Source organism: Entelurus aequoreus, linkage group LG16, assembly GCF_033978785.1.
Source record: "Entelurus aequoreus isolate RoL-2023_Sb linkage group LG16, RoL_Eaeq_v1.1, whole genome shotgun sequence".
Classification (NCBI taxonomy): domain Eukaryota; kingdom Metazoa; phylum Chordata; class Actinopteri; order Syngnathiformes; family Syngnathidae; genus Entelurus; species Entelurus aequoreus.
Genome location: NC_084746.1, coordinates 42721835 through 42829409, shown reverse-complemented (window position 1 = coordinate 42829409; position 107575 = coordinate 42721835). Strand labels below are relative to the sequence as shown.

Below are 107575 nucleotides of genomic sequence, written 5' to 3'. Positions count from 1 at the left end.
TGCAGCCTTCAGGAACCTTCTGGAACGTGTGTGTGTGTGTGTGTGTGTTCTTGTATTTCTACCCTTCTTGAGACGCCAACAAGGAAAAGTACCTTCCATATGAGGACCGGCAAACAAGTTAGGACATAAGTCATGGTCCCAATACGGAAAAACCCTTGCATCTGATAGAGAATGTCTCATTTGGTGAAATCTATCAAAATGAGGGTGGTCCCAAAAAGGAGAGATTTTTCAAATTGACTGTGTCGGTTTTAAAAGTGCTCCCCCTCTGGTCAACATATGGAATAACAAGTGTGTGTAAAAATTTGAGGTGCTCCCCCTCTTGTCAACATATGTAATAACTGTGTGTAGGAAATTGAAATGTGCCCCCTTTTGGCCAAAATTAATAAAACATTAAAAATAAATATGTATATAGAGGCATACTGTAATAACTTGAAGTAAATAATGAAGATTAAAAACAAATTACACACAAAAAATTCAAAAAAAATTTAGTAAAAGTATTTTTCTCACAATGTGTCGACTTTTTTCTTATAAAATTGGGAACAATTTCTCATATTCTTTCGGTTTCTGTAACATTGCAATATTTTCTCTTAAAAAATGATTGCTTTTTTATGCAAAATTATTACTTTTTTCATGCAAAAAAGTTTTGTCATATAAAACTTGGACAACATTTTTGGACTAAAATTATGACTTTCGTCATAATTTTGCCAAGTACAATTCCGATTATTATTATAATACTGCTAAAATGTTAAAGTTTTCCTATAAAATTGTGACTTTTTCATAAAATTGCCAAAATGTTAAGCTTTTTCTTGTAAAATTGCGAATGTTATTGAGCAAAATTCCACCTTTTATCATAATATCGGACAAATGTTTTCTTGCCAAATTTTGACTCGTGTTGAGTAAAATGTCGACTTTCATTATAATACTGACATTATAAGTTTTTCTTGTGTAATTGTGACCTTTTTCTTGTGAAATTCCAACTCCTTGTTCGCAACAGGCTTTTTTTTATATTTGCATAGTATGTATTTATTATTAATGTTGTAAATATACATCTTTATATATCTACAAAGGGCGGTCCTAAAGAGGGAGGCATTTTTCAGAGGTCTCGAGAAGGTAAGAACTACAAGAATGTGTGTGTGTGTGTGTGTGTGTGTGTGTGTGTGTGTGTGTGTGTGTGTGTGTGTGTGTGTGTGTGTGTGTGTGTGTGTGTGTGTGTGTGTGTGTGTGTGTGTGTGTGTGTGTGTTCTGGCAATGCTTACTTAATGGGGACATTGCTCTGTTTACACAGTCACCTTTAGGGGACCTCTGACGGTATGGGGACAAAAAAACAGGTCCCCTAAAGGGAAACCTTTTTAAATGATAGTCAGACACATTCTGAACCATATAAACTCTTTTCCCCCAGGGTCCCCAGTAAGAATGATCAGCACATTACTTCATCAATCCAGAGATTTAAAGACATGTATGAGCTAACTGGTCAGTGGCCAGTTTACCAAATTTTTTGTTGTTCTTGTAAAATAGTGACATTTTTGGAGTAAAATTATGACTTTTGTCATAATTTTGCCGATTACAATTCCGATTATTATTATAATATTGCTGAAATGTTAAAGTTTTCTTATAAAATTGTGACTTTTTCATAAAATTGCCAAAATGTTAAGCTTTTTCTTGGAAAATTGCGAATGAGCGAAATTCCACCTTTTATCATAATATCGGACAAATGTTTTCTTGTCAAATTTTGACTCGTGTTGAGTAAAATGTCGACTTTCATTATAATTCTGCCGACATTATAAGTTTTTCTTGTGTAATTGTGACCTTTTTCTTGTGAAATTCCAACTCATTGTTCGCAACAGGCTTTTTTTATATTTGCATAGTATGTATTTATTATTAATGTTGTAAATATACATCTTTATATATCTACAAAGGGCGGTCCTAAAGAGGGAGGCATTTTTCAGAGGTCTCGAGAAGGTAAGAACTACAAGAATGTGTGTGTGTGTGTGTGTGTGTGTGTGTGTGTGTGTGTGTGTGTGTGTGTGTGTGTGTGTGTGTGTGTGTGTGTTCTGGCAATGCTTACTTAATGGGGACATTGCTCTGTTTACACAGTCACCTTTAGGGGACCTCTGACGGTATGGGGACAAAAAAACAGGTCCCCTAAAGGGAAACCTTTTTAAATGATAGTCAGACACATTCTGAACCATATAAACTCTTTTTCCCCAGGGTCCCCAGTAAGAATGATCAGCACATTACTTCATCAATCCAGAGATTTAAAGACGTGTATGAGCTAACTGGTCAGTGGCCAGTTTACCAAATTTTTTGTTGTTCTTGTAAAATAGTGACATTTTTGGAGTAAAATTATGACTTTTGTCATAATTTTGCCGAGTACATTTCCGATTATTATTATAATATTGCTGAAATGTTAAAGTTTTCTTATAAAATTGTGACTTTTTCATAAAATTGCCAAAATGTTAAGCTTTTTCTTGGAAAATTGCGAATGTTAATGAGCGAAATTCCACCTTTTATCATAATATCGGACAAATGTTTTCTTGTCAAATTTTGACTCGTGTTGCGTAAAATGACGACTTTCATTATAATACTGCCGACATAAGTTTTTCTTGTGTAATTGTGACCTTTTTCTTGTGAAATTCCAACTCATTGTTCGCAACAGGCTTTTTTTATATTTGCATAGTATGTATTTATTATTAATGTTGTAAATATACATCTTTATATATCTACAAAGGGCGGTCCTAAAGAGGGAGGCATTTTTCAGAGGTCTCGAGAAGGTAAGAAATACAAGAATGTGTGTGTGTGTGTTCTGGCGATGCTTACTTAATGGGGACATCACTCTGTTTACACAGTCACCTTTAGGGGACATCTGACCGTATGGGGACAAAAAAACAGGTCCTCTAAAGGGAAACCTTTTTAAATGATAGTCAGATCCATTCTGAACCATATTAACTCTTTTCCCCCAGGGTCCCCAGTAAGAATGATCAGCACATTACTTCATCAATCCAGAGATTTAAAGACATGTATGAGCTAACTGGTCAGTGGCCAGTTTACCAAATTTTTTGTTGTTCTTGTAAAATAGTGACATTTTTGGAGTAAAATTATGACTTTTGTCATAATTTTGCCGATTACAATTCCGATTATTATTATAATATTGCTGAAATGTTAAAGTTTTCTTATAAAATTGTGACTTTTTCATAAAATTGCCAAAATGTTAAGCTTTTTCTTGGAAAATTGCGAATGAGCGAAATTCCACCTTTTATCATAATATCGGACAAATGTTTTCTTGTCAAATTTTGACTCGTGTTGAGTAAAATGTCGACTTTCATTATAATTCTGCCGACATTATAAGTTTTTCTTGTGTAATTGTGACCTTTTTCTTGTGAAATTCCAACTCATTGTTCGCAACAGGCTTTTTTTATATTTGCATAGTATGTATTTATTATTAATGTTGTAAATATACATCTTTATATATCTACAAAGGGCGGTCCTAAAGAGGGAGGCATTTTTCAGAGGTCTCGAGAAGGTAAGAACTACAAGAATGTGTGTGTGTGTGTGTGTGTGTGTGTGTGTGTGTGTGTGTGTGTGTGTGTGTGTGTGTGTGTGTGTGTGTGTGTGTGTGTGTGTGTGTTCTGGCAATGCTTACTTAATGGGGACATTGCTCTGTTTACACAGTCACCTTTAGGGGACCTCTGACGGTATGGGGACAAAAAAACAGGTCCCCTAAAGGGAAACCTTTTTAAATGATAGTCAGACACATTCTGAACCATATTAACTCTTTTTCCCCAGGGTCCCCAGTAAGAATGATCAGCACATTACTTCATCAATCCAGAGATTTAAAGACGTGTATGAGCTAACTGGTCAGTGGCCAGTTTACCAAATTTTTTGTTGTTCTTGTAAAATAGTGACATTTTTGGAGTAAAATTATGACTTTTGTCATAATTTTGCCGAGTACATTTCCGATTATTATTATAATATTGCTGAAATGTTAAAGTTTTCTTATAAAATTGTGACTTTTTCATAAAATTGCCAAAATGTTAAGCTTTTTCTTGGAAAATTGCGAATGTTAATGAGCGAAATTCCACCTTTTATCATAATATCGGACAAATGTTTTCTTGTCAAATTTTGACTCGTGTTGCGTAAAATGACGACTTTCATTATAATACTGCCGACATAAGTTTTTCTTGTGTAATTGTGACCTTTTTCTTGTGAAATTCCAACTCATTGTTCGCAACAGGCTTTTTTTATATTTGCATAGTATGTATTTATTATTAATGTTGTAAATATACATCTTTATATATCTACAAAGGGCGGTCCTAAAGAGGGAGGCATTTTTCAGAGGTCTCGAGAAGGTAAGAAATACAAGAATGTGTGTGTGTGTGTTCTGGCGATGCTTACTTAATGGGGACATCACTCTGTTTACACAGTCACCTTTAGGGGACATCTGACCGTATGGGGACAAAAAAACAGGTCCTCTAAAGGGAAACCTTTTTAAATGATAGTCAGATCCATTCTGAACCATATTAACTCTTTTCCCCCAGGATCCCCAGTAAGAATGATCAGCACATTACTTCATCAATCCAGAGATTTAAAGACATGTATGAGCTAACTGGACAGTGGCCATATTACCTCATTTTTTTATGCCTCCACAACCTGTAGAAAGGGTGGTCCCCACAAGTAATGATCAAAAACTTGGTCCCCATTCCAAATGATAACATGTGTGTGTGTGCGTGTGTGCGTGTGTGCGTGTGTGCGTGTGTGCGTGTGTGCGTGCTGGTACAGAACATCAAACCCCTCCAGAACCTTCAGGTACGTCCACTAATTGATCGTTAAAAAGAATGACTAAGAAAGCAGCTCATGACAACTGAGTGCGAGCATGTTAGCACAGACACACTAAATGCTTATTCAGTGTTGAAGTGAGGTTAAAGGTCATTTGTGGTGACAACAACCATGTGCAACATCGTGGACGAGCAAGCAGTGGCGTGCAGTCAGGGGAGGCAGTAACACCAAATATATACGAGGAATATGTTTTGTTTTCAAATTTGCTGAATTGACACATTTCCAGGTCAAATCCAGGGCGGAGACCTGAGATGAGGCTGCAGTGATTGCGCAATCCTTGGTAAAAGTAGGTTGGCTGGATTGTGCCGGTTTCGGTTTGTTTGAGTGTCACCAGTATATATTTCTGGGGCGCCGGAAAACATCGATTCACATTTCGAAGGACGTTTCTTAATATTTACGATTCTGAATCGATTAAAAATGTTCAAGGTTTTTTGGAAAAATGGTTCCTATGTCGTCGTTTACATAGTTTATAGTAACCTGTTCTGAAAAGGTTGTATTATGATTTATAATATTAAAAAAATCATGTATTGCAAGTAGGGATACCAATTCACACTTTTCCAGGTTCCGATTCCACTTTCGATTCTGCTTAACAATTCGGTTCTTTATCGATTCTTAATTGTATAAAAAAAAGAGAACAATAAGGTGAGTTAGCATCAATTTGGTGTAGTTTAGAGATAACATGACCTCACAAAGCCAACAGTGAGGTCTTAAAGGGGAACTGCACTTTTTTTTTTTTTTTTGCTCATCAGTTTAATCCCGGGCTCGGGATCTTTCTGTGTGGAGTTTGCATGTTCTCCCCATGACTGCGTGGGTTCCCTCCGGGTACTCCGGCTTCCTCCCACCTCCAAAGACATGCACCTGGGGATAGGTTGATTGGCAACACTAAATTGGACCTAGTGTGTGAATGTGAGTGTGAATGTTGTCTGTCTATCTGTGTTGGCCCTGCGATGAGGTGGCGACTTGTCCAGGGTGTATACCCGCCTTCCGCCCGAATGCAGCTGAGATAGGCTCCAGCGACCCCGAAAGAGACAAGCAGTAAAAAATGGATGTAAGACAAACACACATATGTGTTTTCTTTTTTAAAAAAGTACTCTAAATAGTAAATAAACACTATTAGGAGTCAGCTAATAATGGCGGTAACGGGATTTGCTATATTACGCCTATAAAGCGCTCTGAAAAACATCCAAAAACCTTTATCAAGGTTTTATATAACCGCTGTAAGTTTATATGTAATGTAGTAACAAGCACGTTCCTAATAACATGCCATATTTACCTATTTTACTCATTTTAAGCATACCCTGGCATATTAATTTCAGACACATCACAACGTTCGCTTTTCCCTTCAACAACGACATAGTAATCATAGCAGAGATAAATATGACTATATTGGGACAAATGATGACCCAGAAGCTTATATTTTTGAGCCTGAATATAAAGAGGATGAGCTACACCAGAGGTCCCCAAACTACGGCCTGCCAACGTCCAAAATCCGGCCCGCGGGTAGTCCCAAGTAAAAAATATATATATATATATATATTTTTATTTTTTATTTTTTTAATCTGTCCTTTCTAGCCCATCATCAATCCATTTTCTACTGCTTGTTACTCTCGGGGTCTCCTAGCCGCTCAGGCAAATCATATTGTCTAAAAATGCAAAATACATCGATAACGTGACGTCATCAATACGTCGGCAAGTGTGCGCTCTTTCGGTCAATTAGCGCACAAGGGAAAAAAATGGCGAAATCGTTTGGGAAACACAAAATAGACTCCGAGTGTAGAGTTTTTAAACATCAGGGGACATATGACCTTTTTTTTGTTCAATGTAAGAAAAAGGCAGTTTGTTTAATCTGCAATGAGACAGATCATATATATATATATATATATATATATATATATATATATATATATATATATATATATATATATATATATATATATATATATATATATATATATATATATATATATATTAGGGATGTCCGATAATATCGGCCGATAAATGCGTTAAAATGTAATATCGGAAATTATCGGTATCGTTTTTTTTATTATCTGTATCGTTTTTTTGTTTTTGTTTTTTTTATTAAATCAACATAAAAAACACAAGATACACTTACAATTAGTGCACCAACCCAAAAAACCTCCCTCCCCCCATTTCTTTCTGTTATCAATATTCTGTGTCCTACATTATATATCAATATATATCAATACAGTCTGCAAGGGATACAGTCCGTAAGCACACATGATTGTGCGTGCTACTGGTCCACTAATAGTACTAACCTTTAACAGTTAATTTGACTCATTTTCATTAATTACTAGTTTCTATGTAACTGTTTTTATATTGTTTTACTTTCTTTTTTATTCAAGAAAATGTTTTTAATTTAGTTATCTTATTTTTTTATTTTATTTTTTTAAAGTACCTTATCTTCACCATACATGGTTGTCCAAATTAGGCATAATAATGTGTTAATTCCACGACTGCATATATCGGTTGATATCGGTATCGGTTGATATCGGTATCGGTAATTAAAGAGTTGGACAATATCGGAATATCGGATATCGGCAAAAAGCCATTATCGGACATCCCTAATATATATATATATATATATATATATATATATATATATATATATATATATATATATATATATATATATATACACATGGAAGCTGCTTTTATACCCAATCATGGCACCAACCGGTTCCCAATTAGCCTCCTCACCTGTGGGATGTTCCAAATAAGTGTTTGATGAGCATTCCTCAACTTTCTCAGTCTATTTTGCCACTTGTGCCAGCTTTTTTGAAACATGTTGCAGGCATCAAATTCCAAATGAGCTAATATTTGCAAAAAATAAAGTTTACCAGTTCGAGCGTTAAGTATCTTGTCTTTGTAGTCTATTCAATTGAATATAGGTTGAAAATGATTTGCAAATCATTGTATTCTGTTTTTATTTACCATTTACACAACGTGACAACTTCACTGGTTTTGGGTTTTGTACTTGAAAAGGTATTCATTTTAATTCAACAGGAAGTAGCGTGAACATGATAGGCGGTGTCAGTTAGTACATGTTGTACTAGCGATGACATTGGAGTGGTTCAAAAACACAACATTATTTCATCGTTATTGCAGGCTCTGTGTTCAAATGTTCCAACATATTGCTCGTATGTCCGCCTCGTGATGAAATGCAGCCTTGCAATTATTACAAGTCGCGCTGTTGCAATTTCTTCTTGTAAAATGTTGCCAAACTTTGGAGCGTTTCTGCCGTCATGGGCGCCATGTTGCTGTCTGACGTCACTGCCGCCCGCACGAATTGTTTAAAAAAATGGAAAGCGAACTCTACTTTAAAACACTCTCCACCTCTAACAACCAAAAAGCTGTGAAAACTACGATGCTGTGTTCCAAATTTAAATTATTTACGGAACTTGTGTGAGCCTATGTATTGAGTTTACAACACCCTGGCGCTGTTTTGTACTGTTTTTGTACTGTTTCTGTACTTTTTTTGATTATTATTATTTCTTAATTGTTTGTAAATGTTGCATATTATAATTAAAGGTTTATCATATAAAAAAAATTAAAAATTAAAAAATTTAAAAATGGAAAGCGGTTCCAAGGAATTGATTGACTGGGTTCTGGCTCCGAACAAGAACACATTTTCAATTCCCATCCCTAATTGCAAGCATTGGTTTGAAACGAGAATCAATTCGGAATCGAATTGTCACCCCAAGAATCAAAATGGATTTGAATCATGAGTTGTTCGCATCTCTAACACTGCGCTGGTTCACCTTGAGGGGGCGTAAGTGAGCTAGCAGGGGCTTGTCGCTGCCATCTGCCGATAAGAAAGTAAGGCAACTTCCTGGAAAAACATAAGTGCATGGACATCTTATACAAATGAAGTTAAGACCACCAATGGTTTTTAGTTTTATAAAATAATGATTTCAGTTAAGTTTTAACATAAATCATTTCCTTATTATCTTGTTATCTGTGGAGGGAGGTGTGGCCAGCGCTGCCTGCAGGAGCAAGGGTCACCGCCTCTGTCCATGGTGCTGAGGACAGAGCACCATCAGATTAGATTTCACAGGTGGTACATGTTAATCTAATCATCTGTTGTCTTTAACAGTAAGCGGCCGGGAGCAGGAAGGGAGAGAGGATACGGACGTGGCTGAAAAGTTGCGTCCTGCTGGAGAGAAACTTTTGTTAAAAACATATGATTATTAAAACCTTGTTAAAACTTGCACGCTTGGCTCCTGTGCCGTGTCTGACAGTGGGACTGTCAGGACGCAACTTCCACATCTGGCCAGATCTGGAAGTTGAGTCTTCGCAAGTCCCACTGTCGGACACGTTTTAATAATCATCTTTTTAACAAAAGTTTCTCTCCAGCAGGACGCAACTTTTCAGCCACGTCCGTATCCTCTCTCCCTTCCTGCTCCCGGCCGCTTACTGTTAAAGACAACAGATGATTAGATTAACACGTGCCACCTATGAAATCTAATCACCTGCCAGCTGTGTCTCGCCGTCAGCACTGTCTGATATGGTGCTCTGTCCTCAGCACCATGGACAGAGGCGGTGACCTTTGCTCCTGCAGGCAGCGCTGGCCACACCTCCCTCCACATTATCCTCTTACTAAACAACCTATATTGGAACATAGTAAGTCAGTGCCTCAGCAAGCATGAACCTGACCACACGTCACTGTCAACATTTTGGTTCTGAAGGTCCACTTGGATGTGAAAAGTAAGTCAGGCGTGATGACGATGATGACGATGGAAGGACGCGATGAAGTCAGTAGCGCGTTAGCTTGCAGCATGCTAACAAACGAAACACTCACCTCGGGATCCCTCGTGGAAAAAGTGCAGGTGTTCCGCAGGGCTCGCCTTCAGAGCCTCTGCCATGTAAATACGGGATTACGCGTTAAATATGACGTCACTATACGCGTCCATAAAACGTCGTCATGACAACGCAAAGTGACTCTAGAAAAAAGGAAGTTCTACTTTGTACTAGAATTGTATTTATTTTTTCCAAAAATGAGTAAACATGATCTCTAATGCATGCTGGGAGCTAGCTTCCATCCTCTCTATGTCAATTAGCGGTCTTTTCATTAAGAACACCAGCTATTGGTTCTAATAATTCATTGTAAAACTGTTTAACAGGTGTGCCTAATCAAGTGGCCAGTGTCAATCGGTGAAAGCCTGAGGTGTCATGTGACCCACACATGACCGCAATAAGTGTGCTAATCTAAAGTATTGATGCATTTCTAGTTTATTAAGCTGCTAAAAACATGATTATCTATCCAGCTATCGCTATTAGTATGAAGGCTACCGAGTGAGGGCCCGCCTCTCACTTCCTGTCTTTAGTGGTCATGGGAAAGGTGAAAGGTCATTTTGTGTTAGGAGTAGAATTTGTTGTACAAACGTCGTCTTAGAAAATAAGTTTTGTTACAAAATCTTGACAAAGTATTGTCATTGTTTGATTGACGGGTTAACAGGCCGCTGCTACAAACGTCGATTTTTTTTTTTCCTGGCAAGATGGCTTGTTGTCACGGCGATGCTCCGCCAGGACCAATCAGAGGTGTCGGGTCGTTAAGGACGACCAAAAAATACGTTTCGAAGGATTTTGGCACGTCGGATGTCACGATTTGATGATATTGTGATGCTGTCAATCATTCCGCACTGTGACAATGAAGCACCGCCCACTTTTCCTAAAAGACACACACATCAGTGAGTTTTTGGTTGGCCAGTAGATGGCGTCATGCGCTTCATGCAAAAGAAAGGTGGATGTAGAAAATGGTGTAGCGGGAGCAGCGGCTACGCTAGTCATGCGTCACATGCACTTGGCGGCCACGCCGTGTTAGCCCGCGGTGGTGTTGACATCACTGACAACCTTCTTTGAGTGCTTCAAGTGTGGAGGTGTGACTTGGATTAAAGGTCAAAGTTGGGGGGGGCTCAGGGCGGCGTGCTCCACACGGCGTCGCCGAGCCCCTCCCCCGTGGCAGAGAGCGGTAACTGACCCCCGCTGGGCGTGAAGGGGTCCGTGTCTGAGTCCGTCTCACCCTCCGCTAGGTAGGCGGGTCTGGGTCGGGTCCGGCCGCCCTCCTCCGTGGCCACCCTGGCCGTCATGGAGCCCCCCGCCCCCTCCGCGTCCTCACCCCCCCGCTCGCCAGAGATGCTGAAGCCGCTCGGCGAGCGCTCCAGCTCCTCGTGGTTCACCGACAACATCGACAGCGGCGAGTCACCCCCGGGCCCCCTCATGGTCCTGCCCAGCCCCCGCGTGGGCACGTTCTGCAAAGAGCTGATGGGCAAGACAGTGGGACGCTCGGCGTAAGTGGGCACAGAGGGCGGCGGTGGACGCGTTTGGACGTGAGAGGTGCGGCCTGACCGCGCCCCCTCCTCGCCTCCTCTCCCGTAGTAGGAGCCCATCTTGCCAAGCGGCCCCTGGTAGGACATGTGAGGGAAGGCCTCAGTATAGTTGAGGAAGACCCCGCGGATGTCCCCGGCCCCTGTGGGCAGGGCTTCCAGGGTCATGTGGGCGGCGCCGGCGGAGTCCACCTGTAGGTGCTCACTGTGCTGGATGTGCATGTCCACCAGGAAGTCCAACTTCTTCTCCATGTCTTCAACCTGTCTCACACACACACACATACATACTGGTTATCATTTGGAATGGGGACCAAGTTTTTGATCATCACTTGTGGGGACCACCCTTTCTACAGGTTGTGGAGGCATAAAAAAAAGAGGTAAAATGGCCACTGCCCAGTTAGCTCATACACGTCTTTAAATCTCTGGATTGATGAAGTAATGTGCTGATCATTCTTACTGGGGACCCTGGGGAAAAAGAGTTTATATGGTTCATGGGGACCAAATTTAAATAATTTTGCATAATTCACACAAATTTGTACGTGACTACTGAGGACCATTTAAAAAAAAAAAAAAAAAGTTCAAATTAAATATGACATGATCCTCAGAATACAGCACTACAGCTGTCCTCTTATAGGAAGTTTCACCACATAAATCAGGGGTGTCCAAAGTGCGGCCCGCAGGTCATTTTTTTAACGGCCCCACGGCACATTTTAAAAATACGATTGAAAAAAATAAAAGTGGTATAAAAGAGCAAACAGGTGAAATGTAACAATAAAATGTTGCAATGTTTAGTCTAATAACACAAAGTTGCCTTGCGGGCTGTTTCTTTCTTTAAAAAATAATATGAATCAAAATCAGTGTCATGAATTACTGACCTATTCAAGTCTCCAATTACGTCACATTAAATGTTCCACTTTGAGATATTTTTTGGGGAAAATGTTGCATATTTTGTGTTTGCCATATAAAAAACTGAGCTGTGTGTTTTTTTTTTTAAAGAAGGGCCTAAAACAAACAAACTAAAACATAAAAAACGTATGATTGACGGATAGATCTGAAGTTGATCTCGAGATTATTGTGTTAAAAGTAAACAGTAAAAAAAAAAATTATAATTTATTTTTTAACACTTTAATGAGTAGAACCCTTTTGGATCCCAATAATTTTAGTGTGATTTGTTTTTAAATGTCATTGCTCAAAATAAAAAATAGTGAATTAAAATTAATGTTGTTATGAGTTATTGACCTTTATAAGGCTCCCAATATTATATAATCTCAAATATTCCACTTAAAAGTTTTATTAGGTGAAAATATTGCATATTTTGTGTTTTTTCCATAAAAAAAAACAGGGTTTTCTTCGACAAAAAGAGCATACAACTTAAATCTTTAAAAATGTTGTATAGACAGATAGATATACCTAGTGTTGATCTAGAGATTTAAAACTTGAATAATAATACAAATAATAATACTGAATAATGACACATTTTTTATATTTTTTTGGAACAAAACCCTTTGGGGTCCCCGGGATCAAGCTTGAGTGGAGGCCTAAATGTAAAAAATATCAAAATGGCCCCCGCTTGCTTTGATTTTTCAGTGTGTTGCCCTCAGTGGAAAAAGTTTGGACACCCCTGATAAATGTTCATATTCAAATCCTGCTTCTTCTGTGACATTACTGAAAACTGCTATTTAGCAGTAATGAAGTTGTCTGCAACTCCAACTACCATATATAGAAGGATGGAACATTCTGAATGTGAATCATACTTCAAGGTAATAATGTTTTATAATCATGCTGTATGAAAATGTCATCCTAAGGAACATTAACCAGATTTTGTTTTTGGAAAAATATATTAGTTTTAACTAAGGATGGATACCATACAGAATCACAGTACTATTAATGCCAGGATAACAAATGTTTCACTTTTCAAGAAAATACATTTTCTCTTTTACCAATATTTGAAACACGTAAACAAAGTAACCCAAATGTCCCTGTTGTGGGATCAATAAAGGATTATCTTATCTTACCTTAAACCACAGAAATAAAATACAAACTCATTTAAACTTTTATTTTTAACAACATTGAAAATAAAGAATATAAAAAACTGTTCTACTTAACCAGTCTGGCTGATTATCTCTTAATCTACTATTTTACCTGCAATCTCATTTTGTAGGCCGTAATGCGGTTGTACACATAGAACTTCAATGCTTGCCATTCCCGGTTCAAAGCTTAAAAATCACTTAGGCATCTTCAAAATGGATCTGACTATCATTTAAAAAGGTTTCCCCTTAGGGCAGGGGTGTCCAAAGTGCGGCCCGGGGGCCATTTGCGGCCCGCAGCTAATTGTTTACCGGCCCGCCACACATTCTGGAAATGCTATTGCAAAAATAAAATAAAAACATTACAAAAAGTGGAATGAGGTGAAATCTGACTAGAAAAAGTTGCAATGTTGACACAAAGCTGCCATGCAGGCTGCTTTTTTTCTTTTGTCTATCTTTCTTTGTCTTTTTTTGCCATTGCTCAAAAAAACAAAAAAAAGTCAATGTTGTAATGAATTATTGACCTATTCAAGGCTCCAATTATTTCAAATATTTCACTTTAAAATGTTTTATGTGGAAAATATTGCATATATTGTGTGGTTGCCATACAAAAACATCAACGTTTTCTTTGACAAAAGAGCATAAAACAAACAAAATAATAGTTCCAACGTAAAATCGACAGATATATCTGAAGTGGATTTCGTAACTTAAGTGTTGAAGTAAAAAAAAAAAAACTAATAAAAATGTATCACTTTATGAGTGGGGCACTTTTTGGATCCCAAATATATTTCATGGGATTTTATTTATCTTTTCACTGTGATTACTCAAAAATAACAATTAATTAAAATCAATGGTGTCCTGCATAAAGGATCTTTTTAAGGCTCTAAGTACTTCACATCAAACATTGCTTTCTGAATGTTTTGGGCAGTGGGGGAAATACTGCATATTTCAGTTTTATTATAAAAAAACCAAAGTTGTCTTGACAGAAAAGGCATAAAACCTTTTTGGTTTTTTTAACTTTATATCAACCTGAAGTTGATATACAGTAGAGATTTACTGTAAGCGTTAAATAAATAAATAAAAAATAATAATTTGACTTATTTTTAACATTTTAATGACTTACACCCTTTATGGTACCCGGGAGCCCTAAAGGTAAAAAAAAAACCAAAATCCATATATTTTGTTATGATTTAAAAATGAAAACTATCAAAATGGCCCCCGCATGCTTTAATTTTTCCGTGTGCGGCCCTCAGTGGAAAAAGTTTGGACACCCCTGCCTTAGGGGATCTGTTTTTTTGTCCCCATACCGTCAGAGGTCCCCTAAAGGTGACTGTGTAAACAGAGCGATGTCCCCATTAAGTCCCCATTGCCAGAACACACGTACACAAGGTGAAAGGTATGGCGGGAGGGTCCTCCTCACCTGTCTCTCCACCCTGACGAATCTCCCCATCATGCTCTGGTCCTCAGCGTCAGCCATGGAGACATTCTTAGAGAAGTAGGCAACACTGCAACACACACACACACACACACACACTAGTGACCTTTCACCTAGTTCTTGCTGTAGAGGTAATGGTCAGAGGTCACTACCTGGGGGACTGGTTGGGGGGGTTATTAAAGGGCGGTTTAGTAGGTTTCTTCTGTTTGGGGGTCAGGAGGGGTCCAGGGGCCAGAATCACGTCAATCCTGCAGAGAAGAGAAGGAGCCATGATGTTGAGAGCGACAAGCTTCTAAAGCAACAATTACATCCAAATATAACGAAAACAAACAAAAAAACACACAAAAAAACACAAGAAGTGGAAAACTTAAAGGCCTACTGAAACCCACTACTACCGACCACGCAGTCTGATAGTTTATATATCAATGATGAAATCTTAACATTATAACACATGCCAATACGGCCGGGTTAACTTATAAAGTAACATTTTAAATTTGCCGCTAAACTTCCGGTTCGAAACGCCTCTGAGGATGACGTATGCGCGTCACGTAGACCGGCGAACACGGATATGCCTTCCACATTGAAGCCAATACGAAAAAGCTCTGTTTTCATTTCATAATTCCACAGTATTCTGGACATCTGTGTTCGTGAATCTGTTGCAATCATGTTCATTGCATTATGGAGAAGGAAGCTGAGCAAGCAAAGAAGAAAGTTGTCGGTGTGAAATGGACGTATTTTTCGAACGTTGTCAGCAACAACAGTACTTAGCCGGCGCTTCTTTGTTTACATTCCCGGAAGATGCAGTCAAGATGGAAGAACTTGGATAACAGAGACTCTAACCAGGAGGACTTTTGACTTCGATACACAGACGCCTGTAGAGAACTGGGACAACACAGACTCTTACCAGGATTACTTTGATTTGGATGACAAAGACGCAGACGTGCTACTGTGAGTATGCAGCTTTGGCTTCTAAACATTTGATCGCTTGACCGTATGTGCGCAACTTTTTTTTGCGTATGTACGTAACTTTTTAAAAATATATAAGCTTTATGAACCTTGGGTTAGGTGAACGGTCTTTTGGGCTGAGTGATTGTGTGTGTTGATCAGGTGTTTGAATTCTATTGGCATGTTCTATGGAGCTAGGAGCTAGCAGAGGAGCTAGGAGCTAGCGTAACAAACACGCAGGTGTTTTTATGCAGGATTAATTTGTGGCATATTAAATATAAGCCTGGTTGTGTTGTGGCTAATAGAGTATATATATGTCTTGTGTTTATTTACTGTTGTAGTCATTCCCAGCTGAATATCAGGTCACCCCCGGCTCTCACAGCATCTTCCCTATCTGAATAGCTTCAACTCCCCACTAGTCCTTCACTTGCACTTTACTCATCCACAAATCTTTCATCCTCGCTCAAATTAATGGGGAAATTGTCGCTTTCTCGGTCCGAATCTCTCTCACTTCATGCGGCCATCATTGTAAACAATAGGGAACTTAGCGTATATGTTCAACTGACTACGTCACGCTACTTCCGGTAGGGGCAAGCCTTTTTTTTATCAGATACCAAAAGTTGCAATCTTTATCGTCGTTGTTCTATACTAAATCCTTTCAGCAAAAATATGGCAATATCGCGAAATGATCAAGTATGACACATAGAATAGATCTGCTATCCCCGTTTAAATAAAAAAAATTCATTTCAGTAGGCCTTTCATGAAGTACAAACCGAACAAAAAGAACAAAATAAGTAATATACACTTCACGGGATGATACAAAACAAATACAAAACCAGGCAAAAAATAAGTAAAATAATAAATATAAAGCAAAATGTAAACACTTATGGCTGTCCATATGATCTTATTGTTCTGTCTTTATATATTTTTTCAATTGGAATATATTTTTACAATCTTTTATCTCATTGTAAAGAGAATTCCATAGTTTGACCCCCACCACTGATATGCACATGTGTTTTAAAGTTGTCCTTGAATACTGATGTTGGAGATGACCTTTTCTTCTATGCTCTTCATTCTCACAAGTGATGACAAACATTTTTTGTAAATTTGCTGTTAATGTTTTACTTTTAGCCTCAAACATGACACATAATGTCTGTAACTTTACTAGCTCCTGTAATTTCAAACAAACCCGAATTAATGAATAATATGTTAGTGTGTTCTAAGTAATCTACTTTATGAATAATCCTTATAGCTCTTTTCTGTAGTTGATACAGAAAAAGTTGCGGTGCACAAGGAATACAATTTGAAACGTCATTATACAACTAGACATGCTAAAGAGTATGCAAAATACCAGGGAGATGAGAGAGTGGACCGGGTTGCAAATTTTAAAACCAGTCTACTGAGGCAACAAGATTTTGTCAAGAAAGCAAGCGAAAAGAGCGATGCAGCAGTCAAAGCTAGCTACATGGTGAGTGAGATGGTTGCTAGGGCGGGAAAGCCATTCAAAGAAGGTGAATTCATTAAAGGCCTACTGAAATGATTTTTTTTTTATTTAAACGGGAATAGCAGATCCATTCTATGTGTCATACTTGATAATTTCGCGATATTGCCATATTTTTTGCTGAAAGGATTTAGTAGAGAAAATCGACGATAAAGTTCGCAACTTTTGCTCGCTGATAAAAAAAAAGCCTTGCCTGTACCGGAAGTAGCGTGACGTCACAGGAGCTAGTATTCCTCACAATTCCCCGTTGTTTACAATGGAGCGAGAGAGATTCGGACCGAGAAAGTGACGATTACCCCATTAATTTGAGCGAGGATGAAAGATTCGTAGATGAGGAACGTTACAGTGAAGGACTTGAGAGACAGTGATGGACGTATCTTTTTTCACTCTGACCGTAACTTAGGTACAAGCTGGCTCATTGGATTCCACACTCTCCTTTTTTTATTGTGGATCACGGATTTGTATTTTAAACCACCTCGGATACTATATCCTCTTGAAAATGAGAGTCGAGAACGCGAAATGGACATTCAGTGCCTTTTATCTCCACGACAATACATCGGCGAAATGCTTAAGCTACGAGCTAGCGTGATAGCATCGTGCTTTAACTGCATATAGAAACAAAAAAATAAAGCCCTGACTGGAAGGATAAATAGAAAATCAACAATACTATTAAACCGTGGACATGTAAATACACGGTTAATGCTTTCCAGGCTGGCGAAGGTTAACAATGCTGTGCTAACGACGTCATTGAAGCTAACTTAGCAACAGGACCTCACAGAGCTATGCTAAAAACATTAGCTCTCCACCTACGCCAGCCAGCCCTCATCTACTCATCAACACCCGTGCTCACCTGCGTTCCAGCGATCGGCAGAAGGACGAAGGACTTCACCCGATGCGTTTGGCGGCCCGGAGACGTAGGAAGTCAAGGTGAGGTCGGCGGCTAGCGCGGCTAGCGCTCCAACAAAGTCCTCCTGGTTGTGTTGCTGTAGTCCGCTGCTAATACACCGAACCCACCTACAACTGTCTTCTTTGCAGCCTTCATTGTTCATTAAACAAATTGCAAAAGATGTCCAGAATACTGTGGAATTATGAAATGAAAACAGAGCTTTTTGTATAGGATTCTACGGGTACCATAACTTCCGTTACTCGGACTTCGTCACGCGCATACGTCATCATACCGCGACGTTTCAGCCGGATATTTCCCGGGAAGTTTTAAAAGTCACTTTATAAGTTAACCCGGCCGTATTGGCATGTGTTGCAATGTTAAGATTTCATCATTGATATATAAACTATCAGACTGCGTGGTCGGTAGTAGTAGGTTTCAGTAGGCCTTTAAAAGGTGCATGTTAGATTTTTTTTAAGAAATCTTTTCTTGCGGCCCAGCCTCACCCAGTTTCTGCATCCAGTGGCCCCCAGGTAAATTGAGTTTGAGACCCCTGTTCTAGAAGCTTTGACTCACCTGGTCTGCAGGTACTTGATCCTGCAAAGCATGTCCAGGTGGCCTGCAGAGTACTGCTCGATCACATCCTTCACGTCGTACGGCCTCAACGTCTCCTTGAAACGCTTCTTGTTCAACAAGAACTGCATGATCCTGACACACACACACACACATGGGTTGCGTCTCGTTACAACGTCGGGGTTGAAGCGTTAGAGCGTCCCACCTCACGGCCCTGATGACCATCTTGAGCGTGGGAATCATCTCCTCCAGCAAGATGTCGGCCGGGAAGCCTCGTTCCTCTGGGACAGGTTCCGGGAGGGCCGCTGCATCTGGCACAGGACAACTGTCATCTCTTTCGAACATACACTATATTGCCAAAAGTATTTGGCCACCCATCCAAATGATGGGAATCAGGTGTCTTAATCACTTGGCCCGGCCACAGGTGTATAAAATCAAGCACTTAGGCATGGAGAATGTTTCTACAAACATTTGTGAAAGAATGGGCCGCTCTCAGTGATTTCCACCTGTGCAACAAATCCAGTCGGGAAATTTCCTCGCTCCTAAATATTCCAAAGTCAACTGTCGGCTTTATTATAAGAAAATGGAAGAGTTTGGAAAAACAGCAACTCAGCCACGGAGTGGTAGGCCATGTAAACTGACAGAGAGGTGTCAGCGGATGCTGAAGCGCATAGTGCAAAGAGACTTTCTGCACTGTCAGTTGCTACAGAGCTCCAAACTTCATGTGACCTTCCAATTAGCCCACGTACAGTATGCAGAGAGCTTCATGGAATGGGTTTCCATGGCCATGCAGCTGCATCTAAGCCATACATCTCCAAGTCCAATGCAAAGCGTGGGATGCAGTGGTGTAAAGCACGTCGCCACTGGACTCAAGAGCAGTGGAGACGCGTTCTAGATGCTCCAGGATACCAAAACATTTTGGACAATTCCATGCTCCCAACCTTGTTGAAACAGTTTGGAGCGGGCACCTTCCTCTTCCAACATGACTATGCACCAAAGCAAGGTCCATAAAGACATGGATGACAGAGTCTGGTGTGGATGAACCCGACAGAACACCTTTGGGATGAATTAGAACGGAGACTGAGAGCCAGGCCTTCTCGTCCAACTTCAGTGTGTGACCTCACCAATGCGCTTTTGGACGAACGGTCAAAAATTCCTATAAACACACTCCGCAACCTTGTGGACAGCCTTCCCAGAAGAGTACTTCAAGTTCATATGTGGGTCAAGGCAGGTGGCCAAATACTTTTGGCAATATAGTGTATCGTTAGAACCTTTAATTAAACAGGAACTCAGCAAGCACAGGACAAGGTTGATTATACATACGTGTCCTTTAAAACTTTGAAACAACGTTGCAAAATAGTTGTATTTGTAAATTGAGACAATGTATAACCATTTAATTCCCATCTTAAAACTCATTTGTATACTCTAGCCCAGGGGTCACCAACGCGGTGCCCGCGGGCACCAGGTAGCCCGTAAGGACCACATGAGTAGCCCGCTGGCCTGTTCTAAAAATAGCTCAAATAGCAGCACTTACCAGTGAGCTACCTCTATTTTTTAAATGTTATTTATTTACTAGCAAGCTGGTCTCGCTTTGCCCGACATTTTTAATTCTAAGAAAGACAAAACTCAAATAAAATTTGAAAATCCAAGAAAATATTTTAAAAACTTGGTCTTCACTTGTTTAAATAAATTCATTAATTTTTTTACTTTGCTTCTTATAACTTTCAGAAAGACAATTTTAGAGAAAAAATACAACCTTAAAAATGATTTTAGGATTTTTAAACACATATACCTTTTTACCTTTTAATTTCCTTCCTCTTCTTTCCTGACAATTTAAATCAATGTTCAAGTAAATTTATTTTTTTTATTGTAAAGAATAATAAATAAATTTTAATTGAATTCTTCATTTTAGCTTCTGTTTTTTCGACGAAGAATATTTGTGAAATATTTCTTCAAACTTATTATGATTAAAATTTAAAAAAATGATTCCGGCAAATCTAGAAAATCTGTAGAATCAAATTTAAATTTTATTTCAAAGTCTTTTGAATTTCTTTTAAAATTTTTGTTCTGGAAAATCTAGAAGAAATAATGATTTGTCTTTGTTAGAAATAGAGCTTGGTCCAATTTGTTATATATTCTAACAAAGTGTAGATTGGATTTAACCTATTTAAAACATGTCATATATATATATATATATATATATATATATATATATATATATATATATATATATATATATATATATATATATATATATATATATATATATATATATATATATATATATATATGAATGAGGTAGATCCCCTCGACTTGGTCAATTGAAAGGTAATTTGCCTGCAGAAAAAGTGTGGGCACTCCTGCTTTAAATAGACACATTTTTAGACCAGTTGATCTGCCGTCTCTCTTTTATGCTCTGCGTGGAGAAGTTATCAGGTGACTACGGGTCAGCCTCCACGGATGACGCGCTAGCTGTTCAAAGTCGGGACCCAGGATGGACCACTCCTTATGCATCAGTCAGTGACGTCTCTGCGCCCCGACTTGTCTGCATGCAAGAGGACCCCCTGCTGGCCCCACTATGAACTGGACTCTCACGTTATTGACCGTATCCACTCGGCACTCAAAGGGGGATCCCCACATCTGCGGTGCCTTTCAGGGTTTCTCGTTGTTCCCATTGGGTTGAGTTTTTTTTTTGCCCTAATGTGGGATTAGATCCGAGGACGTCGTTGTGGTTTGTGCAGCCCTTTGAGACATTTTTGATTAAGGTGTATACAAGTAGACTGATGATTGAACGTCGGTGTCTAACATTGGGTCCACGTTGTTGGTTGGGAAATGACCGAATTTCAATGGTCAACGTCAGAACCGAACATTGATTCAAAACGTTGTCAAAACCAGGACCTAATTCAACAAGTTCTCAACGTTGTTTTGATGTCTTGTGCCTGCTGGGAAGTAAAAGCACCAGCTGGTTGTTACCATGGCGATGCTCCTACCTTCAGAGCTCTGTCGCAGCGTGTTCGTCTTCATGCGGAAGGCGGTGCGGAAACGTTCCCGGTTGCTGAAGCCGGCTGGTTTGGGTTCCTTGGAAGGACTGTCCTCCACCGACTCCGTGTTGGCCGCCAGCTTCCTGCCCGCCGCCACCGCCACGGCGGCCATTGTCGGCCGGGCGTTGGGAAGGCGAACGCGCTCCAGCAGCGTCATCTTCTGGCTGAAAGGAGCAAAGGGGAAAAACTATGAAAAACCTTGAGAAGACTAACTTTGTGGTCTTTTTTTTTGAAAACGCCACAAAAGATGTTCTGTTCACGTTAATGTCAGCACTTTGGCACACTTGATTTAGAGACATTGACGTGTCTTCCAAAGACCTACATTAAGGATACAGTTGTGCTCATAAGTTTACATACCCTGGGAGAATTTATGATTCATTGGCCATTCTTCAGAGAATATGAATAATTACACAAAAACCTTTCTTCCACTCATGCTTAATGGTTGTGTGAAGCTATTTATTGGCAAACAACTGTGTTTACTCTTTTTAAATCAAAATGACAAAAGAAAGTACCCAAATGACCCTGATCAAAAGTTTTCATACCTCAGTGACTTTGATCTGATAACATGCACAAAAGTTGACACAAACAGGTTTGAATGGCTAATCAAGGTACCAATCCTCACCTGTGACCTGTTTGTTTGTAATTAATGTGTGTGTATAAAAGGTCAGTGAGTTTCTGGGCTTCTGACAGACCATTGCATCTTTCATCCAGAGCTGAGCAGATGTTTCTGGATTCCGAGTCATGGGGAAGGCACAATAATTGTCAAAGGATCTGCGAGAAAAGGTAATTGAACTGCATAAAACAGGAAAGGGGTATAAAAAGATATCCAAAGAATTGAGAATGCCAATCAGCAGTGTTCAAACGCTGATTAAGAAGTAGAAAATGAGGGATTCAGGTAGACCAGCAAAGATTTCAGCCACAACTGCCAGGAAAATTGTTCGAGATGCAAAGAAAAATCCACAAATAACTTCAGCTGAAATACAGAACTCTCTGAAAAATTGTGGTGTGGCTGTTTCAAGATGCACAATAAGGAGGCACTTGAAGAAAAATGGGCTGCATGGTCGAGTGGCCAAAAAGTTCAATTTTGGTCTCATCACTCCAAATTACTTTGTTCCAGAAGTTTTGAGGCTTGTCTCTGTGCTGTTTGCCGTAATGTAAGCGGGATACTTTTTGACATTTGCGCAGAAATGGCTTTCTTCTGGCGACTCGACCATGCAGACCATTTTTCATAAATTCTCCCAGAGTATGTAAACTTATGAGCACGACTGTATATATATATTGTTTTATATATATATATTGCAGCTTCTTAGAACAATATATATTACAATATATTATTTGGTATAAAAATGGTAATTGAAGTATTTCAAAATGGGTTGAAGTGCTGCTAATTTGGCAGCTGACCTATGCAGTAACATATTGTCATTTCCTGTTGCATTATTTTGTCAAAACTATTAGTCATCTACCTGCTAACTAACTGTTAATATTTCCTTACTTTCTGTTATATCATGTTCCTATCTACACTTCTGTGAAAATGTAATAATAACTTATTCTTCTGTTGTTTGGTGCTTTATATTAGTTTTGGGTGATATTACAAATGTGTGTATCGATCCAATGCCAAGTGGTTACAGGTGCAGTATTGATCATACCAATGCTGATACTTAAAAAAGCATTGAATTATTACATTCACAATTATAATCAGAGGATGGCAGGTCAACAATATCAATTAAATATTACAATTATTTTCTACTATTGGCTGTGCACTTTAATGTCCTTTGTGTTCTTGTTTGTTTCCCTCTTTTTTCATGTGTTTTTACCTTATTTTTGTGGACTTTTTGAATCTGCACTGCAATCACATCATTTCCACATTGTGGGATAAATAAAGTCTAATCCATCCTCCTGTCCAAAAACCGCCAACAATAATTTATTTACATGTCGTGACCTGAATACCAACCAAGTATTAGTGATATTGTTATTATATATTATAAGTTATTAACTCAGATTACCTATTTTTAGCAGTGCCGTGATCACAGAGAGCTAACTAGCCTATGCTGCGATATTGACATACTGAGCCCGTGAGCTGCTGCATCGCCTCTGAGTTGGTAAAAGTTCATTCTATAATATAAATCATGCATCACACTTGTATATTAGAAGATTGTGGCCATAAACCGAGAAGTTGGTGGACTTTGACAGCTAACATGCGGCACCTTTTTAACCTTTGTGATGATTTTAATAAAAATAATAACAATGATAATGGGTTCATATAGCGCTTTTCTAGTTATGATTAATTCTTCATTTAAAGGGGAAGATATAAACATCCAATATAGTCGGCAACCCAATGAGAGCAGACATTGTACAGTGTGTGATAGCTTTATTATGTTCATAGTTTGTATGTCTTGTTTAGCACTTGCATGTTACTTAATGTTTTACTAAAACTTCATCTGTTCAGCCCACTGTTTCTAAAATGTGTAGCTCATCCTCCTTATATTCAGGCTCAAAAATATACGGTTCTGGAATCATTATTTGTCTCAGTCTTTGCTGTCATGAAGTCTGCCATGATTAGTAGTGTTGTTGTTAATATGCCGCTGTATGCTTAAAAACAGCAAAATGAATGTGCCTGTTACTACATTACAAATATGTTTACAGTGTGTTTATAAAACGAGGATGGAGGCCTTTAGAAGTTTTTTTAGAGCGTGTTATAGGCAAAATCAAGCAAATCCAATTAGCTTCATTGTTAGTTGACTTTTGCTAGTGTTTATTTACGAGCTAGAATGCATCCAAAAAAGAAAAACATATGTGCGCTTGTCTTGCATAAGGATTGTGAATGATAAACAGACATTTTTAAAAAAGGGCAGTTCCCCTTTGAAGCCCTCTTGTGTCCGTGGACTTATTTCCTGAGTTTATAAACAAACTGTCCAAACTGTTTGGCAAACTGTTACAAATTACAGTTTGCCAAAACAACCCTGAATCTAATCTGTCGCTGTGAACGTATTAACTCATGTTCATGTCATCATCTTTTTGCTTTGCTCTATTCACCACTGCACTATTATTTATTAGCTTTGCACATATTAGTTATTTATGTTTTTTAAAAATATACATTTTTAGTCCATCGTTAGTATTTGTTTTTTACATTGAACAAGAGAGTCAAATTCAAACATGAAGTACTTGGCCACTAAAGCTAATTCCGATTCTGATAACAAAATATTTTGTGAAGATATAACATATCGATACAACCAATGTAGTATCGACAGGGACGTGCACATGATTATAGAGGGGCAGGGGCTCAAAGTCAGAAAAGGGCAGGACATTTTTTTTTGGTCCTTTACACAATATGGAAATTAATGTAAATTAAATTTGCTAATAGGAAGCTAACTACTTAGCTGTGTGTCCTTTGTAGGTAAAAGTGATAGCCATTTCTTTTGTGTCAACAAATTATTGTCATAATGAGTTAATTCACATTATCATAGGCTTGGAAGACATGAAAAGCAACAAAACACTGTTTTATTATTAGGCTATTTATTGTTAAAGATAAGCACTTTAATATTGAACATTGAACAGTGCAACATGAACTTTGAAAATAATAATAATAATTATTATTATCATTATCATTATTCTTCTTATTATTATTATTGTTATTATTATCGTTATTATTATTATTATTTTGTTAACCCACACAGTAATAGCAAAGTCACAATAAACTTTATATCTAAACCTCTACTGTGAGAGAAATGTGATCCGCCGTAAACACAGTGCATTTTATTTTGAAGATTAACCCGGTGTTTTATTTTGTACACTACTTCCTGTCCCGCACGATCCACTCTGCTCTGTGCGGAATTGATGTGCCGTGCTCAATTGATGCGCCGTGCTCCGACGTCCGGCAAAAACAGAAGCTGACACATTGAATAATAGAATAATACAGCGTTTTTCTGAAATATTACCCATATTAGATGCTGTATATGTGGACGGCGACTAAACCATAACTCACAGGTTCAAGTTGCTCCACTGTCACGTCTCAGGGGCGCAGTAACTTGGCTCTTTCTCCTCTCACTTACTCACTCACTCGCCCTCTCTCTCTCTCTCTCTCTCTGGCGGAAGCGGCAGGCTCAAACAACCCGGTACTACAAGAAAACGTGGAGTTTTTGTACCGCTGTTTTTTTGTTTTTTGTTTTTTTTTTACATCCCTGAAAGGAATTTATTAATGTTGTTTAAAGAAAAAAAAACACACACACAGGCAGAGGGCACTTTTTAAGACGAGGCAAAAAAGGGCAGGGGCTCAAGCACCCATTGGGCCCTATGTGTGCACGTGCCTGAGTATCGACCATATACTGATACTATACTTTTTGGTATGGATCAGCCCACTTTTGTTTACATTTAAGAGGTTTAGCTTAGCGGTTAGCAGGGGCTTATTGTATCCTCCCACGATGTGTAGTGTAGCATGTTTAGCTATTCCTCATCCTCCAGTGATAATGGTACTTGTAAAAAACGTACTTTACTTGCCGCCATGGAGGGAAGAATTGCTGACATTAGCGAGGACGCTGCATTGCGTTGTGCATGCCTTCGTTTGCTTGTTGCTGTCAAGTTTTCGGGACACAGCGAGAATGTGTCACAAATATGCGTTATCACGATACACGGATAGTATTAAATGCTCTATTGTTGACCAAATGTATATGATTTTTCTATCGCATATCGTCTCTATTGCGCATCCTGTGAGTCCAAAGACAACAAAGACTCAGCAGAGACGAGGACGGACAAAGAGTGCCAGATGAAGCATGATTATCTCCTGCTTTAGTCACGATTCCTCTTCACGTCTTCCTGTAAGTCCAGAATATTCTGCAGGTCTGATGGTTAGAGGACCCACTGATCTGGACACTGGACCTTGTAAGTCGTCCCTATTGGACACGACCTTCATCTAAACCAGGGGTCGGCAACCCAAAATGTTGAAAGAGCCATATTGGACCAAAAATACAAAAACAAATCTGTCTGGAGCCGCAAAAAATTAAAAGCCATATTACATGTGTCTTGAGATATAAATTTAATTAAGAGGACTTAAAGGAAACTAAATGAGCTCAAATATAGCTACAAATGAGGCATAATGATGCAATATCATTGTACATATCGCTAGCCTAAATAGCATGTTAGCATCGATTAGCTTGCAGTCATGCAGTGACCAAATATGTCTGATTAGCACTCCACACAAGTCAATAACATCAACAAAACTCACCTTTGTGCACTCATGCACAACGTTAAAGGTGTGGTGGACAAAATGAGACAGAAAAAGAAGTGGCATAAAACACGTCCTAGAAAGTCGGAGAAAGTTATACATGTAAACAAACTATACGGTGAGTTCAAGGACCGCCAAAATTAGTGGGACAAAACGGCGCTCGCCAAATACTCGAATCAGTGAAGCATGTTTAATACAAACAGTGTGATTTATAACAATTAGGGAGGTTTGTGTCATGTTTGTCCTCCTACAGAAACCATACTAAAACAAAAAAATAGATTTTTTTCCCCTCATCTTTTTCCATTCTTCATACATTTTTGAAAAATCTCCAGAGAGCCACTAGGGCGGCGCTAAAGAGCCGCAGGCGGCTCTAGAGCCGCGGGTTGCCGACCCCTGATCTAAACACACTCAAGGTATCATAAGGTGCCCTACCTGGCCATGGCCTCCAGGTGCTCCTTCCTGCATGACCAAAACACAAACCTGTCAATCAAACATGACAAATGTCATGTGACAACATGTGCGCACGTGACTCGCCTGAAGCACGGAAGCGAAATGACGGTTTCATAAAACCTCCACGTGGCAATGAGGTCATCCCTGATTGGATTGGTGGAGTAGTAGCGCCACGCCGACTGCAACACAGACACACACAGCAGCATCATCAAGCGTCCAATCAGACTCGGTCAGTGAGCGGGTGGGCGGGGCCTCACTTGGATGAGTCCGGCAGCAGGGTGTCTGCGTTTCTCAAAGTGCTTCTGTCTGTGCTGCTCCTGGACCTTCAGAGCCAGACCTGAACCCAGAATGCCCTGCGGAGAAACACGTGGACATCACGCACTATTCACATTCTGAGGACGCCTGCTGGGACACGTACTGCAGGTAGCGCGAAGAACGACACACCGATCAGAGCGAAGGTCCCGGCTAAAAGTCTACCCGCCCAGGTCTTTGGTGTCTTGTCCCCGTAGCCGATGGTGGTCAGTGTGATCTGCAAGAGACAAACAGTCCTGAGACACTTTGACTAATGTCCCGCGTTGTCCTACATTGTCCTGCTGAGTCCTACATTGTCTTACTGAGTCCTACATTGTCTTACTGAGGTCTACATTGTCTTACTGAAGTCTACATTGTCTTACTGAGTCCTACATTGTCCTGCTGAGTCCTACATTGTCTTACTGAGTCCTACATTGTCTTACTGAGTCCTACATTGTCTTACTGAGTCCTACATTGTCCTACTGAGGTCTACATTGTCTTACTGAGTCCTACATTGTCTTACTGAGTCCTACATTGTCCTACTGAGTCCTACATTGTCTTACTGAGTCTTACATTGTCTTACTGAGTCCTGCATTGCCTTACTGAGTCCTACATTGTCTTACTGAGGTCTCCATTGTCTTACTGAGGTCTACATTGTCTTACTGAGGTCTACATTGTCTTACTGAGGTCTACATTGTCTTACTGAGTCTTACATTGTCTTACTGAGGTCTACATTGTCCTACTGAGTCCTACATTGTCTTACTGAGATCTACATTGTCCTACTGAGTCCTACATTGTCTTACTGAGGTCTCCATTGTCTTACTGAGGTCTACATTGTCTTACTGAGGTCTACATTGTCTTACTGAGGTCTACATTGTCTTACTGAGTCTTACATTGTCTTACTGAGGTCTACATTGTCCTACTGAGTCCTACATTGTCTTACTGAGATCTACATTGTCCTACTGAGTCCTACATTGTCTTACTGAGGTCTCCATTGTCTTACTGAGGTCTACATTGTCTTACTGAGGTCTACATTGTCTTACTGAGGTCTACATTGTCTTACTGAGGTCTACATTGTCTTACTGAGTCTTACATTGTCTTACTGAGGTCTACATTGTCCTACTGAGTCCTACATTGTCTTACTGAGATCTACATTGTCCTACTGAGGTCTACATTGTCTTACTGAGGTCTACATTGTCTTACTGATGTCTACATTGTCTTAGTGAGTCTTACATTGTCTTACTGAGGTCTACATTGACCTACTGATGTCTACATTGTCTTACTGAGGTCTACATTGTCTTACTGAGGTCTCCATTGTCTTACTGAGTCTTACATTGTCTTACTGAGGTCTACATTGTCTTACTGAGTCTTACATTGTCTTACTGAGGTCTACATTGTCCTACTGAGTCCTACATTGTCTTACTGAGATCTACATTGTCCTACTGATGTCTACATTGTCTTACTGAGGTCTACATTGTCTTACTGATGTCTACATTGTCTTAGTGAGTCTTACATTGTCTTACTGAGGTCTACATTGTCTTACTGAGGTCTACATTGTCTTAGTGAGTCTTACATTGTCTTACTGAGGTCTACATTGTCCTACTGACGTCTACATTGTCTTACTGAGATCTACATTGTCTTACTGAGGTCTACATTGTCTTACTGAGTCCTACATTGTCTTACTGAGGTCTACATTGTCTTACTGAGGTCTCCATTGTCTTAATGAGTCCTACATTGTCTTACTGAGTCCTACATTGTCTTAGTGAGTCTTACATTGTCTTACTGAGGTCTACATTGTCCTACTGATGTCTACATTGTCTTACTGAGGTCTACATTGTCCTACTGATGTCTACATTGTCTTACTGAGGTCTACATTGTCCTACTGATGTCTACATTGTCTTACTGAGGTCTACATTGTCTTACTGATGTCTACATTGTCCTACTGAGGTCTACATTGTCTTACTGATGTCTACATTGTCTTAGTGAGTCTTACATTGTTTTACTGAGGTCTACATTGTCCTACTGATGTCTACATTGTCTTAGTGAGTCTTACATTGTCTTACTGAGGTCTACATTGTCTTACTGATGTCTACATTGTCCTACTGAGGTCTACATTGTCTTACTGATGTCTACATTGTCTTAGTGAGTCTTACATTGTTTTACTGAGGTCTACATTGTCCTACTGATGTCTACATTGTCTTACGGAGGTTTACATTGTCCTACTGAGGTCTACATTGTCCTACTGAGGTCTACATTGTCCTACTGAGGTCTACATGGTCTTACTGATGTCTACATTGTCTTAGTGAATCTTACATTGTCTTACTGAGGTCTACATTGTCCTACTGAGTCCTACATTGTACTCCTAAGTTATTGTCCACATTGTTGAGCAGAGTCAATTCGATGGAGACAAAGATGCCCACAGCCAGTGACGTACCAGCCCCCACCACAGGGCGTCAGCATAGGTGTCAAAGTCCTGAGCGCTGGGCTGAGCAGTGGGGTCGTCTTGGTTGTCCACCGACACGTCGTCCTTCTCCACCAGGTAGACCAGGAAGGACGCCAGGATGAGCGACAGGAAGCCAATGTACCAGGCTGTGATCAGCTCCTACGTGTAAAAATACACTTTCACTTGACTGAACTAACCTGACGCACACAAGACAGTCACCATGGCAACAATGTTACAGTGTTAAGCCCCGCCCAGCACCACCCCCCCCTGTCTTACTTTACTGTGAGCGTAGATGGCAGAGCCCAGCAGCTTCCATGTTCCTCCTCGGCGGTCCATGCGCAGCATGCGCAAGATCTGCAGGAAGCGCAGGCTGCGCAGGGACGTGGCCAGCACGTTGCCTTGGTTACGCACCGCCACCACCGGCACCGACGCCATCAACACAAAGATGTCTGCCGGGGAACAGCATCCCCATCATAAACCCACCTCATCGGGACAAGACAGTTGGCCTTTGACCTTACCCAGCATGCACAGCGGCTTGCGGGCAAACTTGAGCCTCCCTCGCCATCCTTTGTAGCGACAGCAGCAGCCCGCCGCCCAGATGCGCAACGCAAACTCTGCCCCGAAGATGAAGATGGCAAAGGTTTCCTGGGAAACATCAAACATGTCAACATGTGTGTGTGTGTGTGTGTGTGTGTGTGTGTGCGCGCACAGCGGTGCAAACAGGTGGAGGGGATGGATTGTGTTTTGTCTTTGTCCCAGAATGCCTGCTAAAATGCCCTTTAGATGGCACGACTTAAGACTCTGCTAAATTTAACAGATTTTTTTCCCTTCAAGTATCATGTCTTTGTGTGTTCTTTACAGTCCACACTATTCTAGTGGATGTTGATCCTAACAACAAACTAACCTGACTAGTCTGTTAGTGTTTCATATACAAACCCCGTTTCCGTATGAGTTGGGAGATTGTGTTAGATGTAAATATAAACGGAATGCAATGATTTGCAAATCATTTTCAACCCATATTCAGTTGAATATGCTACAAAGACAACATATTTGATGTTCAAACTGATAAAAAAAATTGTTTTTTGCAAATAATCATTAACTTTAGAATTTGATGCCAGCAACACGTGACAAAGAAGTTGGGAAAGGTGGCAATAAATACTGGTAAAGTTGAGGAATGCTCATCAAACACTTATTTGGAACATCTCACAGGTGAACAGGCAAATTGGGAACAGGTGGGTGCCATGATTGAGTATAAAAGTAGATTCCATGAAATGCTCAGTCATTCACAAACAAGGATGGGGCGAGGGTCACCACTTTGTCAACAAATGCGTGAGCAAATTGTTGAACAGTTTAAGAAAAACCTTTCTCAACCAGCTATTGCAAGGAATTTAGGGATTTCACCATCTACGGTCCGTAATATCATCAAAGGGTTCAGAGAATCTGGAGAAATCACTGCACGTAAGCAGCCAAGCCCGTGACCTTCGGTCCCTCAGGCTGTACTGCATCAACAAGCGACATCAGTGTGTAAAGGATATCACCACATGGGCTCAGGAACACTTCAGAAACCCACTGTCAGTAACTACAGTTGGTCGCTACATCTGTAAGTGCAAGTTAAAACTCTCCTATGCAAGGCGAAAAACGTTTATCAACAACACCCAGAAACGGCGTCGGCTTCGCTGGGCCTGAGCTCATCTAAGATGGACTGATACAAAGTGGAAAAGTGTTCTGTGGTCTGACGAGTCCACATTTCAAATTGTTTTTGGAAACTGTGGACGTCGTGACCAAAGAGGAAAAGAACCATCCGGATTGTTATAGGCGCAACGTTGAAAAGCCAGCATCTGTGATGGTATGGGGGTGTATTAGTGCCCAAGACATGGGTAACTTACACATCTGTGAAGGCGCCATTAATGCTGAAAGGTACATACAGGTTTTAGAGCAACATATGTTGCCATCCAAGCAACGTTACCATGGACGCCCCTGCTTATTTCAGCAAGACAATGCCAAGCCACGTGTTACATCAACGTGGCTTCATAGTAAAAGAGTGCGGGTACTAGACTGGCCTGCCTGTAGTCCAGACCTGTCTCCCATTGAAAATGTGTGCCGCATTATGAAGCCTAAAATACCACAACGGAGACCCCCGGACTGTTGAACAACTTAAGCTGTACATAAAACAAGAATGGGAAAGAATTCCACTTGAGAAGCTTAAAAAATGTGTCTCCTCAGTTCCCAAACGTTTACTGAGTGTTGTTAAAAGGAAAGGCCATGTAACACAGTGGTGAACACGCCCTTTCCCAACTACTTTGGCATGTGTTGCAGCCATGAAATTCAGAGTTAATTATTTTTTGCAAAAAAAAATAAAGTTTATGAGTTTGAACATCAAATATCTTGTCTTTGTAGGGCATTCAACAGAATATGGGTTGAAAAGGATTTACAAATCATTGTATTCTGTTTATATTTACATCTAACACAATTTCCCAACTCATATGGAAACGGGGTTTGTATAAGGTGCTATTCAAACAACATAAAAACATCCATCCATCCATCCATTTTCTACCGCTTGTCCCTTTTGGGGTCGCGGGGGGTGCTTGAGCCTATCTCAGCTGCATTCGGGCTCATTCACACTCACATTCACACACTAGGGCCAATTTAGTGTTGCCAATCAACCTATCCCCAGGTGCATGTCTTTGGCGGTGGGAGGAAGCCGGAGTACCCGGAGGGAACCCACGCAGTCACGGGGAGAACATGCAAACTCCACACAGAAAGATCCCGAGCCCGGGATTGAAACCAGGACTACTCAGGACCTTCATGTTGTGAGGCACATGCACTAACCCCTCTTCCACCGTGCTGCCATGACTAACCCTAACATAAAAACATGTTTGTTTAAATGTAACTTAGATAATCAAATTCACTATGTAAAGCGCTTTGAGTCACTAGAGAAAAGCGCTATATAAATATAATTCACTTCACTCCACTTTAAAGTGCCCTCTTCAGCGGGCACGCGCTGTTCGTGACCTTTTTTTCCCACTTTGTCCCTAAAAGTCTGTGCACGTCACCGTTGTGTGCGTGCGTGCACGCTCACCAGGACCACCAGCCAATGAGCAGATGTCTTCTCGTGTTCTCGGAAGGTGGTCAGCACTGCCAGAATCAAACAGCCCAGAACGATCAGGAACCTGCAAGACACCAAGACAACGTGAGGACAAGACGTGCAGGACAAAGACTTGCCCGCTAGAGGACGCCACAGATCTGCTCAACAACAACAACAAAGCAGGCCTTACAGCTGACTCAGCAAGTGACCCAGTAAGATATTGGGACGGTGGTCAGGGCCAGCAAGGCCTTCTCTGCTGCGTTAACATAAGTCATGATCATAAATTGATAAAAGTTAATTTTATTTTCAATTCACTTCCCATAAATATAGAAACAATTATTCATCATATTGTCTTCATGTCATATTAGGCAGTGTTGCTGTTGTTACATTAGAGCAGTGGTGTCCAAAGTGCGGCCCGGGGGCCATTTGCGGCTTGCAGCTGATTGTTTACCGGCCCGCCACACATTCTGGAAATGCTATTGCAAAAATGTAAAAAACATTTTAAAAAAAAGTGGAATGAGGTGAAATCTAACCAGAAAAAGTTGCAATGTTGACACAAAGCTGCCATGTAGGCTGTTTTTTTCTTTCTTTTGTCTATCTTCATTTTCATTTTATTTTATTTTATTTTTTTAAATTATTTTAAACAACATAAAAAAAGACACAAGATACACTTACCATTAGTGCATCAATCCAAGAAAACCCTCCCTCCCCCATTCACACTCATCCACACTCATTTACACAAAAGGGGCTGTCTCTTTCTGCTATTAAAAAAAAATAAATCTTCTGGTTCCTACAATATAGAATAATACAGTCTGCAAGGGATACAGTCTTTAGAGCACACATGATTGTGTGTGGTGCTGGTCCATTAACATTTTCATTAATTACTATCTTTGATGTAATTGTTTTTATATTGCTTTACTTTCAAACAAAACAAACAAAGGACCTTAACTTCACCAGACCGGGTTGTCAATGAGAATCAGATTGTTCAAAAGGGTTCTGAAAACCAGGTCCAGTTCAGATACACAGATCACATCCAAGTCGAACTCAGCAACACACACCTTCATTTATGTACACTTAAAATAGGGAATGCAACAACAGATTGCATATCATATATAAACAAAATTACATTTTCAAAATAAGCCTTTGAGGACTTCCCATCTTTTTTTTTTCGTTTTCAACCATATAATTTTCTAAAGTTAAAAAATACTGAATAAATGTTTTAAAGAAAGAGATACTAACTACATTTTTCTTTTTTTTGCCATTGCTCAAAAAAAACAAACAAAAAAAATGTTATAATGGATTATTGACCTATTCAAGGCTCCAATTATTTCAAATATTTCACTTTAAAATGTTTTATGTGGAAAATATTGCAGAAAATATTGTGTGGTTGCCATACAAAAACATCAACGTTTTCTTTGACTAAAGAGCATAAAACAAACAAAATAATAGTTCAAACGTAAAATCGACAGATATATCTGAAGTTGACCTTGTAACTTAAGTGTTGAAAGTAAAAAAAACACTAATAAAAATGTACCACTTTATATGAGTGGGGCACCTTTTGGATCCCAAATGTGTTTAATGGGATTTTATTTATCTTTTCACTGTGATTACTCAAAAATAATAATGAATTAAAATCAATGGTGTCCTGCATTATTGATCTTTTTAAGGCTCTAATTACTTCACTTTAAACATTGCTTTCTGAATGTTTTGGGCAGTGGGGGAAATACTGCATATTTCAGTTTTATTATAAAAAAAAAAAGTTTTCTTTGACAGAAAAGGCATAAAACCTTTTTCTTTTCTTTTTTTTTTACTTTATATCAACCTGAAGTTGATATACTGAAGAGATTTACTGTAAGTGTTAAATAAATAAAAATAATAATAATTTGACTTGTTTTTAACATTTTAATGACTTAGACCCTTTGTGGTCCCCGGAAGCCCTAAAGGTAAAAAAAAAAAAAAAAAAAAAAAAAAAAAAATCCATATATTTTGTTATGGTTTGAAAATGAAAAATATCAAAATGGCCCCCGCATGCTTTAATTTTTCCGTGTGCGGCCCTCAGTGGAAATGTTTGGACACCCCTGCATTAGAGCTATTATCTAATCAAAATTCAGCAAGCTTTTTGCCAGAGGTGTATGAAATCTGCCTGTGGGCTTCTGAATCAACATCGTGGCAGTCTGTGCAGTGTATGAGAGCGAGGCACATACAGTTGATAGACAGTTGCGATAGCCAATCGCATCACAAGTTGTTGACAGTAGCCCATCTAGGCTGCTTCACGTTGAAACATTGATTGTGGCATTCACGTCTCCTGTGATTGGATACTCGCTTGAGAGTATCCAATCACAAGTTGTCAATTGCAAAACCAGGAAGTGCTGAGCACACACAAACGAGCCACACTTGGCTAGCAGGGAAATGTTTTTTTAACCCGCGATGGCCGAAGGAGAGCAAAACTTAAGACTTGATTGGGTTGCAGATAAATGTTTGCGTGGAAGGACATTTCAATAGAAGCTAGACCTCGTGAGATGAGGTCGGCCGCCCCCTGACCCCGTTTGTCTGCCACTTCAAATCAAACCACCCATGAGCGGTAATTACCTGTGTGAAGTCCCCCCCCCCCACACCTTGTCTAAATCTCACCAAACTTGTCCCAATCATTTGTGCAGCAAAATGTTTTGTTCGTGCCATTACGGTTTTTAAGTTATTCTAAAGTACATTTTGTAACTTGTGATGTCCCAATCCTACGTTTGTGCTGCAAACATTTTTAAGATTTTAAGTTATTCACATTTTACGATTTTATGTTATTAACTAGAGACTGCCGATATTATCGGCCGATAAATGCTTTAAAATGTAATATTAGAAATTATCGGTATCGGTTTCAAAAAGTACAATTCATGACTTTTTAAAACCCCGCTGTGTACACGGACGTAGGGAGAAGTACAGAGCACCAATAAACCTTAAAGGCACTGCCTTTGCGTGCCGGCCCAATGAAATAATATCTACTGCTTTTCACACACACAAGTGAATGCAACACATCCTTGGTCAACAGCCATACAGGTCACACTGAGAGTAGAGGAATAAACAACTTGAACACTGTTACAAATATGCGCCACACTGTGAACCCACACCAAACAAGAATGACAAACACATTTCGGGAGAACATCCGCACCGTAACACAACATAAACACAACAGAACAAATACCCAGAACCCCTTGCAGTACTAACTCTTCCAGGACGCTACAATATACACCCTCCGCTACCCCCAACCCCCCCCCCCCCCCTTCAACCCCGCCCACCTCAACCTCTTCATGCTCTCTCAAGGAGAGCATGTCCCAAATTCCAAGCTGCTGTTTTGATGCATGTTAAAAAAAATAATGCACTTTGTGACTTCAATAATAAATATGGCAGTGCCATGTTGGCATTTTTTTCCATAACTTGAGTTGATTTGTTTTGGAAAACCTTGTTACATTGTTTAATGCATCCAGTGGGCCATCACAACAAAATTAGGCATAATAATGTGTTCATTCCACGACTGTATATATCGGTATCGATTGATATCGGAATCGGTAATCAAGAGTTGGACAATATCGGAATATCGGATATCGGCAAAAAATACATTATTGGACATCTCTATTATTAACATGTTACTAATCAACTAGTACCACCGCCCCAAAAAACCCCAAATGGAACAAGTTCGGGGGAAATAAGGACAAGGTTGGAGGGTTGGTTATGCATAATAAATGCCTAAATACCATAAAAAAACATGAATTACCTAAAAACTATAATAGTTAGACCAAACATTTTTGCAGCACACACCAGCACAAACGTAGCACAAACAATTGAAACAAGTTTGGGGAGATTTAAATAAGGTGGACGGGCCAACTTTACGCAGATGTATCACAAAATATTAGTAACTTCAAAATTATAACAGTTAATGACGAAATATTTTTCGATGCACAAACAAGCACAAACAAATGGGGCACGTTTGGGGTGCTTTTGACAAGGTGGGGTCTAGTTATAATAATGAACACGTTAATTACACGTCGATAACATATAACCATAAAACAGTAATACATTAAAAATAGTATAGAATAGTCAGACCAAAAAAAACAACCAGCACAATTGTAGTACAAACGATTCCAATTGGTCATTAATAACTTAACTATAATAGTTAGACCAAAAAATTAATGGAACAAGTTGGGCGTGATTTGGACAAGGTGCAAATGAAAATTATGAGTTCAAATATTTTATTACTTTTTTTCACGTTTGATATGTTTATACAATTATTAAAATGTTGACAGTACTACATGGAATTATGTTTTAATCGCAGATGTGGGTGTATTGCTTTATAAATGTGCCGGAAAGTAGCCTGTTTTGTACACAGTTGACTCGAGGTGGTTGAATATGGCCACTAATTTGCAGGTGTGTTTCCGTGCAGTATTTCTCCAGCCGTGGTGGTGTGGCGACACAAATGATGGCGTTGTGAGAGGTATTTATTAAAGTGGGACTACATAGGACAGCACTGAGTGAAATGCACGGCCCTTTAGAGGGACACGACACAAACATCAAAAGTCAACCTGTCAATCATTTTGACATCCATAAAGACACAACGTGGACACAACTATTGGATGCAGGAAGTAAAGATAAGAAAATGAAAACTAAAAATAACAACAACAAATATAAAAGGATAGTAATTAATGGAAACATTTTGTGCTGTCCGTGTTTGTAAGGGTATGTTCTAATCGAGCGTCCTCACGTCCTTTCCAACCCCTAAAGACCTGAAAGTCGCAGGTGAGCAGGATGTTTGTCTTTGCTCAATGCAGCATCGATGCTCGTTAGCGTTCACACGCCATTCGATCGTGTTCTTGACCATGTCAGCATCAGAGGCGTGTCAATACACACACAAACACACACTTGAAGTCTTTAGTGTCCTCTGCCAAGTCGCCATCAATAGGGGTGTCAAAAATAATCGATTTTAGAATGAATCGCGATTCCTATTTGCAACGATTAGGGGTGGGAATTGAAAACCGGTCCTGAACGAGAACCGGATCCCAGTGTACTGCATCGATTCCTTGGAATAGCTTGCCATTTTGTCGAGCGATTCTCTTAAAGGCCTACTGAAATGTGATTTTCTTATTTAAACGGGGATAGCAGGTCCATTCTATGTGTCATACTTGATCATTTCGCGATATTGCCATATTTTTGCTGAAAGGATTTAGTAGAGAACATCGACGATAAAGTTTGCAACTTTTGGTCGCTGATAAAAAAGCCTTGCCTGTACCGGAAGTAGCGTGACGTCACAGGTTGTGGAGCTCCTCACATCTGCACATTGTTTACAATCATGACCACCAGCAGCGAGAGCGATTTGGACCGAGAAAGCGACGATTACCCCATTAATTTGAGCGAGGATGAAAGATTCGTGGATGAGGAAAGTGAGAGTGAAGGATTAGAGGGCAGTGGAAGCGATTCAGATAGGGAAGATGCTGTGAGAGGCGGGTGGGACCTGATATTCAGCTGGGAATGACTAAAACAGTAAATAAACACAAGACATATATATACTCTATTAGCCACAACACAACCAGGCTTATATTTAATATACCACAAATTAACGCATAACAAACACCTCCCCCCACCCGTCCATATAACCCGCCAATACAAATCAAACACCCGCACAACACACTCAATCCCACAGCCCAAGTACCGTTCACTTCCCCAAAGTTCATACAGCACATATATTTCCCCAAAGTCCCCAAAATTACGTACGTGACATGCACATAGCGGCACGCACGTACGGGCAAGCGATCAAATGTTTGGAAGCCGCAGCTCATGCGTACTCACGGTACCGCGTCTGCGTATCCAACTCAAAGTCCTCCTGGTAAGAGTCTCTGTTGTCCCAGTTCTCCACAGGCCAATGGTAAAGCTTAACTGTCATCTTTCGGGAATGTAAACAATGAAACACCGGCTACGCGTTTGTGTTGCTGCAACCGGCCGAAATACACCGCTTCCCACCTACAGCTTTCTTCTTTGCTGTCTCCATTGTTCATTAAACAAATTGCAAAAGATTCACCAACACAGATGTCCAGAATACTGTGGAATTTTGCGATGAAAACAGACGACTTAATAGCTGGCCACAATGCTGTCCCAAAATGTCCTCTACAATCCGTGACGCCACGCACAGGCGTCATCATACCGAGACGTTTTCAGCAGGATATTTCGCGGGAAATTTAAAATTGCACTTTAGTAAGCTAACCCGGCCATATTGGCATGTGTTGCAATGTTAAAATGTCATCATTGATATATAAACTATCAGACTGCGTGGTCGGTAGTAGTGGGTTTCAGTAGGCCTTTAATGTTTTTTCCGGGCGGGGATGACGTCATTAAGCATCAAGCGTAGTCACGTCAGATTCCAAAATGGCGATGGAACAAACACTAACATTTGACAAGAAAAGATTCCAATGGCGCTACTTGTAAAAATTATAAGGCTGCTAGTTCTTCAAGAGGACATACGAGCAATATGCTGAAACATTTGAACACACAGCATACAATAATTATAAATGAAAGTCACGTTTTTAACCGCTGTTATCTCATCCCAGCAGCTGTAACGCTAGCACAGCTACTAACTCGCCGCCTATCATGTTAGCACTATTATTTGTTCAATTGAAATGAATGCTTTCACATTTAGATGAGCATGACCGAAGACAGATTGACTGGCTCCGAGGCGGGCAGTATACTCGCTCTAATTCAAGTCTGCCGCTAGACGAACGTCACCAAGCAGCGACTAAGTTTGTGGTCAAAAGCTTGCATCTATTTGCTGCAGTCAACACACCTAATATTCCTTAAGTGAATGTTCAATTGTACTCAGAGAAAAGTTGCATGTTTTCATCCAACAACATTTTCACTAAGTCATTTCCATTATATAGGTGAAACTCAAAACATTTGAATATTGGTCACAGGTCCATACATGCCAGCAATTAACTTAAAATGATGATCTTGGTTTACACTTTTTGAAACCCCACATTTTCTAAGATTGTCAATTCAAGGTTTTTAGGAACTGTAAACCATAATCATCAAAATTATAATCCACCAATGATCCACAGAAATTACCATTCCACCAAATTAGTGTGTGTGTTCTTGTATTGCTACCCTTCTTGAGACATCAACAAGGAAGAGTACCTTCCATATGAGGACCGGTGAACAAGTTAGGACCGAAACCATGGTCTCAATACGGAAAACCATTGCATCTAATAGAGAGCCAAATACTAGAGTCTGTGAACATTGCTCCAAAGCAACGTTCCCTCTAAGGTGCGCGCCTGCGCAATTGCGCACCGCTCACGCGTCCTCAGCGCACAGCAAATTAATGCCGCGCAGGAAATCAAAAATCCCATCTGAACTTTAAACAAAATAAACACATTACAATTTATTCTGTATGGTTTTGCAATGCAACTCTATGAGTGACAGGTGACAACAAGAGTGGCCCCAATGAATAAAACAATCTTTGTCAACACAGTTCAATTATCGTCCGTCGAGACACTTTACGGACAGGAATTCCATCAAGCACTTTATTGAGCAAAACTGTTTGTAACCACACCAAAAACATGAGTAAAAAAACTTGTATCTATAAAAACTGGTAATTTTCTGCCATACAAACCAGGCTTAAACCAACGTTGTCATCCGTCGTTTCAACAGAAGCCGCTCGCTCGCTCACCTGCACCAACACACGCACTCATGGCACTTAGCCAGCGTTGCGTTTATGGCCACACAAAAAGTCGGACAACCCCAACGCCACACAATGTGTAAATGCCAGGTTGTAACACTGACTCCACAATCAGATGTGTGCTTATTTTACTGCCATTTATTAAGAATGTTAATCTAAGGATATTATTCATGAAATATTGTCACTAGATTTCATAAATGCTAATAAAAAGATGGATTTTACAGACAGAAAGTTACAAGAACTAAATGTAATCTCTGAAAGGGGTAACATTTCTTTTAAAGGCAGGACCCGCAGCCAGACATACAATACTACCACATAGGTCAGACCTGGACATTCTGCGGCCCGTGGGCCGCATCCGGCCCTTTGTGCGTCCCTGTCCGGCCCGCGTGAGGCCAATTATAAATTACAAAATACATTTTTAAAAGTATCTATGTCGAGTGTGCAATACAACGGTGCTGCTTTTGTTTTGAAAATCGTTATTTGTATTACTTCCGTGTGGACGTATGCGTGTGCGTGATTGTGAGTGAATGTGAACAGCTGCAATAACAAATTACAAAATAAAGTGGAAAAAACATCCGTCGTGCGCGCAATACAACTGTGCTGCTTTTATTTTGAAAAGTATTATTTATGGGCGTGTGTCCGTGTGTAACCTGCGAGTGAAGGTGCACATGCAGCGACAAGTGATGCACGGTTTACACCCGAGACGCTAAAAAGAGAAAAGTTGATGAAGAATGGCGTGTTTCCAACAAGACATGGACTGCCAAGCAACGTTCCCTCTAAGGTGCGTGCCTGCGCAATTGCGCACTGCTCAAGCGTCTGCTGCGCGCAGCAAATATATGCCGCGCACCAAATCAAATCCCATCTGAATTCTAAACAAAATAAACATATTTATCCTATGTAATTTTGCAATGCAACTTTGAGTGACAGTGACAACAAGCGGCCCTAACGGTGTTCGTCAACACCGTTCAATTGAACACCGTTCAATTATTGTAACGTCTATCGAGATGCTTCGAGGACAGGCATTATATCGATCACTTTATTGAGCAAAACTGTTTATATTCGGACATAACCACATCAAAAACATGAGTAAAACAATTCTATCTGGAAAAACTAGTCATTTTCTGCCGTACAAACCAGGCCAAAACCAACTTGTCATCTGTCACCAACACGCATAGCACTAAACCACTGGTGCGTTTATGGCCACACAAAAAGTCGGACAACTCAAACACCACACAAAGTTACACTATGACTCCTCAGTCATACGTGTGCTTATTTTACTGTCATTTATTATTAATGTTGATTTATTTATATTAGTCATGGAATGCTGTTACACACACTATGTTGAAGTATTACTATTATTATTAATTATTATTATTATTATTATTATTATTTATCTTACGGTATATATCAAAAATAATATTGAGCAAAATTTAATTGAAATATTGTCGATGCGGCCCCCGGTAAAAATTAATTGCCCACCCCTGACATAGGTCATGAAAAACATGTTTTTTTGTTCTTGTCATTGTAAGGGGGCAAAATCACTTATATCAGATTATTATTATTTTAATAAAACATTTAAATTGTTATGATGTCAGGTTTGGGACAGGTGTGACGCTGATGTGGCCACAGTGTGCACGTCTGATGTTGCTCACATGTGCTCCACTGAATGCTCAGGGAGTTTGTGCGTTTGCTCACACACATGAAAAATTAGAGGGAACATTGCTCCAGTCAGGTTTTTTTTGTTGATTTAATGTGCATACAAAAGTATGTTTGACAGGTGCAAAGGCAGCAGTATATGATAAAACAAGACGGCAGCTAAAGAAGGACTTCCCTATTCATCCCCGAAATACCCGCCAGGTGAACAGCTGATTTTACGACTTCCGGTGCTGACGTAAGACAACCCGCGTCCCATATGTGACCGTAGGATGAACAAATACACTATGGTACTAAGACTATAGTGGCCATTAACAGTTGGCTTCTACAGCTGGGTTGCCCAAAGTGCGGCACGGGGGCCATCTGTGGTCTGTGACTCGTTTGTCATCGGCCTTAAGCACATTACAAAAAACAAAAAATAGAGATATAATTTGCACCCCTGGTGGTGAAATCTATTAAAATTAGGGAGGTCCCAAAAAAGAAAGGACTTTTCAAATTGACTGTGTGTCGGTTTTAAAAGTGCTCCCCCTCTGGTCAACATATGAAATAACAAGTGTGTGTAAACATTTGAAGTGCTCCCCCTCTGGCCAACATATGCAATACATTTCACCTGTCAGCTTCCGGAAATGCGCGTCCTTTCTGATTTCAATGCGTTAAAAGACACAAAAAGTGCATTAACGCCAACAGTGTAAACACATTATGGTGATATAAAAAAAACTTTATTAACATCATAAACTATATAGGTAACAGGCTTGAAAATAACAGGAGTTTGTTTTAGCTCTAATAGTGTGTCGACACTAAAAAGTTTAGTTTAATATGTTTAAATAACATAAAAAAACATTTAGGTAACATGACTGAAAGTAACAGGAGTGAGTTTTTACCTGTAATAGAATGTTGACACTAAGCACATTATTACGATTCAACAAAAATGTAGTTAAAAAATAAATGGTTAGATAACATCAAATAACAATTCAAGCAACAGGACTGAAAGTAACAGGAGTGAGTTTTTAGCTGTAATAGAATGTTGACACTAAGCACATTATTACGATTCAACAAAAATGTAGTTAAAAAATAAATGGTTAAATAAGATCAAAAAAACAATTTAAGCAACAGGACTGAAAGTAACAGGAGTGAGTTTTTAGCTGTAATAGAATGTTGACACTAAGCACATTATTACGATTCAACAAAAATGTAGTTAAAAAATAAATGGTTAAATAATATCAAAAAAAACAATTTAAGCAACAGGACTGAAAGTAACAGGAGTGAGTTTTTAGCTGTAATAGAATGTTGACACTAAGCACAATATTACTATTAAACAAAAATGTTTAAAATGGTTAAATAACACAAAAAGCAATTTAGGCAACAGGTTTGAAAATAACAGGAATTTCTTTTAGCTCTAATAGCATGTTGATACTAAAAAGTTTAGTTTAATATGTTTAAATAACATTGAAAAAAATCGGTAACATGACTGAGAGTAACAGGATTGAGTTTTTACCTGTAATGTAATATTGACACTAAGCACATTATTACGATTCAACAAAAATGTAGTTTAAAAATGGTTAAATAAGGTCAAAAAACAATTTAAGCAACAGGACTGAAAGAAACAGGAGTGAGTTTTTAGCTCTAATAGAAGGTTGACACTAAGCACATTATTTCTATTAAACAAAAATGTAGTTTAAAAATGGTTAAATAACATCAAAAAGCAATTTAGGCAACAGGTTTGAAAATAACAGGAATTTGTTTTAGCTCTAATAGCATGTTGACACTAAAAAGTTGAGTTTAATATGTTTAAATAACATTTTAACAAATTCGGTAACATGACTGAAAGTAACAGGATTGAGTTTTTACCTGTAATGTAATATTGACACTAAGCACATTATTACGATTCAACAAAAATGTAGTTTAAAAATGGTTAAATAAGGTCAAAAAATAATTTAAGCAACAGGAATGAAAGAAACAGGAGTGAGTTTTTAGCTCTAATACAGTGGTTCTTAACCTTGTTGGAGGTACCGAACCCCACCAGTTTCATATGCGCATTCACCGAACCCGAACCGTAATCATAAAATGATTTATTATATTAAAGAAATACTAATGAAGATATATTTTACAAACAGAAAGTTACAGGAATGTACACATGATCCCATGTTTACATCTCATTGTGCAACATGTGAATGTTTTAGTGGGAACTAAATGCGATATCTGAAAGGGGTACACATTATTTCCAAAGTAGGACCCCCCCACCCAGACTTATAATACTAGTACACAGCTCATGAAAAACAATATGTTATAGTCATTGTAAGTGGGCCAAAACACTTATGTTAGAAAATAATCTCATGGAAATGACTGCTGTCATTTGATTATAATAATAAAACATTTAACTTGTTATTTAGTCAGGTTTGGGACAGGTGTGCTGCAGGTCTGACGTCGCTCACATGTGCTCCACATGAATGCTCAAGGAGTTTTTGAGCTTGCTCACACATATGGAAGATTAGAGGGAACATTGTTTGGGGGTATCCATAATACGCCGACAGGGAAAAGTTTTTGTTTACACGATGAGTCGGGCGTGTCTTGACCTCCGCGGCGGAGGCTCTGCCGAACCCCTGAGACCGACTCACCGAACCCAGGTTAAGAACCACTGCTCTAATAGAATGTTGACACTGAGCACATTGTTATGATTCAACAAAAAATGTAGTTAAAAAAATGGTTAAATAACATCAAAGAATCTTGGTGTTTTTTGAAGGTGGTGCGAATAAAGATTTGACAAAGAGCCATTAATCCACTAGGATCCATGGACCTGCAGGAGGCCCCGGCCCCTTGAGGCCTTCTCAGGCACATAGCGCCTCAGAGCATCGCTGGCAAGCAATTAGCTGTGATGATTCAATAAGGAAATTGCAGACGCTGCCAGTCTCACACATCGTTTGCTGGCTGACCCGGTGAGAAAGGACAGAATCAGAACTTCGCTAATGACCAAGGGATTAAAGATAGAGGAGAAGAAAATCATGTTTTGAGTGACAGGCAGGGCCGTCGCTCCAGGAGTCACCACAGACGAGAGCAGAACCACAGAATGAATTTCTTGGACCGGCGCCTGACAGGAAACCATGACGGTGTCGCCGCCGTGGTTCCGTCACCCTCCCTCTTTCCAAGTCTTTCCTGCGAGACATTTGAGCACAGTTTAGTGCAGAACATTGCTGACGCGGGTTTTTATCGCTGGATCTACACGCTGGTTCTGGTTCTGCTGACAAAGCTGCCAGAGAGATTAGCGCACGAGAGGAGTTCTGACAAGAGCGCGTGGACTTTTCAAGTCTGACTGATGTGGGAAGACAACAAAGGAGCTGATTAGCGCCGCTAATTGGATCCATTAGAGCCCATTAGGGAGCCTTTTGTTAATTGGAGCTCACAGCAGCTAATTGGTTCCCTCACGAGGTCACTAAAACATTCACAGCATTCACTTTCATCTTCTCGCCCTTGGGGGAGGAGCCAAGCAGAGGCGGGACCAATGATCAATTTTAAATGAACACGCGACCCAGAAGGGAATAAGCGGTAGAAAATGGATGGATGGATGCTAACAACATGCTAACATTGTAGTCATGATGACAAACCCTGTTTAACACTATAAGGTGGTTTAGGGCCACCACCACTAGGGGGGTCACATGATCGTGGCCTGCTTTTGTAAAGATTTGAAGGTTGTTTTTTTTTCATTTAAGTCTGTGAAGTCACAAAAGTTAAGATGAAATCTATTTTGCTGTTCAAAAATGCAATGTCCACTCAACACAGACGTCACATTTATGAGTTCGCACACAGTGCCAACAGTAAAAATATGATAAATCTATTGGTGGCAGCACAGGATAAAGTTATGTTTAACTTTCACTTTTGTGTCTCTCTGCAAATACAGTAATTGTGGTGCGTTCAAGGAACCTAGATTAAAGTTTGAAACAGAGGAGTCACTCGATTTTGAAAACAGGGGAGGCTTAACTTCAGTAGATGCACTAACACTACTAATTATTATTATGATGTATTATTATGATTGTTATTATAATTAGAGATGTCCGATAATGGCTTTTTTGCCGACATCCGATATTCCGATATTGTCCAACTCTTAATTACCGATTCCGATATCAATCGATACCGTTATATACAGTCGTGGAATTAACACATTACTATGCTTAATTTTGTTGTGACGCCCCGCTGTATGCATTAAAGCAGTGGTCCCAAACCACCATCGATTGGTACCGGGCCGCACAAGAATTAAAAAAATTTACAAAATAAATAATTCAAAACTTTTTTTTTTTTTTTAAAATTAAATCAACATAAAAAACACAAGATACACTTACAATTAGTGCACCAACCCAAAAAACCTCCCTGCCCCATTCACACTCATTCGCACAAAACGGTTGTTTCTTTCTGTTATTAATATTCTGGTTCCTACATTATATATCAATATAGATCAATACAATCTGCAGGGATACAGTCCGTAAGCACACATGATTGTATTTTTTTATGACAAAAATCCCACAACAACTAGCAGGGTTACATGGACATATTGTATATAGAGGGGAGTGATTAGTGGCGACAGCAGGTGGAGACACAAATCAACAAACAGAAACCGATGCGTGAGCTCAAACGCTCCTAGCAACAAGAACGTAAACAAAGGAGGACTATGAGTGCTGGCAACATAAATATACACTAAACTAAGAAGCAACCGGGGGGTGGCAGTGGCGAGTTGAATGTCGCTGCTGATGATAGATAGATAGATAGATAGATAGATAGATAGATAGATAGATAGATAGATAGATAGATAGATAGATAGATAGATAGATAGATAGATAGATAGATAGATAGATAGATAGATAGATAGATAGATAGATAGATAGATAGATAGATAGATAGCTAGATAGATAGATAGATAGATAGATAGATAGATAGATAGATAGATAGATAGATAGATGGATAGATAGATAGATAGATAGATAGATAGATAGATAGATAGATAGATAGATAGATAGATAGTACTTTATTGATTCCTTCAGGAGAGTTCCCTCAGGAAAATTTAAATTCCAGCAGCAGTGTACAGAATTGAGATCGAATTTAAAAAGTAAAAAGTAAATAATAAATAATGGGGGTATATGTTATTTTTTTGCATCCCCTGTCATCCTAGTCCCCCTCCCCCTCCCCCCAGAGAGGAGTTCTACAGTCTGATGGCGTGTGGGACAAAATAGTTTTTGAGTCTATTAGTCCTGCACTTGGGATGAAGCAGTCTAGTACTGAACAGGCTCCTCTGGCTACTGATAACGCTATGCAGAGGGTGACTGGCATCATCCATGATGCTCACTAGTTTTTCTACAGTCCTCTTCTCTGCCACCGTCACCAGTGAGTCCAGTTTTATTCCGATCGTAGAGCCGGCCCGCCTGATCAGTTTCTCCAGTCTGGAGCTGTCTTTCTTAGATGTACTGCCCCCCAGCACACTACGATGTAGAACAGAACACTGCCAACCACAGACTGGTAGTACATCCACAAGAGTTTTTTGCAAATGTTGAAGGAGCGCTGCCTCCTCAGGAAGTACAGCCTGCTCTGTCCTTTCCTGTACAAGTGGTCCGTGTTAACAGTCCAGTCCAGCTTGGGGTCCACCCACACTCCGAGGTACTTGAATGAGTCCACGGTCTGTACCTCGACTCCCTCGATCACAATAGGTTGTGACCTTGGACTCGACCTCTCAAAGTCAGTGACGCGGAGGGCATCCATGGACTGGCCACGTACGTGGCCGACGAGGAGGCTGACATGGGCGAGAACAAATCCTGAGCAGCCATTGTAGTCCACGCCCAAGTCCTGGGCATGGCTGTGGATGGTGTGGTGGTGGTCATGGAACTGCCATCTTAGCAGCACACTAGGAGGAGTGCGGGCGCCAGACGGGTACCTCTACAGCAGATGAGGCGGGTGAGTGCCAGACTGACGTTGATGAGCTGGCTACAGACCTGGAGGTCGTGATGGCTGCTGGGCTGGGGGGTCGAGCAGGACCCACTGGAAGCAAGATCGGAAGCGGCGTCAGACCGACTGTAGGAGAGACTGGAAGTGGCGTCGACGGCACACGCACTGGAAGAAGAGATGGTGGCGGCGGCCTTGCAGGTGGTGGCGGCGTCTGCAGCGGAACCACTGGAAGGGCTTGCGGCATCTGCATAAGAAGCGGATCCTGCTTCTCCAGCTCCATTCGGACATTCCGGTACCACTCGTCCAGCCACGCTGTGCTGTACTTCTCCAAAGGGTCCCTCCAAAGCACCGGTCATGGCATTTATAATAACATTTTTAAGTGGATAAAGATAGGTTGAGTGCTTATTAAAACTCACATTCTGGCTAACATCCCTCCGTAGGCGCCAATCCCGTGGGTGCTCGGGCCCCGACAATGCCGAGCACCCACAAATTCTTTCTCACCACCGAGCAAAAACAGTAGCGTCAGATTTACCGCCCGTCCGAGCACCCACTGGCAGAAATGTAGATCGGCGCCTATGCATCCATCCATCCATTTTCTACTGCTTGTCCCTTTATGTTAAATTTGTCAGCACTATTTTGTAGGAAAAAAACAAACAAAAAAACAGAACTTTTAAAGAAATATAACACCAGAGAATTTAGCTGAGTTTAAGGAAATTTTACGGCGCTTTCAGCTTCTCTAAAAAGGCCAGATGACGCCGCATACATGCCAGAAGGATCTCGTTTACAATGACTTAATCTACATGTAATAATCCAATTAAAGTTTTTTCCATACAAAATATTGGAGAAATTACATGTGTTTGAAAAAGATTAAAGGCCTACTGAAACCCACTACTACCGACCACGCAGTCTGATAGTTTATATATCAATGATGAAATCTTAACATTGCAACACATGCCAATACAGCCGGGTTAGATTAGTAAAGTGTAATTTAAAATTTTCCGCGGAATATTCTGCTGAAAACGTCTCGGTATGATGACGTTTGCGCGTGACGTCACGGATTGTGCGGACATATTGGGACACCATTGTGGCCAGCTATTAAGTCGTCCGTTTTCATGGCAAAATTCCACAGTATTCTGGACATCTGTGTTGGTGAATCTTTTGCAATTTGTTTAATGGACAATGAAGACAGCAAAGAAGAAAGCTGTAGGTGGGATCGGTGTATTAGCGGCTGGCTACAACTACACAACCAGGAGGACTTTGAGTTGGATAGCAGACGCGCTACCGTGAGTACGCAGCTTTGGCTTCCAAACATTTGATCGCTTGCCCGTACGTGCGTGCCGCTATGTGCATGTCACGTACGTAACTTTGGGGAAATATATGTGCTGTATGAATTTTACGGAGGTGAACGGTACTTTGGGCTGTGGGATTGAGTGTGTTGTGTGGGTGTTTGATTTGTATTGGTGGGTTATATGAATGGGAGGGGGGAGGTGTTTGTTATGCGGATTAATTTGTGGCATATTAAATATAAGCCTGGTTGTGTTGTGGCTAATAGAGTATATATATGTCTTGTGTTTATTTACTGTTTTAGTCATTCCCAGCTGAATATCAGGTCCCACCCGCCTCTTACAGCATCTTCCCTATCTGAATCGCTTCCACTGCCCTCTAATCCTTCACTCTCACTTTCCTCATCCACAAATCTTTCATCCTCGCTCAAATTAATGGGGTAATCGTCGCTTTCTCGGTCCGAATCGCTCTCGCTGCTGCTGGCCATGATTGTAAACAATGTGCAGATGTGAGGAGCTCCACAACCTGTGACGTCACGCTACTTCCGGTACAGGCAAGGCTTTTTTATCAGCGACCAAAAGTTGCGAACTTTATCGGCGATGTTCTCTACTAAAATCCTTTCAGCAAAAATATGGCAATATCGCGAAATGATCAAGTATGACACATAGAATGGACCTGCTATCACCGTTTAAATAAGAACATTTCATTTCAGTACGCCTTTAAGTCAATCATTTGTTTTTAGTGCAAGTAAACATAGAGTGTGTGTATGTGGGGCACTGATGTTAGGTTTAGGGTGGGGCGGCCCTTCTGGAGTATAATGATAATAATGAATAAGTAATATTAAAATGCCAAGATGGGGCCATACAAACTGGCTGCAGCTGTAGGAAACAGTAATGCGGTGACCTGGTCTTTGCTGAATTGTCAAATCCAATGAGGTCGCTGATCAAAGTTTCCAGAGTGAATTAAAAAAAGGAAGTAGTGGGGACGGAAATATGAAAGAAAGCAGTTTAAGGAGGAAGGATGGTGACTAGTTCAACTGCAAGCGTGATGGTCATCTCTTCTCGTCAGTCAGATCTGGCCCATGACCGTCTTGTCACGCGTGTGCACAAAAACCAATCATTGTCAGCGCCATTTGCATGCTAGCACAAAGGTTGTAAAGAGACGTCCCACTCCAATGTTCATTTCTCTGCTGGACAACTTTGACACAGAGAACTTTCCTGCTCAGTGGCCTTGTGGTCAGAGTGTCCGCCCTGAGATCGGTAGGCCGTGAGTTCAAACCCCGGCCGAGTCATACCAAAGACAAAAAAAAAATGGGACCCATTGCTTCCCTGCTTGGCACTCAGCATCAAGGGTTGGAATTGGGGGTTAAATCACCAAAATGATTCCCGAGCGGGGCCACCGCTGCTGCTCACTGCTCCCCTCACCTCCCAGAGTGTGGAACAAGTGTGGTCAAATGCAGAGAGTAATTTCACCACACCTAGTGTGTGTGTGACGATCAGTGGTACTTTAACTTTAACTTTCCTAGGCGGAGCTTCAGAGTTCTTTTGATGAAGGTGAGTGACGGAATCCCAAAGATGGCCGTCTGGGTCAACAGCGGGGGTTCTGATTGGTCCGACGGTCATCAGATCCCGTGCCTGTCCCCCAACGCCGCTCCGCTCTCTTTCTCGCGGCGCTCGGCTTAACCTCGACCCAGCTCGCCAGAATTCTCATTAAAAAGAACGCCTTGGACAGAAATATAGCGTCTCTCGCAGGAAATGATGAGCGTTATTAAAAACGAGGAAGACAAGACGCCGTGTTACTCCGGAGAGAGTCATGATGTCATCAAGTGTCTCCTCGCTCTGAACCTGCGTCTCCCCCCCACCCCCCACCCCTTCCTCTTACCCACTGTGCCACACATTGGCTGACATGCATCCCGTCTCCATGGCAACAGCTGCTCGCCGCACTCTCACTGGTGTATCCCCCCACATCACCATGGCGACAACCGCTCGCTTTTCCTCATCCACCCGCCGCCGCCGTCAGGGATCACCATTTGGGCCGAGTCGGCGTGTGTTTCCATGGCGATGCCTAATGACAGGCGTACCGTGCTGTGATTGGACGCCCGCGGCGGCACAGAGTAAACAAAGATGTCTGCCACAAAATAACAAGAGCATTGCTCTCTTCGTGGGCGGAGAGGAATACATATTTTGTTAGGAGAAATGATGACAACGTTTGATAATGTTTGGATTCGGAGATGAAACATGAAACCATCTCCCAGGTCGGCCTGCGTGTCCGAGGCACTCGTCGTCACGCAACAAAGCTTTTAAACTGTCACAGGAACGACCTAGCGTGACCCGCAGTGAAGTCCACAACATATTCCAGAAAAAGTGCTCCAGCAGGAAACGCCGTAGACTTCCTGTCACCTTGAAGGGACCTGGCTGGTCCAGCACAATGGATTCGTCATTGATCCTCTGATCGGGTTCAGCTGACACAAAAGCTTTAAACAAGCAGGAAGAACAAACACGCATGCCTCAGGCCTCACCCAACACAAAGGGACTACAGACTAGGGTTGTACGGTGTACCGTTACTAATAAAGTACGGCAGGAATAATGAATAAAAAACAGTACTATACTGCTTCTGAAAAATACAGCTACTTTTGTCCGGACACACGTCGTGACATTGCGTTAGAATAATTATGTATATATTATCACACTAACTTTAGTATGCTTAAAGTCCATTGCTTTAGTTATTAGCTATTGTGCTCAAGTTAGACTTTTTCTAAATGTGTGCAAGGACAAAGACTTCTTGTCTGAGGGGTGGCCTCAGCCGTAGATGTTATCTAACAGCCAAGGACTTCAACGACGTCAACGAAGATAAGATGACAGCACGCAGACGAAGCAGAGACTTCAAGGACCTCAACGAAGATAAGATTCCAACACGCAGACGAAACGGGGACAAGGCGAAATCACACGGCCCCCAGAACATTCCGTCACGTATTGTGCGTCCTGGACCTGCTTTGCATAAAATATGTGACCAGTCCTTTTAGAAGCGGCCTTAGTATTGTTGACTGTGAAACTCCTGAATAAATAGAGGGACGCAAGGTCTAAACTTTATAGCGTAGGGCGAGACTGTGACTCAGGGTCCGGCTCCATGCGTTCTCCTCATGAGCTAAATTGAACTCTGTTCCTGATTGATTCCTTGCTTCTTGTCTGATTAATAGATGTCATCAGTGTTTGAACCTGACACATTGCTGGTAAAACGAGCAGAGGCGCTAACGTGGGGAAAGAAAACTCCAGCTTATTAGTGATTCCCAGAGCCCAAAAAAAGTCTGCGGGCTATAGAGCGTTTTCTATTCGGGCTCCAGTACTCTGGAATGCCCTCCCAGTAACAGTTAGAGATGCTACCTCAGTAGAAGCATTTAAGTCCCATCTTAAAACTCATTTGTATACTCTAGCCTTTAAATAGACCCCCTTTTAGACCAGTTTATCTACCGTCTCTTTTCTGCTCTGCCCCCCTCTCTTTCGTGGAGGGGGGGCACAGGTTCGGTGGCCACGGATGAAGCGCTGGCTGTCCAGGGCAGTGGTTCTCAACCTTTTTTCAGAGATGTACCCCCTGTGAACATTTTTTTAATTTAAGTACCCCCTTATCAGAGCAAAGCATTTTTGGTTGAAAAAAAGACAAAGAAGTAAAAGACAGCACTATGTCATCAGTTTGTGATTCATTAAATTGTATAACAGTGCAAAATATTGCTCATTTGTAGTGGTCTTTCTTGAACTATTTGGAAAAAAAGATATAAAAATAACTAAAAACTTCAATTATAAATAAAGATTTCTACACATAGAAGTAATCGTCAACTTAAAGTGCCCTCTTTGGGGATTGTAATAGGGATCCATCTGGATTCATGAACTTAATTCTAAACATTTCTTCACAAAAAAAGAAATCTTTAACATCAATATTTATGGAACATGTCCACAAAAAATCTAGCTGTCAACACTGAATATTGCATTGTTGCATTGTTGCATTGTAATGAATGGAATAGCCTACTTGATTTGATGTTCAGTTTATGAACTTACATTCATATTTTGTTGAAGTAATATTCAATAAATATATTTATAAAGGATTTTTGAATTGCTGCTATTTTTAGAATATTTAAAAAAAATCTCACGTACCCCTTGGCATACCTTCAAGTACCCCCAGGGGTACGCGTACCCCCATTTGAGAACCACTGGTCCAGAGGATCGGGACCCAGGGTGGACCACTCGTCTATGCATCGGTTGGGGACGTCTCTGCGCTGCTGACCTGTCTTCGCTCGGGATGGTCTCCTGCTAGCCCCACTATGGACTGGATTCTCACTATTATGTTAGATCCACTATGGACTAGACCAGGGGTCACCAACCTTTTCGAAACCAAGAGCTACTTCTTGGGTACTGATTAATGTGAAGGGCTACCAGTTTGATACACACTTAAATAAATTGCCAGAAATAGCCAATTTGCTCAATTTACCTTTAACTCTACGTTATTATTGATAATTAATGATATTTATCTTTGTGGAAACACTGATCATCTTAATGATTTATCAGAATAAATATATATAGAAACAGATAAATATCAATATGCAAGACTTTATTTTTATATTTTCTCTAAGTGCACATTTTTCAAATTGAACATTTTCAAATGATCACTTTTAAGACAGTCTTGTGAAATCACAATATCCCATTTTAACTAGCTAGCCACTAACATTTTTGAACAAATCATGAATTACTTTGCACCATGTTTGTACAAATAAAAACTCATGTAAAATACAAAAGTCAACTCTCAAATGTTTAAATAAATCATGTCACACTTTGAACTGGACACCAAATCTGTTATCTGTTTCTTTGTCAGTTAGTGAAGACCAAGTCTTTAAAATATTTTCTTGGATTTTTAAAAAAAATTTGAGTTTTGTCTCTCTTAGAATTAAAAATGTCGAGCAAAGCAAGACCAGCTTGCTAGTAAATAAATAACATTTAAAAAATAGAGGCAGCTCACTGGTAAGTGCTTGTCAAGTGTTTTGCTTTTTTCACTGTGCTTATCCCACACTTGAAGGGATGTACCAATGCTGAATGTGGCTTCTGGATTTCACTCAAAAGACCAGACCGTAGTTACTTTTTTCCTTTTATTTTCCTTTAGTTTGCAAGTTTTTCCAACGAAGAAACAGCTTATTTTTTCTTCTTTAGTCTTTTTAGCAGTCTTTAGCAGTGTTAGTAGACTTTAGTGTCTTTAGTAGCCTTTAGCTTCTTTAGTAGGTGAAAAACCTTTAAGGACAAAACACCACAAGATTAACATGCTGTAAAAAATCAATCAATCATCAATCCCATAATTTACAATTATTAATCAGGCTATCAAACACTTAACAATTAAACAAGTGCAAGAAAATGGATTAATATTTTCCCTTTAAGTTAATTCAGATTTTAAATAAATTGTCTCAACATAAATGCACCAAGATACATATAAAATACATTTAACACCAGAAACACAATAGATAAATGCAGCAGAAAACCCAATATGCAAATACATAAATACCTAACCAATTAACCACCTATTTTAGATACATATTTAAAATCCATATTCAATATAAATATATTATTAATTTAGCAGTGAAACACTCAATTTTAAACGCTGTCTGCTGGTAGAAAAATACCCCTTTTCTATGCCCTCACTAGCAGCCAATGATCCAAAACAGTTAAATCCCCCCCCCCCCCCCCCCCCGAAACCCCCCCCCCCCCCCCCCCATCTCACCAACGCAACAGGTGCGCCACACCCACAAAGAGAAATAAAGTGCAATCTTACCGGCTGTCCGTTCAGCTTTTGGTTATAGTACACTTTTGGCACAACTCTGTGTTATCTGTAATGAACCAAACCTTTCTCCACTCTGCGCTGGCGTCTTTTGTCCTCCTTTATTTGACACACCCGTCTAATTACCGGGCTCGCACACCAGCAGACGAGACGGGAGCGCGCCGCGTTATACCTGCGCGTGAACGTATACTGATAATGCCGAATTATATACATTTCCTGCGGTTGCCTAGGTGAATAGGGATGTGGATGTGCTCTAAAATAAAATATAATTTTATTAAGTGGGGTTTGGCTGGTTGCCAAGCAGCCGCAGTTACGCGCTCGCGCATCAGCTGACGAGAGTGCTGCTATTTGAGCTATTTTTAGAACAGGCCAGCGGGCGACTCATCTGGCCCTTACGGGCGACCTGGTGCCCGTGGGCGCCGCGTTGGTGACCCCTGGACTAGACTCTCACAATATTATGCTAGATCCACTCGACGTCCATTGCACCGGTCGGCCAGGGGGGGTCCCCCACATCTGCGGTCCCCTCCAAGGTTTCTCATTGTTATCCCATGGGGTTGAGTTTTTTTCTGGCCCTGATGTGGGATCTGAGCCGAGGATGTCGTTTTGGCTTGTGCAGCCCTTTGAGACACTCGTGATTTAGGGCTATATAAGTAAACTTTGATTGATTGATTGATTGATTGATTTTGGCTTAAAAACTAACAACAATACCTAAGTGTTTACTGTTTATTGTGAGCAAACTGTGGTGCTGAATTTCCCCCAGGGATCAATAAAGTACTTTCTATTCTATTCTATTAGTTCTTTCTCTTGTTAGCCGTGAGCTAGCTAGCGGCTAACGTCCATCCACAATCTGCAGTGTTTTAGCTACTTCTAAATAACTAATCCTCGCCTCCATGCCGACAAATAAACTAACAAAAATACCTAAGTGTTTACTGTTTATTGTGAGCGAACTGCGGTGCTGAATTTCCCCCAGGGATCAATAAAGTACTTTCTATTCTATTCTATTAGTTCTTTCTCTTGTTAGCCGTGAGCTAGCTAGCGGCTAACGTCCATCCACAATCTGCAGTGTTTTAGCTACTTCTAAATAACTAATCCTCGCCTCCATGCCGACAAATAAACTAACAAAAATACCTAAGTGTTTACTGTTTATTGTGAGCGAACTGCGGTGCTGAATTTCCCCCAGGGATCAATAAAGTACTTTCTATTCTATTCTATTAGTTCTTTCTCTTGTTAGCCGTGAGCTAGCTAGCGGCTAACGTCCATCCACAATCTGCAGTGTTTTAGCTACTTCTAAATAACTAATCCTCGCCTCCATGCCGACAAATAAACTAACAAAAATACCTAAGTGTTTACTGTTTATTGTGAGCGAACTGCGGTGCTGAATTTCCCCCAGGGATCAATAAAGTACTTTCTATTCTATTCTATTAGTTCTTTCTCTTGTTAGCCGTGAGCTAGCTAGCGGCTAATGTCCATCCACAATCTGCAGTGTTTTAGCTACTTCTAAATAACTAATCCTCGCCTCCATGCCGACAAATAAAGTACATTTCTTACAAGTGTCATCCCTGCAGGACTTGGAATAGCTAAACATGCTTTAGTACACACCGCAGGTGGATACAATAGCTAACCGCTAACAGCAAGCTAGCGCTTCTGAATGTAAACAAATGCTTTGGGTGGATCTGCACACACAGACATCGACTGTAATGATACCAAGTACAAGATCCGTACAGAGTCAATACTACAATGATTATTTCTTATTATCACAAAATCTTTTGTCTTTTTTTTATTTTTTATAAACTCATGAAATAAATCCCTGGACATAGGAGAACCTAAATGATGACCAATGTATGACCCTGTAACTACTTGGTATCGGATTGATACCAAAATTTGTAGTATCACCCAAAACTTATGTTAAGTATAAAACAACAGAAGAATAAGTGATTGTTAAATTTTAACAATCAGATATTAAAATTAATTTAATTACACATTTTTAATAATTAATTTAATAATTTAATTTAATACAAATGTTAAATGTCTACCGCTTATCCCTCATAATTTAGACAAAATAATAGAATGAAATAATGACACAAAATGTTACTGCGTACAAATAGGAGCCCTTGCTTACTTACGACTAAAAGAGAAGTTGTCTAGTATGTTCACTACCTTATTTATTGACAAAATTATAATTTGATTGCAATAATTAATGTATGTTTAATGTATCATAAGCTTTTCTGTTAAAAAAAAAAAAAAGCCTCTAAGGAAATGAAATGTCTTTGTGGTCCCCTTTATTTTGAAAACTATCGAAGAGTATCACAATACATTTTGGTACCAAAATATTGGTATCGGGCCAACCCTACTAGAGACATTGATGAGGAAGGAAGGTGCCGACACAGCATCGTGTCGTAACTGAACTTCAGCAAAGTTCAACATGAACTTCCTGGTTTGAGGGCCAATCGGCTGCTGCGGCCTCATTAGCCAAGTTGGCGCCAACTGCTCCAACGTGAGTGTCATGATCCATGGTCCGGATCATGTTTTTGTGTTTTCTGTTAATTTTGGACTCCTTTTGTTATTTGTTGTGCTCCTGTGAGTTTGTTTTGGTTGTCATGGTCACTCTTTGTGTGCACCTGTCTCTGATTAGTGCTCGCCCGCTCACCTGCTTCCCGAGCGCTAATCAGAGGCATTATTTAAGTTGCCTTTGCCAGTCACTCGTCCTGCTCTCATTGTGTTTGCTACATGCACTTGTCACGTGAGTTTTTGAGTTCTACTGTTCCTTGTCTTTTGCCTATGCTAAGTAATAAGTTCCTTAACTTCCCGTGCGCTCTGCACGCATCCCTGTTGTTTTTGTTTATTGGATGATTTATGATAGATAAATCACTTCCTACCTTACGCCTTCGTCCGGAGCCGTTCCTTTGCATTGGGAGAACAACCGCGCAGCAAGCTGCGACCCCGTGATCGTGACAGAATGAGAGCAGCAACCGTTCTCCCGCAAACGGACCAGAGGGAGATGGATGAAGGTACGCGCATGGTGTTGCGAGCGATGGAAGTGGAGACGCTTCGCTATTCGACGGAGGAGAGGTCGAACCTTATGTGGGGACCTGGAGGCTCCCTTATCCCCATCGACTCCCTCTGGTCCGAAGACATCGCCGCTACACAGCAGTACCGGACGCGCAGGCAAAGGCGGAAGCCGTCCAGAAGGGCTTCGCCTCGCCGTCAGAACGCGTCACTCCCGCAAGCTCCTCCCCCGGACCGAAGCAAGTTGCAGGCAGCCCAGTATCTTTCCCCCGATGACGTCACTCCGTCCACGGCTGATGACGTCATGGCCCAGAATTTTTTTTTTCTGAATTCTGTCTCCTTGCGTCAACAACCTCCTAAAGACTTTAATTCTAAAATTATACCTTGTCAGGACATTCTTTTGAAATTTAGATGTCAGCCACAGTCTCCTTCTGAGTGCCAAGCTCCGCCCCCTAGGACTCTAGCCCCGCCCACGTCAGTGACTTTTTCCTCTCATCCTCCCAAAAGACCTCAGGTGGGGGGTGGGAAAAGACATTTTGGACAATTTAGAGGGGAGGATTTTGCCCCCCTCCTGACTTCCCGCCACCCACCCGTAAAGACTGTTCCAGACCGCAAGCAGCGCGTCTGGTATCCGCCCCTTGAGGGGGGGGCTGGGGCCGGGAGCTGTGCTGGTGGGGCTGCTCGGCTGCGCCCAGCCAGGCAGCAACCTCCATCCCGGCCGCCGCCACCTGTCCTTCGGCCTGCCAAGCCGCAACCTCCAGCCCGTCCTCCACCACCAGTCCGTCGGCATGCCAAGCCGCAACCTCCTGCCAGGCCACCTCCGCCAAAGTCACGACCAACACCTCCAAGTCTGGTTTCCACACCAGTACCTCCAAGTCTGGTTTCCACACCAGTACCTCCAAGTCTGGTTTCCACACCAGTACCTCCAAGTCTGGTTTCCACACCAGCACCTGCTCCACGGCTGGTTCCCACACCAGTACCTGCACCTCGGCTGGTTCCCACACCAGTACCTGCACCTCGGCTGGTTCCCACACCAGTACCTGCACCTCGGCTGGTTCCCACACCAGTACCTGCACCTCGGCTGGTTCCCACACCAGTACCTGCACCTCGGCTGGTTCCCACACCAGTACCTGCACCTCGGCTGGTTCCCAGACCAGTACCTGCACCTCGGCTGGTTCCCAGACCAGTACCTGCACCTCGGCTGGTTCCCAGACCAGTACCTGCACCTCGGCTGGTTCCCAGACCAGTACCTGCACCTCGGCTGGTTCCCAGACCAGTACCTGCACCTCGGCTGGTTCCCAGACCAGTACCTGCACCTCGGCTGGTTCCCACACCTGCACCTGCTCCTCGGCTGACGCCTGCACCTGCTCCTCGGCTGACGCCTGCACCTGCTCCTCGCCAGACGCCTGCACCTGCTCCTCGCCAGACGCCTGCACCTGCTCCTCGCCAGACGCCTGCACCTGCTCCTCGCCAGACGCCTGCACCTGCTCCTCGCCAGACGCCTGCACCTGCTCCTCGCCAGACGCCTGCACCTGCTCCTCGCCAGACGCCTGCACCTGCTCCTCGCCAGACGCCTGCACCTGCTCCTCGCCAGACGCCTGCACCTGCTCCTCGCCAGACGCCTGCACCTGCTCCTCGCCAGACGCCTGCACCTGCTCCTCGCCAGACGCCTGCACCTGCTCCTCGCCAGACGCCTGCACCTGCTCCTCGCCAGACGCCTGCTCCTCGCCAGACGCCTGCTCCTCGCCAGACGCCTGCACCTCGGCAGACGCCTGCGCCTGCACCTCGGCAGACGCCTGCACCTGCACCTCGGCAGACGCCTGCACCTGCACCACGCCAGACGCCGGTGGTACCTGCAAGCACGCCAAACTCGCCGGTGGTACCTGCAAGCACGCCAAACTCGCCGGTGGTACCTGCAACCACACCAGACTCGCCAGTGGTGCCTGCTGCCACGCCTGCCATGACGGCGCCGGTGCCTGCTGCCACGCCTGCCATGACGGCGCCGGTGCCTGCTGCCACGCCTGCCATGACGGCGCCGACACGCCCACCTCCTCGTCGACCACGGATGTGGCCGCTCCCTGGTCGTCCGCCTCGCCAAGTGCGCCCACCTCCCCGTCGGCCACGAATGTGGCCATTCCCTGGTCGCCCGCCTCGCTTGCTGCAGCGGCGTTCCACTCGCCGCCGCCACTTGACTTTGCCTCGGTGGATTCGGGGACACTTGGCCTGGCGACCCACCTCCAAGTCCTCCCTCCGCCCGCCCGTGAATTTAGACCCTGCTTGTTTTTTGTTTTTGTTTTCATATGGACATCTGGTATCTGTCCTTGAGGAGGGGGTACTGTCATGATCCATGGTCCGGATCATGTTTTTGTGTTTTCTGTTAATTTTGGACTCCTTTTGTTATTTGTTGTGCTCCTGTGAGTTTGTTTTGGTTGTCATGGTCACTCTTTGTGTGCACCTGTCTCTGATTAGTGCTCGCCCGCTCACCTGCTTCCCGAGCGCTAATCAGAGGCATTATTTAAGTTGCCTTTGCCAGTCACTCGTCCTGCTCTCATTGTGTTTGCTCCATGCACTTGTCACGTGAGTTTTTGAGTTCTACTGTTCCTTGTCTTTTGCCTATGCTAAGTAATAAGTTCCTTAACTTCCCGTGCGCTCTGCACGCATCCCTGTTGTTTTTGTTTATTGGATGATTTATGATAGATAAATCACTTCCTACCTTACGCCTTCGTCCGGAGCCGTTCCTTTGCATTGGGAGAACAACCGCGCAGCAAGCTGCGACCCCCCGATCGTGACAGTGAGCTGGCGAAGGTCAGTAGAGGAGCACTTTATCCCCAGAAAAGGTCACAGAGACACTTCAAAGAGGCCAATATGCAAATGAGCTGGCTCGTTAAGAGGAAATAATTAGTGAGCTGAGCTCTGATTGGCTGACTGACCTCCTTTAAATGATTTGACAGAATCCCTCAAAGGCACACACACACACACACACACACACACACACACACACACACACACACAAACATTAGTCATGGAGCTTCTGGTTGATGAAGATGATGACATTTCCAGAAGCAGAGAGGATGCTGCAGTGTACATATTTTGGTTAGTGAGCATTTTTAGACCTGGTTGCCTGGCAACTGAGACTCTTTGTTGTACATAGCAGTGTCATCCTGCTGTAGACACACACACACACACATGATGGAGTCAGCATACTGGTGGGGGTCGACACATTCGAGCACTTTGGAGAACCAAACCCTAAGCGCCACAAGCACCGCCCCCACTTGGTAATTCGCGGTGGTTACCATGACAACGTGTCCCATGGTTGCCCAGGTAACAGGTGCTCCAGATGCCTGGGGGAGAGCCTCTTAGGTGCAAAGTGGTTGTCAGAAAGAAGGCTTACTCGTTGACGCTCTCGCTGGTGGGGAGAAGAATAGTGCCTGTGAGAGACCGACCACAGCCACACACTGTCAGGTCGTCACGACAACGCTAACGCACTGTAGCACTATTGCAGCCAATCAGAAGCCCGAAGAAAGCCATGAGTGGATAAGGTGGTAAAGGTGGTGAATGGAGAACAACTGTGAACCCAACGCAGCTCCGGCATTGTCCCATTGGACCGGAGGTCAGTGAACGCCACACGAGAAACAGCCGGTGATGATGTCACACACCAGAACAACAAGTCCAGCAGTGTGTGAACAGGAAAGGTTCTGTGATCAATTATTGACGGGCGCGGCCGGCTGCTAATTGCCAGCAGGTGGGCACACGTGCTCACTCTTCCCTTTTAGAGCACCTCAAAGTGCTCAAAGTTTCAGATGGATTAAGATTGACATCCAATCTAATCCCATCACAGAGTGTGTGGAGGTTAAAAGCAATAACCAGACGAATAATTAACGGCTAATCGCTTTTGCTTCACGGGGACGTTGTGCGCTCCTCAGTTGTGACCCTTAAAGCCTGCAGGTCACATGACACAGGTGCACGCCACCAAAGCGTGAGCCAGCGTTCTTTTCAGCGGACTTTTTCCCATCCATGTGTCCTCGTGCACGTAGCATTACAGCAGCCCAGGGGAGACACGTGCACGTGTGAGAGACCAGCAGATGTAATCCAATTTAAAGACAGGATGTCGTCCATCAAAACGTTTATAAACATGCAGACGTTTTTGTTAGGGATTGTCTGATTATATTATCGGACCATATTGGTATCGTTTTTCTGCCGATAATGATATTGGTCGGTAAGCAAAGATAAGAAAAGACAAAGATAAATAAAGGGAAGGGTATTGCCTGGATTTTCACATGTGAGATGACTTCATCAAAGTGTTCTTCAAAAAGGAAGTGATGGTTATGTGTGTGTGCTCATAAGGAACAGAAGATCTGCATAAATCCTGAAAATTTGTGCAGATCCTGTAGTCGATGAACTTCTTCTTTTTCTCTATCTTCTTTGTTATGGGGCATTCACTCTCTGCTGTTGCCATTTCTAATGTATAGTGGCGTAAAGTTCTAACTTGGCTATGGAAGCGCTAAAAACTACCAGTGTAGTGGGTTTACATTAGGGGTGTCCAAACTTTTTGTTTTGGGTGGCCGCATTGGGCTAAAAAAAATTTGGTCGGAGGCCACAAGCCGACTGCATGTAAACTAACTAAACGTGTACATACATTTTTGTGTGTGTGTGTGTGTGTGTGTGTATACACATTATACCAATATAATGGATATATAATGATTATAACTGGATATTAAAGGCCTACTGAAAGCCACTACTACCGACCACGCAGTCTGATAGTTTATATATCAATGATGAAATCTTAACATTGCAACACATGCCAATACGGCCGGGTTAACTTATAAAGTGACATTTTAAAATTCCCGGGAAATATCCGGCTGAAACATCGCGGTATGATGACGTATGCGCGTGACGAAGTCCGAGTAACGGAAGTTATGGTACCCCGTAGAATCCTATACAAAAAGCTCTGTTTTCATTTCATAATTCCACAGTATTCTGGACATCTTTTGCAATTTTTTTAATGAACAATGAAGGCTGCAAAGAAGACAGTTGTAGGTGGGATCAGTGTATTAGCAGCGGACTACAGCAACACAACCAGGAGGACTTTGTTGGAGCGCTAGCCGCGCTAGCCGCGCTAGCCGCGCTAGCCGCGCTAGCCGCCGACTTCACCTTGACTTCCTACGTCTCCGGGCCGCCAAACGCATCGGGTGAAGTCCTTCGTCCTTCTGCCGATCGCTAGAACGCAGGTGAGCACGGGTGTTGATGAGCAAATGAGGGCTGGCTGGCGTAGGTGGAGAGCTAATGTTTTTAGCATAGCTCTGTGCAATCCGGTTGCTAAGTTAGCTTCAATAGCGTCCTTAGCACAGCATTGTTAACCTTCGCCAGCCTGGAAAGCATTAACCGTGTATTTACATGTCCACGGTTTAATAGTATTGTTGATTTTCTATCTATACTTCCAGTCAGGGGTTTATTTCTTTTGTTTCTATATGCAGTTAAAGCAAGATGCTATCACGTTAACTCGTAGCTAAAGCATTTCGCCGATGTAAAAGGCACTGAATGTCCATTTCGCGTTCTCGATTCTCATTTTCAAGAGGATATAGTATCCGAGGTGGTTTAAAATACAAATCTGTGATCTACAATAGAAAAAGGAGAGTGTGGAATCCAATGAGCCAGCTTGTACCTAAGTTACGGTCAGAGCGAAAAAAGATACGTCCATCGCTGCCTCTCAAGTCATTCACTGTCACGTTCCTCATCTACGAATCTTTCATCCTCGCTCAAATTAATGGGGTAATCATCACTTTCTCGGTCCGAATCTCTCTCGCTCCATTGTAAACAATGGAGAATTGTGAGGAATCCTAGCTCCTGTGACGTCACGCTACTTCCGGTACAGGCAAGGCTTTTTTTTATCAGCGAGCAAAAGTTGCGAATTTTATCGTCGATTTTCTCTACTAAATCCTTTCAGCAAAAATATGGCAATATCGCGAAATGATCAAGTATGACACATAGAATGGATCTGCTATTCCTGTTTAAATAAAAAAAAATCATTTCAGTAGGCCTTTAAGAGTATGTGAAAGTTAGACTCCAACCTTGTTTACTTCCGTGACCACTTTCTTAAAGTACTGTAATCAATCAAAAAAACATCAAGCAGCTAAAATGCGCCAGACATGGATACGTGTGGAGAGAGTGTTTTGCATTTTTCCCATCATGCACTCTAATAGACTTAAATGGGTGCAATTTTGACAATTTTTCTGGTGTTTGGACGTTTTTCATATTATCCACAAAGTTCATTGAGCAGGTAGTGTTATGTGTGACCATGTGTGTTGACCTTTATTTTTTTTCACATTGTCCACAAGATGGCAGCAAATATGTCGCAATCAGCGCCCGCCTGGTATTTAAGACTAATTTGAAAGCACTTTGCCTTATGATGCTTTGTTGAACTCTTGACTTCCTGAGGGCCAAATTTAAGGGGCTGGCGGGCCGCACTTGGCCCGCGGGCCTTAGTTTGGACACCACTGGTTTACATAATTCACCCAAAGAACTTTAGTTATTAGAGAGTTCCGGTCAGACGGTTTTTCACGGGACACATTTCCGGCGTTGTTGCACTAGTGAGCCACGGATGAGGAGATGCTGCTCCGTTGTTGATTTAAGTAAAGTCTGAATGTCATTAAAACAGTTAGCTCCATCTTTTGACACTTCTTCCACTCCCGCTACAACAAAGATGACGGGAAGAAGACGCTGTCGAAGGTGAGCCACGTAAATAAGACCGCCCACAAAACGGCGCATCCGGAAGCGACTGTCAGAAAGTGACTTAAAGATGATCTGTAAAACATCATCTATGCAACATTGTGACCAAAGAACCACCATTACATGTTATGTAGACCACAAGGAAATATTTTAAAATGTAGAAAAAATCATAATATGACCCCTTTAATGCACCTCATAATCAGGTGCGTCTTTTGTATGAAAAAAAGACCTGAATAGACCTGGGGCCGTACTTATCAAGCTTCTTAGAGTGCCATTTTACACTTAAGTCCTGGGAATTTGCGAAATTTAGTCCTACTCTCAAACTTAAGAATAAAAGCTTTTTATCAACGTTCTTAAGTCTAAGAATCACTCCTACTCTCCACGATATTTAAGAGACCTTCAGAGGTGTCTTAAGTGGTTAGGAGTTGCCAGCAGGGGATGGCACTGAGGCGAGAGAGACGTGCGCGAACGTTCAGGGAGAGGAACAATGTTTGGGTTTTTTTTGATGACGAGCAGCTGATCAAACGGTATCGTTTAGACAGAGCGGATATTATTTTTGTCACAGATTTAATACTTTTCGATTCCTTGTTTATTTCTGCATGTGTCTGCAGTGGGCTAGTATATATAGAGCCACCCACACCAGTTTCAAATTAGTTGCCTAATTAATGAATTGGAAAGAAAATGTTATGACAGTAGCGTATGTGTGTGGCCATGAGGTGAGTGACGTCAGTGAGTGTGTGGGCGATAGAAGAGAGGGAGCGGTAGCGTGAGTGCCGGCGGGGACTAGTTTGTTTTGTATTATTTTGTAGTTTATTGTCAAAATATACACTCCCATTGTCCACTTAAATATTTCCAAGATATTTCTTTATTCTTAGACAACGGATTCCCTTCCGTGATTGGTCATTTCTATGGACACAGAAATGAGGTCACCTAAAATTCCGTTTACGGCACATAGTAATGTCGTAATTCAGCTCTGAGTGTGACACATAAGATTCAGTCCTACACTTCGCTGAAAGTGTGAGTAATACGCTTGATAACTAACTTTTAAGTGCAACTTTCAGAGAAGAATTTATTTACTCTTAAGTCAACTCTTAGCAGACTTCTTAGGAGTAATTCTAAGAAGCTTGATAAGTACGGCCCCTGCTCATCGGCAGTGCGCCTTATAATACGGTGCGCTCGATGGTCCAGAAAATACGAGAGTTATCATCTTATTTTTACCTGCTCCGATGTAAAAAAGAAAACCCAAATAAAATAAACAGCTTCCAACCCAGAGCGAGCACGGCTTACTCTGTGGGCGGGCCCCTGACGCCCGGACTGCCTATCGGAAGTGAACAAGTTGCATCGAGATAACCCTAGTAAAGAGTTTCAGATTTTTCCGATTCATGAAATGCATGCAGTGGCATCACGGTAAAAGTGTGTTTTGTTTATGTCACATGACATTAGTGTCACTGGCTGCTGCACATTTATCGCTATTGGACATGAAACGGTGGACAGTATCAGATACACTATATTGCCAAAAGTATTTGGCCACCCATCCAAATGATCAGAATCAGGTGTCCTAATCACTTGGCCCGGCCACAGGTGTATAAAATCAAGCACTTAGGCATGGAGGCTGTTTCTACAATCATTTGTGAAAGAATGGGCCGCTCTCAGTGATTTCCAGCATGGAACTGTCATAGGATGCCACCAATGCAACAAATCTAGTCGTGAAATTTATTCGCGGCTAAATATTTCAAAGTCAACTTTATTATGAGAAAAGTGAGGAGTTTGGGAACAACAGCAACTCAGCCACAAAGTGGTAGGCCATGTAAATTGACAGAGAGGGGTCAGTGGATGCGGAAGCGCATAGTGCAAAGAAGTTCTGCACAGTCAGTTGCTACAGAGCTTCAAACTTCTTGTGACCTTCCAATTAGCCCACGTACAGTACGCAGAGAGCTTCATGGAATGGGTTTCCATGGCCGAGCAGCCGCATCTAAGCCATACATCACCAAGTCCAATGCAAAGCGTGGGATGCAGTGGTGTAAAGCACGTCGCCACTGGACTCTAGAGCCGTGGAAACGTGTTCTCTGGAGTGATGAATCACGCTTTTCCATCTGGCAATCTGATGGACCAGTCTGGGTTTGGAGATTGCCAGGAGAACGCTACATTTCGGACTGCATTGTGCCGAGTGTGAAATTTGGTGGAGGAGGAATTATGGTGTGGGGTTGTTTTTCAGGAGTTGGGCTTGGCTCCAGGATACCAAAACATTTTGGACAATTCCATGCTCCCAACCCTGTGGGAACAGTTTGGAGCGAGCCCCTTCATATCTGAGTCAAGGCAGGTGGCCAAATACTTTTGGCAATAATGTGTATCTGTAAGACAGCCAGCATCGAGCGGCTCTACTTTTTGTCGGATGCAAAGACACAAGTTGAACTACTGAGTCACAAAAGTGCTTTCCTGTCAAAAAGGGAACATTGGAGTCCTTTGTAAATGTTCCGAAGTGAAAAGTCCAACGCGTGGTGTCAGCATTCCCTGATCCCTCTGCCGACCCCCGGCTGTGTCCTCTCCCGCCCTTCAAATGCCACCCGTGGGCCCGCATCGCTGACGGTCATTTGGCTTTAAAGTGTGTTAGCCCCGCCCTCACAGGAAGCCAAACCACTGGTCCGCCCCCCCTGCCGGTTGTCAACGTGAACTCTTTAGTCAGTGGATCGGAAATGGACACCGAAAGTCAACAATAGAACCACGGACAACATTTACTACAACATAGATGAGAACTAATGAACCAGTAAGTTTCATGTCCAGCAGGAGCAAACCAACATGTCTTTCCCCTCGGGCAGCCAATCAGAAGTGTCCTCACTGTCAAGAAGCAGGAAGTGTTTCAAGGATGGAGGAAGCGAGGCTCCATTAGGAAGGATGCAAAATAAAGCATGAATAAATGATGAGTGGACTTCACGCTGGAGTGACTGCACAGTCAGCATGTGTGTGTGCGGGTGTGTGCGCGCGTGTGCGTGTGTGTGTGTGTGTGTGTGTGTGTGTGTGTGTGTGTGCGTGTTGCTGAATATTCTGACTGCTAAACAATGAATCATTGCATAAATTATTTTTGATTTTTTTACATTCTTCACTAATAGAACTTAATCTTGTTTGTGTTTGACAGTAAGACAATAAAAGAGTACTTTAACCATCACACACTACCCAGGTTTGGGGGGGGATCTCCTTTCTGCCGCCAGTAAGATCATCCTCCTTAGGGTTCTACACCCCACCTCCCCTGACCGGCCCTCATACCAATCGATCCGCTACTGTGTGCGTGTGTGTGTGTGTGTGTGTGAGTGTGTGTGTGTGCGCGTACGTTAGTGTCACATATCAGGTTAGCAGCCACTGATAATGTGCACGATACCAGTCTATGCACATGCTCCACTGTTTCTGTTTAACTGAACTAAATGAACAATTGATTCCAATATAACTACTACTAGAACTTCTACTAATCAATCAACTATTACTACCACTAATATTTCTGATATGACTAATATTTTATATTATTACTAATATGTATACTAAAATCTACACTATTTTTCTAATATTTCCAGTATTACTAATAATTAGGGGTAGGGATTAGAGATGTCCGATAATGGCTTTTTTGCAGATATCCGATATTCCGATATTGTCCAACTCTTAATTACCGATACCAATATATACAGTCGTGGAACTAACTCATTATTATGCCTAATTTTGTTGTGATGCCCCGCTGGATGCATTAAACAATGTAACAAGGTTTTCCAAAATAAATCAACTCAAGTTATGGAAAAAAATGCCAACATGGCACTGCCATATTTATTATTGAAGTCACATGCCTCAAAACAGCAGCTTGGAATTGGGGACATGCTCTCCCTGAGAGAGCATGAGGAGGTTGTGGTGGGTGGGGTTTGGGGGGCGGTTTCGGGGGGTAGCTTGGGGTGTGTATTGTAGCGTCCCGGAAGAGTTAGTGCTGCAAGGGGTTCTGGGTATTTGTTCTGTTGTGTTCATGTTGTGTTAAGGTGTGGATGTTCTCCCGAAATGTGTTTGTCATTCTTGTTTGGTGTGGGTTCACTATGTGGCGCATATTTATAACAGTGTTAAAGTTGTTTATACGGCTACCCTCAGTGTGACCTGTATGGCTTTTGACCAAATATGCCTTGCATTCACTTGTGTGTGTGAAAAGCCGTAGATATTATGTGACTGGGCCGGCACGCAAAGGCAGTGCCTTTAAGGTTTATTGGCGCTCTGTACTTTTCCCTACGTCCGTGTACACAGCGGCGTTTTAAAAACTCATGAATTTTCGTTTTTGAAACCGATACCGATAATTTTGATTTTTGAACAGATATTACGTTTTAAAGCATTCATCGGCCGATAACATCGGCAGTCCGATATTATCGGACATCTCTAGTAGGGACGTAGAAGAAGAAAAAAAAAATTCCGAATAAATCCTGATTCTTATTTGTAACGATTGTTAATCGATTAAAAAATAATCAAAAATTGATTTTAATTGTTTGTTTGTTTTAATCTGCCCTGTCCAGCTAATCAGGCAAATGATATTGTTGATATAGACGCCCATATCTGCTGTACAGATTTACTTTGGAAAAGAGATGTGTGTGATACTTCTCTTGTTGCCTTATTTGTATTTGGCTTTATTAAATGTTTGGGTAGAATTTTATTAAAGAAAACATGTTTTCTTTTAAATAATATAGAAATGTATTACAGCTGTTAATTTATTTAATGGAGTAATGTAGTTAATCATAGAACTGGCACCCAATGTTATTAACAAATATTGATTTTGAATTCAGAATCGATCCTGAATCGAATCCTTACCCCTAAGAATCGAATCGTGTGGTGCCTAAAGATTCAAATTATTAGTTGTAATAAACCAAACTTTTCACATTTTGGAATTTGGATAAACCATGATTAATCACAGACTTAGCACAGAATTAACTCGCATGCATAATTAAAATTAGTTAAGAAAACACTCCAATATCCATACTCAAATGCAATTTTATTGTCAGAATGTCATCCAGGAACCTTTTGAAACATTTTACTTGAATACTGGTCCCAAAAGGAATTGGGAGCAGTTTTATCTGAAGTTCTTTCAGGCCGTATTTTGGAGTAAAATTTGCCAACGAGCACACCAGTCAGTCTCCTCACTCATTTTTGTACTGAAATTGATCTGATCACTGACCATACAGCGGTTAAGGTTAAAGAGATTGTACGCTCCAAATAAATTGCACAATTAATCTAAGTGTGTACATGATTAACGCAATACTTTTTTTGTGATTAATCACATGAGTTAACTAGGGCTGCAACAACTAATCGATTAAATCGATTAAAATCGATTATAAAAATAGTTGGCGATTAATTTAGTCCTCGATTCGTTGGATCTATGCTATGCGCATGCGCAGAGGCAATCTTTTTTTTTTTTTAATAAAAAAAAAAAATAATAATGGTTTTTTTTTTATAAACCTTTATTTATAAACTACAACATGTACAAACAGCTGAGAAACAATAATCAAAATAAGTATGGTGCCTGTATGCTGGTTTTTTTCAATAAAATACTGGAAAGGATAGAAATTTAGTTTGTCTCTTTTATCCGATTATTAATCGATTAATCGAAGTAATAATGGACAGATTAATCGATTATTAAATTAATCGTTAGTTGCAGCCCTAGAGTTAACTAATTTTGACAGTTCTACTGATAATATTACTATTATTTCTAATAATATTTTTTAACTCTACTACTATTTACAGCATCTCTATTAATATTTTTTACTAATATTTCTTATACCACAACAAATACTTCTACAAATATTTTAAAAAATCTCTTTAATCTTACTACTACTATAACTACAAATGTTTTACTAAAAATTCTAATAATTATTTCTACCAATACTACTAATATTTATAATACCACTATGATTACTGCTAATATTTATAATATTACTACAAATATTTCAACCAATATTACTAATATTACTACTATTATTGCTATTAATATTTTTTTAATATGTTCTACAGTTACAACTAGTATTCCTACTCATATGTCTAATATGTATTACTAATATTTGCAATATTTGTAATAACATTTTGTAATGTTACTACTAATACTTTTAATATTACTATTACCATTTGTGATATTACTACTACTACTGTTTGCACTAATGCTACTATAATGTGTACCATTACTACTTCTATTTGTAAATCTACTGTATCATTAACACTAATATATGTGGGAACATTTGTACTTGTACTATTTTTACTAACATGTGTACTATTACTACTACTACTACTATTTGTACTATTACTAATACTACTATATTTGTACTAATATTTGTACTATTACTACCCCTATTTCTAATATTACTACGATGTGTGCAATTACAGCAACTATTATAACTCTTCAAATATTACCATTGCCTTTACTATTAATACACGTTTTACTATTAATATTCCAGGTATTACATGTGCTATTATTGATCATGAGTATCAATTATGAGTATAATAATACTACATTAAACAGATTAAATATTTAGTAGAATTCATAGAAAGTACCAGTAATTCAAGTGCAGTTGGTTCTGCGATAAATACTATCGTAGTAATACTCGTCATAAAGTAGAGACAAATACTCGTGTCATGCAGTGATTTGTGGCGTAAAATCTTTGCACAGGAATGAGAGCGTAATGGCGGCTAGGAGTTCACGTCCTCCATCACGGTTGGCGTTGGCACGTTAATGACGACACGCGGTGCAGGAGTGCCGTCCTCCGAGAATCGTAACAGTCCAAGTGGACTCATCTTTGACTTTTAATGTTGCTAATGACTCTGCTTCCCACAATCCCTCGTTCTGGCCTGAACCGCAAAGCCCACACAAACGGGGGCTGAGACGTTGCGCTAGCCATGTTGTGCTATCATAAACATCTAAAGAACTTTAGTTATTTCTACTTTCCTTAATACGTGACAACAGTAAATCTGTAGACGCATGTTTATTAGCATACGCAACAAACATTAAATGTTTATTAGCATGGTTGCTACTAAATATTAGCATTTGTAACAAACAGTAAATGTTTATTAGCATGGTTGCTACTAAATATTAGCATTTGTAACAAACAGTAAATATTTATTAGCATGGTTGCTACTAAATATTAGCATACGCAATAAACAATAAATGTTTATCAGCATGATTGCTACTAATTATTAGCATTTGTAACAAACGGTAAATGTTTATTAGCATGCAGGTTACTAGTAAACAATAGCATACGCAACAAACAGTAAATATTTGTTAGCATGGTTGCTACTACATTTTAGCATTTGTAACAAACAGTAAATGTTTATTAGCATGCAGGTTACTAGTAAACATTAGCATACACAACAAACAGTAAATGTTTATTAGCATGGTTGCTACTAAATATTAGCATACGCAACAAACAGTAAATGTTTATTAGCATGGTTGCTACTAAATATTAGCATTTGTAACAAATAGTAAATGTTTATTAGCATGGTTGCTACTAAATATTAGCATTTGTAACAAACAGTAAATGTTTATTAGCATGCAGGTTACTAGTAAACATTAGCATACACAACAAACAGTAAATGTTTATTAGCATGGTTGCTACTAAATATTAGCATACGCAACAAACAGTAAATGTTTATTAGCATGGTTGCTACTAAATATTAGCATTTGTAACAAATAGTAAATGTTTATTAGCATGGTTGCTACTAAATATTAGCATTTGTAACAAACAGTAAATGTTTATTAGCATGCAGGTTACTAGTAAACATTAGCATACACAACAAACAGTAAATGTTTATTAGCATGGTTGCTACTAAATATTAGCATACGCAACAAACAGTAAATGTTTATTAGCATGGTTGCTACTAAATATTAGCATTTGTAACAAATAGTAGATGTTTATTAGCATGGTTGCTACTAAATATTAGAATTTGTAACAAACAGTAAATGTTTATTAGCATGGTTGCTATTAAATATTAGCATACGCAATAAACAATAAATGTTTATTAGCATGATTGCTACTAATTATTAGCATTTGTAACAAACAGTAAATGTTTATTAGCATGCAGGTTACTAGTAAACAATAGCATACACAACAAACAGTAAATATTTGTTAGCATGGTTGCTACTACATATTAGCATTTGTAACAAACAGTAAATGTTTATTAGCATGCAGGTTACTAGTAAACATTAGCATACACAACAAACAGTAAATGTTTATTAGCATGGTTGCGACTAAATATTAGCATACGCAACAAACAGTAAATGTTTATTAACATGGTTGCTACTAAATATTAGCATTTGTAACAAATAGTAAATGTTTATTAGCATGGTTGCTACTAAATATTAGCATTTGTAACAAACAGTAAATGTTTATTAGCATGCAGGTTACTAGTAAACATTAGCATACACAACAAACAGTAAATGTTTATTAGCATGGTTGCTACTAAATATTAGCATACGCAACAAACAGTAAATGTTTATTAGCATGGTTTCGACTAAATATTAGCATTTGTGACAAACAGTAAATGTTTATTAGCATGGTTGCTACTAAATATTAGCATTTGTAACAAACAGTAAATGTTTATTAGCGTGCAGGCTACTAGTAAACATTAGCATACGCAACAAACAGTAAATGTTTATTAGCATGGTTGCTACTACATATTAGCATTTGTAACAAACAGTAAATGTTTATTAGCATGGTTGCTACTACATATTAGCATTTGTAACAAAAAGTAAATGTTTATTAGCATAGTTGCAACTAAATATTAGCATTTGTAAAAAACAGTAAATGTTTATTAGCATGGTTGCTACTAAATATTAGCATTTGTAACAAACAGTAAATGTTTATTAGCATGGTTGCTACTAAATATTAGCATTTGTAACAAACAGTAAATGTTTATTAGCATACAGGTTACTAGTAAACATTAGCATACGCAACAAACAGTAAATGTTTATTAGCATGGTTGCTACTAAATATTAGAATTTGTAACAAACAGTAAATGTTTATTAGCATGATTTCGACTAAATATTAGCATTTGTGACAAACAGTAAATGTTTATTAGCATGGTTGCTACTAAATATTAGCATTTGTAACAAACAGTAAATGTTTATTAGCGTGCAGGCTACTAGTAAACATTAGCATACGCAACAAACAGTAAATGTTTATTAGCATGGTTGCTACTACATATTAGCATTTGTAACAAACAGTAAATGTTTATTAGCATGGTTGCTACTACATATTAGCATTTGTAACAAAAAGTAAATGTTTATTAGCATAGTTGCAACTAAATATTAGCATTTTTAAAAAACAGTAAATGTTTATTAGCATACAGGTTACTAGTAAACATTAGCATACGCAACAAACAGTAAATGTTTATTAGCATGGTTGCTACTAAATATTAGAATTTGTAACAAACAGTAAATGTTTATTAGCATGGTTTCGACTAAATATTAGCATTTGTAACAAATAGTAAATGTTTATTAGCATGGTTGCTACTAAATATTAGCATTTGTAACAAACAGTAAATGTTTATTAGCATGCAGGTTACTAGTAAACATTAGCATACACAACAAACAGTAAATGTTTATTAGCATGGTTGCTACTAAATATTAGCATACGCAACAAACAGTAAATGTTTATTAGCATGGTTGCTACTAAATATTAGCATTTGTAACAAACAGTAAATGTTTATTAGCATGGTTTCGACTAAATATTAGCATTTGTGACAAACAGTAAATGTTTATTAGCATGGTTGCTACTAAATATTAGCATTTGTAACAAACAGTAAATGTTTATTAGCGTGCAGGCTACTAGTAAACATTAGCATACGCAACAAACAGTAAATGTTTATTAGCATGGTTGCTACTACATATTAGCATTTGTAACAAACAGTAAATGTTTATTAGCATGGTTGCTACTACATATTAGCATTTGTAACAAAAAGTAAATGTTTATTAGCATAGTTGCAACTAAATATTAGCATTTGTAAAAAACAGTAAATGTTTATTAGCATGGTTGCTACTAAATATTAGCATTTGTAACAAACAGTAAATGTTTATTAGCATACAGGTTACTAGTAAACATTAGCACACGCAACAAACAGTAAATGTTTATTAGCATGGTTGCTACTAAATATTAGCATTTGTAACAAACAGTAACTGTTTATTAGCGTGCAGGATGCTACTAAATATTAGCATATGTAACAAACAGTTTATTGGCATGTTTAGAATGCTTCAGAATGCTATGTTTTTTTAACAGCTATCTAGCTGCTTTGGCTATTAGACACGTATTAATGGTGGATAGTTCTCTGCAGGTTCTTCCTGCTGCATTAACACCTTGCGCATAATGTGGCTGATGGCCTCCTGAAGCTCCATCCTGGAGAGGCTTTCTCGCACACATAAGTGCTTTTTGACAACTGCTCCTTTCCTGTGCGCCATCAAGACCCAAGCGCCGCTTCACCGGCGAGTCGCGGTGCAACGTTCAAAAAGAAAACACGCGGCTGATTACCTTCATCCAATCCTACATGTCCAATGGCAAGATGAGAGGGGGTCACACAAGGGCCGCCACTTAATCTATATCCCTATGGGTGGAGGGGGGGACGTTAAAAGTTTGATTATGCTTTGTTGACGACTTCGCCATCCGCATAAACAACGTGTCGTTACATTAAACGACCACAGAGTGACCATTAGTGCCATTGTTAAACACTGATGGCGCTCCCTGACACCGTCCATTGATCAGGAAACACACACCCCGTCACGTGACCAGTGCACGTCTCACATGACCAGCAACGGTGGTGATTGACAGATAAACGCCGGATTAAAAGTCGGAAACAAAACTCATCGGCGGCGACGCCGACAGCGGCTCCCTGAGGGGCGTCCATCTTGGCTCGAAGGCTGAGAGTGCACAGAAGAATATTGTAAATAATGTCGAGCTCAGCGTGTTTGTGTCAGAAAGGCCGACATTCCCTGGGGGCCTCAGGTCAGCTCGGTTTCAACCAATCAGCATCTTCGTGGTCAAACGCCCCCCTATACTGCTCAGCATCGCCACGTGTCATCACACAATTATTCATGCAAACTCAGCAACAACAACAAAAAAAAGACATCTTCTAGTAATCAATCAACAGCTTCAATCAGGTGAACTGCTCAAGGAAGGACGCCTTGCTTGACCGGATACCTGGACGGGGTCAAAGGTGATCATGGGTTCGCTGGTTCATGGTCTACACTTGCCAGCGTCGCTGCAAGAATTTGACAGCTGACATGGCGATGATGACGATGACGATGGCGATGTCGCACGTTCATTTCCAGCGCGAGGTGGCGGCTAACAAAAGGCTGACACCAGCACATATGTGGCGGCCATATTGAGGGCGGCACGCGTCGTTGGTGAAGCGACGCCAGACCCCACAGATGACTCAGTGTGACCACGATGGCGGCGTTCCTGGTAGGATGCAACAAGAACGCACACGCCGCACAAAAGCTCTGCGCACGTGGTCACATGACTCTGACGGGAAGTGAGAGTGGGGCGGGATGTGCAGACCGTTCGGACTTAATAGCATGATTGCCGCCTGCAGGACTGGAGAGGAACAACCTCGTTGGAGCGACCAAACTATTTTTATTTTTTATTTTTTTTAATGATAGTCACACACACACACTAGGTGTGGTGAAATTAGTCTCTGCTTATGACCCATCACCCTTGATCGCCCCCTGGGAGGTGAGGGGAGCAGTGAGCAGCAGCGGTGGCCGCGCCCGGGAATCATTTTTGGTAGAGATGTCAGATAATGGCTTTTTTGCCGATATCCGATATTCCGATATTGTCCAACTCTTAATTACCGATTCTGATATCAACCGATAAAGTCGTGGAATTAACACATTATTATGCCTAATTTTGTTGTGATGCCCCGCTGGATGCATTAAACAATGTAACAAGGTTTTCCAAAATAAATCAACTCAAGTTATGGGAAAAAAATGCCAACATGGCACTGCCATATTTATTATTGAAGTCACAAAGTGCATTATTTTTTTTTAACATGCCTCAAAACAGCAGCTTGGAATTCGGGACATGCTCTCCCTGAGAGAGCATGAGGAGGTTGAGGTGGGCGGGGTTGGGGGTGGTGGGGTTTTCGGGGGTTAGCGGGGTGTGTTTATTGTAGCGTCCCGGAAGAGTTCGTGCTGCAAAGGGGGTTCTGGGTATTTGTTCTGTTGTGTTTATGTTGTGTTACGGTGCGGATGTTCTCCCGAAATGTGTTTAGTGTGGGTTCACAGTGTGGCGCATATTTGTAACAGTGTTAAAGTTGTTTATACGGTCCACCCTCAGTGTGACCTGTATGGCTGTTGACCAAGTATGCGTTGCATTAACTTGTGTGTGTGAAAAGCCGTAGAAATTACGTGATTGGGCCGACAAGCAAAGGCAGTGTCTTTAAGGTTTATTGGCGCTCTGTACCTCTCCCTACGTACGCGTACACAGCGGCATTTTAAAAAGTCATAAATTTTACTTTTTGAAACCGATACCGATAATTTCCGATATTACATTTTAAAGCATTTTTCGGTCGATAATATCGGCAGTCCGATATTATCGGACATCCCTAATTTTTGGTGATTTAACCCCCAATTCCAACCCTTGATGCTGAGAGATCGCAGCCATCCTGTCACATGACTTTACTTCCAGCAGGAAGTGGAGCCAAAAAGTCCACATAGAAATTCAGAGACACCATCTTCAGGAACCTGCAGGTGTGTGACGGGTGCAGTGACGGCGGTACTCACACGAAGGCGTGATAAAGCAGCGCCCATCCTCGCGGTCTCTCCAAGGCGTCGTAGATCAGGTTCTGGATCCTCCTCTTGCGGATGTTATTCCTCTTGGCGGGCCGGCTGTAGTTCAGGGGGGTCTTGGCCAGGAGCCCGATGGCCGTGCCCTGCGAGGCCCGCTTGAAGTCCTCCCGAGCGGCCGAGACCAGCAACAGGGCGCCATCCTTGTCCACGCCCCCGCCGCCCTGGTCCAGAGAATCCTTCTTGTGCTCCTCTGAGCCACTAGCGACAGTCCTGGACCGCAGTCCCATGGTCAGTACTGGATGGCCACGGCGGGGCGCATGCCATGGTCTGCCCCCCTCCCCCCCTCCTCAGCCCCTGGTCATTTAGGGATGTGGAGGGAGGGGCTTAGCGCTGAACCTAGAACAGAAGAGGGGTGACCAGAACAAAAACGAGGAGAAGAGGAAGAAGAAGAGAGGGTGTCAGTCAGGGGCGGATTAAGAAATTTTGGCCCCCTGGGCCTGACATGGTCTTGGCCCCTCAACCCCCCGCGCGTGTGGGCGCACACACACGCACGCACTATGCAAGAAATACTGTATACTGTGAACAGACATGCACACTGTACTGTACAGAAGAGTGCACATACTGCACACACACTATTAGGTATACCACACAGACACTGACAAGCACAGGTTTCACACAGACACAGGGGGAGGGGATAAATGGCCTAAAAATAAACATTTTTGAAAATGATTACGCCCACTTCAGTGATGGTGCATTGGGTCATTTGAGAGATATTATGTATTGGAAGTTGGTAGCTATCATGAAATAAACCCCCCAACCCACCCAAAAAACTAAATCGGACATGATTTTTGCCCCCTTTTCCTCCCTTCTATCATTAAAAATAAAATAATATGTTAGGAAAACACATTGGCATAACGGCAGCTGTGCAGCAAATTGAGGCTCAAAGTCTGTATCTATTTGTGGTTAAGCTTGAGGAGAAGGAGAAAGGTAAAATGATAACATGCATCGGAGAGCACCACAAAGAAAGGTGTAGGCCAGTTCATGGTACAAGGGCTGCATGCAGGTCAAGATAGCCCATTTCCAAGAATGCTATAGTGGCTGGACAGGCACTGGACATGTCCTGAACTCAGTGTCAGACGTGGCTGCCGAATACTTGGATGAAGTGAAGCAGCTGACAGATCTCATGCTGCCCCATCTGAAGACTGTCCTGGCCAGGCAGAGGATGGATGAGGAGACCTTCCCAATGGACCCTGTCAGTGAACAGGCTAGTAACATTGATGGCACCCCTGTGCACAACATTGGGATGGAGAGACAATGTGGCAAGGTGGACTACAAACTGAAGAAGTTGGGCACACTGAACGCAGTCAATAGGTCAATAATTTTACAGAAGAGCCAGGAGCTTCAGAGGTTTCAAGGCAGCAGCACAAGCAAAAAGGGAGGTTGAACTCAACTGGAGTAAATTCATGAAGGCAAAATTCGAGAGTAGGGCAGATGAGAAACAAGAGATGGCTCAAAGAAAGGAGAGTAAGAGACTAGACATGCTGGACACACTGAAATCTTTTGATGGCCCCTTCACGATAGTGGGGAAGTTGAAAAGTTCCTTGTGGATGAAAGTCTGCACTGGAATGCAAAGCTGCAGAGAATGAAGCTTGAGGTTCAGTTTGCCAGAGAAAGCACCAAGCTTCTGCCTAAAGTCAATCCTATCTTCACAATCCAGGTGACACTTCCCAGAAATGGCAAAAGTGCAATTCTCCAAGTCATAATGGATACTTAGAATTTTATGGTGGTGGTAAGTATTCATGAAAACAGGTAGCCTAACATTAGTGAATGGGTGAATTCTGGAAATAACCTAAAAATCTTACACAGTGCACCTTTAAGCAAGGGGTTTCTTTCGTGCTTTCAATTTTGCAAAATCATCCACCACATCATTGAAGTCCAACTCTCTTGTCAGCTCACTCTCAATTGCCATTAGAGATAACGCATTTAATCTTTTCTGAGTCATTCTTGTGCGCAGCTCATTTTTTACTCTTGACAAAAGAGAGAATGAGCGTTCTCCCTCACAGTTACTGACCGGTAGAGTGAGAAAAATCTGTAGCGCAATGTATGTATTAGGAAACGTAGGCTGTAGTCCAAAATGTATTATTGTTTTGAGCAGTCCTGAAGGGGTCCTCTCCTCATCAGTGTTGTTGAGCTGTATAAAAGATTTGAACTGTATAAGCTCCTGTCCAAGACTTTCATTGAGGTCAGATGGGTATGATTCAGTGAGAATCTTGGCCTTGTGAAGGACTGAAGCATTGGACTCTGTATCCAAAGAGAAAAGGACACTGAACAAATTGTTCAGATGTTTGTAGGCCTCCAGACGGTGATTAAGGCTTGAACTCAGTTGATCAATAGAGGCAATAAATGTCTCTATTTGAAACAGTTGCCTTCCCTCAAGCACAACATCTGGGGATGCTGATTCATCAGCAAACTTTTTACGTTTCCTCGTCCGTTCAGCCCTGTAAGATGGGGTGCCACCCAACATGTTTAAGGCTTTCTGCTCAAAATGATCAAATAGATCTCTTTGGGAGAGAACAAAGGTGCGCAGAGATTCCAGCAATCTAACTGCTGTACCAAGGTCCATGTCTGCTTTTTGAAGTTGCAGACTTGTGGCCTGAAATCTGGACAGAACAGTGTCCCAAAAGCCTGCCATGAAGGCCATCTCAAGTGAATCCAGCTTCCGCACTAGACTGTCAGCTTCAGTTCGTGTGTCTCGTTTCTCTGTGTCATCAGTGGAAATAACCTGTAGTGCTGCTTTTATTTTACTGTAGTTCTGCCACAGTGCTTTGGTAGATTCTGCACGGCAACTCCAACGCGTGTTGGATAAAGCTTTAAGTGTGAGATCTATGTTGGAATTGCCAAATACCCTGTCCCATCGGTGTGTGGATGCAGTTGTGAAGTTGTAAATAGACTGAATCAAGTCAAAATACTTAGAGACTTCATTTCCACATCTGTCAATGCTGTTGACTCCCACCAAATTCAAAGAGTGAGCTGCACATGGAATATAGTGTATTAATGGGTTGCTTTTCTTTAAGTGAGCCTGCAACCCATTATACCTCCCTGACATGTTGCTGGCATTATCATAAGCCTGCCCCCTGCAATTTGACAGCTCTAACCCTAGATTTTCCAACACAGACATGACACAGTTAGCCAAACTTTCACCTGTATGGCTAGTAATGGGCTCAAAACCCACAAAGCGTTCAACAACACTGCCCTCTTTGCTAACAAAACGGAATATGAATGTCAATTGGTCCACATGAGATAAATCTGGGGTTGAATCCACAATGATAGAGTAGTATTTGCTTGCTTGCAGTTCATCTGCTATAGCCTGTTTGGTTTTTGCACCCATCAATTCAATGAATTCCTCACAAATGGTGGAGGACAGATATGAGGTATTACCTCGACCCATCTGCCCAAACTTTCTGATGTGATCCTTTAGAAAGGGATCAAATTCAGCCAGGACCTCCAGAATACCAAGGTAGTTCCCATTGAGAGGAGACCCTAACGATTCATTTTTACCCCTAAATGCAAGGCCCCTTTCTGCAAGGAATTTAATGACTGCAACAACTCTTTGTAACACCTGCCTCCAATAGCTGCTCTCTGCCTGAAACTGTTTGAACAGGTCTGCATCAACTGTGGCACCTTTGGCGCGGTTCAAGACTGCTTGCATGCAGGTTATGTGCTCAGCACTTCGCTCATGTTCACCAAATCTTTCTGAGTGTTTCCAATCACAATAGCCTGTCACAAAAGAATGCGTTTTTGGGGAAAACAGTTTGCATGCAAAGCAGTAAACATTACCAGTAGAGGGAGAGTACATCAGCCACTCTCTTTGTACTCGTTGTCCATTGGGCAAGTGTGAAGTAAAATGTTCATTGTTTAGGCATCGGGTTTTGCCTCCTAGCCCACTGTTCCTCACAGAAGCTGGATAATGGCTGTGACGGTTGTGAAATGATTTTGCACCTCTTTGAATAAGAACTTCCTTCATTGACTCAGTGAGGGTCTCAGCCCATTTAGCGGGATCACTAGGTAGAGTTGTCACTGTAGATGGTGTTGAAGAAAGATTCAGCTCATTTTCTATGCTGTCCAGAGGTGCAGTGACCTCACATTCATCCGAGCAACTGGCTACTGCTGAATTGGTTGAATCATAAGCATCAGAAGCATTTGGTTCAGTGTCTACACTTGTAGTGGTCTCAGGATCTTGGGAGCTACATGCTAGCTCAGGTGCATTGCTAACCTTAGCTGAATTTGCAGTAGCATTTATAGAATTGCTTTCAGCAGATGTCTTTGTACTGAAGAAGCTGGAGATATTTGGAACACTCTCAAGTAAAACTGATTCCTTTTTTTTCTTTTCTTGCTGAATTTTTTTTCTAGCTCCTCCACTTAAACGTTTATGATCCATATTTCCCTTCTTTCTTTGCACATTGGCTCTTTGCCTATCACAACAGATAAACCAACTATGTGTGTGTGTGTGTGTGTGTGTGTGTGTGTGTGTGTGTGTGTGTGTGTGTGTGTGTGTGTGTGTGTGTGTGTGTGTGTGTGTGTGTGTGTGTGTGTGTGTGTGTGTGTGTGAGTTTGTTTGTGTGTTTATGATCGGTGCTGCTTCCTTCAAGTGTGTGAGGTGATTTAGAAAACTAGCAACCCAGCATCAACACTCCAAAGCAGAGAATAACAGCTTACTAGCATAGACAATTGAGAGCAGAGAATCAACTGATTCGTCTGATAGACAGCAGGAGAGCAGAGTGGTCAGTGATGATCGAATCAAGAAAATGTCTAAATGGCAAGGGAACAGACTGATTTGTACTGAGGAGAAAGAGAGAGAGAGCCAATTACAGTGAAATATATTCCAAAAGAGCCAAGTGACTAGCTGAAGGCAGGGACAAATGCCTTGGAGTGACCAACAAGAGTGCAAAGTACCAAATGGCAAAATGTGGAAAGACCAACAGGCAGATCTGCTTTTACCTCTTATCTTCACAACCAAAAAGTTGCTAAATGATGTTTTCAGTCGCTAGCCAGGTATGGCCAAAAGACGCGAAATCTAGCGGCAAAGTCGGTCAATCACACTGACAGTGAAACAAATATTTTGAAAAGATAATAATTGTACACCTTTGTGCACTTTAGTCTTCTATCTAAATATTTTCACAAAGGACACCAAGGCAGCTTGCTAGCTATGATGGGAGCAACAATGTCTGATAGACAGCAGGAGAGCAGAGTGGTCAGTGATGATCCAATCAAGAAAATGTCTAAATGGCAAGGGAACAGACTGATTTGTACTGAGGAGAAAGAGAGAGCCAAGTACAGTTATATATATTCCAGAGCCAAGTGACTAACTGAAGGCAAAGACAACAGCCAGATACCTTAGCAGAGACCAACAAGAATTCAAAGTACCTAATAGCAAGATGGCGAGACCAACACAATAAATTGTATTAGGATTTAATTTATTAACGTTAATCTTAACAGCCAAAAAGTTGCTGAATAATGTTTGTAGTCGCTAGCCAGGTATGCCCAAAACAAGAGTCGCTAAACCTAGCAGCAAAGTTGCTTAATTGCAACACACTCTAGGATTCAGGGGAATTAAGGATAATAAAGATATTAATTGTACAACTTTTTGTACTTTTTTTCTAGTTTTTTGAGTCGCCAGCCATGTATGGCCAAAAGTCGCTAATTGAATGCCAACGTTGCTTAATCGCCAACACACTGGGACTCACTGAAGGACTGACTGAATAAAAAAGATAATTAAGATAATTGTGTACTTTTCTCTTCTGATATTTTCTCTAAGGACCCCAAGCTATCTGCAAGCAGCAATAATGTCTGACAGACAGGAGAGCAGAGTGGTCAGTGATGAATGGCAAGGGAACAGGCTGATTTGTACTGAGGAGAAAGAGAGAGAGAGAGCCAATTACAGTGAAATATATTCCAAAAGAGCCAAGTGACTAGCTGAAGGCAGGGACAAATGCCTTGGAGTGACCAAGAAGAGTGCAAAGTACCAAATGGCAAAATGTGGGAAGACCAACAGGAAGATCTGCTTTTACCACTTATCTTCACAACCAAAAAGTCGCTAAATGATGTTTTTAGTCGCTAGCCAGGTATGGCCAAAAGACGCGAAATCTAGCGGCAAAGTCGGTCAATCACACAGTGAAACAAATAATTTTAAAAAGATAGTAATCGTACAATGTCTTGTACTTTTGTCTTCTTTCTTAATATTTCTCAAAGGACACCAAAATGTCGCTATCTGCAGGCAGCTTGCTAGCTACGATGGCAGCAACAATGTACCTTAGAGTGACTGACCAACAAGAGCTCAAAGTACCTAATGGCAAAATGTGGAGAGACAGACACAATAAATTGCATTAAGATGAAGAGAACTGTTGCTATTATTAATCTTAACATCAACCAGAAAGTCGCTAAATGTCACCAGCCAGGTATGGCCAAAAGTCGCTTAATTGGCCACACACAGTAACAGAGAAACTAACAAAAAAAAGATCATAAAGATAATAGTTGTACAACTGTGTGTACTTTTGTCTTCTTTCTAAATATTTTCCCAAAGGACACCAAAATGTTGCTATCTGCAGGCGGGAGCGTGCCTATGTTCCCCGGGTCCTATGTTCCCCGGGTCCTATGTTCCCCGGTTGTTCCTGGGTCTTTGTATGCGACCGGGGAACTTAGGACCCTTTTTCTAAAAAAGGGTCCTATGTTCCCTGCATTGTATCTGGCGAAATTGCGAAATTGTGCCCTGACCAAAACCATCCCTAAACCTAACCTGTCACAGGGCGTTGTGGAGCACTTTTTTTTGGCGAAATTGTGCCCTGACCAAAACTATCCCTAAACCTAACCTGTCACAGGGCGTTGTGGAGCACTTTTTTGGCGAAATTGTGCCCTGACCAAAACCATCCCTAAACCTAACCTGTCACAGGGCGTGCGGCAGCAGATAGAGCAACTCAAACGCGAACTTCCTTCCTTCGACAACTTAAACGCGTCTCTGTCATGCGTGTCTGCGTGCGTCTTACTTAGTCGCGCATTGGAAGCAGCGGGGAACATAGAACCCTTTTCTGGAAAAAGTGTTGTACGTTCCCCGCAGCGGGGAACATAGAACCCTTTTTTTTAAAAAGGGTCCTTAGTTCCCCGGTAGAGGGGAACATAGGACCCGGGTAACATAGGGACGGGGAACATAGGGATGACCCGCTGCAGGCAGCTTGCTAGCTATGATGGCAGCAACGATGTCTGCCAGACAGGAGAGAGTGGTCAGTGACGATCGAATCGAGAAAATGACAAAATGGGTCAAAGACCAAAAAGTTATTAACTGACAGCAGTGACAAATGTCAGACTGTAAACTTTCTCGAAAGAAAAGGACAAAATGGGAAGATGCTGATAATAACAGCAAAATGGAAAATATAAGAATTTCCAAGTAATGCTCAACTCAAGTGTGTGTGTGTGTGTGTGTGCGCGCGTTAAACTTCTTGTTGAATGATTTCAAATTATCTCTGAGTCTGAACTGAGGGAAAGGAAACCAAATTTTGAGCAGTCTCTCACGAGTTCAAAATACCAAATGAGGAGATTCTAAAAGAACAGACCGGTTTATGAAAGACTTGATGGGGGAGGGGCACAGCTAAGAATACTTGAGTGAGATTCTGTGATCCAAATTCGAGATAGAGCTTTTTGATAATGATAATTTGTCAGAGTAAGGTTGTGTAATCAAAATTTGAGAATGAGCTTTGTCAATCAATCAAGAATATTTGCATTAAGTTCTGTGATCAAAATTCAGAAACAACCTTTAATAATTGATAAAGAATATGTGAGTGAGGTTGTGTGATCCATCCAATTTGAGAATTAGCTTTGATAATAATGATTGAGAGCCTCTGGCCCTCTGTGGATCATGGCCGCGGGGCCAATTTTGCCTGGCCCCTTGGGGCCTCTGTGGGTCGTGGCCGCGGGGCCAAGTTGGCCTGGCCCCTTGGGGCCTCTGACCCTCTATGGATCGGGGCCAAGTTGGCCTGACCCCTCGGGGCCTCTGGCCCTCTATGGATCATGGCCGCGGGGCCAAGTTGGCCTGACCCCTTAGGACCTCAGGCCCTCTGTGGGTCGCGGCCGCGGGGCCAAGTTGACTTGGCCCCTTGGGGCCTCTTACCCTCTATGGATCGTGGCCGCGGGGCCAAGTTGACCTGGCCCCTTGGGGCCTCTGGCCTTCTGTGGCTCGCGGTCGCGGGGCCAAGTTGGCCTGGCCCTTTGGGGCCTCTGGCCTTCTGTGGGTCGTGGCCGCGGGGCCAAGTTGGCCTGGCCCCTTGGGGCCTCTGACCGTCTATGGATCGTGGCCGCGGGGCCAAGTTGACCTGGCCCCCTGGGGCCTCTGACCCTCTATGGATCGTGGCTGCGGGGCCAAGTTGGCCTGGCCCCTTGGGGCCTCTGACCGTCTATGGATCATGGCCGCGGGGCCATGTTGGCCTGGCCCCTTGGGGCCTCTGGCCCTCTGTGGGTCGCGGCCGCGGGGCCAAGTTGACCTGGCCCCTTGGGGCCTCTTACCCTCTATGGATCATGGCCGCGGGGCCAAGTTGGCCTGGCCCCTTGGGGCTTAAGATTATTATTTTTGCAAAAGTAGTTTTGCTTGGGTCGCGGCCGCGGGGCCAAGTTGGCCTGGCCCCTTGGGGCCTCTGGCCCCCTGGGCCTGGGCCCGGTAGGCCCGGTCATTAATCCACCTATGCTTGCATCGCATCTCATAAGCTTGACAACACACTGTGTCCAATATTTTCACAAAGATAAAATAAGTCATATTTTTGGTTCATTTAATAGTTAAAACAAATTTACATTATTGCAATCAGTTGATAAAACATTGTCCTTTACAATTATAAACGCTTTTTACAAAAATCTACTACTCTGCTTGCATGTCAGCAGAAATCCTATGTATTGAATGAATAGAGAATCGTTTTGAATCGGAAAAATATCGTTTTTGAATCGAGAATCGCGTTGAATCGAAAAAAATCGATTTATAATCGAATCGTGACCCCAAGAATCGATATTGAATCGAATCGTGGGACACCCAAAGATTCGCAGCCCTACAAACAATGTACTAACATGATCCAGTTTAGGAAGCTTTTTGAACTCAAAGTGTTTACAAAGTACAAAAAACAATATTTCCGAAAGACGTTTTAAACTTTATTGAAAATGAGATTTTATTCTCCTCATTGTGTGAATCTTAACTGACTGAACTATTTATTCAAGAGAACTGTGCTATTTAGAAATCATTGTGTTACAAAATGAGAGCTGGAAGTGAACAATTATGTATGCTATGGTAAGAGAAGGGGTAGGATTAATTAAGCTTTGCTTCTTCCTACTCCTTTTCACACATGTTGTCTGGGAAAAAAAAAAAAATGCAACGTACCACATTGTAACTGTATCCATCTTGGAAATAAACTGACAGTGTCAGTTTATTTCCAAGATGGATACAGTTACAACACTCTGACACTATTGTTCATTTGTATTTTATTTTTTTTATTTTTTATAAATGTCTAATGATAATGTCAATGAGGGATATTTAATCACTGCTATGTTGAAATTGTAACTAATATTGATACTGTTGTTGATAATATTGATTTTTGTTTCACTACTTTTGGTTTGTTCTGTGTCGTGTTTGTGTCTCCTCTCAATCGCTCTGTTTATTGCAGTTCTGAGTGTTGCTGGGTCGGGTTTGGTTTTGGAATTGGATTGCATTGTTATGGTATTGATGTGTATTGTTTTGTTGGAATGATTAATAAAAATTTAAAAAAAATTTAATAAAAAAAAAAAAATTGAAAATCGATTTTTGAAAAATGAGAATCGATACTGAATTGTACAACGTGAGACTGCCGATTTGAATTTGAATCGATTTTTTTCCCACACCCCTAATTGTTTGACTTATTTTCTTAATCCATTCCCTCATTTAATTCCACATACTGATATACTAAAGGTTTTAAATGTTGTACGTACTTACAAATGTTTTAAACTACATTTTTCTCTAAGGTTATATTTCTTCTTTTTTTTGGATAAATAATCGTACATTTTTGGGTAGCAGGTTATAGTTAGCTTTGTACATAAGTTTGCAATGTTCTCTATATCCAACATTATGTATTATTCTAACTGACCTCTTTTTATTAACACAATTAGTGAATAAAGTGTACTTTTGTAGTTATTTCCCCATATTTTTTAGACAATAACTCACATATGGTAACACTACCAAGCAGTAGAGTATTCCAGTTCATTTAATCGTCTTTTATTACACCCAAAAATGTGACATCTTTTACCCTTTCAATGTCTACTCCGTCTATTTGTGTTTGACTTTTTCTTAAGCTGTTACCGAATAGCATTAGTTTAGTTTTACTCAAATTCAAGGACAGTCTGTTTTGTCAAACCATCTTTTTAATTTGTTCATTTGTTCTGTTATTATTTGTTTTAGCTTCTGTGGGTTCTCCCCTTTGTTGTTTGCAAATTAAACTAACTTTGAGTCCTTTGTAACTTCACAAATATTGTTTATTAATATACTAAACAATTTTGGTCCCAGTATCGATCTCCATAGGTTACACCACATGATATAATTAGCGCTGTAGACGTATGTTCGCCTAGCTCAGGGGTCGGCAACGTGAGGCTTTCGAGCAACAAGCGGCTCTTTAGCGCCGTCCTAGTGGTTCCCTGGAGCTTTTTCAAAAGTGTACAAAAATGGACAAAGATGAGGAAAAAAAAAAAAAAATTGTTTTACTATGGTTTCTGTAGTAGGACAAACACGACACAAACATTCCTAATTGTTAGAAATCCCACTGTTTACATTAAACATGCTTCACTGATTTGAGTATTTGCCAAGCGCCATTTTGTCCTGATTTCGGCAGTCCTTGAACGCACCGTAGTTTGTTTGCATGTACAACTTTCCTTGATGCTGCCACAGAAAACGTGTTTTATGCCACTCCTTCTTCGTCTCTATTTGTCCGTCCAACGTCTTATGCTGTGCGTGAGTCCACAAGGGTGAGCTTTGTTGATGTTATTGCCTTGTGTGGAGTGCTAATCAGACATATTTGGTCACTGCCTGACTGCAAGCTAATCGATGCTAACATGCTATTTGTGCTAGCTGTATGTACATAATGCATCATTATGCCTCGCATTTTAGGTATATTTGAAGTCATTTTATTTGTAGTTTCCGTTTCCTTCAACTTGAACACACACATCTTTACCTTGGGCCATTTCCAGGAGTTATCACACCCTCTGAAAAGCCTCCGTTTTAGTAATGTTTTCCAATGTTGTAAAAATGTGTAGAATAAATATTACATTTCAACATTTCTGTCAACGAAGATTTGCATCAGCCTGCAACACATAGTCATTTTGATAATAGTCTAATATAGCTAATACAAACACTTACATCATGTGTTGCCTTCATTTTAACACTTTATAAGATTTAAATTTTTTGCGGCTCCAGACAGATTTTTTTTTTAATTTTTGGTCCAATATGGCTCTTTCAACCTTTTGGGTTGCCAACCCCTGGCCTAGCTTCACGTATTGCTTCCTGTTAGTTAAGTAGATTCTTACCTAGTTCAAGACCCGCCGTCTGATGCCATATCGTTCTAATTAGTTAATTATTCTATTGTTATTAATTGTGTCAAATGCTTTAGTTAGATCCATAAACACTGCAGCTGCACACTGTTCAGCATCTATTGCATTGGGAATCTCTTCCATTGTTTTGATTATAGCCATCAATATTTGCATTTTGGCTCTGTATCAGTATTGGTTATCCACCAGTGTTCCAAGTTTGTTCATGTATTTGTCTAATCTGTCGTTGAATCATTCTTCAATCGTTTTAGAACATTGCGGAAGTAAAGAAACAAGTCTATAATTTGTAAACTGGCGTTTGTCTCCAGTCTTATAAATAAAATAGAATAAAATAGGCTTTTTGCTTACCAAGAACTAGGGTTGTACGGTATACCGGTATTAGTATAGTCCCGCGATACTAATGAATCATATTCGGTACTGTACCGCTTCTGAAAAGTACCGGTCCGCCACCCCCAACCCACGCCCCCCGTCGTCGTCATGTCGTGACATTGCTGGTTTACGAGCAGACGAGCATGTTCGGCAGCGCACAATCACTGAGTACTTACAAAAAGACACGCATTTTGGCTTAAAAACTAAAGATAAAGGTGAAGCTATAAAAATGACACACCCTCAGGAAGAGGTGCTTTAAGACATGGCAAGCTAGCTAGCAGCTAAAGTCCAGCCGCAGTCTGCAGTGTTTAAGCTACTTCCAAATCACTAATGCTTGTCTCCATGGCGACAAATAAAGTAAGTTTCTTACAAGTATCATCCCTGCAGGACGAGGAATAGCTAAACATGCTTCACTACACACCATAGCTCACCGGCATCAAAATGTAAACAAACGCCATGGGTGGATCTACACCTTACATCCACTGTAATGATACCAAGTACAATAGCGTATCTAGTCGATACTACTATGATTACATCAATATTTTTCGGCATCACAACATCTTCTTTCGGTTTTTTTTTTATTTATATTATGTTTAGAAACACATGAGGACTTTGAATATGACCAATGTATGATCCTGTAACAAGTTGGTATCGGATTGATACCCAAATTCGTGGTGTTATCCAAAACTAATGTAAAGTATCCAAACAACAGAAGAATAAGTGATTATTACATTTTAACCGAAGTGTAGATAGAACATGTTGAAAGAGAAAGTAAGCAGATATTAACAGTAAATGAACAAGTAGATTAATAATTCATTTTCTACCACTTGTCCTTAATAATGTTGACAAAATAATAGAATGGAAAATGACTTACTGCATATGTCAGCAGACTAATTAGGAGCCTTTGTTTGCTTACTTACTAATAAAAAACAAGTTGTCTTGTATGTTCACTATTTTATTTAAGGACAAACTTGCAATAAGAAACATATGTTTAATGTACCCTAAGATTTTTTTGTCAAAATAAAGCCAATAATGCCATTTTTTGTGGTCCCCTTTATTTAGAAAAGTATCGAAAAGTACCGAAAAATATCGAAATGCATTTTGGTACCGGTACCAAAATATTGTTATCGGGACAAAACTACTTTGGGTGCCGCTTCTATGATTAACTACATAAAACTGGTTTTGTTTCAGTGGCGTGCAGTCACTAGAGGCAGGGGAGGCGGGGCCTCACCTGCCATCATGGAAAGAAAAAAAATGTAAAAAGAAAAAAAAATTAATTAAATTGTTATATGTATCCAGTGATTATACTAAAGTTATTTTCCATTTAACTTCACCAGTTTTAGATTATTTTTATTTTTATTTTCACATTTGCCGTTCAAATACGGAGAAGAGACGGTGCGGTGATCAGCAGCCAGTTGAGGCACGTCACTGATATGTGCCTCAACATGGATTGTGCACAATGACTCGGCTAACTGCTGAGCTGCTGTGCAGTGAGACTGTATTGCTATATGAACTATATCAGCTAACTAAACCATAGTTTAGTTAGCTGAGGTATATAATGTACAGTGTATTTTGTCAACAACTGTATGTGTGTAACGTATTTCTTGTGCTGAGCATTCATAAAACTGCTGCAAAAAACGTACTGTCTGAGGCTCGCAGTAATCCGGCCTCCTGGTGGTAGAGGGCGGTAGTGATCCCAGAGATCATTCCTCGGCCGCAGAAGAAAAAAAAAAGAAAAAAAAAAAAGTTTGCAAGTCAATTGTTTATTTCCTCTCGTCTGGACTTTTATTAAAAACATGGAGGATTACATATGTAAAATAAAAGTTTTCTAAACTGGACTTTCAATCGAAGCAGGAGGTAATAATTTAAGGTAGACCAACGCCGGAGCTAAAAGGTTTGCTTTTGACTTCGGGACAGAAGACCCGTTCTTTTCAAACGGCGTGGTACACACGCAAAGGCTGGCTGTGTGGATGACCAGCAAGAAAGGTAAGACCATGATAATGTTTTTTTTATTAAATGTGCTTTTTTGTGTGCTACAGTTGTGTAAAGAATGCTGGTATGAGCTTTTAAACATAACCCGTTAACTGCTGCCAATCACATGGTGAATAAGATACTATTTAGGGTTCATATGTTTGTAAATCTGACTGTGATGATGCAGTGCCTCACCAGACATTAACCTCACCGCACGCTACTGTTTTGTTTAATAAAAAGTACCGAAATAATTTTGGTACCGGTACCAAAATATTGGTATCGGTATAACACCACCAAGAACAATTAACTTTTGTGATTTACATTTTGTCTGGGAATTTGCCTGTTTGAAATGACCGATTACTGATATATGTTAAAGGTTATGGAATCTCTTCAAAAAACTTTTTTTTATTGTTTCCGTATCAATTCCCGTTACAATCAGTTCAGGTCTGGGATTGACATTTCTTCACAATTTTCATTATTTCCTTTTCCGTCACGTTATTGAGAAAGATTAGGTTTCATGTCCAGGGTTTTCATCAAGTCCTCAACTGACCCGGGGATCTGGAATCCGTCCTTTCAGTGGGAAAGTCCGAGAGAGAGCGATCCACTCAATGACGACCATGCGCATTCCAACGCACTTGTCAATCAATATCTTAATTGGCCTCTTAAAAACACATTTGACACGCACGCGCATCAGACAAAGACCTGCCGCGCGGCAGCCTGGCTCTTGCGCTTTCTCGCACACACACACACACACGCGCGTGCGCACACATTACACACTAAATAAGCCGAAATAAAAGAGGAGGAAACAAAGGCTCACCGGCGTGCATGACTGCTGATTCCTGGACTCTGGTCATCCATCAAAGCTGCTAAGGAAGCGAAGAAGAGGAGGAGGAGGGTGGAGGCGGAGGATGAAGAGCAAAGATGCTGCGTGAAGGAGGTACAACGAGGAAGTGAAGCAGAGCGGCTAAGCAGCTTCCACCGTGGACGCGACGTGGTGTGCACGCACGCTCGTGCACAAGACAGGGTGGGGGTGCACGCACAGGGATGGGAGGGGGCAGGAGCTACACCTTGTTCGAGAGGCGACGTGCACGCGCACGCTCAGCTCCTCTCAGCTGTAAAGAGCAGACAATCACATCCTCATCTTCATCATCACACTACTGACCTGAGGATATCATCATCAATGTATGGATGTTTGTTGCCATGACGACAATGTCCTCACGCGCGGTGAGAACATGAAGGTATCATCATGACAACAGTCATACGGCTGACAGGAGATCATCATGACATTGTGAAAACATGAGAATGTAACAGGGGTGTCCAAACTTTTTGACTTGGGGGCCGCATTGGGCTAAAGAAATTTGTCCAGGGGCCAAAAGCCGACTGCATGTAAAGTAACAATATACACACACACGCATATATAGCCTATTCATATGTGTACATATACATATGTATACAAACATATATACATACATATACACTATATTGCCAAAAGTGTCATAACGTGGACTTTGGCGACGCAAATTACTGCGTGGAATTTTTTTCCTCAGATGCAAATGAACTGGACCGGACATGGCGTGAAGGTAAATACATGATTTAATTTATCACTCAAAAAAGGGTACAAACAAAACAAACTTGGCTATGAACAAAACTAACACTCTTAGACAGAAAAACTATGGACATGAAACAAAACTACACTTACAGTGACGTGAAAATACAAAAACTTACGTGGCATTGCATGAAGCATAAACTATGGAATAAACAGGGAATGATAATGTCAATGTCACCAGGACGACCAACTGAAAACGAACAGGCTTAAATAGTCTCTCTGATTACAAACAGGTGCGTGAGTCCAACACGTGAGACAGGTGAAACTAATAAGTTGACAAGGTGACCAAACAAGCGAGCGTAAACGGGAACTAAAAGAGTCCAAAAAACCAACAGGACATAACTAAACAAAACGTGACCACAGAACATGACAAAAAGTATTTGGCCACCCGTCCAAATGATGAGAATCAGGTGTCTTAATCACTTGGCCCGGTGTATAAAATCAAGCACTTAGGCATGGAGACTGTTTCTACAAACATTTGTGAAAGAATGGGCCGCTCTCAGGGATTTCCAGCGTGGAACTGTCATAGGATGCCACCTATGCAACAAATCCAATCGTGAAATTTCTTCGCTCCTAAATATTTCAAAGTCAACTTTATTATGAAAAAAGTGAAGAGTTTGGGAACAACAGCAACTCAGCCACAAAGTGGTAGGCCATGTAAACTGACAGATAGGGGTCAGCGGATGCTGAAGCGCATAGTGCAAAGAGGTTCTGCACAGTCAGTTGCTACAGAGCTCCAAACTTCATGTGACCTTCCAATTAGCCCACGTACAGTACGCAGAGAGCTTCATGGAATGGGTTTCCATGGCCGAGCAGCTGCATCTAAGCCATACATCACCAAGTCCAATGCAAAGCGTGGGATGCAGTGGTGTAAAGCACGTCGCCACTGGACTCTAGAGCAGTGGAAGTGTGTTCTCTGGACTGATGAGTCACGCTTTTCCATCTGGCAATCTGATTGACCAGTCTGGGTTTGGAGGTTGCCAGGAGAACGCTACATTTCGGACTGCATTGTGCTGAGTGGGAAATTTTGTGGAGGAGGATTTATGGTGTGAGGTTGTTTTTTCAGGAGTTGGGCTTGACCCCTTAGTTCCAGTGATAGGATATTTGAATGCTCCAGGATACCAAAACATTTTGTGAGTAGAGGCAGGTGGCCAAATACTTTCGACAATATAGTGTACATATTAATATAATGAATATATCATTAATCGAATTGGATATTAAGAGTATGTGAAAGTTAGACTCCTACTTTGTTTACTTCCGTGACAACCGTCTTAAAGTTTTGTTATCAATCAGGAATATCAAGCAGTTAAAATGCATCAAACATGTGTGGAGAGTGTTTTTGCATTTTCCCATCATGCATTGTAATTGCTTCAAATGGGTGTAGTTTTGAATTATGTGTTGTGATTGGACATTTTTTTTTATAACATCCACAAAGTTCAGTGAGCAGGTTGTGTTACGTGTGACCATGTGTGTTGACTTGTTTTGTTGGTTGCAATTTGCGCCATGACTAAGGAAGGTTATTTGGATTGGAGCTTGCAAGTAAATGCTGTGCCGTGCACACTTAAATTCATGGTCGTTGACCTGTTTTACCCACGTTGTCCACAAGATGGTGGCAAATTTACAGCAATTAGGCGGACCAAAATTCAAAATGAAGCTGTTGGCACCCTGCGAGCCAGATTCATTATTATACCTATGACAATTGAAGATGCCGGCGGGCCGCACTTGGCCCACGGGCCGTAGTTTGGACACGGCTGGTATACTATCATTACAACATGAAAATATGGTCATGGGAAAACAATAAGAATATCATGACGCCAACATGAGAACTGCTGAGGTGGACCTCTGAGCTCCTGTGTCCTCATCCACCCACCAGATCAATAAATCTAATATTGATTAACAGCCAATAGAAGCTAGCGTTAAATAGCAATGAACGTTCAACTGCCTCATCAATAAACATTCTTCTCTGTGGGATTGACGACTGCACACCCACACACACGCACACACACACACACATGCTGAGTTAAGTGTGAGGACAGTAAGGGTTGAGGTAGATGTTTGTCAGGTAATATTTTATGTCCTGTTTGTAACAAACGTAAATAATAACAATGGATGGATTTATATAGCGCCTTGCTGGACACTCAAAGCACTTAACTGGGAGAGTCTATAATTCATTCAGCCCACATTCACACACGAGTGGTGGTAAACTACATCAGTAACCACAGCTGCCCAGGGTGTACTGGCGGATTCGTGTCATCGGCCTCTGACCACCAAACGTTCATTCGCCTTGATTGGAGGCAAAGTGGGTGCAACGTCTGGGCACAGGGCACAACAGTAGTAACTGGTAGGGAGGAAGCAAGATTCGAACCTGGAACCCTTCAGTTACTAGAGTACCCCATGCTCTACCTCCTAAGCCACTTCCGCCCAATTCAATAAACATCCGTTGTGATATGATGGAGATGTTCAAATTGAATGGCCTCTTCTGGAACAGACATACGGCAGAATAGGTATTAGAATTCTAAAATAGACACTTCTAGAATGGACATATACCGGAATAGATTCTTCCAGAATGGACTCTTCTTGAACAGACATACGGCAGAATAGGTTAACACTTGTAGAATGGCCTCTACTAGAACAAGTACCAGAATTTATTTAAAATGGCCTTTTGTAGAATACCACAAAAATAGACACATCTAGAATGGACATTTGCTAGAATAGCTTCTTATAAAAATGGACTCTTGTAGAACAGACATACGGCAGAATATGCAATGGTCTCTACTTGAACATGTACCAGAATAGCTTTTTTATGGCCTTTTCTGGAATGCCACAAAATAGACACTTCTAGCATGGACATTTATCAGAATAGCTTCTTCTAAAACAGACTCTTTTGGAACAAACGTGTTCCAGTATGGACGGACATACGGCAGAATAGGTTATTATACAATGGCCTCTACTAGAACAAGTACCAGAATTGATTTTTAATTACCTTTACTAGAATACCACAAAAATAGACACATCTAGCATGGACATTTACCTGAGTAGCTTTTTCTAAAATGGACTCTTCTAAAATAGACATACAGCAGAATATTAAATGGCCTATTCTAGAACACTTCTAGAATGGCCTCTACTAGAACAAGTACCAGAATTTATTTTTAATTACCTTTACTAGAATACCACAAAAATAGACATTTCTAGCATGGACATTTATCAGAATAGATTCTTCTAAAATGGACTCTTCTAGAACAGACGTGTTCCAGTATGGATTGTTCTAAAATAAACACTTCTAGAACGGACATATACTACTCAGTGGCCTAGTGGTTAGAGTGTCCGCCCTGAGATCGGTAGGTTGTGAGTTCAAACCCCGGCCGAGTCATACCAAAGACTATAAAAATGGGACCCATTACCTCCCTGCTTGGCACTCAGCATCAAGGGTTGGAATTTGGGGGTTAAATCACCAAAAATGATTCCCGGGCGCGGCACCGCTGCTGCCCACTGCTCCCCTCACCTCCCAGGGGGTGAACAAGGGGATGGGTCAAATGCAGAGGACAAATTTCACCACACCTAGTGTGTGTGTGACAATCATTGGTAGTTTAACTTTAACTTTATACCAGAATAGATTATTCCAGAATGGACTCTTCTTGAACAGACATACGGCACAAAAGGTTATTATACAATGGCCTCTACTAGAACACTTCTAGAATGGCCTCTATTAGAACAAGTACCAGAATTGTTTTTTAATGGCTTTTTCTAGAATACCACAAAAATAGACACTTCTACCATGGACATTTATCAGAATAGCTTCTTCTAAAAGGGACTCTTCTAGAACAGATGTGTTCCAGTATAGATTGTTCTAAAATAAACCCTTCTAGAACGGCAAACACCAGAATAGATTCTTCCAGAAGGGACTCTTCTTAAACAGACAAACGTCAGAATAGGTTATTATACTTTTTTAGAATGGATATGCCAGAAAATATTGTTCTACAATGGTGATTTTCTACACTTCTAGAACGGACTCTTCTAGGACATACAGGTACTAGAATAGATTAATTAATAGATTACAAAAGCACACTTATTCACTTAGAATGTTACAAAAAAGAAAGACCCCCTAATGAGTAATAAACACATTGATTACAAATACAATGGAGGCAGCCACTACATTTGACTTAATTCACACAAAAGTAATAATTCCTCTGTGATTGTAAGTGCAATTCTAATGAAGCTTTTGGCAAAATGAGGATAAGAGGTTATTTTTTGGGTCGTTCTGTGTATTTTTTTTACGCTTATTGCGCCAGCAGGTGCTTGTTTGAAAGCCTGCCGGTCACTAAACACGGCAGGAAAGCAGCAGCAGAGCACGTCAAATACAACCGCAAAATTCTACATTCACGAAAAAAACGCCTGACAGCAATTGCATGCATCTGTTCTTGGTAGCAGACATGGCGCCTGTTGTATACTTATACCAGGGGTGTCCAAAGTGCGGCCCGGGGGACATTTGCGGCCCGCAGGTAATTTTTTAACGGCCCCACGGCACATTCTAAAAATACGATGAAAAAAAAAAAAAAAAACATAAAAAGTGGTATAAAAGAGCAAACAGGTGAAATGTAACAAGAAAATGTTGCATTATTTACTCTAATAACACAAAGCTGCCATGCAGGCTGTTTCTTTCTTTAAAAATAATAATGAATCAAAATCAATGTCCTTATGAATTATTGACCTATTCAAGGCTCCATTTAATTCACATTAAATATTCCACTTTGAGATATTTTGGGGGGAAAATGTTGCATATTTTTTGGTTGCCATTTAAAAAACTAAGTTTTTTAAAGAAGGGCCTAAAATGAACAAACAAAAAACATAAACAACAATAAAACTTATAATTGACGCATAGATCTGAAGTTGATCTTGAGACTATTGTGGTAAAAGTTTTTTAAAAATGTTGGATTTATTTTTTTAAACTTTACTGAGCAGTATCCTTTTGGATCCCCAATAATTTTAGTGGGACTTTTTTTTTTAAGTGTCATTGCTCAAAAAAATAATGAATTAAAATCAATGTTGTTATTGACCTTTTTAAGACTCCAATTATTATATAATCTCAAATATTCCACTTTAAAATTTTATTGGGGGAAAATATTGCATATTTTGTGTTTTTTTCCATAAAAAAACACGGTTTTCCTTGACAAAAATGGCATACAACTTAAATCTTTAAAAGCATTATATTGATAGACCTAATGTTGATCTAGAGATTTAAACCTTGAATAATAATAATAATAATAATAATACTAAATAATGACACATTTTTAATATTTTTTTGACCAAAACCTTTTTGGGTCCCCGGGATCAAGTCTGAGTGGAGGCCTAAATGTATCTTTTTTATACATATATTGTATTGGTTTTTAAAATAAAAAATATCAAAATGGCCCCCGCTTGCTTTGATTTTTCAGTGTGCAGCCCTCAGTGGAAAAAGTTTGGACACCCCTGACTTATACCATACTGGACACTGATCTGTCAATCATCACTCTGTCACCTGCTGGTTATTCCTGTATACACAACATGTCTGAATGGACTGGCTGCTAAAACGTGGACACACGTCAGTCCATATCCTCGTTGGTAACGGAGGAGGAGGAGGAGGAGGAGGAAGAAGAAGAGGAGGAGAGTTTCAGTTTCAAGTAGACAAGCAGAAAAAGAATTGCTGAACTCAGCGTCGGTTCTGGTGGAAGCTTCCGATTACACAACAGCTCGTTGCTTCGACTTGTCTGATTCCGAATGGGGAGTCCTTAATTGACTGTTGACAACCCAGACTGAACAAGAAGATGATCAAGGATTAGTTTTCAGCATGAGAGTAGATGCAGAAAATGGGAGGATGTGTGGGAGCTGTGGAGGTTGATGGCTGATACTTCCTCTCCTTCAATTATTCATCCCAAAAACAAGGTAAAGAGTCAAGTCTTAACACACATTCCAAGATGGCATCCGTGGTGTGGGTATGCAGTTCCAACCCCCCCGGCAACCACCTGAGGTTTGACTCTTCATCATTTGTAAAACGAGTCACGGGCATTTATTCATCACCCGGAATTCTCTGTTAATGGCCCTGTCGAGGCCGCGCTTCACGAGTCCGAGGTCACGTCAACAAGGTCTGGGCGCGTGCTCTCAATCAGCTGGAAAACTTTTCTGATGGGAGCTGGAGGAAGAAAAAACTGAGGGGGGTCATCGCACGGCCACCAAGCGCTGGCCTAAAGTCCTGTTGGTGAACCATGAAATCACTTATTGACACTTTAACAATAATACTCATTCTCAACTTCATCCAACTATGCACAATAACAAAATAACAACAACCACTAGAAAAGTATTTTTGTTGTAGAAATTTGCGTGAATGCTGAAGAGATGAAGCAGAATTTAAATGCTGGACATTAACATTTAATTACAGAAAAGTGCGACATTTTGTGACGTGTAGAATAGTGTTTCGATGCAGCAATATGGCAATGTTCTTTTCCCCAATACGAATGAAAGCAGGAACCTTAAAACAACAACATTGTAACCAACATTGTAATAGACTTTTTCACTCTGACCCCCACATCAATGAAAGCCAATAAAAAAATGTTATATAGCCCTTAATCACAAGTGTCTCAAAGGGCTGCACAAGCCACAACAACGTCCTTGGCTCAGATCCCACATCAGGGCAAGAAAAAACTCAACCCAATGGGATACAATGAGAAAACCTTGGAGGGGACCGCAGACGGGGGGACCCCACCCCTTGGCGACCGGTACAATGGACGTCGAGTGGATCTAGTTAAGAGTGTGAGAGTCCAGTCCATGGTGGGGCCAGCAGGGGATCATCTTGAGTGGAAACAAGTCAGCAGCGCAGAGACGTCCCCAACTGATGCCCAGAGGAGTGGACTTTGAACAGCTAGCGCGTCATCTGTGGTCACCTAATAACATTTCCAAGCAGGAGAGGGGGGGAGGGGCAGAGCAGAAAAGAGACGGCAGATCAACTGGTCTAAAAGGGGGGTCTATTTAAAGCATACTTGCCAACCTTGAGACCTCCGATATCGGGAGGTGGGGGGTTGGGGGCGTGGTTATTTACAGCTAGAATTCACCAACTCGAGTATTTCATATATATTTCATATATATATACACATATATATATATATATATATATATATATATATATATATATATATATATATATATATATATATATATATATATATATATATATATATATATATATATATATATATATATATATATATATATATATATATATGTATGAAATACTTGACTTTCAGAGAATTCTAGCTATATATATATATATATATATATATTTTTTTTTTTTTTTTTTTTTTATTTACATAGAAAAAAATTAAAAATACTTGAATTTCAGTGTTCCGTTGGCTATCCATTAGATGGCAGTATTGTCCTGTTTAACTTCTCCGTTCATTGGGCAGGCAAGCTGTTTATATTGTGGGAAAGCGGACGTGAGAACAGGCTGTCCCCACTCAGTCTCAGGTCCGCATTGAGCTGGAGGGGGCGTGGCCTCCAGCTCCGGCTGAATACCGGGAGTTTGTCGGGAGAAAATCTCTGCCGGGAGGTTGTCGGGAGAGGCGCTGAATACCGGGATTCTCCCGCTAAAAACGGGAGGGTTGGCAAGTATGATTTAAAGGCTACAGCAGGGGTGCCCATTACGTCGATCGCGAGCTACCGGTCGATCGCGGAGGGTGTGTCAGTCGATCGCCAGCCAGGCATTAAAAAAATAGTCCTAAAAATGAGCGATCATAAATCTTCACTATGACGTCACTTTCGTCACTTGATTGACATTCACGGCACCCGAGGGTCTTGTGAGATGACGCTGGCTGCTCCCAGCTCATTATTAAGAAAAAGATTCCGACAGGGAGGCGAGAAACACTTTTTATTTCAACAGACTCTGGCGCCGTACTTGTCGTCAAAACTCCAAAGACCGACTGCACAGTTGCACAATAAAAGCGCTGCTTCATCCTGCCTGCGCTAACAAAATAAGAGTCTCAGAAAGCTGGCGTGCACAAGCTAGCAAGCCACGGAGTTTGCCGGCAATGTATTTCTTGTAAAGTGTATAAAAAGGAGTACGGAAGCTGAACAAATAAGATGCCAAAAACCAACCACTTTCATGTGGTATTGGACAGAAAGGAGGACTTTTTTTCTCCTCCATTTGAAAATGCGGACGTTATCAGCACCACTGTCTGATTCCAATCAATGCAAGTCATCAGAATCAGGTAATACACCAACTTATATTCTTGTCTTCATGAAAGAAAGGAATCTATATGTGTTAAACATGCTTGTGTTATCATTAAACACCTTTTACCAATTAACAATATTAACTATATGTGTTAAACATGCTTGCATTACCTTTAAACACCTTTAACTTGTTAACAATATTAACTATATGTGTTAAACATGCTTGTATTATCTTTAAACACCTTTAACTTGTTAACAATATTAACTATATGTGTTAAACATGCTTGTATTATCTTTAAACACCTTTAACTTGTTAACAATATTAACTATATGTGTTAAACATGCTTGTATTATCATTAAACACCTTTAACTCATTAACAATATTAACTATATGTGATAAACATGCTTGCATTATCTTTAAACACCTTAAACTTGTTAACAATATTAACTATATGTATTAAACATTCTTGTATTATCATTAAACACCTTTAATTTATTAACAATATTAACTATATGTGTTAAACATGCTTGCATTATCATTAAACACCTTTAATTTATTGACAATATTAACTATACGTGTTAAACATGCTTGCATTATCATTAAACACCTTTAACTTGTTAACAAAAACATATCTTTCATAAATAAGTAAATATAAATTATATATAGCTATGAATGAGGTAGATCCCCACGACTTGATCAATTGAAAAGTAGCTCGCCTGCAGAAAAAGTATGGGCACCCCTGGGCTAGAGTATACAAATGAGTTTTAAGATGGGACTTAAATGCTTCTACTGAGGTAGCATCTCTAACTGTTACTGGGAGGGCATTCCATAGTACTGGAGCCCAAAATGGAAAACGCTCTATAGCCCGCAGACTTTTTTTGGGCTCTGGGAATCACCAATAAGCCGGAGTTCTTAGAATGCAGATTTCTTGCCGGGACATATGGTACAATACAATCAGCAAGATAGGATGGAGCTAGACCGTGTAGTATTTTATACGTAAGTAGTAAAACCTTAAAGTCGCATCTTAAGTGCACAGGAAGCCAGTGCAGGTGAGCCAGTATAGGCGTAATGTGATCAAACTTTATTGTTCTTGTCAAAATTCCAGCAGCCGCATTTTCTACCAACTGTGAGCTTTTAATGCTAGACATAGGCAGACCCGAAAATAATATCTTACAGTAATGGAGACGAGACGTAACGAACGCATGAATAATGATCTCAGCGTTGGTGGTGGACAAAATGGGACGAATTTTAGCGATATTACGGAGATGAAAGAAGGCCGTTTTACTAACACTCTTGTTACATAGCAACATAGCAATATAGCAGTTTTGTGTCAATGAAACACACAAATTGCCTGTTGCCTTGGAATCAAGCATACTGCGGGGAAACAAGCGTATTTATAGCAGGAAGTGAAATGAAACTGGAGTGAAAATGTTGCATTCATGCGCTGTTTTCGCGTGAGGAAATGGACCCAATATGGATTTTTTTTTTAAAACATACACCGTACCTTGATATCACTAAATAGTGTGAGAACTAAACACAGCTGTACAACAGGAAAGCAGCTTAAAAAAAACATGAAAAAACATTGACTGAAAACTTCCCACCAGTAAAGCAACTACAAATGCCGAATTATAGACGACAGCGAAATAGTTGGCATGCAACAGATGATCAAGCGCAAAAACCAAACGTACACATTATTTATGTTATAAGCCAATTGGTTGGTCAACACGGATAAACAACGATGGCACGGCAGTCACTATTTATCCATCAAATACACACTAGGAGTGTTGACGAGACGATACACGATACTTCAAGAGAACGATATCATATTTTCACATTACTTTTAAGAAAACTGGCACCACACTGCAAAAACTGAAATCTAAGTAAGATTAAATATCCCAAATAAGGGTGATATTTGCTTATTTTCTGTCTGATAGATAACTCTTGTCACTAAGCAGATTTTATGTTAGAGTGTTTTACTTGTTTTAAAGGTTTTGGTCCTAAATGATCTCAGTAAGGTATTACAGCTTTTTGCTGGGATTTTATTACCTATATTGAGTAAAACATGTTTGAAAGTACAATATCAACTGATGCAAAGCTGTGTCATCAACACTCACAAGTATAAAACTACTTTTTTAAAGTAATAATTTCTTACTTCAAGCATTAAAAAAAAAATCATGATGCCGAGCGCATATCATTATGTCAAGATAATGGCACTAACATTTACTTAATTTAAGAATATTTTTCAACATATTGAGCAAAAAGGTCTCTTGTGCACTTGTTATTAGTGAGAATATACTTATTTTAAGGTATTTTTGGGTTCATTGAGGTTAGCTAATTTTACTTGTCTTGGAAAGTCTTGACAAGCCGAATTTTCTTGTTGGCCGATAATTTTGCTTAGTACAAATAAAATACACATAATTTTTGTTTTGTTTTTTCTTGTTTTTGAACACTGACTTTTTGCAGTGCACAAATATTTACACACTAACAAACTAACTTTCTTATTTAACCAAGTCTGACTTTGAAATGTCGTATAACTTTGCGTGCATGACCTAAGCATGAGCCTTGGACTATTGCGCTACGAAAAATGTCTGGCCCGCCTGACCCTAGACAACGCCATGACTTGGCGTATTGAGAACGTTTTCATTGTCATGGCAACAAAGAGAAATCAATGATGAGCGCAAAGCCTGATGCCTTTTTTTTTTCCTATTTAATGAGGGCACCAGACTAATCCAACATGGATGGTCTCGGTGCTTCTTACAGAAAACCCTTCAATGCCATGTCCTAAACATGGAGGTCCTAACCTCAGAGCCTTTGTGGTGACAGATCAGAAGGTCAAGATGCGTCCTCTAAGGACATCATGCTCTGAAGCACAAAAGAATCAGGCAAAATCATCATATCATCTTCTTCTTCTTCTTCACCCCACCAGAAGTGTTTGATAGTCTAATAACATTCAACATGTTAACATGGTAGCATGACAGAATGACAGCATGATATAATTGATTATGTTAGCATGACAATAAAGCATTATAGTATGAGAGCATGATAGCATAACACTACAATAGCATGTTAGCATGATAGCACGACAGTGTAATTGTATATTATCACGATAGGAAAATAGCGTGATAGCACGACAGTGTAATTGTATATTATCACGATAGGAAAATAGTGTGATAGCACGACAGTGTAACAGTGTAACTATGCAAAGCGAAAGCCATTTATCAACAACACCCAAAAACGCAGCTCATCTAAGATGGACTGATGCAAAGTGTAAAAGTGTTCTGTGGTCTGACGAGTCCACATTTTCAAACTGTTTTTGGAAACTGTGGAGGTCGTGTCCTCCGGAACAACACTTTAGTTTAGTTTAGTCTTTATTTGAAGGGACAATGCACAGAAACATTAAGCTCAAAGACAGATATGTTCTGTACCAGATTATAGCTAAATAGCTCATTTCCATCTGCAGTCCCTGGCTACCTAAATTAAAGAGATACAAAAATCATGCAATAAAATTATGCCAATAAAATCATACTATAGCATGTAATCAAATTAAGAAAAGTCATAAAATACCCTTTCATTGACACATACTTATTATACAATACAACCACACCTCACTTACATCATCACACATATACAATACATGCTCTTGTTCACATCTGTCATCATTTGTAAAAAAAAAAACATGATTTTAACACACACACCTCACAATTTACAACAAAAATGAAAATGCTCTCATGGATAAATATAATACACATTAAGTTGATGTGTCAATCATAGTGCCCACCTTAGTGACCGTGTGAGCAGCTTTGATTGCTCCAAAGCCACTTTTTAACTTCAATTGTCAATGAAGAGTAATCTGTTAGACTTTCCAAGTTTGTTGTGAGGTCGTTCCATTACTTTATCACTTTATATGAAAAGGCTGATTGTGCAAAAGATGCTTTACATCTGGGTACGCTACACTGCCCCCTGGTGGAGGCTCGTGTGTTTCTAGTTGTCACAGCAGATGTAAACTGGACAAAGGGCTTAAGTGGCGCTGGTGCAGTGTTATTTAGTACAATAGTATGTTAGCACGATAGCACGACAGTGTAATTGTATATTATCATGATAGGAAGTTAGCATGATAGCATAACAAAATAACAGCATGGTAGCATGACATCATGATAGTACAGCATGATAGTAGGCCTGCTTGAGCGCATGACAGAATGACAACACGATAGCATTTATAACATAAAAATATAGCATGACAATACCTGCAGAGCATGATAGTATAGCACGACAATACGATAGGAGGGTGTAAGGATTGATTGGTACATCGATAGATCAATTTATATTCTACAATGTGTTTGTATCCATCTGTGCTTCCGGAAGACAGGTATCGATCCCATATCGTTTTAAAAGGGAATCGATTGATTTTATCGATACTAGAAAAGGAAAATATTGGATTTAAGAAGAGTCGACTTTATATGAAATGTAACACTTTTGAAAATGAGGACGTTAAACATTAAGTTTAGTTTTCACTGTGACGTCATCAAAACAAAAATGGCGTATAGCAACGGTGGCTGAGAAAGGTCACAATTAATGCAAACTCTGAGAGAAAATATCATTAATTACAACACAACCAGGGTGTACCCCGCCTTCCGCCCGAATGCAGCTGGGGTAGGCTCCAGCCATCTCCAATAGGGACAAGCGGTAGAAAATGGATGGATGGATAAAACTTTCAGTTACAGCACGAATGCAAAAGACGTAAGTAATATTGTACAAACGACGCCACGTGATCATTTTAAAGGCCTACTGAAACCCACTACTACCGACCACGCAGTCTGATAGTTTATATATCAATGATGAAATCTTAACATTGCAACACATGCCAATACGGCCGTGTTAACTTATAAAGTGCAATTTTAAATTTCCCGCTAAACTTCCGGTTGAAAACGTCTATGTATGATGACGTATGCGCGTGACGTCAGTAGTTAAACGGAAGTATTCGGACACCATTGAATCCAATACAAAAATCTCTGTTTTCATCTCAAAATTCCACGGTATTCTGGACATCTGTGTTGGTGAATCTTTTGCAATTTGTTTAATGAACAATGAAGACTGCAAATAAGAAAGTTGTAGGTGGGATCGGTGTATTAGCGGCTGGCTGTAGCAACACAACCAGGAGGACTTTGACTTGGATAGCAGACGCGCTATTCGACGCTAGCCGCCGACCGCACGGATGATCGGGTGAAGTCCTTCGTCCTTCCGTCGATCGCTGGAACGCAGGTGAGCACGGGTGTTGATGAGCAGATGAGGGCTGGCTGGCGTAGGTGGATAGCTAATGTTTTTAGCATAGCTCTGTGAGGTCCCGCTGCTAAGTTAGCTTCAATTGCGTCATTAGCAACAGCATTGTTAAGCTTCGCCAAGCTGGAAAGCATTAACCGTGTATTTACAGGTCCATGGTTTAATAATATTGTTGATTTTCTGTCTATCCTTCCAGTCAGGGGTTTATTTCTTTTGTTTCTATCTGCATTTAAGCACGATGCTATCACGTTAGCTCCGTAGCTAATTTGCTTCACTGATGTATTGTCGTGGAGATAAAAGTCACTGTGAATGTCCATTTCGCGTTCTCGACTCATTTTCAAGAGGATATAGTATCCGAGGTGGTTTAAAATACAAATCCGTGATCCACAATAGAAAAAGGAGAAAGTGTGGAATCTAATGAGCCAGCTTGTATCTAAGTTACGGTCAGAGCAAAAAAAGATGCATCCTGCACTGCACTCTAATCCTTCACTCTCACTTTCCTCATCCACGAATATTTCATCCTGGCTCAAATTAATGGGGTAATCGTCGCTTTCTCGGTCCGAATTGCTCTCGCTGCATTGTAAACAATGGGGAAATGTGAGGAGCCCTTCA

At 40.8% G+C, this 107575-nt stretch overlaps 1 protein-coding gene across 1 annotated transcript; it reads right to left on the bottom strand.

Moving 5' to 3' along the window:
• Window positions 1-9447: 9447 nt before the first annotated feature.
• On the bottom strand, window positions 9448-92875 carry kcnq3 (potassium voltage-gated channel, KQT-like subfamily, member 3). The gene is made up of 16 exons (XM_062023029.1): window positions 92701-92875; window positions 77943-78344; window positions 33064-33154; window positions 30503-30629; window positions 30261-30433; window positions 29976-30143; window positions 27669-27779; window positions 27508-27603; window positions 27331-27429; window positions 27233-27255; window positions 21532-21746; window positions 18747-18852; window positions 18545-18676; window positions 14792-14887; window positions 14625-14709; window positions 9448-11438 (listed from the first exon to the last, which is right to left on the bottom strand). The coding sequence occupies exons 2-16, from the start codon at window positions 78233-78235 to the stop codon at window positions 10767-10769; spliced, it is 2487 nt and encodes an 828-aa protein (XP_061879013.1). The 5' UTR covers window positions 78236-78344; window positions 92701-92875; the 3' UTR covers window positions 9448-10766.
• Between the last annotated feature and the right edge of the window lie 14700 nt (window positions 92876-107575).

Excerpts from the sequence above, each read along its gene's own strand:
- kcnq3 (XM_062023029.1), bottom strand. The coding sequence starts at position 78,235 with ATGGGACTGCGGTCCAGGACTGTCGCTAGTGGCTCAGAGGAGCACAAG. Across the intron at positions 30,434-30,502 it reads CAAGCCGCTGTGCATGCTGG|ACATCTTTGTGTTGATGGCG; the intron begins GTAAGGTCAAAG and ends GTTCCCCGGCAG. Across the intron at positions 27,780-29,975 it reads ACGCCCTGTGGTGGGGGCTG|ATCACACTGACCACCATCGG; the intron begins GTACGTCACTGG and ends TGTCTCTTGCAG.